At 39.1% G+C, this 144,179-nt stretch overlaps 1 protein-coding gene across 1 annotated transcript; it reads left to right on the top strand.

Moving 5' to 3' along the window:
• The first annotated feature begins 47,272 nt into the window (after positions 1–47,272).
• LOC142173789 (uncharacterized) lies at positions 47,273–47,740 on the top strand. Its single transcript, XM_075239441.1, has one exon. The coding sequence runs from the start codon at positions 47,273–47,275 to the stop codon at positions 47,738–47,740; it is 468 nt and encodes a 155-aa protein (XP_075095542.1).
• Positions 47,741–144,179: the final 96,439 nt, after the last annotated feature.

Below are 144,179 nucleotides of genomic sequence, written 5' to 3'. Positions count from 1 at the left end.
TGACTCGCCGGGATTTTTGGTGTTGGTTTCGGAAAAGTTTGAGAGGGTTATGGGATACATAGTCTCTAAGTTGGATGTTTCAGTCGTAGGAGTTGACCGTAGGTTGACTTGTGTAAAAACGACTCCGGAATGGAGTTCTGGCGGTTCCAATAGATTCGTAGGGTGATTTTGGTCTTAGAAGCATGTCCGGATGTTGATTTGGAGGTCCGTAGGTCGTTTTGGCGTTAATTGGCGAAAGTTGGAAAGTTGGAGGATTTTAGAAAATTTGACCGGGAGTGGACTTTTTGATTTCGGAAGTTGAAATAGGTCCGTAATGTCAATTATGACTTGTGTGTAAAATTTAATGTCAATCGGAGTTGTTTTGGTAGGAATCGACATTAGTTTTGGAAATTCAAAAGTTCATAAGTGCTTAAGCTTGACTCGATGCGCGGTTCATGATTTTAGTATTGTTTGATGTGATTTGACGCTTCGAGCATGTTCGTATGATATTTTAGGACTTGTTGGTATGTTTGGTTGAGGTCCCAGGGTCATCGGGTGTAATTCGGACCTTGTTCGACGCATTTCGGATCATTGTGGAATTATAGAAATTTCGGTTCTCTTCAGTTCTGATTTCCTCTTACGCGATCGCGAATAGGGGGACACGATCACGAAGCCTTGTGACTGGAAGACGTGGTTTTGTTCTATGCGATCGCGAAACTTAAGAGGCCAGTAAATCGCGAACGCGTGGTAGTTGCCGTGTTCGTAGTGAAGGAAGGGGGGACCTGGGCAAGTGGATGCCTTACTCTATGCGGTCGCGAAGGTGTGCACGCGATCGCGTGGCTTTGGAAAAGTTCTCACCGCGATCACGACCAGTGTCCCACGTTCGCGTATAAGGTTTTGTTGGTAGTTTTGTTCTTCGCGATCGGGAAGGAATTTCCATGATCACGTAGTGTAAATAACTTGGCTGCAGACTTAAGTTTTAAAATCGAGGGTTTATTTCATATTACACAATTAGGACTTTGAGAGCTCGGTTTAAGGCGAATATTCGAGGGATTTTCAGTGAGATTGTTGGGGTAAGAGCTCTTAACTCATTTTTAATTAAATTCCACTAATCTATCTTTGATTTCATCATTTAATTAGGGATTTAAGTTGAAACATTGGGGAAAAATAGAGGAAACTTCCGAGGCCAAATTTTGGGGATTTGAGTGGGATTTTAGTATCGGATTTGTGTAATTCTTAAAATTGAATGGGTGTTCGATTTTTGTAATTTTGGTCGGGTTTCGAGACGCGAGTCTGGGTTGACTTTTGTGGGCAATTTTTCAATTCTTTGCTAAGATCATAATTTATTCATTTAAATTAGTTTCCTATAGTTATATTTATAGTATGAAATTATTTTGGCTAGATTCGAGCCGTTCGGAGTTGGAAAATCGAGGGAAAGACCTTCTAATTGATTGATTTAGCGTGGTTTGAGGTAAGTGACTTGTCTAACCTTGTGTGGGATAAATTCCTCTTAGGATTTTGTATTGTGGTGATAATTTGTGATATGTGAAGGTCGTATACGCAAGGTGACGAGTGCGTACATGGGCTAAATATTGACATTCTGGTTCTAGCTACGTAGTTTTCTTTCCATGCCTTAATTGAGTTACTTTAGCACGTCATAGTCACCATGTTTAGCCTAATTTCACATGTCTATCTGTCTTATCTCTTATTTGCAACTTGTACTACATGTTTAGTTGAATTACTTGTTTTCTTAATTCCGTATTCATTATGTAATTGTGGGATTCTCTACTTGAAATTGCTATCCTTGAAATATCTTGCCGTTGAGTTTGGTGTTGAGTTGCAAAGGCCGTGGTTTTTGTTGAGACAAGGTGTAAGTTGTGAAATTTTATTTTATTTAGTTGTTATGCGTTGGTTTTCGTGTTATTGTTGAGGCTATTGTTTGGTTGTGACACGAGATTTCTGTCGTGTTGTTGTTATTGTTTGCACGAGGTTTCTGCCATGCAGTTGTTACTATTTGCACGAGGTTTCTGTCGTGCCATTGTGATTATTGATATGCATGTAGTGGTATAAGGTCTGGGTGTTGATATACGTGGCTAGTAGGAGAACTACTAGAAGCCAAGTGGTGTGATAAAGTGGGCTAAAACGCGGGGTGCTATTTCAGAAAAATAATTTTTAAAACTAAATGTAAAGGCTCCCGCGGTGATATAAGGAAAGACTGTGAGTTATTTTTATAATTTGGGATTACGAGGCGGTACCTCGTAAGTGCCCCTGTTGACCTTCTATAATTGTTATATTATTTGGTTATTGCTTCCTTAAGATGTAAAATTCTTGTTTTCCTTTCGTGTTGTATTAACTTCCTTGATTTTGTGGTGTTACTTTCCGTAAATCCTTTATTGCTTCACTTCCATGTCATTTTCATTATCTCATTGTATCTTCTGTCTTAATTTTTATTAACTCCAGTAGGGCCTTGATCTGACCTCGTCACTACTCTACCGAGGTTAAGCTTGACACTTACTGGGTACCGTTGTGGTGTACTCATACTATGCTTCTGCACATATTTTATACAGATCCAGGTACATTCTATCAGCCTCGGTATTAACGCATTGAGTGGCTTGCTTGGAGACTTCAAGGTACACCTGCCCGCGTTCGCAGGCCTTGATCGAAGTCCCCTTCTATCCTGTTCCTTTCTTATTTCTTTACATCTTTATAGACAGTGATGTATAAGAGTGTTCAGTAATGTATTTAGAGCTTATGACTTATATTTCATCGGATTTTGGGAAATGTACATGTTGAGTGTCATGACCCAAAATCCATTAAAGGCCGTGATTGCGCCTAACACCGATTTCAGGCAAGCCAACCATAATTAATTAACTTAATTACCCATTTTAGTATTTTTAAAATCAAAATTTTTCTTCAATTAAATAATAAGGAATAAAATTTACAGAGTAAATGATAATATTTTCCCAACAACACTACTGAACAAGTCATAAGTGCCCCCCAAACCCGGTGTCACAAGTGCATGAGCATTTACTAGGGAGTAAAATAAAATACAGTATTTGTCCGGAATACAATTTAGATAGAAAAAATATAAATAATTCTTAATGAGACTCTGCTGGCTGCGCATCGTAATATAAAATGCAGCTCACATAAGTTCCCGCATTAACCACACCTCTGCGCCCACAAGGCCGCTAGACATATATGTACCTGCACAAAAATATGCAGCAAATGTAGCATGAGTATGTAAACAACGTGTAACCAGTAAGTATCAAGCCTAATCTCGAAGAAGTAGTGACGAGAGGTCGACTTTGACACTTCACTAAGGGTCAATAATATTAGAATAGAAATATTTAAATCGACATGATTTATAGGAATAACAATAATTTCCTTGACAAGCAGAAATAATTAATTCTTCCAATTTCAATAATTTTTAATTTATCAATTAGTTTCACAAGCTACAATAAAATATCACGGTATCGTGTAATTATTATTATTAGGCACGATGCTTGCTGAGGTCATTCGACCCGATCCAGAGTATTGTGTACACTGCCGAGGGATATGCGGCACGATCCATAGATGCATCTATACTGCCGAGGCGTTCGGCCCGCTCCACAAGAAAGGAGGTCATTTTCTTATTATCCTCCGGAATGAGAAGATATTATAAGATTAACACATAAGGATGTACAATTTCCTTTAACAGTCAAATATTTTGAGCACAAATGCTAATATGTGAAATTTCAGTCTCTTACTATTTTCTCTAACAATTTACAGTATAATTCTAATACTTAAATTAAATAACGGATATAATTATCACAAGAAATTCATGATTTGAGTCCTAAACTACCCGTACATAGTAATATTAGTAGCTACACACAGACTCTCGTCACCTCGTGCGTACGTAGCCCCCACAATTAGTAACAATTATTAATTTAAATCACCTATGGGGTAAATTCCTTCTTACAAGGTTAGACAAGAGATTTACCTTGTCTCAAAGCTCACTTCCAATCACGATGTCGTGTAAAAATCCCAATTCGATGCCGAAAAATCCGAAACTATCCAAATGTTATATAAAATAGTTAATACATGCTCAATAATTCGAAATTAAACTATTAAATTAATTACCCAACCCAAAATGGTAAAATTTCTAAAATTTACCTCGGGCCCACATGCCCGGATTCCAGAAATTTTCTGAGAAAATCGTTACCCATAACCTCAAGAACTCAAATATACCATTTCCATCCAATTCCTTAACCATTTTCGTGGTTAAAATCCAAAAATACCAATTTCTAGGTTTTTCTTCAAAATCCCAAATTTCTACAAATTTTCATATCTAAATCCATATATAATCCAAGTATTTAACTTGCAATAGGTGGGAATCACTTACGTCTTGATGATGATGGAACCCTCTCTCAAAATGCTCTCAAAAATCGCCTAAGTCCAAGTGGAAAGTGAGGGAAATGAGCTAAGTCTCGGAATAAAAAGCCCTTGGATCTAGTTCGCAGATATCGCATTTGCGACAGGGGGTTCATAAATGCGACCTTCGCAAATGCGACCCCTGACAGAGCTGGCCTTCATCGCGAATGCGATACAGAGTTCGCAAATGCGAACTCTTCAGGCTTCGCAAAAGCGATCATATTGTCGCAAATACGAACAATGCCTCGCAAATGCGATGAAAACATCGCAATTGCGATCATACCAGAACCAACAATCCAACTACTTAACAAAACACTCCGAAGCCACTCCGAAACTCACTCGAGCCCCCGGGGCTCCAAACCAAACACCCACACAAGTCTAAAAACATAACATGAACTTGTTCGAGGCCTCAAATCACATCAAACAACATTGAATTCATGAATCGCACCCCATTCCAAGCTTAATGAACTTTAGAACTTCAAACTTCTACATTCGATACCGAAACCTATCAAATCACGTCCTATTTACCTCAAATTTTGCACACAAGTCACATTCGACATTACAGACCTATTCCAACTTTCATTATCGGGATCTGACCCCGATACCAAAAAGTTCACTTCCGATCAAACATCTCAAAAATCTTCAAATTTCTAATTTTCGCCAAATGACAACAAAATGACCTACGGACCTCCAAATCCACTTACGGACGCGCTCCCAATACCAGAATCATGATACGGAACAATTCCCAGACTCAGAATTCCAAATGAACATCGATAACATTAAAATGCACTCCAACCCAAATATATGAAATTCTTCCAAAATACCAACTTTCCATAATAAGCACCGAAATGCTCCCGGGTCACCCAAAATCCGATCCGGACATACGTCCAAGTCCGAAATCATCATATAAACCTATTGGAACTTTCAAATCCCGATTTCGAGGTCGTTTACTCAAAAGTCAAAAATTGGTCAACTCTTCCAACTTAAAACTTCCAAATTTAGAATTTTCTTTCCAAACCAACTCCGAACTTGCCGAAATTAAATTCCGACCACACGTACAAGTCATAATACCTGAAGTGAAGCTACTCAAGGCCTCAAACCGCCGAGCGACGCGCTAGATCTCAAAACGACCGGTCGGCTCGTTACATTCTCTCCCATTAAACATACATTCGTCCTCGAACGCGCTAAGAACTGCTCTGGAGTTGTCCAAAATCACTGTTTAACACCTAGTGCACCTACTCGTGCTACCACAACCCAGTTGAGCATATTGGCTAGAGTAAATCTGAAGATTCTCCCTTTTATTTAGTCAAGTTAGCCTTGGAGCCAAATTCCAATATCTGAAATTCTCTACCATGTCTGTTCCCAACATACGAACACCGTATCAATCACTTCACACTGCACCAAACACGATTGTATACCCTTACTGAATTCTTACCATGCATCGTGTAACTCATTTGCCCAAGGCAATCTTTCCAAAGTGCAACAGCTAAAATTTCCACTGACCCGAAGCCCGTAGTGTACCTCATGACCGATTAAGTCTTGCTTTAACTCTCGCAGTACATCCACGACAGAGAAGATGTGCAGAACTCATAACCACCTGCCCAATCACAATTTATGGAGTCTCTCCTCCTGACAAGAACCATTACCTCATTCTGGACTGAAAAATAATATTTACTCCTTAATATGCCTTATATAAATCTGATCGCACTGATCCCAGGTCCAATAATCTCGTTTCATCCAGTGTAAGTTGCTCAGGCAATAAGCCACTTCAGACACTACCAAAAGTCTCATATGATGCCACCATGTGTCAACAAGCCATAACTCGAATGTGATATATAAGGAAAACGAACTCTGGAAAGAACTACTCAACCTATGCAACAAATTAAACAACCGAAAAGGTGTTATAAACCTCCCTCAAAACATGAGAAACAAGACACGCAAGATTAGATATGGGGAACTGTACTCATCATCACACTATTGCAGCGTCCAACTCGATCCAACCATGATACCCGTGGCGGCGTGCCACCCAATCCACACATAATAATCTAAAGAAAACACATGTCGAGCCGTAACGCTTATACTCACAAAATGCTCGAATATCAACCTTAAGCACGCCAAGTGCATAATACAAATCCCGGGGAGACGGGTAGCGTCATACAAAACTCAAGCACAACTAAGGTACGATATATGATCTGCATCTCGAGAGCCATCATGCTCACATAACACCACCGCTACGCGGAACCTCAACACATTGTACAAATAATCAAGCCGTCTCACAACCCACATGGCGCAATAACGTATTACATGAAATTAGCTGACGACAAAACAACATCCAACGTTCGAATATTTCTCCATAAGGAGTGCTATGCTGAATGAAAACACCCAAGCTGGTGTAGAGTACACATCCACATTTGGACCCGTCAACGAACCTCAAATCGATTCGGATCATACCATGCTTGGCCAAATAACCTCTCAAGGACCCACAACGACATATTCATGACACTTAAGAACAGCCGTCGAATCCGGAACAAAGTTTCACAATTCACATCCAACTGAATAGAGCGCCTTTCAGGCCTAAACTCTCACATTAGCGATAGTACAAAAAATCCCCGTACTTGATTTCAATATTTAATCAATCAAGTGACTACACATCACACTTATACAATCTTCCCTGTGGGATGTGCTCCCACGACCTTCTGCACCGGGTAGCAAGTCTGCACATCCATACCACCAACCACACTAATGCTGTAAAGAAATTCAAGAATCCGCAAATCAGTACACAAAGCCTCTTACACGGGACACCGATCTCGGGTGACGCTAAAGACAATACCAGCTGATTCCAACCATCTGAATTCTTTCCTGCTCGTCCGAGCTCGTAACATTCTTGTCGACACCAAACTGCAACCTTGATCCTCAACTTCAAATTCCCAAACTGCTCACTGCACCCAACATGCCAATACGTGAGAGTATAAGAATTTCATCATAACTCCTGAACCACTAATAGAATAATCACTCCATCATATAGAAACCTTTCACTTAACTCATTTCAGGGGAACCATTACAACACGCTACTGAATTCTCATGACCGCAGACAATACAATCCTCAAGTAGTGGTCTAAACCACCATAACTCTTCCGGGATCCATTTTTCTCATAACATGCCATTATAATTGAATACCTCCAAACAAATCAAATTACGGTGGCCGTCAAGCCTCGTACGTACCACCACAAATCACATGTATAACTCAACACGCTGAAGGAACTGATCATTGCCACCATCAGGCCAATTCAACCATTGCTAACCGATCCGACTTCTTTTAATTTACTCCGGACTTGCCTTCAGAATAATAATAGCTCCATTCAAATTATAACAAACCCAACCCGCACTCATCTTGAGTGATCCTATTTCATGAGACCATGCCTTAAAACCCCGAACTAACTCATACCCTCCTTGTGCGCACATTCACATCTTCAACTGGTACACCCATTCAGATAATTCCTTTACGAATCTGAAGGTATTTTCTCTCATTCCTCCAATGCTATACCGCATACCGAAGATAACATAGAACACTCTAAGCCCCTTTCCTAATCCACTACAAAATCTCGATACTTAACCATACCACAGACTCGAAGTCCTTAGGCACCGCACTTTAATTTTTGAATCTACTAAGACCATTGTTGAGAGTCACCCACTCTGATTTGTTCCTAAATATGATCAAACTCCAAGGATCTGCTAGCACATGAACGCCCTCTCAAAGAAGCACCCGGCTGAATCACCTTCTCTGTACATTAACATCTACACGAAGCATAAATCCTGAGTCTTCCCAAAGCCTGAACATGAATCGATAAGGCCAATTGTAGCACACATTCCTCAAATCCTTGGCTCAAATCACCACTGATGTTCTCTTTCCTTAGTCGTAATAACCCATCAATATGCCGATAACCAGAAACCTCACAAGTACACAACCATGTAATCTAATCGTAGACGGTGGGCCTCTCCCACTTAGCTTGAAGCTACAATTTCATAACCTTGGAACCTACCAAGATTCCTTCTTCTTTATTGACATGACCTCGCACAATCCACCCGCCAAATTCCTCAAAATCTTCCTATTAACCATTTCTTGAACACTCTGAATCACTAGCCACATTTACATGCTCGACCTCTTACCAGATAGCCAGTAAAATTCTTCGTAGAAGCTTCGTCAACCACGCGACCGCTAACCAGCTCACAGGAGATAACCCACCTGTGGAAATTACATGCCGACATTCTTCCAACATCGTTGCACTGGGTGCAATTACTACAAATTAGTAATCCATCTCGAGCCTGTCCTCATTCACCAGCTGTACAAGTCTGTTCACTCCTCACTAACATCAACTAAAGGTGCGACAATACATTCCAATCCAAAGTCATGTTGTATCCTGCTTCATATTAAGTAACTACCTCCTGTTACACCCAATCTTCCTCAATATAGCAGCCAATATTCCAAATTAAGCGCGCAAACCTTGTCACTGTCCACCATGAATCCCAAATCACTCTAATTTCCCCCAAGGCGTGTGGCTATCCTACCACAGAACCTGTATGCCACTCTCCCACTCTCCCACTTTGGTCAAACCCTCTCTTTTAAGCAGTTAATCGACTTTTGTTTCCTTACACTCGGCCTTCTAAAAGTTTAACCATCGCAAGACACCTCCCACATGTTCTTCCTCATCCTTCGCTGCCCAGTTGTTGCCTTAAATCAAAATCTATCTCTGTAGCATTTGAACCAATCGATCACTACTAACTTTAAACCTTTACGAGGATCATCTTTCTCGAGCCATCAATACTAGGAACACCGCTTCGATCCTGAACCACTGCACACCGCAATCTGTAACAGTCGTTTCCCCGGCATCATTTCACAATACCCTTGCCCCAAAGGCCAATTGAAGAAAACCCCAACACCGGCCAGCTTAACACATTCCATCAAGGACGACGTCACCATATCACAGATGAAGATTCCACCATGCTCAAAAATACCAAGTCTCATTACCCCATCGACCCAAAACTGAGCATTTGTAGTTCGATTGCCTGTCCTCCGCCGGAAATAAAATACTGAATCTCTGAATCATGCACTGAGTAAAGCCTCTTTTCAAGTCATTCACTGCCTCGACATATAGACAAGCATCCTACCATTACACGAACACTGTGCGATAGAAATGCACAAATCGTCATAGCAATCAATGCCAAATCTCAAACCTTAGGTAATACTGATACTGAGCTGAAACGATAGAGCGGCCTTCCAAAAGGCGACGACAATAGCCCAATCAAATATGCAGGGAGAAACATCCTGCACCATATTTGTAGTACCATTAAACTTCCTCGATTCCCAATTTATAACAAGCGCTTCACGTCGCATAAGATTGAATAGGAAGGAAACAAAGGCATAAGCCTCAAAGGAATCGAATCTCACGATGAGAAATCAAGAAGGGAAGTGCTCATAACAGCCATGTAGCCTCTCGAAGATAAGTACAGACGTCTTCGTACCGACCCAAAATCCATTAAAGGCCGTGATGACGTCTAACACCGATGTCAGGCAAACCAACCATAATTAATTAACTTAATTACCCATTTTAGTATTTTTGAAATCAAAACTTTTCTTCAATTAAATAATAAGGAATAAAATTTACAGAGTAGATGATAATATTTTCCCAACTACACAACTGAACAAGTCATAAGTGCCCCCAAAACCCGGTGTCACAAGTGCATGAGCATTTACTAGGGAGTAAAATAAAATACAACATCTATCCGGAATATAATTTAGACAGAAAAAATATAAATAACTCTGAATGAGACTCTGCTGGCTGCGGATCGTAATATAGAATGCAACTCACCTAAGTCCTCGCATTAAGCACACCTCTGCGCCCACAAGGCCGCTAGACATATATGTACCTACACAAAAATGTGCAGCAAGTGTAGCATGATTACGTAAATAACGTGTACCCAGTAAGTATCAAGCCTAATCTCGAAGAAGTAGTGATGAGAGGTCGACTTTGACACTTCGCTAAGGGTCAATAATATTAGAATAGAAATATTTAAATCGACATGATTTTTAGGGATAACAATAATTTCCTTGACAAGCAGAAATAATTAATTCTTCCAATTCCAATAATTTCCAATTAGTTTCACAAGCTACAATAAAATACCACGGCATCGTGTAATTATTATTATTAGGCACGATGTCTGCCGAGGTCGTTCGGCCCGATTTAGAGTATCGTGTACACTACTGAGGGACGTGCGGCACGATCCATAGATGGATCTATACTGCCAAGGCGTTCGGCCCACTCCACAAGAAAGGAGGTCATTTTCTTATGATCCTCCGGAATGAGAAGATATTATAAGATTAACACATAAGAATGTACAATTTCCTTTAACAGTCAAATATTTTGCGCAAGAATGCAAATATGTAAAGTTTCAGTCTCTTACTATTTTCTCTAACAATTTACAGTATAATTCTAATACTTTAATTAAATAAAGGATACAATTATCACAAGAAATTCATGATTTGAGTCCTAAACTACCCGAACATAACAATATTAGTAGCTACGCACGGACTCTCATCACCTAGTGCGTACGTAGCCCCTACAATTAGCAATAATTATTAATTTAAATCACCTATGTGGTAAATTCCCTCTTACAAGGTTAGACAAGAGACTTACCTTGTCTCAAAGCTCACTTCCGATCACGATGTCGTGTAAAAATTCCAATTCGGTGCCGAAAAATCCAAAACTATCCAAATGTTATATAAAATAATTAATACATGCTCAATAATTCGAAATTAGACTATTAAATTAATTACCCAACCCAAAATGGTAAAATTCCTAAAATTTACCCACATGCCCGGATTCCGAAAATATTCGGAGGTAATCGTTACCCATAACCTCATGAACTCAAATATACCATTTCCATCCAATTCCATAATCATTTTCGTGGTTAAAATCCAAAAATACTAATTTTTAGGTTTTTCTTCAAAATCCTAAATTTTTACAAATTTTCATGTCTAAATCCATATATAATCCAAGTATTTAACTTGCAATAGGTGGGAATCACTTACCTCTTGATGATGATAGAACCCCCTCTCAAAATGCTCTCAAAAATCGCCTAAGTCAAAGTGGGAAATGAGCTAAATCTCGGAATAAAAAGCCCTTGGCTCTAGTCGCAGATATCGCATTTGCGAAAGGGGGTTCGCAAATGCGACCCCTGACAAAGCTGGCCTTCATCGCAAATGCGATACATAGTTTGCAAATGCGAACTCTTCAGGCTTCGCAAAAGCGATCATATTATCGCAAATGCGATCCATTACCTCAGCAGCCCAGGTTTGCAAATGCGAACAATGCCTCGCAAATGCGATGGTCGCATTTGCGACCAAAACATCGCAATTGCGATCATACCAGAACCAGCAATCCAAATTCTTAGCAAAATACTCTGAAGCCACTCCAAAATATACTCGAGCCCCCGAGACTCCAAACCAAATACCCACACAAGTCGAATTCATGAATCGCACCCCATTCCAAGCTTAATGAACTTTAGAACTTCAAACTTCTACATTCGATGCCGAAACCTATCAAATCACGTCTGATTGACCTAAAATATTGCACACAAGTCACATTCGACATTCCGGACCTATTTCAACTTCTGAAATCGGGATCCAACCCCGATATCAAAAAGTCCACTTCCGGTCAAACATCTCAAAAACCTTCAAATTTCTAGTTTTCGCCAAATGACAACAGAATGACCTACAGACCTCCAAATCTACTTTCAGACGTGCTCCCAATACCATAATCATGATACGGAGATATTCCCAGACTCAGAATCCCAAACGGACATCGATAACATTAAAATGCACTTCAACTCAAATTTATGAAATTCTTCCAAAATACCAACTTTCCATAATAAGCATCGAAATGCTCCCGAGTCACCCAAAATCCGATCCGGACATACATCCAATTGTGAAATCATCATACGAACCTATTGGAACTTTCAAATCCCGATTCCGAGGTCGTTTACTCAAAAGTCAAAGTTTGGTCAACTCTTCCAACTTAAAGCTTCCAAATTTAGAATTTTCTTTCCAAACCAACTCCGAACTTCCAGAAATTAAATTCCGACCACACGTACAAGTCATAACACCTGAAGTGAAGCTACTCAAGACCTCAAACCGCCGAACGATGCGCTAGAGCTTAAAACGATCGGTCGGGTCGTTACGTTGAGTTGCAGATTTTATTTCATATAGTTGTTGATGTTTTTGAGATTTAAATTATTATTCAGTTATTCCGCATATTTGTTAGGCTTACCTATTCTTAGAGACTAGGTGCCGTCACGACATCCTACAGAGAGGATTTGGGACACTGACAGGTTATTTTCATCTTTCGATATTGCACTTTGAGACTTTTCCTTTTAGTTATAGTATAGATATGTAGTGGAATATATAAGTCTAAAGTTCTTTATTTACCCGTAGTTGCTACAAAGAGAATACAGAAGAGCTTAACATGGTAAAGTCTGGAGATCATCATGGTAAGTGTTGAGCTTATACCATGCTAATACTACGCTTAAGTGTTGAGCTTATACCACGCTTTTGTGTCCATGTTGAGCTTATACCATGCTAAGCTTTTGAAGTAAGTGTTGGAACGTAAATTTACTTTTTGGAACAAAATAATGTTAGGAACTGTTAAGAAATGAAATAGCTCATTGGTTTACTGAACACATATGACTCTTTGGTCTTTAGCATGCATAATAGATTCTTTATGACTGCATTCACTGTAGCAATAATTTAGTATTTAGTAATATGATTCCAATTTACTACATTCAGTACTATAGCTTAGTTTTAAAAAATTTCAATAGTGAAGGACAAATTGGTCAACTAATTTTTGATGGGTATTAAAATAATTCAGCTTTTAACTTGGAGCTTCATACTTATAATATAATATATGATATATGATGATTTAGAGCATTTTGTAATTTGATTTTAGACATGATTATACTTACTGAGACTAACTATTCTGAAAGAAATGAAAATGACGTAACTTAAAAATCAGTAAACGAACTTAAACAGAATTGAAATTACCTAATTAAAAGAAAGAGTGGCTATTATTGCGGCTTCACTTCAAGACTCCCGTCAGCCCTCTCAATAACAGTTTGGTTTGTTTCGATATTTTTTAATTTTTATAGTGAATAATTGTTATACACCTATAATAGTATTTGACGTATAAATATTTTTTGGCTATTATAGAGAAGAATTATCCAAAAATCATTTAGTTTTTATTTTTTAATGTTACATATAAAAGAGAAGTAAATTATTCAAATTTAAAATCTCAAAAGATATGCATATTTCACTAATTAAATATTGAAGAAAGCTAAAACATTATTAATAAATTCATAACTAAACGTATAAAGATTTAAACTCTAAGGTAGACATTTTAAAGCTACCTAGAAAAATAAATTCTTTGAAGATTGATGGAAGAACTTTGTAATTGTAGCTTGTTCGTATATTTCATTCTCTTACTAGCAATATAACGCTTGAATTGGCGAAGATTCGTATCCAAAGTTTCAGCAAAAAGGTATCAAATAACTTTCCTTTGAAAGCAATCTGAGATCTTACAGTTAAATTTTCTTTCTAATATTTTTTGAAATTTGTCCAATGAAAAAAATATCATGTGCAAATCTTCAAATCTTATATCTTATGCAAGATAGAAACTTTGTTTAATGGAAAAGATTGTGCGCATATTTTTAGAATTACTATTAATAATCTTAAAGATTCTATATGGCTGTTATAGATGGATAATTTTATAAAGAGTGTTCTGCTATAAATATGGTTGGCTGTTATAGGTAAAAAGTTATTATAAAGAGGTAAAATATAACTTAAAAATTAAAGACGAGTTATTATTATTATTATGCAGGAATTCAAAAAGAGTTATTACGGTCCAGGACGGATCTTAACGAAGCAGTCCCTAGTAAGTCTTTGCGAAAAGTTGAGAAAGCAAATAAAGGTGGTTCACTACAGAAATGATCTTCACACTCACCGTTAGTAAGTGAGTTACAGTTGCTCCCAAACTGCGATAGTGTATGCGCCACTTGGTTTCCTTCACGGTAGACATGCCTAACATCCGGCTGGCCCAGTGCGTCGAGCAGGAACCTGCAATCATGAAGAAAATTAGCATTATCTTTGTTGTGAAGTTTGTCCTGTAATAGGTAGAGTAATACTTGGCAATTTATTTCCACTATAATCGGTGTTCGATTTTTCGTAAAAACAAGTTCCAACCCCTTTTGTAGGGCAACAATTTCTCCTTGGGTTAGTGATGAGACCATTATGTGACTGGATAATCCATCAATCCAGTTTCCTTCAAAATCTTTGATGATTCTACATACTCCTCCGATATTGGAGTTTATTTGGTGTGCACCATCTATATTAAGTTTATAGATGTTTGCGGTGGGAGTGTTCACTTTATTGGGATTCTAGTGTTGAAGTGATTTCTGAAATTATTATTTATTAGGTATAGGTATTCCATTGCGTGTGTAATTATTTTTAGGCTGTTTATTTGGTTTGAGCAATTTTTGAAGTTGTTGTGATTAAGGTTGAGCCATATATGCCAAAGAATAATTGGTGTTATAACACCTATTGGAATTATTGTGTTATTGGGTAGAAGGATGCTTATAGTAGAGTTACAAGTACTTTTTATCCAATCTAGTTGGTTTGAGGTTGGGGTGGTGATGTTTAAGTCTCTCCATATTGTACTATTCACAGGGCAATGAAAGAACACGTGGTTTGTATTTTTCTCTGTCCCACAATATTTGCATGCATTAAATTCAATTATTTTCCTTTATCTCAGGACAACTGCAGTGGGGAGTCGTTGATGGACTAATAGCCATAGGAATGTTTTGAGCTTGTTTTGGCATGGTGCTTTCCATAGCTAGAAATGGTGAAAAGGTTCATGATTTTGGTTTTTCTCTGTGAGCTTGACAAAAAAGTTGTAGGCAGATTTTGTTGTGAAGTTCCCATCTTTCGTTTCTTTCCAGAAGAATAAATCATTTATGTTTTCAGAGAAAGGGATGTATGTTTGTGTCACAAGGTCAGATATCGTATTTGGGAGGTCGTATGAAAGAGCTTCTAGATTCCAAATTTTATTGATAATAAAGTAGTTCAATTTTTTATTGATATCTTCTTTACCTAAAGGGCCCTCTATTAATTCCCTTAAAGTGTGTTTGCCAATAGTTCATCTGCAATCCCATACGCTTATCTGTCCTTCATTTCCAATATTCCAAACTATGCTTTTGGAGAAAAAGGAATAATCTTTTTTAGTGCTTTTTCAGATGTAGGAGTCATTGGTTTTGTAAATCATAGGATTCCTTCGCGAATTGTTAAGATATTTACCCTTTATCTATTTAGCACATAGAGACTCGGGATTGGAGAGGTATCTCCATACTAGGTTTGAGAGGAGAGCAACATTTTTCCCTTTTGCTTTGTACAACCCAATGCCTCCTTCTTACTTAGACAATGTTAACTTATCCTAGTTGATATGATGGATTTTCCTGTGGTCCCTAGAAGAACCGCATAAGAAGATTCTCTGGATGCGGTCAATATTATTTCTTGTTTTTGCTGGAAGAAGATTCATTTGCATGAAATGTATGGGTATGTCTGAAATAGTTGATTGTATACGGGTTAATTTCTCAAATAAGGTTAAAATTTTGGCTTTCCATCCTTTTAGTCTAGTATTCATCCTGTCAAGTATGAATTGAAAGTCCGGGATTTTTGGTTGTAAATTGGTAATTGGGAATCCCAGGTATTTTCTCACATTGTTTTTAATCTTAATGTTTAGGGTGGTAGCGAGGGATGTTTGGTTTGTAGTTGGTACATTTGAGGAAAAAATTATTTTGGATTTGGAGAAATTTATTCTCTGCCCGAATTGATGGGAAATGAAGTTGAATATGTTTATGATAGAAGTTGCCCTTGCATTGTCAGCCTCAGAGAAAAGGATAAGGTCATACGCGAATAAGAGGTGTAATGTGGCGGGGCCATTCTGTCTTATTTTAATAGGTTTCCAGTTCCAAATATCTACTTCAAAATCAATGTAACGTATTAGGGATTGCATACAGATGGTGAATAAGTACGGAGATAAATGGTCTCCTTATTGGATGCCTCTTGATGGTTCAAAGAAGTCTGTAGGTTTGCCATTTGCAATGATTGATATTATTGTGGTAGATATGCAATTCATGATAAGCGTTATTAAGTCTTGTGAAAAATTTAGTGCGTGCAAGGAGCTCATGACAAATGACTATTCAAGTCGGTCAAAGGCCTTTTCAAGATCAATCTTGAGCATCATCTTCCCAGTCCTCCCAGTGCAATTCCTAAAAGAGTGGATTGCGTCTTGGACAATTATTGCACTGTCAATTGCTCTCCTTCCTGAAATATAGCTGCACTGATTAGGACCAATAATTTTATTGAGGAATGGGCGTATACGGTTTACAATAATTTTTGTTATAGTCTTATAGATTGTGTTACATAGGCTGATGGGTCTATATTGAAATATATTTTGTGGGTGCTTGACTTTAGAAATAAGTGTTACGTAAGTCCTGTTTATTTCATCCGGAATTACTAAGGTAGTAAAAGATTTTATACATGTATCAATGATAGCTGAGTTTGTGTCTGACCAGTACTTCTGGAAAAATATTGGGTGGATGTCATCCAGGCCTGGTGCCTTTAATGGTTTAAAGGGTTTTATAGCATTGTTGATTTCAGTGATTAAAAGAGGTCTAACAAGAGCTTCTTTATCATGATCCGCTTCTTTATATTGATATGATAGTATGTTGAGTATGTGTCACGACCCAAAATTCCCACCTTCAGGATCGTGATAGTGCCTAACATTTCACTTGCTAGGTAAGCCAACGTTAAAATAATCTTAACTATTTTAAAGCAAATTTAATTAAATAGAAGTCAATTACTGAAATAAAGTGCGGAAGACCATAAATACCGAATTATCAAAATACATCCCCGAATCTAGTGTCACAAGTGCACGAGCTACTAGAATAATATAAATAAAGGTCTGAATAAAATTCAAACTGTTTGAAAGATAATACACAGCTGAGATAAGATAGAAGGGGACTTCAGAACTGCGAACGCTGTGCAATTATATCTCAAGTCTCCTCTGAGTAGCTGAATCCGAGCAAGTCTATGGTACGCTACTGGAACTAACTCCAAAATTTGCACAAGAAGTGCAGATTGTAGTATGAGTACAACCGATCCCATGTACTCCGTAAGTGTCGAGCCTAACCTCAACGAAGTAGTGACAAGGCTATGACAGGATACGTACGTAAACAACCTGTACAAGTATATACAAATACGAAGCAACAATAAAATAATAAATAACAATTTATAAATTTGGGAGGGAACATGCGAAGGGGTTTGATATAATAATTTCAGCTGGATAATTATCACTTAGCAGCCAAATAATTTCTCAAAAATAAAATGAGTAACTGATGATATGAAAATGGCACATCACTACCCTTCGTGCTTTTACTCTTATTTAGTAAAAGAACTTAGTAACCTGCTTGGCACCACCTTCAGAATCGTGATGGCGCCTAATATTTCACTTGCTAGGCAAGCCAACGTTAAAATAATTTTAACTATTTTAAAGTAAATTTAATTAAATAGAAGTCAATTACTGAAATAAAGTGCGGAAGACCATAAATACCGAATTATCAAAATACATCCCCGAATCTGGTGTCACAAGTGCACGAGCTACTAGAATAATACAAATAAAGGTCTAAATAAAATTCAAGTTGTTTGAAAGATAATACACAGCTGAGATAAGATAGAAGGGGACTTCAGAACTGCAAACGTTGTGCAGTTATACCTCAAGTCTCCTCTGAGTAGTTGAATCCGAGCACGTCTATGGTACGCTACTGGGACCAACTTCAAAATCTATACAAGAAGTGCAGAGTGTAGTATGAGTACAACCGACCCCATGTACTCCGTAAGTGTAGAGCCTAACCTCGACGAAGTAGTGACGAGGCTATGACAAGACACGTACGTAAACAACATCTACAAATATATACAAATACGAAGCAATAATGAAACAATATATAACACTTTATAAATTTGGAAGGGAACATGCGAAGGGCTTTGATGTAATAATTTCAGCAGGAGAATTATCACTTAGCAGCCAAATAATTTCTCAACAATAAAATGAGCAACTGATGATATGAAAATGGCATGGCACCACCCTTCGTACTTTTACTCTTATTTGACATGGCATAAATTCGGAAGAGTATTTAAATGCGGGGATATACACTTATCAATCAATTCAATACCAGAATACCGACTTCACCTTCCAAAATATTCCACAATAATTAAATGAATAATAATTTCACGAATAATGATCAAATAATCAATAATAAACTTAAGCAAGAATATCTTAATTAAATAGGCAATTATTCACAATAAATAAATTTCACCCGCATGTTTTGACTCAACCACAATGCATAAGTACTCATCACCTCACATATGCGTTGTACCCGCACATTAAATCACGTAGCAAATAGACAAATAAGTCCTACTCCCTCAAGTCAAGGTTAATCACGACACTTACCTCGCTTTGCAACCAAATTCAAGAATCCAATAAACCTTTGCCTCGCGAATTCATGTCCGAAATTCTCAAATTTAGTCATAAACATTTCAATATACTTAATACAAATCGTAGGAATTAATTCCATATGAATTTACTAATTTTTGGGATTAAAATCCGAAATTCATCTCAAAAATTAATAGTGGGGCCCACGTCTCGAATCTCGAAAAAACTTACGAAATCCGAACACCCGTTTCGAGACGAGTCCAACCATACAAAATTACCAAATTTGTCAAATGGACCTTCAAATCTTAATTTTTTATTTTTTGAAAGTTTTACAAAAAATCCAATTTCTTCCATCTAAATCCGAAATAAATGATGAATATAGACATGGATTTATGAAATATAATCACTTTATGATAAAGAAAACTTGCCCAGTTCGAAATCGTGAAAAGTTCCTTTGAAATCGCCCCTAAACCGAGTTCTAATTAAGGGTTTATTAAAAATGAAAAAAATTCGGTCTAAGTCATATTTTGTTTAGCTGCAGATGTCGCAATTGCGATATTGTGTTCGCAATTGCGAGGAAGAGGTCGCAATTGAGAACTCCTTCAGAAATCCCAATGATCGCAAATGCGATAAAACAGCCGCAAATGCGAACCCTGCAACCCTCGCAAATGCGGCCCTACCTTCGCAAATGCGAAGATTCTCAAAACAGTGATGAGTCGCAAATGCGACTCTGCCATCGCAAAAGCGGAATAGACAAGTTCGCAAATGCGAACTTTAGCCTCGTAAATGCGAGAACCCCCTACCATTCCCTGGCTCGCAAATGCGATAGTCTCTTCGCAAATGCGAGATCTGCACCAGACACCAGAAACAAAAATGCATCAGCTATGTTTTCTAAGTCCATTTCACTCCGTAGCCTATCCGAAACTCATCCGAACCCTCGGGGCTCTAAACAATCTATGCACACAAGTCTAAAAATATCATACAAACTTGTTCGCGCGATCAAATCGCCAAAATAACACCGAGAACTACGAATTGAACACCAAATCAAATAAAATTTTCAAGAAAACTTTAAAACTTCTATTTTCACAACCGGACGTCCGAATCACGTCAAACCAACTTCGTTTCTCACCAATTTTCACAGTATTAGACCTATACCGGGTTGCAAAACCAAAATACAGATCGGATATCCAAAAGTGAACTATGGGTCAAACATTTCAAATTCATTAAGCCTTTAACTTTGAAACTTTCAATAAAGTCCGATATTTCAGGCTAGGAACTTTCGAATTCGATTTCGGGCATACGCCCAAGTCTCAAATTACAATATGGATCCACCGGGACCATCAAAATATGAATACGGGTCTGTTTGCTCAAAACGTTGGCCAAAGTCAACTCAAATGGTTTTCAAAGCAAAATTTCAATATTCTATTTTTTCTGCTCCTTTGGATAACGAATATATGAAAGAATTTTGTGTTAGCATTCCCGTCATTAATCCACTGGACTCCTAATTTTAATTTTAAAAAATCTTGTCCATTTTGAAGGATTAAGTTGTATTCATGAATCAGATTATTTTCTAGGTTCTTCTGAAATTGGGATTTATTTTGTGGTTGCATGTTTTGTAGTCCCAAAATTGGGGCAAGAAGTGTTTTTTTATAAAACATATTCCCAAATGTAGACCTATTCAATTTTTCCACGTGTTCTGTGAAAGAGGAAATGACAGTTGCGTAATTTCTATTATTATTCCAATGTTATTTAACTTTGTTTGGAAAAAGTGGGTGACTAAGCCACATTGTTTCAAAGCGGAAGACATGTATTTGTTTACTAATAGTTTTTGACAGACTTCACAGAAGCGGGCAGTGGTCTGAATGTGTACATGGCATGTGTGTGATAGTGACATCCAGGAATATTTCCACCCAGTCTGAGTTTCCAAGAAATCGGTCTAATCTCTCCAATATTTGCTATTGCCTTTTTCCTTTTATTTGTCCATGCAAAGCGTGATCCCACAAAATCCAAGTCAATCATATCAATAACATCAAGATATTTCTAAAAAGTAGCACTTCTATTATTGTTTATGGGCCTACCTCCAAACTTTTTGGAGGCGGCTGTGACTTCATTAAAGTCTCCACATAATAGCCACGAGTAGGTGTTATTTTTGGCAACTATTTGCAGATTATTCCATAGTATTTTCTTGTCTACTAATAAAGTACTGGCATAAATTAAAGAAAGTAGCCAAGGTTTTGATGTTTCTACTGACCTGGATGTTTGCATGGATTTCTTGGTCAGTAACTGCTATTGGGTCCATTTCCAATTCCTCATGCTTCCATATTAGTACGACTTCACTTGAGTAGCCATCCAAGCTAATTTCAAACAAGTGAAACTAATAAATTTCATGAGCTCGTAGTGGCTCTGCATGCGTGTTTTAGTGAGGCAGATAATTGACGGTTTGCTCTAGTCATCAATGTCTTTGAAGTTGCGTCGGAATTCTTGGTTGTTACAACCCCTACAGTTCCAAAGGAGGATCTTCATGGTTATGCGTGAGCTCCCACCCGGAGCCAGTTACATGCGCAGATGTGTAACCAGTGGATGATCCTCCCCATTGTTCGCTGGCAATGGCAAGTCTTCCTCCATCAGTGTTGGCTGAATCAGTGCTGCATATTTGTGTATGATCGAGTAGGGGTAGGTGCAGACATTCACTGCTATTCGGAGTATATTTTTTGGAACTATGATGAGGTATCATTTTTCTCTATTTTCGTGGAGTGTGGTTGATAGTGATTCCCTCAGTGTGATGTGTTGCAATATTTGATCTAGGATGCTTGGTGTCTGCACTTCTGGGTTCATAAGGATGATTATATTGTCTTTCGAATTCAAAGGGGACAATGGCTCTGCTGGTAGTGCATCCTCCTATATATCCAGATTTTCCGGCAGAGCTATCTCTTCCATTTCTCGTGATGAGAGAAACCAGTTGTTTTGTGGGGGTGTATGAACTTGTTGTACCTCCGGCACCTGTTGAACCTCATGTACCTGTGCTGGCTGGTAGTATCCATTCACCTGTGGTGGTTGTTGCATGGTTGCGTTCAGATGGTTCACCATCTCCATCGCTACTATTTTCAGGTTGTGCGTTATTTCCATGCATATTTCTTTATTGGCCCCCATCCCTGCTGGAGCTGCTCGATGAGGTCATGTGTGTTCTCCAAGAAGAACTTGGCATGCTGGTGGAGCCCCACTACATCCGGCCATGGAGTTGGTGGTGGCTGCTGCATGAATGGTAGCATTGTGGGCGTTTGTTGTATGGCCATGGGGACTAGTATTGGGACAACTGTGGTTTGAACATAGTAGTTGGTCGTTTGGGTATGACTGTGTTGACCTCGGAAGTGGTGGGTGTTGTCTCTGTTATGTCGGACTTGGTGGTGGCATCGCTGGTTGTGGTGGTTGGTACGGTTGTTGTAGTGGCGATACATTTTCAGAGGTGGGGATGTTGGGGATTTGGTCTCTGTAGGAGATTGTGGTAGGGGTGATTGTTATGGGGTTGACCGGGTAGGTTTTTCTTGGGGTTTTGTTTTGTGGGGGTGAGTTGAGAGATGTTGAGTGATGGGTTTGCAGTGGTAGCGTAGGTAGTAGGGTGGGAGTAGGCTTCATAATGGGTAATAATTTCATGCATGGTAGGCTTCTTAGGAGTAGTGTCCATGGTAGTGTCTCTATTTTCAGTACTGTGTGTTGTGTTATTTTTTTCTGGCTTGATAATCTGCTCATGTCTTTTAGATCCTATATGTGTCTCTTTGTTGTGCCTATTTTGGGGTGCTGTTGTTAGTGGTTTTGTGGGTGTGGTAGTCTCATTTGCTATAAAAGGGTTTTATATTTTTGGTACAGGTGGTGGGCAGTTAGCTTTTGAAGCCGTAAATAGGAACAAATAATTTTTTTGTTCTTGGTGATGTATGGTGGGTGATGTCGTAGATGACGAAATAGGAGTGTCTGATTTGCAATTGTTTTGTTTTGGTAGTTTGTTTTCTAAATCTAGTTGATTTAGGATAGAGAATTGATTGTGTTGGATATAACTAGTTGACCCTTCAGAAATAGTGGAGGTAAATGAACCTTTTTTCCTTGGTCTACAAGGTTGAGGTAGATCTAGGGAACGAGGGTCTAGTAGTTGAGAGAGTAGGGGTCATATTTAGGGTGTTTGTTTTTTCTTTTCCTTTTTCTTTCTTTTAATTTTTTTTGTTTTTCGACAGGATTTACTCTTTGACTTTTTCCTTCATGTTTTTTTTTCTGTTTTATTTTTTTCTTTTTCCGTAGTTTCTTTTCCTATTTTTTGTGAATTAAGAGTTGTAGTGGTGTACCTTTGGTGTGCGTATGATACCATCTTCCACTGTTCGATTGTCGTGCCTGCTGTAGAGTTTTCCTCCATTTTTGCAAATGTTGGATTCTCTTACTGACATTGGTATAGGTGTGTCCCAGGCATCCGCATATTGTACACAGTGAGTTTGTGTCCATGTAGTGGATATCCTGTAGATGTTTCCCGATCATGACATTCCTTGGTAGAGATGTTCCTAGGGGAGTCCTCACCATCTAGCTCGCTTTTGCACTCTTCTAATGGCTTTGCTTCATATGCTCATATGCTGAATTTGAAGATGTACCTGTGTTCCGGTCATAGTTGCCTCTTGTTCATGATAGCCTTAGATTTATAAAAATCTATTTATATTCATTTCGAACAGATGATGTATTTAATTCATACCAGCTTGTAAATTCTAATCTTAGAAGCTCATGATTTGTACTACCAGTCCTTGGGGAGTGTATTAGAGTCAATTAAATATTATTGGAATTGGATAGTTATTAGTTGGCTTACCTAACGGGTTAGGTTAGGTGCCATCACGACTAGTTGGATTTTGGGTCGTGACATGCTCGATCCATAGATGTATTTATCTAGTACTGAGGCGCTCGATCCGCTCCACAAGAAGAGAGGATACTTTATAAGCATTTGACTTAAATGTTATAACAGGGTTAATACACAATGTAATAAAATTTCCATTAACGGTCATGTAATCCGCTAAAAATTCAAGTAAGTAAAATTCAGTTTTTTACAATTCCTCTAAGAAGTTCTAATAAATTTGGGCACTTAAATTAACAAATAGGGTGCAAACATTACAAGTAATCCATGATTTAGGTCCTAAGCTACCCGGACATAAGCATGAATAGTAGCTATGCACGGACTTTCGTCACCTCGTGCGTAAGTAGGCCCCACAATTAGAAGAAAATATTAATTTAAATCACCTATAGGGTAAATTCCCTCTTACAAGGTTAGACAAGAGACTTACCTCGTCTCAAGGCTCAATTTTCGGTCACAATTTCGCTCTAAAGCCCCAATTTGGTGCCGAACAATCCAAAACTAGTCAAATATTATATAAATTAATCAATACATATTCAAAAGTTCATATTCTAACTATTAGATTGATTACCCAACCCCAATTGAAGGATTCCTAAAATTCATCACCAGGCCCACGTGCCCGGATTCCGGAAATTTTCAAAGGAAGTTGTTACCCTTAACTTTACGAACTCAAATATGAAATTTTCACTCAATTCCATAACCATTTTTGTGGTTCAATCTCATTTTTATCAAAACCTAGGTTTTTCTACTAAACCCAAATTTTTCATATTAAAAATCTACCCATAATCTATGTATTAAAAAATTTTCAAAATTTTTCATGGCCAGAAATATTGGCCATCGTGAACGCGGCCAGGGCCTCGCGAATGCGGAGGCTTACCTGACCTGCCCTACGCGAACTCGAGGGCAGCTTCGCGAATGCGAAGAGCAACGGTGCCACCCCCACCCAGCTCGCCTTACCCTTCACGAACGTAGCCCCCATCACACGAACACGAAGCACAAAATTCCCCAGCCCAATTCCTTCATCGCGAACGCGAGGGTCCTTCCGCGTTTGCGAAGAAGGAAACCAGAACTGGAAAATCTAATTTTTTTCCAATTTAGCTCTACGGGGGGATGAAACACACCCGAGCCACTCGGAACCCCATCCCAATGCACCAACAAGTCCATAAACATAATACGGACCTGCTCGAACTCTCAAAACGCGTAAAATAACAACGAAACTAAGAATCACATCCCAAAACCAAATTGAACCATATTATGAACTTCAAGTATCCAATTCGCTCCGAACGCGCCGAATCGTACTTAGACTACTCGGAATGACTCCAAATTTTGCGTGCAAGTCTTAAATCACCATTCGGAACTATTCCTAGGCTCGAAATCCCAAACGGACCTCGATAACACCAAAACCTACTCCAAACCAAATTTAAAGAACTTTTAAACCTTCATTAAGCCAATTTTCAATATTAGGCGCCGAAATGCTTCAGGATCATCCAAAACCCGATCCGAACATACGCCCAAGTCCAAAAATCATCATACAAACCTATTGGAACGGCCAAATCCCAATTCCGAGGTTGTTTACTCAAAATATTGATCAAAGTCAAACTTAGCCTTTAAAAGCCAACTAAGGAACTAAGCGTTCCGATTTCAACCCGAACCCTTTCAAATCTCGAACTAACCATCCCCGCAAGTCATAAAATAGTAAAATCATATACGGGGAGTCTTATTTAGGGGAACCGGGGCCTAGAAAGCAAAACTACCGGTCGGGTTATTATATTTTCCACCTCTTAAATGAATGTTCATCCTCGAACGGGTCTAGAATCATACCTGGAGTGCTGAATAAGTGTGGATATCTACTCCACATGCCTCCTTGGTCTCCCAAGTCGCCTCCTCGACTGGTTGACCACTCTACTGAACTTTTACTGCAGAAATCTTCTTGGACCTCAGCTGGCGAACCTGTCTGTCAACAATGGCAACTGGCTCCTCCTCATAACACATGCTCTCATCTAACTGAACCGTGCTGAAGTCCTATATATGCGACCTATAGGCATGGTACCTCCGGAGCATAGACATGTGGAAAACCGTATGAACTCCCGATAGACTGGGTGGCAATGCAAGCTCATAAGAAACCTCCCCAACTCGTCTCAACACCTCGAACTGACCTATAAATGTTGTGCTCAACTTACTCTTCTTTCTGAACCTCATGACCCCCTTCATCGGCGAGACCTTCAAGCGAACTTTCTCGCCCACCATAAAAGATAAATCACGCGCCTTCTGATCTGCGTAACTCTTCTGTCTGGACTGTGCTGCACGAAGTCGCTCCTGAATCAACTTTACCTTTTTCAAGGCATCCTTCACCAAATCAGTACCATACAACTTAGCCTCGCCGGGCTCAAACCATCTGATAGGAGAACGATATCACCGACCATATAAAGCCTCAAATAGAGCTATCTCGATGCTGGACTGATAACTATTGTTGTAAGCAAACTCAGCCAAAGGCAAGAATCGATCCCACTATCCTCCGAAGTCAATCACACATGCTCTGAGCATATTATTCAAGATCTAAATTGTCCGCTCCGACTGCCCGTCGGTCTGCGGATGAAAGGTTGTGCTGAGCTCTACACGGGTCCCCAACTCACTATGTACTACTCTCCAGAAATATAAAGTAAACTGAGGACCTCTATCTGATATAATGGAAATAGGTACACTATGTAACCGAACAATCTCCTGAATATAAATCTGGGCTAACCTCTCTGAAGAGTACGTGGTCACAACCAGAATGAAGTGTGCCAACTTGGTCAAAGTGTCGATAATGACCCAAACTACATCAAACTTTCACAAGGTTCGCGGCAACCCAACTTTGAAGTCCATAGTAATGCGCTCATATTTCCACTCAGGTATAGTTATCTGCTGAAGTAGGCCACCTGGTCTCTAATGCTCATAGTTGACCTGCTGGCAATTTAGGCACCTCGCTACATACCCATCTATGTCCTTCTTCATCCGCCACCACTAATAATGCTGCCTCGGGTCGCGATACATCTTTGTAGCACCTGGATGAATGGAATACCGAGAGTTGTGTGCCTCCTCTAGAATCTTCTCCCTCAAGACATCAACATTAGGAACACATAGGCGACCCTGGAGTCGCAGAACACCATCCTCACCGAGAGTAACCTCCTTGGAACCATCCTATAGTACCGTCTCTATGAGAACCAACAAGTAAGGATCATCAAACTGGCAAGCCTTGATCTGCTCGAATAATGAAGACTGAGCAACGATGCATGCAAGAACTCGGCTGGGCTCTGAAATATCCAACCTCACAAGTTGTTAGCCAAGGACTGAATGTCCAAAGCTAGTGGCCTCTCCTCTACTGAAATGAATGCCAAACTACCCATACTCTCCGACTTTCTTCTCAAGGCATCCACAACTACAATAGCCTTTCTCGGATGATAAAGGATGGTAATATCATAATCTTTTAGTAACTCAAGCCACCCGTGCTGCGTCAAATTGAGATCCCTCTGCTTGAACAAATGCTGCAAGCTGCGATGATCGGTGTAAACCTCACAGGACACCCCATAAAGATAATGCCTCCTGATCTTAAGTGCATGGACAATTACAGCCAACTCCAAATCGTGTATCGGGTAATTCTTCTCGTGGGCTTCAGCTGACGTGAAGCATATGCAATAACTTGCCCCTCCTACATTAATACACAACCCAAACCAACGCGTGAAGCGTCGCAATACACATTATACATCCCTGAACCAGAAGGTAACACTAACACTGGTGTTGAAGTCATTACGGTCTTGAGCTTATGAAATCTTACCTCACAATCATCGGACCATCGGAACGGAGCACCCTTCTGGGTCAATCTAGTCAAAGGTGCTGCGATAGATGAGAAGCCCTCCATAAACCGACGATAATAACCTACTAACCCCAAGAAGCTCCTGATCTCAGTCGCTATGGTAGGACGAGGCCAACTCTAAACTGCCTCAATCTTCTTGGGATCAACCTTAATACCCTCGCCTGATACAACATGCCCCAAGAATGCTACAGAATCTAGCCAAAAATCACACTTGGAGAACTTAGCATATAACTTTTGTTCCCGCAAGGTCTGAAGTACCACTCTCAAATGCTGCTCGTGCTCCTCCATGCTGTGCGGGTAGATCAAAATATCATCAATGAATACAATTACAAACGAATATATGGCCTGAACACCCTGTTCATCAAATCCATAAACGTCGTTGGGGCATTAGTCAAATCGAAGGACATCACTAGGAACTCATAATGGCCATATCTAGTCCGGAAAGTAGTCTTCGGAACATCGGAATCCTGAATCTTCAATTGATGGTACCCCGATCTCGAGTCGATTTTAGAGAACACCCTGGCACCCTGCAACTGATCAAACAAGCCATCAATACGCGGCAACGGGTACTTGTTCTTGATGGTAACTTTGTTCAACTGGCGGTAATCAATGCACATCCGCATAGTCCCATATTTTTTCTTCACGAATAACACTGGTGCACCCCAAGGCGATACGCTCGGTCTGACGAACCCCTTTGCTAACAACTCCTTAAGTTGTTCCTTCAACTCCTTCAACTCTTTAGGGGCCATGCGGTATGGTGGGATAGAGATAGGCTAGGTACCTGGAGCCAAATCAATACAGAAATCGATATCACGATATGGTGGCATGCCTGGAAGATCATAAGGAAACACATCAGAGAACTCCCGGATTACGGGCACTGAATCAATCGCCGGAGACTCGACAGTAGTATCTCAAACATAAGTTAGATAAGCCAAAAAACCCTTCTTGACCATGTGTCGAGCCTTCAGAAAAGAGATAACTCGGGTAGATGCACTGACAAACGAACCCTTCCACTCCAACCAAGGCAACTCTAGCATCGCCAAGGTAACAGTCTTGGCATGGCAATTAAGGATGGCGTGATATGGAGATAACTAGTCCATGCCTAGAATGACCTCAAAGTCGGTCATATCGAGCAACAAAAGATCAGCTCTAGTCTTATAACCACAGAAAGTAACAATGCAATACTGCTAGATCCGATCCACAACAACAGAATCGCCTATTGGAGTGGATACATAAATAGGAGTACCCAGGAACTCATGAGAAACATCCAGGAAATGAGAAAATAGTGATGAAACATATGAATACATAGATCCTGGATCAAATAGTATTAAAGCATCCCTACCGCAGATAGAAATAATACATGTGATCACGGCATCTGAGGCCACTACATCTTGTCTGCACGAAAAAGCATAGTTACTAGCTGGAGCGCCACCTGCCTGGCCTCCACCTGGCTGGCCACCACCTCTAGGACGGCCCCTACCCACCTGCCCTCCGCCTCTGGGCGGTCGGATGGCAAGTGGGGTAGCTGGTGCTTCAATCATAGGCTGCTGACCATGTTGTACTGCCTAGCCCCGAAGCCTGGGGCAGAACTTCCGCACATGACTAGGATCCCCGCACTCGAAACAACCTCTCGGTACGGTGAGCTGCTGACCTGATGTCTGACCCCGATGGCCTGAATACCCACTGGAGGAACCCTGAATAGTTGGTGGGCGGTAGGAACTCTCTGGCATGGCGCTAAAATAAGGTCACACTGGAGCACCCCGAGGAGGTGGCGGTGCTGGAAATGTGGGACTGCTAGACTGACCCCTCACAAATTGGCCTCTGCCCCTAGCCGGGGCACCTCTGAACTCTCTCGAATACCGAAACCGCTTATCCCTCGTAGCTTGCTCCCGGCTATGCTGACGTACACCCTCAATCCTCCGAGCTATCTCTACAACTAGCTTGTAAGAAGTCCCCATCTCAACCTCTCGGGCCATAGTGGCCTGAATGCCAGTGTGCAAACCTGCAACAAACCTCCGCACTCTCTCTGCATCAGTGGGAATGATCATAAGTGCATGGCGAGACAACTCAGAGAACCTTGCCTCATTGTCGGTCACTGACATATGACCCTGCTGGAGCTGCTCGAACTGAAATCGTAACTCTTCCCTCTAAGAGGGTGGATTATACCTGTCCAGGAAAATACGGGTGAACCAGTCCCAAGTCATGGGAGGAGAATCTGCTGATCTGCCAAGAAGATATGACTGCCACCACCTACAGGCCCTTCCCTCCAGCTGAAAAGTAGTAAAATCCACCCCATGGGATTCAAATATCCTTATGTTGTGATGTATGTCCCTGCACCGATCAATAAAGTCTTGGGGGTCCTCATGTCGCTCACCTCCAAAAACAGGGGGATAAATCCTAGTCCATCTGTCCAATAGCTTCTGCGGATCACCGGTCGCAGCTGGTCTGGGCTCAGGTATGGCTGTTGCAACTGGCTGAGCTCCGCCTACGGGTAGTGCGCCCGGGGTCTGATATACGGTAGCTGCATGCCCTGGAGCCTGAGCGGTAGAGGTCTGTGCTCCTCCTCCCGCCTGAGATGTGGTTGGGTCTGCTGGAAATAAACTAGCCTTGAGTCCTAGAATCCATGAACCGCAGCATACGACCCATAACCTCCTGGAATCCCAGCGCAGACATGAAATCCACCGGGGCTGACTCTGCTGCAGGCATCTCACCCTGCTCCTCGATGATAGGATCCTCTACCGGATCCACTGGTGGCATAGCTGGAGTAAGCCTAGGACGTCCTCATCCTCTACCACGGGCTGGGGCCCTCCCTCGGCCTCTAGCAACATGGGGAGCAACTCCTCCATGGTCTAGAACATCCGCTGCGCGTTCTCACGATCTGTAAGAGAATAAGAGAAAGATACTTAGTACCATATTAACTGCACGATATGAGATGAAGAAAGAATAGTTTTCTAACACCGTATAGCCCCTCGAAGATAAGTACGGACGTCTCTGCACCGATCCGCAAGACTCTATTAGGCCTTCTCATAACTTGTGAGACCAACGTGAACCTAGTGCTCTGATACCATGTTGTCACGATCCAATTCTCCTATAGGCCGTGATGGCGCCCAACGTTACCGCTAGGCAAGCCAACAGTAAATTAAACCATGTTATTTCTTTTTTAAATTTCATTAACTAAAAGGTTAAGAAATAGCAAATTTGTAAATAAATAGACGAAAGCAGCTGAGTAAAATCATAACCATAGAATAATCCAAAACCATATGTCTGCTAGTGTGTGTGCCAAGACCTGGTGTCACAAGTGAATGAGCACTAATAGATTATACAAAACTCTAGCTGCTCTCTGAAATAAAAATAGACAGAAATAAATGCAAAAGAGAGACTCTAGGTGCTGCGGAACGGCTCAGGAAGCAGCTCACCACTAGGCCTCGGGATATCTGGGGTGCACGCCAGTAGTACTGCCAGATGCACCTGCCTCAGATCCTGCACGATTAGTGCAGAAGTATAGCGTGAGTACATAAATAACATGTACCAATTAAGTATCTAGTCTAACCTCGAATAAGTAGTGACGAGGGGTCGACCTCGACACTTACTATGGGCTAACAGTATGAATACAGAAATTCTAAATAAGCATGAGTTATGTAATTAATAATAATAATAATAATAATAATAATAATCCATTAACAAGCAGGAGCAAATAATTCTTTCACAAATTAATAAATTCCCGTCATTGATAAGTGTAACCTCATAAGCCACAAAATAATATCAAGTATGATAGGCTCCGAGTATTATTAAGCACGATTTATGCCGAGGCCGTATGACCCGATCCAGAATAATGTGTACATTGCCGAGGGACGTGCGGCACGATCCATAGATGCATTTATCTAGTGCCGAGGTATTCGGCCCGCTCCACAAGAAGAGAGGATACTTTATAAGCATTTGACTTAAACGTTATAACAGGGCTAATACACAATGTAATAAAATTTCTATTAACAGTCAAGTAATCTGCTAAAAATTCAAGTAAGTAAAATCCAGTCTTTTACAATTCCTCTAAAAAGTTATAATATAATTTGGGCACTTAAATTAACAAATAGGGTGAAAACATTACAAGTAATCCATGATTTGGGTCCTAAGTTACCCGGACATAAGCATGAATAGTATCTACGCACGTACTCTCGTCACCTCGTGCGTACGTAGCCCCATAATTAGAAGCAAATATTAATTTAAATCACCTATGGGGTAAATTCCTTCTTACAAGGTTAGACAAGATATTTATCTCATCTCAAGGCTCACTTTCCGTTCACAAGTTCGCTCTAAAGCCCCAATTCGGTGCCGAACAATCCAAAACTAGTCAAATATTATATAAATTAATCAATACTTGTTCAAAAGTTCATATTCTAACTATTAGAGTGATTATCCAACCCCAATTGAAGGATTAGTAAAATTTATTCCCGGGCCCGCGTGCCCAGATTCCAGAAATATTTGAAGGAAGTTATTACCCATAACCTCACGAACTCAAATATAAAATTTGCACTCAATTCCATAACCATTTTCGTGGTTAAATCTCATTTTTATCAAAACCTAAGTTTTTCTACTAAACCCAAAATTTTCACAATTTTTCATATTAAAAATCTACTCATAATCTATGTATTAAACTTACATTGGGTAGGAATTACTTACCTTCAATAGCTAGGTTAAAATCCCCCTCTTTAAAACTCCAAAATCGCCCAAGTATGTAATAAATGAGCTCAAAAATAGCCTAAGTACCGTTTTAAAATGTTCTACCCAGCTGCCCCCTTCTACGCGAATGCGGAAAGGGCCTCGCGTTCGCGAAAGCAAACGGTCCAGGCCTAGAAATATTGGCCATCACGAATGCGGCCAAGGCCTCGCGAACGCGAAGAGCAACAGTGACATCCCCCCAACTCGCGTTACCCTTCGCGAACGCGGCCCCCATCATGCGAACGCGAAGCACAAAATTCCCCCAGCCCAATTCCTTCATCGCGAACGCGAGGGTCCTTCCGCGTTCACGAAGAAGGAAACGAGAACTAGAAAATCTATTTTTTTCCAATTTAGCTCCGAGGGGTCCGAAATACACCCAAACCACTCGGGACCCCGTCTTAATATACCAAAAAGTCCATAAATATAATACGGACAAGCTCGAACACTCGAAATGCGCAAAACAACAACGAAACTAAGAATCACATCCAAAAATCAAATTGAACCAAATTATGAACTTCAAGTTTCCTATTCGCTCCGAACGCGCCGAATCGTACTTAGGCTACTCAGAATGACTTCAAATTTTGCGTGCAAGTCTTAAATCACTATTTGGAACTATTCCCAGGCTCGGAATCCCAAACGGACCTCGATAACACTAAAACCTACTCCAATCTAAATTTAAAGAACTTTTAAACCTTCATAAGCCAATTTTTAATATTAAGCGCCGAAGCACTCCCGGGTCATCCAAAACCCGATCCGAACATACGTCAAAATCCAAAAATCATCATACGAACCTATTGAAATCGTCAAATCCCAAATCCGAGATGTTGACCAAAGTCAAACTTAGCCTTTAAAACCCAAACCAAGGAGCCAAGTGTTCCGATTTTAACCTGAACCATTCCAAATCTCGAATTAACCATTCCTGCAAATCATAAAACAGTAAAAGCACATACTGAGAGTCTTATTTAAGAGAACGGGGGCCTAAAAAATAAAACGACCGGTCGAATCGTAATACGTACCGCGTGAAACCAGATCTTGTTCTTCATTGGTTAAAGAGCTTTCTTCCATTCGTTGGCTTTTTGGGCGGGGTGAAAATAACTTTAGTGTGTATTTGTAGTGGATTTGGTGCACTGTTTGATTGATTGATGCAACTTCACATGAGTGTGTCTTTTAAGGAAAATTTTTATTTTGCGCCTCACGCAACTAAAGTTAGTTGTGTAAGACCTATTTATTGTTTCACAACTTTGTGGTCCCATAATTTTGTGGTCCAAAATATGTAAGATATGGTACATAAATGTGTGAGATAAAAAGAGGCCTCACACAGCTGATATTAGTTATGTGAGACACACAATTAAATCACTAGTCTTTGAGTATTTAAATTGTAACCCCAAAAATTCTTATGTATTTAAATTCTTCATAATATAACTTATGAGTAAGCTATATCTGTCGCTTTGATTTGCAAATTGTTTGAACAAAACTTCCAAGATCCAAAAGCATTGAAAAGTAATTTTCGAAAAAGTACCTTTATAGAGTAGCGTATTTCGTTAATCATATTGAAAATCATTTTGTCTAATACTAGAGCAGTAATTTGTAATATTCCAAAAAGTGCTTCAACGAACAACTACTCTTTTTAGCTTCTGAAAAAATATTTTTCAAAAGCACTAATTTTTTTCCTAACCTCAATTCTCTAAACTAAGTGATCTTGAAGTTAAAATTCCTGATGCACTTCAAATAGGTGCTATTCTTTCGAAATTGCCTTCCTTTTAGAATGACTATAGAAAGAAAATCCTACATTCTATGGATAAAATGACTGTGGAACAATTTCGTACTCACATTCAAATTGAAAGTGAGACTCGTGCGCATGATGTTATTAGTCAGCTTCGAGTTCTGCAGTCAATTTTGTCAGTCAGAATGGTTCAGGAAGTGGTTAATTTTTCGGCAAATTATATCTTGGTATTCCTCCTTTTTACTTGTATCTTGGACAGGGGGTGTCAAATGGGCGAGTTTGGGCGGATAAAAATAGGCGGGTCAATGACCTGTCCAAAAGTAACTAGGCTGAGATTGGCTAGGTCAAGCTGGCTAAAATTTGGATCATAACTCAATCCATCCAACTCTTAACAAGCTTTAATTAATGTGTATTATTTTCTTATTAATTATTTAATTATCAAATATGACTTTTTTTCTTTTGTTATGGTCATATATAATATATCAAACAAAAAAAAATATTTTAAAGATATTTTAGCAAAGCTACTTATAAATCAATTTGGGTTAAAAATCAACCCAACTTTAAATAGGCTGAAATGGTTTGGTCAAAATGGACTGAGTTCAACTAATGAACGGGTTAATAACCAAACCAACATTGAACAAGTTGGGGGGTCAAATATGTTTGGGCTCAAATTGCCACATTTAATCTTGGTTGACAAGAAATAGAGATAATTTAGGATAGAAATTTGCAGCGTATAAAGGACGAACTAGGGCTTTTCTATTTGCATCAATATACCTCCAGCAACAACTAATGGCTTCTCGAGTTCTGACTCGTAGATTTTCAACCAAACTTCATACAATCTCCTCTCTTTATCCTCCACTTTCATGCCTCAATCATCCAATAGATCCTTTCTTAAATCCAAAAAACTCAGCAAGTTCCTTCTCTTCAATAGTCAATCGAAATTACAATCCAACGACCCCATTTTTTTCTTACAAAAACCCTTCAAAAAGTACATATTTTCTAGCAGGGAAAATAATTAGGCATGAGAACAGCAACCCTTGGAAGTTATGCGAAAACGTTAGATACTATTCATCATCAGAATCAGAAGATGATAAAAAGAAGTTAGTCGACGAAGATGAAATATCCAAATACTTTTCATCAGAGAAAGGTAGAAATTTTCTTGATAAATTATCCGAAGGCGAATACATGTCAAAAAATCATAAAAAGTTTGTTAATCAATTACCAAAGGATCTAAATGATATTACGCCCGAGGATTTCCAGAAAGGATCTAAAATACTGATAACTTCCCTGGCTACTGTGAGCGTAGAGTTATTTGCTTATGGATGTCTTTGTTTATTTATTGCGGTTATCGGCGTAGACATTAAGGAAACAGTAGCAGCTTTCTTGATTGGTTGTATACTTCAATACGCAGCAGCAAAGGAACGTAAGGCGATGTGGAAGGTTATGTTATTACAAAAGGAACAAAAACAACAAGGGGACAACGTGCAAATTCGGACTCTTGTTCTTCAACTTCTCAGGGAATTGGAGAAGTCAGATGATCGCACGCTTTATCGTATCTTGTCCGGTATGGGTGTAGGTCTTGTATTTTTCCTTTATTTAATTGTTAAAAGAATTATTTCTTTTTTCTAGTAATTAGGAATCACATGCTACAGTTCTTGGGGGTCGTTTGGTAAGAGGTATTAGAAAAAATAATGTAAGCATTAGTTTTGTGCATTACTAATCTATTGTTTGGTAATTGATTAGTTATACACCTTATTTGGTATTATTCTATGTATAACTAATAAATAGCAAATCATGGTATTAGCAATACAAGAGTTTTTAATACTTGCATATGCATGGTTAAAGACATAATTGCCCCTCAAATCCCTTAAAATATACAAAGTTAAAGAATGTGGATGATATTTTTGTAAACAACTAAATTTTAAGAAATTATGCAATACTTTAATATATACCAAACCAAACAGTGGATAAGAAATAATGTCAGCATAACTAATCACAGCTAGGGGTGTTCATAAAAACCCGAAAAATCGAACCAAACCCACCAAAAAAATCGATACTTTTTAGGTTTGGTTCGGTTTTGGTTTTGAATTTTAAAAACCGATCAAATTTGGTTTGGTTTTGGTTTAAATAAAAAAAAAATTCGAACCAAACCGACTATAGAAGTAGCTATTTAAATTATTATTTACACACACACACACACACACATATATTTATATAAAGTTTCTAAAATTTTATGGTACAATTAATCGTTTGTATTTTTAGTCTAATTTTTTGCTATTATAATAATCTAATTCTTTGTTTTACATTCTAGTTTGAATGGTAGTTTTCTTTTGCTAAGTATAAAAATTTACTTTTTGTTAAAAATAATTTAGTTTTAATTGAGTAATTAAATTATTCATCACTATTTTATTCAATTATCATCAATACATCTTGGTAGATGATAGATTTCTCAAAGAGCAATTGGTTTGATAATGTTACGTTGAAAATGTAGTAGGCGGAATATGTGTTTGGTAGTGTATGTCTCATATTTAAGAAAAAATCAAAAAACTGACAAAAACCGACAAAAACCGAATCGATAAAAAATCGATTTAATTGGTTTGGTTTGGTTCAAATATTTGAAGAACCGACTTACTTGGTTTGGTTTCTTTTTAGGGAAAAACCGATCTAAACTGAATCATGGACACCCCTAATCATAGCATTACTAATACCCGCATTCCTAATACACCATATTCATCAATATTCTTATACCTCCAATCAAACGACCCCTTGTTAATTAATGGTTGCATAATGCATATTCTACTTTTTAAGAGCTTATCGTAGTGATTTGACCAAAGAACTGTGAGATATGGTTGTTCGAAACCGAACCATAACCGATAATCGAATCTTATAATTGGCTTATTGGTTTATTAGTTTATTGGTATCGGGTTATCGGATAAAAGATTGGTGAACGGAATAAAATTTTATAATCATGTTTTATCGTTTTGGGGAGTTATTTTATTTTCTTATAAGATAAACAGTTAACCCGTTAAGAATTATCATATTTATATTTTTACCCTTATGCATATAATTGTAATTGGGTCTCATGCGATGAGCTCGAAAAAGAGTTGATTCAAGCCAACTAGCCAAGTGCTAATGATCGGTTGAGTTCTGATGAGCCTTACAACCGTTTCATGAGTGCAGTACTTTATAGTTTGAGATTATTCCCTATATCCGCGGTACTTTAGAGTTATAGTCCATGTACTTAAAGTCTCTGAATTTAGAATATGTATTAAGTTTCCCCTTATCTCTATTGAGTTATAGTTCATGTACTCTATTTTTATTGTTTATTTCATTTAATCGATAAATCGCCCGATAATCGTTAACCCGACACCAATCATTCCGATATCTTATTGGTTCTAGCGGATTAGTAAATTTATAAATCGATAATCGATAAGTCGAATTCATGTTAAGCATAAATATCCGCCTGACCCGCTCTGTAAACAACCTTACTATGAGATGCATGTGAAACTATATTTAATTATATCGAGTCAATCACTCAATGCATTATATTTTTGGCAATGGAGCGGTTTAAAAGATATAAAAAAAATATACATTTCTCTTATATTTATGGATGGGTTGAGCCAATATTTATTTATTTATGCATTTCCATTGTTGAGTCCCGACCATTAACCTTATAATATTGTGATCCCTTGTAGAGAATCAGAAGGCTTTACTTGAGATAATGGTTCCGAGCTCTTATTCGCCACTTTTACAAATTTTAACATTATTATGGGTTTGTTTGGTATATGAAAATTAAAAAATATTTTCCTTGAAAATGTTTTCATGAAAATGAGTGATTTATCGCTTATTTTTTCTTGTTTGGTTGGTGAGTGAAATACTTTTTCAGAAAATATATTTTAGTATTTGGTTAGGGAGTAGAAAATATTTTTTAGAATTTTTTTTTATGCTACTCACCCCACCCCCTTCTCCCAAGTCCCCAAATTTCCTGTGCTCTCTCCTCTCCCCAAATACCCAATGTATTCAGGACTCTATTTTCTTCAAAAATTTAATTAATCTTCTAAATATTTCACACAGCCAAATGATATTTTTTTATGCAAACACAACGTTAAAATTTGTGCTCCATAACTAAAAAACTCTTTTTTTTTATTGAAAAAGAAAGTACTCTTTCTACCCAATGAAATAAAGTACTCAATTTGCTGAATCGCAATAAAATAATATTTAGTGACATTAATTGTGGGTTAGGACAGTCGAAAACCTCCTCCCTGTTGTAAGCTCCACAAAATATTACCGAATGGTATGGCTGTCCAAGTTTTCTTTCAATTCGTATACGTGTGTTTTTCCTGGTTGTAAATTACAACCTCTAACTACCTTGTTGTTTCTTGACAATAGATACTTGGAAAAAATAAAAGATAAAATACTCCAAATACTGTAGCATTGCACATTAATTGCAAAATTGATGCTCGACATTTCACAATATTAAACAATGTGGACATTAGCTGCATATTTGTTAAATTCTAGATGGTCTAAAATTTATAAGTTTGCCCTTTCTAGTAAACCAATAAATTACATGTATTGGTAAAAATAAATATTACACGTGGAATAATACGAGGATGACATGACAAGATACGTGGATTACTAAGAATATGACAACTGAAGTGTCACATTAAAAAGAGTCACGATTTACAACAGGTACGAGCAAATCACTCACGAGACGAACAAGGTACGGTTGCTCGGGCCTAAATAATTCAGTGAAGAGACACATGCAGGATGAATCAAGACAGTAAAAAGGGAAGATTTATGAACCTCAAATTAATGTGGAAGAAGAATCGAAACCGTTACAGAATCTTCATGAACAGTTACAGTTGCCAATTATAACGTTTCATTAATATCATTAATGCTCATAATGATTCTGTTATAAAAGGAAAGAAATATTATATTTGTAAATTCCTATATAAGGGAAGGGAATTTCACTTGTAAGGACACGTTATGATGAACATTGGAATATAATTACTTTCTTGAGCTTTCTACTAATTACTTCGCCATGTTTTTCGATTTCTTTTCTTATTTTTGAGAGAATATTGAATTTCTTGATTATCAGTAACCCGAGTACTTCTAAAGATAGGCTTTAACTGAGAATCTGATTCTTTGGTTAAACAAATTGGTTCCGATACCGGAAATCTGATAATCTTCTCTTACTTTCCAAATCACTCTCTCTCAACTGAATCATGTCGAATATCAGTGACAACAACCAACAGGTGGAAGGAACCCCAGTTCCGTCACCTCAAGGAACCCCACACAATTCAAGAGAAGCATCACCAGAAAGATCCACTACTCATAATAATGAACAACATGAAAATGAACAAACTGTCGAACAGGATGCTGTGAAGCAGTTAATTGCTGAGTTCGTGAATGATGCTCTCCAGGCTTTCGTGAGGGGATTACCAACTGTACCACCCACACCTCCACCGAACAATGTTGCAACTGAGGAAATTCCACAATCAGGGTTGGCTAATTGTGGAAGCGGGGGAACTCCCAACGAATCACGTGATGGGAGACCAGGTACGCCTAATAATTCTGATTTACAAACTTTAATACTAACCTTGCAGAAACAGGTGAAGAACAAAACGACCATATTGAGCAAATACCCGGCGTACCACATGTGATCAAAGGAGTTGATTTCGATAAATATTTACAACAACCATGGAAACCAAGCGCAGCTCCATTACCAATTCCCACAAAATGCCTGACATCCCGAAATACGATGGAACGACCGATCCACGTGACCACGTTACTGCATTCACCACGGGAGTAAAAGGTAATGATTTAACCAAGCAGGAAATTGAATCTGTGTTGGTCAAAAACTTTGGGGAAACACTTACTAAAGGAGCGTTAACATGGTACTCTCTTTTACCTGAAAATTCTATTAATTCTTTTGCTGAGCTTGCAGATCTATTTATAAAAGCACACTCGGGTGCACAAAAAGTTGAAAAGAGAATGGAGGATATATTCAAAGTAAATCAAGGAGATACAGAATTGCTTCGAGAATTCGTAGACGGATTCCAACGTGAAAGAATGTTGCTTCCAAGAGTACTTGAAAATTGGGCGGCCATGGCATTTGCAAGCAATTTAAACAAGAAAAGTTCAGAAGCTAGAAGGAGGCTTAAAGAGAGACTACGAGAATTCCCTTCCACGACATAGAATGATGTCTATAATAGGTACATTACCAAATTACGGATCAAAGAAGATATCGTAGCTCAGTCAAGGGTTGAAGAAAAAATAGGTTCGAGGCGGTCAGAATCTGAGAAGAGGTCCTGTAAGTAGGACCTTCGGGGCGAGAATGGGACCTTCGGGGTGAGAAGCTTGTTCCAAATTCAAAAACGTACGGGCTGATCACAGGTTCGCAAATAGAGATTCAGGTTCATCATTAAGATTCAGAAAAAATCAAGATGAACGTAACAAAGATGCTAATGCAAACGCAAGGATTGGGGACTACAATTTTAACGTGAGTACCTCTGAGTTGGTCGCTATTTTAAGAAGCATGGGAGATAAGGTACGATGGCCTAAAAAGATGAGATCAAATCCAAATAGAAGAAATTCAGACTTTTGGTGCGAGTTCCATAATGATCACGGCCATAGAACATCAGACTGCAGATTATTACAAGGTGAGGTGGAACATTTATTAAAGCAGGGCTATCTGATAGAATTGTTCAGCGAGAAAGGCAAACAAGCTTACATGAAAAATAGGCAAGAGCCCCCAAAACCTCCGTCTACAAAGAGAACAGTAAATGTGATAAACAATGGAGAAGAATTCAACGACGTAACTTATACAGCCGCGAGAAAAACAACAAAGTTCAACAATAACTCACGGGAAGCGAACTCGCCAAACTCTGGAAGAAGACAACATAACATTTGATGATGTAGATCCCGATGGATTAATGATTCCTCACAACGATGCACTGGTAATATCTTTACTTATACATGATACTAACGTAAAACGAGTTTTAATTGACCCAGGTAGCTCTGTGAATATTATTCTATTATGAGTGGTGAACAAAATGTTGATGGGCGATCGTGTAGTTCCAAAAGCATGTTCCTTATATGGGTTTTGATAACTCAACTATTATTACATAGGGCGAGACTGAGCTAAGCACATACGCAAAGGGGGTCATCAAAGAAATAAATTTTCAAGTGATAGACACGGATATGGCCTATAATATAATTCTTGGGAGGCCGTGGATTCATGATATGGATGTTGTGCCATCCACATTGCATCAGGTTATCAAATTCCCTTCAAAATGGGGAATTCAACAGATTCGAGGAGATCAACAAACTTCAAGGAGCATCAATTTGGTGATACAGCCAAGTAAAAAAGATACGAGTGCAAATCAAAAAGATATAGGTGCAAGTGAGAAAGATGCAGTAAATCAAATTTCAACAGAAATTGTATAAAAACAAACAGACGTGGATTCCAGACCAGATGTAATTCAAGAGCCAGAGGAGAATGAAAACATTAAAATAACGATTGAGGAGCTTTAAGTTGTTCCACTATTCGAACAATGGCCAGATCAAAGAATTCATATCGTAGCAATGCTAAACCCAGATAGGAAAGGTAAGTTAATTGAATATTTAAAAGCTAACGCGGATTGTTTTGCATAGTCCCATTCAAATATGACAGGTATACCTCCGGAGGTGATGACTCATAAATTAAATGAAGATCCATCATTCATACCTGTCAAACAAAAGAAAAGGAAGCAAGGATCATTCAAAAATCAAGTGATCGATGAAGAGGTACAGAAACTCTTAAAGATTGATTCAATACGCGAGGTAAAATATCCTAATTAGTTAGCTAATACTGTGGTAGTTCCGAAAAAGAACGGTAAATGGAGAGTTTGTGTGGATTACACTAACTTAAATAAAGCATGCACGAATGAATCATTCCCTTTACCGCATATAGATCAATTGATTGATGTTACCGTAGGTCACAAATTATTAAGCTTTCTAGATGCGTATTCTGGTTATAATAAAATAAAAATGGAACCCTTAGACGAAGAAAAAACTTTATTTATTACAAACATGGGGACTTATTGTTACAAAGTCATGCCTTTTGGCTTAAAAAATGCTGGTGTTGGTCAAATCTACACAAGCGGAAGATCACTTTCAACATCTTTCAACTACCTTCGAGATCCTCCGCAGATATGGTATGAAACTGAACCCAGAAAAGTGCGCTTTTGGCGTAGCTTCAGGTAAGTTTCTAGGCTTTCTCATGTCTAATAGAGGAATTAAAGTAAGTCCTGCACAGATTAAGGCTATTGAAGAAATACCTGATATACTCACAAGCAAAAAAGAAGTACAAAGATTGACAGGTAGGGTTGCAGTTCTGGGAAGATTCATTTCAAGATCTTCAGAAAAAAACTTTAAATTCTTTTCAGTTTTGAAGAAGCAAAATCAGTTTGAATGGACTGAAGAATGCCGGCAAGCCCTCAAGGATTTGAAGGCATACTTAACAAATCCTCCCCTACTGTCTAAACCAAGGGATGTAGAAAGACTATTTGTATATCTTGCAGTTGCAGAAATAGCTGTAAGTGCAGTTTTAATAAGGGAGGACAAAGGTAAACAATCTCCTATTTATTATGTTAGTAAAACTTTATTGAATGTTGAAACTAGATATCCTCATCTAGAGAAACTAGCTTTAGCATTAATCATGGCAGCTAGGAAATTGAGACCATATTTTCAATGCCATTCTATCTCCGTAGTAACTGCATATCCGTTAAAGAATATTTTACATAAACAAGAATTGTCAGGCATACTAGCCAAGTAGGCAATAGAACTAAGTGAATATGACATTATTTATCAACCTCGAACAACAATAAAGTCTCAAATTTTAGCAGATTTCGTCACAGATTTTAATACAAAAATAATTCCTGAAGTAGAAAAGGAATTACAAATTTTTACTGGAGCTAATCCAGGTACATGGAATTTATTTACTGATGGCTCTTCAAATATCAAAGGAGTCGGTTTAGGTATTGTCTTAATCCCACCCTCAGGTGAAAGTATAAGACAAGCAATTAAGTGTTACCCAATTACAAACAGTGAAGCAAAGTATGAAGCTGTAATTGCAGGTTTGGAGCTAGCACGAGAACTCTCCATAGAGCAAATCATGATTAAAAGTGACTCTCAACTGATAGTCAATCAGATGCAGGGGACTTACACTGCTAGAGAGGCACGAATGCAACAATACTTGGAAAATGCACGAGAACTGGTCAGGCAATTCCAATCATGGAAGGTCGTGCAAATACCCAGGGAAGAAAACACAGAAGCAGACACGTTGGCTAACCTTGCTTCATACTAGGCAAGCCGTTAATGTCACTAAACCACAATTTCTTTTATGACTAAAAATATAATATTTAAATACAATACAAAATCTCCCAAATACAAATACGAACACTCCCAAAAACCTGGTGTCACTCAGTACATAAGCATCTAATATGAATACAAATCTGGAAAAGTACGGTCTACAATAGTCTAAGACCAAAAGTACAGTAATACAGAGATAGGGAAAGAGAGACAAGGTCTACGAAATACTGCAGCTACCTCTGAATCTCCGAAAAATCAACTGTACGGAAGAATCAACACCCGCTATCAAATATGGCAGTTTAATGTCAAATCAATTTTTATACAGTTCCTGTTCATGTAATCCGTATATTAATAATTTTTCAGAAATTTCACAACAATGACAGATAGCAACTAAATGCAACAACAAATAGAATTCAAGTACAACCTCTCAGAACAACAATCACTCCCTGGGCTCCCAGCCCTCATCACTCCCTGGGCTCTCAACCCTCATTACTCACTCAATGGGTACCCACGCTCACTGGGGGTGTACAGACTCCGGAGGGGCTCCTACAATCCAATCGCTATAATCTGCACGGATAACTCACGTGCTGCAAGGACAACTCACGTGCCATAATATAAATATCTGGATCTGCACGGCCAACTCACGTGCCATAGTATAATATAAGGATCCGCACGGCCAACTCACGTGCTATAGTATAATATAAGGATCCGCACGACACGGCCAACTCCCGTGCTGCACGGACAACTCATGTGCTATAGTGTCAATATCTCACAATCAGGCCCTCGGCCTCACTCAGTCATAAATCTCTCCAGTCTCTCGGGCTCTCAATAATCATGAAATCAACCCAAACAACAATGATATGATGTATCAATAATAATAATAACAAAGACTGAGATAAAATGTGCAAGTAAAAACTGAGACTGAGTACATATAGTATTTAGCAAGCAATTCAACAAGTACGCGACCTCTGTGGGTCCCAACAGTACTATCAAATAGCCTAAGCATGATTTCTAACATGGTTTACAGAGAGCATATAGCTAACAATAAATTATTCAACTTTACAGTTTTCCGGGATAGACCGAGTCACAATCCCCTCGGTGCACACCCATACGCCAGTCACCTAGCATGTGCGTCACCTCCAAAATAATCGCATGATACCAACGTCCGGGGTTTCATACCCTCACGACCAGATTTAAAACTGTTACTTACTTCAAGCCGTGAAATTCTTATTCTGCAATGTCCTTTCCTCGTGAATTGGTCTCCAAACGCCTCGAATCTAGCCATAAATAATTCATTTAAGTCAATCAAATTCATTGGAATTAATTCCATAAGAAAATAATAATTTTTTATAAAAATACGAAAATTAGCTCAAAAATCGCCCGTGGGGACCACGTCTAGGAACTCGACAAAAGTTACAAAATCCGGAAGCCCATTCAACCACGAGTCTAACCATACCAAATTTACCAAAATCCGACCCCAACTCGACCCTCAAATCTTCAGTTTAAACCAAGAGGGTTTTTAATTTTTTCCAACTCAATTCACTCATTAAATGATAAAAACAATCATGAATTCGGGTAATTTAACCAATATTGAGTTAAGAATACTTACCCCGTTGTTTCCTCTAAAAATCACCAAAAATCGCCTCAAATCCGAGCTCCAAATCGTGAAAAATTGAAAATGGGACGAAGTCCCATTTTCAGAACTTAAACTCACTGCCCAGGCTTTTCTTATTCGCGAACGCGGTCAGTGCCTCGCGTTCGCTAAGCACAAAATAGCTCTAGTCCAAATTCTTCCTTTGCGAACGCGACATCACCCTTGCGTTTGCGAAGCACAAAAATGCCTCTGCCTCAATGTCTTCTACGCAAACGCGTTCAACCCCTCGCGAACGCGATGATTCATTCCCCCTCACTACGCGAACGCGACACCCCCTACGTGAACGCGTAGACCAATTGCCTGGGGTCCTCAGCTGCTTCCTCTCTTCTTCGCGAATGCGTAACACCTCTCACCTTCGCGATGCACACCCAGTCCACCTTTCGTGAATGCGTGCTTCTCTTTGCGAACGCGAAGAGAAAATATTGCCAGCCTCTCAGTTCCTCTTCGCGAACGCGATGAAGGAAACCAGATGGTGCATTAGAAAAATTCCAGCAGAGTTCCAAGTCAAAAATTCAACCCGTTAACCATTCGAAACTCACCCGAGCCCCTCGGGACCTCGACCAATTATACCAACAAGTCCTAAAACATCATACAGACTTAGTCGAATATTCAAATCACCTCAAACAACGCTAAAACCATGAATTACACCCCAATTCAAGCCTAATGAACTTTGAAATTTCTAATTTCTATAAACGACTCCGGAACCTATCAAATCACGTCCGATTGGTCCCAAATTTTGCACACAAGTCATAAATGACATAACAGAGGTATTTTAATTTTTAGAATCGGATTCCGATTCCGATATCAAAAAGTCAACCCCCGGTCAAACTTCTCAAAAATTAAACTTTCGACATTTCAAGCCTAATTCCTCTACGAACCTCCAAATAATATTCCGGACACGCTCCTAATCCCAAAATCACCATGCAGAGCTATTTGAATCATCGAAATTCATATCCGAGGCCGTTTACACATAAGTCCATATCCGGTCCACTTTTCTTACTTAAATTTTTAATTATGAGACTAAGTGTCTCATATCACTCCGAGTTCCTTCCGGACCCGAACCAACTAACCCGATAAGTCATAAATCAATTTTCAGACATAAATTGAGCAGTAAATGGGAGAACGTGATTACAATATTCAACACGACCGGCCGGGTCGTTACAAAAACGCAGAGGCAAACGCGTTGGCTAACCTTGCTTCAGTTGCAGAAGTAAGGAGTGAGGAAAATGCTATTGTAATCCATTTATTTCGTTCAACACTTGACCAGGATAAACACGAGGTAAGCTTTAATAATTTAATCTGGGATTGGAGAAACAAGATTGTTAATTTTTTGCAGTACGGGATCGTACCTGAAGGCAAAAAAGAATCTCAAATGCTTCGACGGAAAGCTACTCATTACTGCCTGATTCGAGACAATTTATATCGAAAAATGTTTGGCGGTTCTTTAGCAAGGTGACTTGGACCCAATCAAACGGAGTACGTCATAAGGGAAATACATAAAGGACATTGCGAAAATCACGCAGGTGGAAGATCTTTAGTTAAAAAACTAATCAGGGCAGGGTACTACTGGCCTAAAATGGAAGAAGATGCGGAATATTTTGTAGCCAAGTGTGATAAGTGCCAACGATATGCCAACAATATGCATCTACCTGCAGAGTTATTACATACAGTTATTTCCCCGTGGCCATTTATGAAATGGAAAATGGATATAGTAGGGCCTTTACCACAAGCTAAAGGTAAGGTACAGTTCCTATTAGTGTTAACAGATTACTTTTCAAAATGGGTAGAGGCATGAGCTTTCAAACAGGTACGGGAAAAGGAGGTGAAAGACTTCATTTGGCGGAACATCATATGCCGGTTTGGAGTTCCAAAAGAAATCGTATGTGATAATGGACCACAATTTATAGGCTCGAAAATCATGGAGTTCTTTCAAAATTGGCAAATCAAACGAATAACCTCTTTACCTTACCATCCCGTGGAAAATGGACAAACTAAGTCAACAAATAAGATTATCATCAATAATGTGAAGAAGAGACTAGAAAAATCAAGAGGGAATTGACCTGAAGAATTACGAGGAGTATTATGGGCTTATAAAACCACAACAAAAACAGTTATGGGAGAAATTCCATTTTCGCTTGTGTACGGTTCAGAAGCTTTAATCCCAGTTGAAATAGGAGAACCAAACACGAGATTCACATTGGCAACGAAAGAATCGAACGATGAGGAGTTAAGAACAAACTTGGACTTACTAGAACAAAGAAGAGAAGCAACTCTAATACAAATGGCAGCACAAAAGCAAATCATAAAACGACACTACAACAGAAAGGCTCACCTTAGGTACTTCAAAATTGGGGACTTCGTTCTTAAAAAGGTTTTTCAATCAACAAAAACAACCGGAGCAGGAAAGTTAAATCCAAATTGGGAAGGACCCTATAAAGTTCGAGGTATTACTGGAAAAGGTGCCTACGAGTTAGAAACCATGGATGGCAAGGTTTTACCTTCGAGTTGGAATGCTGTTAATTTAAAGAAATACTATTTCTGGGCAAAATTTATCACACAGTCAGGTATCGTTCAATTATGATTTTTATTTTGCATAGTTAAAATTATACTAACAATTTTAGATGATAGGCAAAAAGTTAGCCCATACCAAATGATGATATTAGACCTGAAGGACACACGGAAGCAACATTATTCCCGGTCTTGGGTTGCAACCTTTCTGATGGAAATATAAAGTGTTAAGCAGTCATCATCTAAATTATATATATCCTCCGAGTCCTGTATGTTTTTCCTTTTCAGGAAATGGACCACATGGAAGGAATAATCAAGTGCTCGAGATTTTATACTTCAAAACTCAAACACTTGGGGGACTATATATATATATATAAGGAAGGCAAAGAAGACTAGAAAAGTTAGAATTCAGGAAGGCAAAGAAGACTGGAAAAGTCAGAATTCAAGTCAAGCCTATGATCTACCCAACAAATCGAAAGTTAAGAGCAAAATCAAGAGCCAAAAATGCAAGCCTGATTCAAAAACCTATGAAGAATACACTCGTGGATATAAATTTCAAAATCTTATGAATGTTTAGGTTAAAGGCAATATTTAGTCATGGGTTGCAAGATATACCCTTGAATTTTACAAAATCTGTTGTAAAGAAAACAATTACGAAAGAGTTATAGATGATACTTGAATACATGTAAAGTATTATACAATTTGAAAGTTCGAATGACACAAAACTTCCTCAAAGTTATTCAAAGAAACATGTGTGTTCCTATTTCTTCTTTCGTATGTTACACCATTATAAAGTTGAGACGTCTTCTTAATTACGTGTCGTTTATAAAAGGGCCCTCTTTTATAATTCGTGCCTGTTCAAAAAGCCACGGAGTATTGAAGCATTTTTAAATGCAAAGTAGAACAGAAACTCAAAATGAAATATTATATAAACCCAGTTAAAACTGAGTGTAAACTTAATTCAAACCAAAGTATTTGATATTAAGCTTACCAACTATTCCACAAATAATAAAATAAAAAACAAACACAATAAACTTTCCAGACACAAGTTCACTATGGTGCATATTCTAAAGTAGTACTATCAGTAGCGGGAGAAGTCAGGATGGCATCATCTGCAGCAGCAGAAGGTTCGACTTGAGCATGAGAGATTTGAACACTAACTTCGCCAGGAGTAAGTTCATCACCCTCGGGAAGGCCGACCTCAGGTGAAGAAAAGTTTTGAATCTGTTGAGTTTTTTCTATGGTTTCTTTAGTTTTTGCAATCTCAGCAGTCAAGTCAAAACCATCCTGGTTAGCCTCCATCAAAGTCTCGAGACGCGTGTTTAAGAAAGCCCAGCTTACATCAAGAGTTGATTTATCCTTAAGGGCCGCATAATCCCTCTTCCATTGCTCAACTTCGGCCTCCAACTCTGCTTTTTCAATCAAATCAGCATCATAAGAAGTTTGTAAAGGGGCGAGTGATCTCTCTAAGAACTGGATCTTGTTAGAAGATGCACAGAGGTATTTTTGAGCCTGAGTGAGCGTTTGAACAAGCTCCACGGCATAGACTTCCTTCTAATTAAGCAGTTCTTTCAGACCCCTAATTTCCTCAGTAGCTTTAGAAAGCTGCTCGGCAAATGAAGACTCAATGAGTCCTTTATCCTTGCCCACTTGACTGGAAGAGGCTTTTTCAATCGCCAATTCTGCTGCCATCATTTTCACTTGCTGTTCCAAAGCACACTTTTCCTCATCTAAAACTTCTTTTTCTAATTGAAGGCCTTCAAATTGTTCTTTACAGTTGTCCGCTTCCGTATGATAGTCGTTGACTAATTGCTCGGTATGGACAATTCTCTTCATCAGCTCTGTGCCTATCAGGTTGATCTACAAAAGAAAGGGAAGAAGCGATTATCAAACAAAGATAAAGAAATCACATTCAAAATAAAAAGCTAAGGCTTATACCTTTAAAGATGAACGGACAATGTCATTCATCCATGTCAAAGAGCCGTGGTTCTCCAATTAAGGCTTCTCAACTGGGTCAATCAGCGGTTTTAGCCATACATCAGCTTGGCCAGACTGTTTCAAAAGATTACCATCCTCGGGGACTTCAGCGATAACCTTTTTCATCTTCCTACTGCTACTGAAAGAACCAACTTCAACATGAGAAGTGGTAGCAATAGAGATAGGTAAGGAATTAAAAATAGCCACGGGAGGAGCAGTGGCAGCAACAACAGGCACGGGAAACTAAGAACTAATAGGAACAGACACTGGAAAAGAGGCAAGGGGTGCTTCATCAGAAACTAGGCCAAAATCTTCGTTATCAAACCCATGGGAAAACAACTGCTCTGTAGAGTTACGAGGTGCAACAATAATCTCTTCATCAGAGCTCACCAAAGTGGCACTTTTGGGCTCATTCACGGCAACTGAACTTGAAGGAGGAGTGGCTTCATCATCCGAAACAACACATCTCCTAGCCCGAGGCTTACGCACTAAGGAGCCCTCCTCTCATTCCTCTTCACCCTCAGAAATGTGAGCTCTCTCTACTTTTCTCTTTGATGAAGAACTCAAAATCATCTCTTGATCCATAGATAAAGAAAGTCTTGATGAAGTAATAGACGCGACACTAACACCTCGTATGGGAAATCCTAACAAAAGAAAAAGTTAGAAAATCTCCAAATAAATATGAAAGAAAGGAAGAAAGTTAGAGGGGAGCATGCCATGAGTTTTAACTTTCCAACCAAACCTATGAGAAAGGTATTTCCAAGAACTTCCTTCCATACGAGCAACCGACAACAGTCTTTCTACCCAAGCACGGAAGTCTGGTATTTCTTCAACAACTTCCATGGTTGCTAAAAAAAAATAGCTACGGGATCATATGTTTCTTCTTCCTTCATAAAAGAGAAGAAAGATATTTTAAAAAAAACTTACGTGCAAAGTTCCATTTTTCTGGAAAAGGCATGTTCTCTTCACCCACTAAATCACTTGTGGGAGCAGCAACAAAATGGGCAAACCAGCCATGATCTTTATCATCTTTAGGGCTAACCAAAACCCTTTTACTCCTAGCCACGAGTGTAAACACCCCTGAACGAAACAACTTAGGGGAATAAAGATGAAGCAAGTGTTGAAAGGTGAAGGGTAAAGAGGCCGAATTAGCCAGGTATCTTAAACATGCAATAACTCTCCATACAATAAGATCAATCTGTCTTAAGCAAACATTAGAGAAACGGCAAAATTCTATGATGGCTAGGTCAATAGGTGGTTTAAAAGCTAACGTAAAAGGATATGTGTAAATGAAAGAGTAACCAGCTTGAAACAAAGTAATTCTTTGGTTTGGACCAAGAATTAAAATTGAAAAGTCAAATTTCCAATGGCATTCTCTTCGCACAAGAGAAATCAAGCCCTCAGTAATCTGGGAAGGGTAAACATCGGCACAATCATGGGAGGTCATAGAAATAACTTGATTTCTAATTGATTCACGATCAGTAGAGAAAGAAAATTCTGCAGGGATAATTTCATCAACAATTGGTTCTCGAATAGGTTCACTTGAATCCCTATTTCTGGCAGAAGATCTATGAGTTGAAGAAGCCCTAGTTCTAGGAGAAGAAGAGGTAACAACGTTAGTTTGAGAAGTAGAACCACGATTGGATATAGATCCTAAACTGCGTAATCTACCGCCTCTTCTACTCCTAACAGGAGCAGTTGAAAGGGGAAGTTCATCTATAATTATTACTCTGCGAGGATCGGGGTTTGATGAAGACATGGTTATACGAGAAAATAATATGTGCAGAAGAACAAGAACGATTAAATAAGAAGAACGCTATAGATTGAAGGTTTTGTGAAACTAAAAGTGAATGATGCAGCCGCAAGAAAGCCTTAAAAATCGTTGAAGAATCGTAGACCCAATCAACGAAGGCCACGTAGCACATACATTAAATGGAAGTGACATGCGAAGCGATGGTTCTGAAGAAGATGCAATGATGTATGGGAAATGACGACAAAAAATTCCCACCATAAATACGTGCCACTTCCCAAATATACCATTACAGAATATTCGGCAAGTGGGGGGACTATCTGTATTGGTAAAAAATAAATATTACACGTGGAATAATATGAGGATGACAGGGCAAGATACGTGGATTACTAAGAAGATGACAACTGGAGTGTCACATTAAAAAGAGTCACGATTTACAACAGGTACGAGCAAATCACTCACGAGACGAACAAGGTACGGTTATCCGAGCCTAAATTATTCAGTGAAGAGACACATGCAGGATGAATCAAGACAGTAAAGAGGAAAGATTCATGAACCTCAAATTAATGTGGAAGAAGAATCGAAACCGTTACAGAATCTTCATGAACAGTTACGGTTGCCAATTATAACGTTTCATTAATGTCATTAATGCTCATAATGATTCTGTCATAAAAGGGAAGACACGTTATATTTGTAAATTTCTATATAAGGGAGGGAATTTTACTTGTAAGGACACGTTCTGATGAACATTGGAATATAATTACTTTCTTGAGCTTTCTACTGATTACTTCGCCATTTGTTCCGATTTCTTTTCTTATTTTTGAGAGAATATTGAATTTCTTGATTATCAGTAACCCGAGTACTTCTAAAGATAGGCTTTAACTGAGAATCTGATTCTTTGGTTAAACATTACCCAGTAGCGCTTATTCTCTTTGTTACTATAATTAACTTTTTCCTGAGAAAGAAGATATCAAACTGTTAATTCACCTTTCCGCAGCGTATGGTCAAGCTAAGGTCTCTAAAAATTTTAAACAACTGGCCTTATTGAATACTTAAAGCTTGTGTGTTACAGCTCAAAATCTCCCTTCAGAGTTCAAAGTGACCAGTGTCATATACCAGAATCATCACTTGGAGTATATTTTTTGCGTTTCTTACATGGAATAACATATATTTTTTGCAGCGTCACTCTTGGCTATACTTAGTGGGCCTTTACACTTTCTTCAGCACATTTCTATGACCTCCTCTTTTGCAAAAAATGATGGGACAGTCTCATACTTCCAACAACATCATTCAGAGCTTGACTTGCCTCCTCATATATTATCTATGCGAAATAAGATTAATAACATTATCAACGAAATATTTCGGCAGTAGTAGTAAATAATAAGCAATTAACCATCTGAGAGTAGTATCAGTGAGCTATCTTACTATTGATTTAACTGATGATTGAGAACAATCTTTCAAGTTCAAGACTTAATTATTCATATGATATAACTTTATCAGCAACTCAATTGAATTTGATTTAAACATATCCATTTCTATATGATTATAACAAGTATGATAAGTGCCAATTTTCAACTCACTTAAAAAGCAATAAGTAAACTTGCGTGCAGATGCAGTATTTTGAACCATTTGATTAATTGCATCTCCTACTAAAGCACGCACTGCTGCTGCATTAGCAGAAATCCCAACAACAATCATTACAGTGAAGGGCTAAGATTCAATAAACCGTTCCATCTCCTCAAAGCACAAATATTTACTCCCCCCGTTTCAAATTATATGACCTACTTTACTTTTTAGAATGTTTTAAAATAAATGACACATTTTTTAATTTGGAAATAATTCAACTTTAAACTTTTTATTTTGCTCATTTTACCTTTAATGAGAAACTTTTATAACCACACAAATATCATGACCCCACAAAACTTTTACCCCTTAAGTTTTTAAAATCACAAGTTTCAAAAAAAATTTCTTTTTTTCTTAAACTCCGTGCCGAGTACTTTAACTAAATAAAGGATGCAATTATTAATAGAAATTCATGATTTGAATCCTAAACTACCCGGACATAACATAATTAGTAGCTACGCACGGACTCTCGTCACCTTGTGCGTACGTAGCCCCCACAATTAGCAACAATTATTAATTTAAATCATATATGGGGTAAATTCTCTCTTACAAGGTTAGACAAGAGACTTATCTTGTCTCAAAGTCCACTTCCCGATCACAACGTCACGTTAAAGTCTCAATTCGATGCCGAAAAATCAGAAACTATCCAAATGTTATATAAAATAATTAATACAGGCTCAATAATTCGAAATTAGACTCTTAAATTAATTACCCAACCCAAAATAGTAAAATTTCTAAAATTAACCCCAGGCCCACATGCCCGGATTCCGAAAATTTTTGGAGGAAATCGTTACCCATAATCTCAAGAAATCAAATATATAATTTTCATCCCATTTTATAATTATTTTCGTGGTTAAAATCTCATTTTTATCAAAGCCTAAGTTTTTCATCTAAACCCTTAATTTTCGTGATTTACATGTTATAATCTACCCATAATCTATGTATTTAACTCAAAGTGTGTAGAATTAACTTACCTTCAAGTTGCTAGTTGAAATTCCCTCTCAAAAAGCTGCAAATAAATCGCCCAAGAATGGAAGAAATGGGCTAAAATGGCTGAGCCTCGTTCTTTTTAAAACATTCTGCCCAGCAGCATTTTCGCATCTGCGGAAATGCCCTCGCAGATGCGGCTTTCCCCTTAGCCGGCTCATCCGCTTCTCCGATCAGCGGCTCGCTTCTGCGGTCCATACGTCGCACCTGCGACCTCGTCCGCTTCTGCGCTGCCTTCCTCGCACCTGCGCCTTCGCAGGTGCGGTCCAATTCCCGTTTATGCGGTCCCTGGCAGCCCCCTCTTGGCCGCTTCTGCGAGCTCGCACCTGTGGCTGCCCATGCGCAGGTGTGGTTACACCAGAAGCTGGAAGCTTCAAGTGTTCTTCCCAAGTCCAAACTTGGTCCGAGCCTTGTCCGGTTAACACCCGAGGCCCCGGCCGAACATACCAACAAGTTTGAAATCATAAAACGGACTCGCTCGAACCCTCAGAACGTGTAAAACAATATCAAAACTAAGAATCATACCTCAAACCAAATTGATTCAACTTAGAATTTTCAAATTCTTCAAACTTACTCTGAACGCGCCGAAACATACTTAAACTACTCGGAATGACACCAAAATTTACGTGTAAGTCTTAAATCACCATACGGAGCTATTCTCAGGCTCGTAATTCCAAACGGACCTCGATTACTCTAAAACCTACTCCAACCCAAATTTAAAGAACCTTAAACCTTTAAATAGTTGATTTTTCACTATTCAGCGCCGAAACGCTCCCTGGTTGTCCAATTCCCTATTCGATCATACACCCAAGTCCAAAATCATCATACGAACCTATTAGAACCATTAAATCCCGATTCTGGGGTCGTTTTCTAAAAATGTTGACCAAAGTCAAACTTGGTCTTTTAAAGCCAAACTAAGGAACCAAGTGTTCCGATTTCAACCCGAACTCTTCCAAATCCCGAACCAGCTATCCCCGCAAGTCATAAAATAGTAAAAGCACGTACGGGGAGTCTTATTTAGGGGAACGGGGTTCTAGAAGGCAAAACGACCGATTGAGTCGTTACAACACATCTCTGGTACCATCATATTTTGTTCATTTATTCCATTATGCCGCTATGAGATCTTTCCTCTGGGGGCAATATTGCACCATTGTTCCTCTGCAATAATTGCACCATTTCTGTTGATAAAATGCAAAACCTAGCACAATATATATATATATATATATATATATATATATATATATATATATATATATATATATATATATATATATATAAAATTCGGCTCAGATGAGCTTGAACTTTAGTTGCTTATGCTCTTGAAAATTGCGTAGGAAGAGAGTACGATAGATAAACTTTATGTAAATAATTATGTTTGCTTCAAGTCCTGGACATATCTGCATTGTTAGTTTTAACAAAAATTGTTGAGTTAATTCATTGAAAGAAAAATGATTCATACTAGATTGAACTTGTCCTGTTGTCTCTTCATGAATATAGAAGATAATAACAACAAACTAAATAAAACACAATAAAACAAAGAAGTATCAATAATAAACAATTGCAACCAAAAAGTTTGAACGATAAAAATTACACCGATTTAAGTGCTAGAGACGGTCATGCATGCCCTATCAGGTAGTTCATAGTTAAGTCTACCATGCCGGAGAAAATCAAAGTATCTATATTATAAGTGGGAAGCTCTAAGTCCAAAGTTGAATTATAGTATCTCTGAAAAATTGAGTGACCTTTTTACCCTTTAATCAATTATGATTCTTAGTTATTTTTTGTATAAAAATGTAAATGAACAATAAAGTAGTAGTTTATTAGATTTGAATACTGTTCATTGAAGCAGCCACTATAAATGTAATGACCCGCCTTGTCGCTTTAAGAATTAGCGTCTCGTTCGGTGGCTTAAGGTCTCGAGTAGTTTCGTAATATGTGATATGACTTGCGTACAAGGTCGAGTTTGGTTTTTAAATGATTCTTGATCAATTTGGAAGAAACAATTCTTATTTTGAAGTTTAAGTGAAAATAGTTTGACCAGAGAGTTGGGTTGACATTTCTTGAAAATAATTTCATTATGGATTCCTTATCTGCAAATAATTAATTAAATAAGTTTAAAATGAGGTATTAATATATATTTATCAAAAATTTGGATTAAAGAAGGCGTTATCCTATGCTGAGTTACTTTTCCATCTCCGTTGTAGTTTTTGAGGTTTTATATACGTTGTATGGAGACTTGGGCTATTTGCTGTGAAATTTATTGATTTTGTTGTATCTTTGGAATTGGTTGTGGCCATTGGGCAATTTGTGATATGAACTGATTGTGTTGTGTTGTTGTGATAATATTCCGTGTAAATTATTGGGTGATTTGGGTTATTGTTATGAGGACATAAGGGTGGTATTTAACTGTTGATAATATGCGGACATAATGGTAGCATATCATTATTGTTATGTGTGTTGAGGTATTGTATGAGAGGATAGATAAGGGTGAATATAGGAGTGATAAGGGTGGATATTGATATTGTCAGGGCGGAGGGATAAGGGCGGCTATTATTATGGAGTGATACGGGTGGCTATAGGGGAGATAAGGGTGACTATTGTCAGAGATGATGCGTGATGATGTGAGATTATTGTGTTGGTGATTTTTATGTGATGTTGTGATTTTTCTTGTATTTATTTTTATCCCTTGTGCAACTTGTCTTGTTGTTTCGGTAAACTTGATAATAATCTGATTCATGTTGAAATTGTGAGCCTGTGGCTATTGCCGGACGGTTTATATTATTGGAACGTGAATTGTCCGTACAGATGTGGTATGCAATGTGGGCACGAGGTGCCGGAAAAATATGATGATTTTATTATTGGCACGTGAGTTGTCCGTGCGGTTATGAAAGAAATATGGACACGAGGTGTCAGAAAAATATGATGATTTTATTATTGGCACGTGAGTTGTCCATGCGGTTGTGATAGAAATATGGGCACGACGTGCCGTAGAAATGTGAAAGTGGGCTGAGACCCGTAATATTTATGATTATGAATTGAAGTGTCACATAGTGACTTTTACTTGAAAGGAATTATATTCGAAAGATTTTACTTGAAATGAATTATATTCAAAATATTTTATTTGAAATAATTATATTCAAAAGAAATTTATTTGAAAGAATCATATTCGAAAGATATTTATTTGAAAGAATTATATTCGTAAGATATTTATTTGAAGGAACTATATTCGAGATATTTAATTGAAATGATTACATTCTAAAGATTTTTATTTGAAAAACTTATAAATAAAAGATGTATATTTTGAAGGACGTGATTAATTGGTTGTGCTTGTGTTCATTATTCGTTTGAGCAATATTTATGGTGTTCTTGCTGCCATGTTATTTATATCACTAGTTGATTGTTGTTTCTATCACTGCTATTTATTTTTTTGTTATTGTTGTATGCTATATTGTGCATGTTACTAGACTAGTGAGTGTCTTGATTGTACCTCGTCACTACTCCACTGAGGTTAGTCTTGATACTTACTGAGTACGGACTGTGGTGTACTCATACTACACTTCTGTATATTTTTGTGCAGAGCTATGTACTGGAGATATTGGACTCGAGCAGAGTTAGTAGGCGTTTGGACATAAGAATTGTATAATTCGAAAAAATGGTGAAAATATTTTTCAAGTAAAAATGATATTTGAAATTTAGAGTTGTGTTTGGACATAAATTTCAGTTTGGGTTATTTTTGAGGTTTTGTGAGTGATTTGAGTGAAAATTTTGAAAAACAGCTTATTGCAGTTTTTCAAATTTTCAAAAATTTCCAAAATGCATCTTCAACTGAAAATTGGAAATTTTATGAACAAACGGTGATTTCGAAAAAAAGTAATTTTTTTTTTGAAAAATCTTCCATCAAATTTTATGTCCAAACGGGCTCTTAGTGTGTTGATCGCAAGGATTCAAGGTAGAGCTGCTTGGTCATCGCAGTCCCTTGGATTCTTCCCATTTTATTGTACTGTTAATTATTATTTGAACAATATTGTATATTTTGAGATCATTTCATGTATTCAGTTAGAGTTCGTGACTCAGTATAACCAGTCTTGGGAGGTTGTTATAATTATTTCCGTTGTTGATTTTGAATATCTATTTAAAAAATGGCTTGAATTATTATTAAAATCGTCTTACCTAGTCTTAGAGACTAAGTGCCATCACGATGCCTTTGGTGGAATTTCGGGTCGTGACAATAATTGTGATGACCCAAAATGTCATCTTTAAATTTAATAATTAATTCTGTATTCTAAGACCTCGAAAAATACTATTTATCATACCTCGACTTGCGTGCACAGTATGTAAAATTTTCCGAAAAGTTTTTATGTGAAAAATAGATTAAAATGTGAATTAGAGCTTTAAAACTCAACTGAGTTGACTTTGGTCAATATTTTGAGCAAATAGACTCGGATCAATGTTTTGACAGTTCCGATAGGTCCGTACCGTGATTTGGGACTTGGGCGTCCGGAATCGAATTCCGAGGTCCCTAATCCGAGATATGGAATTTTGATGAAAAATTAAAAGTTTGAAAGCTTATGAGTTTTAAGAAATTAATGATGTTGGATTTATGGATGCCGGGTCCGTATTTTAGTTTCGGAGCCCGATATAGGTCCACTATAATATTTATGACATGTCTGCCGAATTTGGTGAGAAACAGAGTTGATTTGATATGATTCGGACGCCCGGTTGTAAAATTATAAGTTTTAAAGTTTTCTTGACGTGATTTGACGCCCTATAGTTTTAGGTGTTATTTGGGCAATTTGATCGTGCGAAAAGGTCTGTAGCGTATTTTATGTTTGAAATTCATATATGGTTTGTGTCCGGGAGGTTCCGGATGAGTTTTAGGGCGAGTTTTGAGTGAATCCGGACATTTCGGCACTCTAATATTGTTGTGGCATTTTTGGGGGTGCGGACCGCACATTTTTGGGCACTAAAGCGAAGGAGGGGCGCGGACCGCACATAAGAGTGCGGACCGCAGCAGAATTTCTTGGCCGCGCTCAAAATTTCGCGGACCGCGCAATTCTGTCCGCGGCCGCGCTCTAGGAAGTTCTGCAGATCTGCTGGTCTGCCTTCGGAAGCCTATATCTTTTGATCTATAAGGAATTCTGATATGATTCAAAAACTAAAGTTGCAGCCCTTCGTGTCTAATTTCCAGAAAGGTATAATAGTTATCATTTGGACATATTTAGAGAAAGTTATTGCCAAATTACTAAAGTCTAGCAGTGCAGCCCCAAGAATTGCGCGACCGCACCATGTTTTCGCGATCGCTGGACCTGGGGCGTGGCCGCGCTTGGAATTTTGCTGACCGCGGAATTTAAGTTCATAGGATATACTATATATCCGGGGCTTAGGTTATTATTTCTTTTTTGGACTTTGACAGCTCGGTTAGAGACGATGTTTTGTGGGTTTTTCAAGAAATTCATCGGGGTAAGTGACTCTAACTCGGATTTGGTTAATATACATGAATATATCAATGATTTCATCATCTGATTAGTACTTTGAGGTGAAAATTTGGGAAAGATTGTAGAAACTTTATAAAATGAATTTTCGAGATTTGAACACCGATTCAGAGTCGGATTTGAGTGAAATTAGTATGGTTGAACTCGTAATTGAATAGGTTGTCGAATTTTATAACTTTTATCCGGTTCCGAGACGTGGGTCCCACATGCCATTTTTGAGTTAATTTCGGATTTTATTGAAAAATATAGTATTTTCTTATGGAATTGATTTTATAATTTTTATTGACTGTATCGAATTAATTATGACTAGATTCGAGTCGATCGGAGTCAAAAAATCGAGGAAAAGGCATACTACGTAATTAAATCGGAGCAAGTCGAAGTAAATGACTTGTCTAACCTTGTGTGGGAGAAATTTTCCCTAGGATTGGTATTAATTGTAATGTGATGAATGCTGTGTACACGAGGTGACGAGTGTGTACACAGGTTAAATGTGAAGGATTATGTTTTTAAATTGTGTAGATTATTGTTGCATGTTAATTAAATTATTAAATCTTGTTATATACTCCATCATTGATTTGATTCATATACTTTAAATTTGCTTGACGTTTTCCTGCTAATTGTTTTACCTGTTTAGTTGGAACTTGTTTTCTTTTATTCTATGCATTATTTATAGGTTGATTTTTTTTATATTAAATATTATTAATATGAAGTATTGGACATTTTTAAATTTGGTATTGAAGCAACGTATTAAAGATTTGAAATATTATTTTGCAGAATTATTTATTTCTGAATATTTTTGTAAGATTTTTGTACTTATTGTAATGGAGCCGTGAGCTCTTTATTGTGAAAAAATATTGTTGTTGAATTATTTTGGCAAGTTAAATTATTTGAGCAATTGAGGTGCAAATTGTGATATATTGTGATATTGATACGCATACGGTGGTATAAGGTCTGGGTACTGAAACATATGCAGTGAGATAAGAGTGGTTTGATACGCGTGGCTAGTTAGAGAAACTACTAGAAGTCATGCGGTGTGACAAGGATGGCTAAAACGCGGGATGCTATTTCGGGAAAAAAATAATTTCTTTAAAATGAATTGTGAAGGCTCCCGCGGTGAGATAAGGAAAATGAGATATTGTGAATTTATTTATGATTTGGGACTACGAGGCGGTACCTCGGGAGTGCCCTTGTTGATATTGATTTATGGCCGTAGTTGCCTTTGATTATTTGTTGTGATTTTCTTAAGTTGAAAGGAAATTTTGTTGGTTTGTACGAGATATTATTTGCCATTATTTTGTATAATTAAATGGTGACCTGCTACTTGATTCATTTCCATTATCATTTATTTTATTATATTGTTAAACATTTATTATTATTTTTCAGTAGGGCCTGACCTGACCTCGTCACTACTCTACCGAGGTTAGGCTTGACACTTATTAGGTACCGCTGTGGTGTACTTATACTACGCTTCTGCACATCTTTTTGTGCAGATCCAGGTACATCTTATTAGACTAGGCATCCGTAAACTAGCTGTACGAGAAGACTTCGAGGTATATCTGTCAGCGTCTGCAGACTCCGGAGTCCCCTTCTATCTTACTATGTTGCTTCCTTATTTGTTTTAGACTATGATGTATAGGGACATAGGGAATAAATTCTTAGAAGTTTGTGACTTATTTCTACCGGGTTTTGAGAGTTGTAATTATTTGAATTGTAATTTATTTATTTCAGATATTTATTATTATTCCGCATTGATAGGCTTACCTAATCTTAAAAACTATGTGCCATCGCAATCTCTTATGAAAAAAATTTGGGGTCGTGACAATAATGTCTCTTGAATATATCAAATTTAATATTTAATGTAAGTATATTTTGGAGATGTTGGTATTCTTTTCTTTTTAAGCATTAATCACCTACATGAAATACATTGAGTAATACAGTGCCGATTCTGCACATGATAATGTAACTGTAAGCATTTATACTAAACGTACTTTAATTTATTCAATATATTATTTGTGGAGCGATAAATAACCCAGTACACTAAGATCCCAAATCACTGGTTTTTGAAAGACCCAACATTTTTGGACACAAATATAACAATTTTAATGGAAATACCAAAGGTTATATTTGATATATGTAGAGTTTTATAATCGCCAAAAGCAGTAAATTCTTGGACAGCAATATTTTACCATGAATCCTTGGGCTACTCTAGAAACTCGAAAATGTGATGAGGAATCACAAGAAGTTGTCGATGAATCCAACAAAGAAAAAGGATACATGTGGTTGTGATTTTTAAAACTCCAACAAAAGTTGATTTTGCCACAGAGAGAAACTGAGACAAGCAAATTATCATAAAAGAACCAAAAGTTTTGAGCTCTTTATCTCCACCTAGCAAGACTTGAACTCAAACTCTATTTTTGTCACGTAATTTTTTATGTGCAAATTTGGGTTCAGAACGTAGGTTCGCCTCAATGGCCACATGCGAATTGATAACTATCGGTGTTCCGATTCGGACTCCAACGGCGTTGACAAGTGGTCTTTCGGTGTTGGGTGTCAAGTTATTGTTCGTATCTTGAAGACCGACTTCGTTGTCAATCGGTGTGGCCATTTGATTGGTAGTTAGTCGTTGCTAATCCGAAATCCAAGATATTTTCGGAAACAAGTGCAAAACACAACGGTGTGTTTTTGCAGGTTCGTATCAAATAACCACTGTTATCCTTAGCCCCACGGTGGGCGCCAAACTGTTTACACGAAAAACGGACAGAGTTGAATTTGTACGCAGTTCTAAGGATACGTGGTGCAACTTAATACAAATCGCAAGGATAAATGAAAATATCAAGTATGGATTGCGAAAAATGCAAAAATAGACAAGGTTGTAAAAAGAAGATGAATTTTAGGACTAAACAAGTGGAATCAAATTAAGAAGCTTGAAAGAACAACTCTTCACTATAGGAGAATATGATGCTTGAATTACAACGTTATCAAAAACTTGCCTCTACAGAAATAATAACTATCCCCTTTATAGTAGAGAGATCTTACTTTAGATATAAAAAAATATGTAGTAGAAAACCCATGATAAATCATCTTTCCCACAATTCCTAACAAGATTCTCTCCTCTAGTGGGATTGCAACAGCTTTTGTCTATGAGCTCGATATTGACTCGAGTTTTTCGGTCTTGACTCGAGCTCTCGATCATGGCTTGAGCTCGATTCTGACTCGGACCCTTGAATTGATTCAGGGTCAATATTGGTCGGTCTCTGGATCATAAGCTCGACAACTTTACTTTACATCATAGTTCGATTTGGATTCGAGCTTGATAATAATATCGAGCTCGACATTGATCGGCCCCGCGGACTCAAAACTTGTTTGTACCATCTTCGGAACCCATCTCGAAGTATTACTTCGATCGATTATGTTTCGAACTGGATCAAACATACGAAAGCCAAAATCTATTTTGACCGTATACAGATAGTCCTCTCGTTTCTCAGGAAGAATGTGGTGAGAAACGATATGATTTTTCAACGGCTCGATCGGATAATAAGCTGACATTTACATTGGGCTCGACCATGACGCACGTGACAGCTGTTCTGTCGATTTAGTTTTTCAAGGTATTTAATGCATATCAGACGGTGGTCGGCCACCGCTGATACTGAACCGCCATTGTTTAAACCTATAAATAACCCTTCCGTTAGTCATTTATCACTTTTACATCTTCAACCTTCCAAATTTCCCAATTTCTTTTTTGTATTCTCTGAGTTTATACGCAAATCTGTGATTCCTCTTTGCAAATTTCTTCTTCCAAATTACCAAATCTTTGTTACCTTCTTTAAATCCAAAATGGTGAAGACATCCAAAACCGTCCCCCCCCTCCAAAAAAGCTTCTTCTTCCCAATCCGCCGCCGATAAAACACCGGTGGATCCTCGTCCTGAGGAGCGTTCTGGCGGCGTGTGTTCTTACCTCCGATTTCAAACTTGATAAAGGTTTGCCGGTTCCTTGCCGATGTGAGCCTGTATCAAGATAGTTTTATTCGATAACCCGGGAGCACATCGAGCGGATAAAAAAAGATTGTAACTGGGAGAACAAAGAGGTGGTAGTGCCGTCTCCTGAAGAGGATATTACTACTCACGTGAGAGGTTTTTTAAGCGTGTATACTTATCCTTTCACGTTAGGCCCCCTCGACCCTGTTATCATAGATTTTTGTCATAAATACTTAATATCCCTAGGTCAGATACATCTTTCCTTTTGGCGGATCTTTATTTTGATCCGATATTTTGTGAGTAAAATCGAGGGGATGCCTTTCACCCTCGATCATCTTGTCTGATTATACCGTCCTCGCCTTTTTCAAGGAGGATTAATAAAACTCCAACGTCGAGCTACCAAGGCTTTATTCTCGAGTATAGACGAGGATAATGATCGAGGATAGATGGGCCGATTCGTTCGAGTGAGGACTTCGGACCTGATCCCGACCGAAAAGATGCCTTTTTCCAAGGAGTGGAACATGAAGCGTAAGTGTAATTTTGTTGTTATCTCATATTATTTTGTTCTTTCATTTCTTTTCTCACCAATATTCCTCTTTTGTGATGCAGCGGTTCCTTGGATGCCCGACGCAGTGCCCGATCTCAAGAACTGGGTATGTGATTCATGCCTTATGAATATTTTCACAAGGATTTAAACAAATTAATCAAATTTGGACTTCGTAGCCTCCATAACCGAGCGAGCGCTTACTCAAACTTGAAGCGATGTAGCCCTTAGGCTTATTAGTTGAGTTAGTGATTCGATCTAGAAGAAATATAGCCCGTAAGCGTAATGGTCAAGTGAGTGCATGCTCGAACTCGAAATAAAAATAACCCGTAGCTTAGTAGTCGAGTGATTGATTTGAACTCGAAATAATGTAGCCCGTAGGCATAATGGTCGAGTGAGTGGTTGCTCGACCTCGAAATCAAAATAGCCCGTAGGCTTAGTAGTCGAGTGAATGATTTGAACTCGAAATAATGTAGCTCGTAAGTGTAATGGTCGAGTGAGTGCTTGTTCGAACTCAAAATAAAAGTAGCCCGTAAGCTTAGTAGTCGAGTGAATGATTCGAACTCAAAATAATGTAGTCCGTAGGCGTAATGGTTGAGTGAGTGCTTTCTCGAACTCGAAATAAAAGTAGCTCGTAGGCTTAGTAGTCGAGTGAATGATTCAAACTCAAAATAATGTAGCCCGTAGGCGTAATAGTCGAGTGAGTGCTTGCTCGAAATCGAAATAAAAGTAGCTCGTAGGCTTAGTAGTCGAGTGAATGATTCGAACTCGAAATAATGTATCCCGTAGGTGTAATGGTCGAGTGAGTTCTTGCTCGAACTCGAAATAAAAGTAGCCCGTAGGCTTAGTAGTTGAGTGAATGATTCGAACTCGAAGTAATATAGCCCGTAGGCTAAATTGTAGAGTGAGTGATTTCTGGAACTCAAGACAATAGTAGCCCGTAGGCTTAGTAGTCGAGTGAGTGCTTGCTCGAACTTGAGTCGGTGTAGCCCTTGGGCTTCATTGATTTTCGGTTGGCAGTCCCCGATTTAAGGGGTAGTGGTCGGCCCTTAAGCCTGTTTGCATAATAAATCTCGAAATAGAGGAAATGTTTCTTGGATATAAGATATGGGTAAAGAAGAAAGTTTTCTTTGTAAGTCATTATACACGTGTTCATGTTTTGTGCCAGGGCTCGGGCCAACTATATGAGCATGGTTCGTTTTGACCATTTGGCTCTTATAATTTTTCCTATCGAAACCCTGTTGTTTATGAAGTAACTTTCTTGTATCGAGCTTGATATGCTTGAGGGGTAATGCCCCCCAGTATTAGAGGTCGATTGTAAAGAGGCCTCAGATACTGTTAAATTGTTCTAAGTTAGCACGATCAATGGTTTCCTCATTAAAAACCTTGCTGAAAAATGCATTTGGGATAAAACCGGTCTAAGGAAAAAAGAGTGCAACGCGTACTTTCAGACCTAAGGCTTCGTATTGAAGGATCCATCTTAGTTCCTGATCGGACTTCTGCAGGGGTTAGTTTTGAAATGTAAACGAATATGGGAGGGTCGTACCTTAGCAGTAGTATCGTTTTAGATGCGACACATTCCAATTGCTTGATAGTTGTTTGCCGTTTATAATGCCGAGCTTGTATGATCCCTTTCTGACGTTTTCGAGAATCTGATATGGTCCTTCCCAGTTCGGTCCTAGTTTTCCTTCATTTGGATTTCAGGTATTGAGGGTGACTTTGCTTAGCACTAAGTCCCCGGGCTTAAAATGGCGGAGCTTGGTTCTTCGATTATAGTATCTTTCGATTCGTTGTTTTTGGGCCGCCAATTGGACGAGAGCAGCTTCTCGTTTTTCGTCCGATAATTCGAGGCTAGTGTTTATAGCCTCGTTATTTGATTCTTGTGTTGCATATCAAAATCCGGCACTGGGTTCGCCGACTTCGACTGGTATCAAGGCTTCGGAGCCATATACTAAGGAGAACGGGGTTGCCCCCGTACTAGATTTTGATGTTGTTCGATATGCCCAAAGGACTTCGGGTAGGATTTCTCTCCATTTTCCTTTAGCATCGTTCAACCTCTTCTTTAGGTTTTGAATGATAGTTTTGTTCGTTGATTCAGCCTGTCCGTTCCCATTAGGGTGACACGGTGTTGATAATATCCTTCTTATTTTGTGGTCTTCGAAGAATTTCGTCACTTTGCTGCCGACAAATTGTTTCCCATTGTCACACACTATTTAGGCGGGTACCCCGAATTGATATACGATATGATCCCAGATAAAGTCTATAACCTCTTTCTCTCTTACTTTCTCGAACGCCTGTGCTTCAACCCATTTAGAGAAAGAGTCAGTCATAAATAAAATGAATTTGGCTTTAACTGGGGTCGATGGTAGAGGGCCGACGATATCATTCCCCATTTCATGAATGGCCATGGGGATAGGACTGAGTGAAGTTGCTCTTCGAGTCGATGGATCATTGGTGCAAACCTTTGACATTTATCATATTTTCGAACAAACTCCTTTGAATCTTTGCCCATATCGATCCAATAATAACCTGCCCTGATTATTTTTCGGACTACTGAATCGGCACCGGAGTGATTCCCACAAGTGCCCTCGTGCACCTCACGTAGGATGTAATCGGTATCACCTGGACCTAAGCATACTGTTAATGGTCCATCGAATGTCCTTCGGTATAGCGTTTCATCCGAAGCTAACGTGAATCGAGCAGCTTTGGTTCGTAAGGCCCTTGAATCTTTAGGGTCCGATGGGAGCTTTCCGTTATTTAAGTATTCAATATACTTATTCCTCCAATCCCAGGTTAAGCTTGTAGAATTTATCTCGGCATGACCTTCTTCGATCACGGATCTCGAGAGTTGAACGACAGTCCCCGAGCTTATCTCGCCTTCCTCGACCGATGACCCCGAATTTTCTAGTGCATCGGCCTCATTGTTTTGCTCTCGTGGAACATGCTGGAAAGTCCTTACTTTGAAATGGTGCAAAGTGACCTGCAGTTTGTCCAAATACCTTTGCATTCTATCTTCTCGAACTTCAAAGGTTTTGTTTACTTGATTTACCACCAGCAAAGAGTCACACTTGGCTTCAATGACTTCTGCCCCCAAGTTTTTAGCTAGCTCGAGACCTGCAATCATGGCCTCATACTCGGCCTCATTGTTAGTCAACCTGGTAGTTTTGATAGATTGCCTAATAGTGTCACCCGTGGGTGGTTTTAAAACTATGCCTAGCCCGGACCCCTTCACGTTTGAAGCCCCGTCCGTAAAAAGGGTCCATAACCCTGATGACGTACCTGATTTCTACAAGAGTTCTTTCTCGACGTTGGGTACGAGGGTTGGCATGAAATCGGCCACGAAGTCTGCTAAAATTTGAGATTTGATGGTCGTACTGGGTTGATATTCGATATCGTACCCACTGAGTTCGACGACCCATTTGGCCAATCGGCCTGATAGTTTGGGCTTGTGCAAAATATTACGGAGCGGTTAAGTGGTTAATACGCATATGGGGTGACATTGAAAGTACGGTCTTAACTTTCTAGAGGCGCTTATCAATGCAAGTGCCAATTTTTCTAGGTGCGGATATTTAGTTTCTGATTCTCCTAAGGTCCGACTTATATAATAAACGGGAAATTACGTACCTTGATCTTCTCGAATTAAGACACCGCTTACTGCGATAATGCCAAGTACAAGCAGAGTTTTTCATCTGTTTTTGGAGTATGAAGTAGTGGTGGGATCGATAGATATCGTTTTAGTTCCTCTAGTGCCTATTGGCATTCCAGGGTCCAAGCGAAATCGTTCTTTGTTTTTAGTAGAGAGAAGAATTTGTGACTTCGATCTGATGATCTCGAAATGAACCGGCCTAAGGCTGCAATCCATCCCGTTAGCCTCTATACAACCTTCACACTGTCCACAATGGTGATGTCTTCGATGGCCTTAATTTTATCAGGGTTAATCTCGATTCCCCGATTTGACATCATGAAGCCGAGGAACTTACCCGAACCGACCCCGGAAGCACATTTCTCAGGGTTGAGCTTCATGTTGTATTTCCTCAAAATCTTGAACGTTTCCAGCAAATGGGTCAAATGGTCTTATGCGCGCAGGGATTTAACTAGCATGTCATCAATATAAACTTCCATTGATTTACCTATTTGTTCTTCGAATATTTTATTTACTAGGTGCTGATAGGTAGCTCCTACATTTTTTAGCCCGAAAGGCATCACATTATAACAATATGTTCCATATTTGGTGACAAATGAAATCTTTTCCTGGTCTTCCGGGTTCATCTGGATTTGATTATACCCGGAATAGGCATCGAGAAAAGTAAGTATCTCGTGGCCGACCGTGGCATCGATCATGCGATCGATGTTAGGAAGCGGAAAGGAATCTTTGAGGCATACTTTGTTCAAATGTTTATAATCCACACACATTCTAAATTTGTTCCATTTTTTAGGCACTACAACTATATTGGCTAACCATTCGGGATATTTTACCTCCCGAATGGACCCTATCTTGAGAAGTTTGGTTACCTCGTCCTTTATGAATGCGTGCTTTACCTCGGACTGGGGTCTTCTCTTTTGCTTCACCGGTCTGACCCTAGGGTCCAAGCTTAGCCGATGCGTCGTTATGTCCGGTGGGATCCCTGTTATGTCTAAATGGGACCAGGAAAAACAATCAATGTTATCGATAAGAAATTTAACAAGTTTCTTCCGGAGTTCGGGGCTCAACCCCGTTCCCAGGTATACCTTCCTTTCGGGCCAGTGCTCGATTAGTGTGACTTGCTCTAATTCCTCAATCGTTGATTTGGTAGCGTCGGAATCATCGGGAATCACAAAGGATCGAGGGATCCACTGATCATCATCTTCTTCGATCTTCTGGTTATCTAGTAGGGTCAAAGTCGATGTCTGTGATTGCTATTTGGTATCTCGTTCCTCTTCTGAGCCCAATCCCTTTACTGGCAAAGACGAGGATATTGGTTTCGCTTCCTCGACGACGAACATTTCTCTTGAAGCTGGTTGTTCTCCGTACACTATTTTGACTCCTCCCGATGTTGGGAATTTAAGGATCTGGGGTAGGGTCGAAGGTACAACTCTCATGTTGTGGATCCATGGCCTTCCGAAAAGGGCGTTGTATCTCATGTCGCCTTCGATCACGTGGAACTTCGTTTCCAGGATGGTTCCGGCCACGTTTATCGGTAGAACTATCTCGCCTTTGGTGGTTTCACATGCCATATTGAATCCATTTAGAACCAGGGTTGCGGGTACGATCTGGTCCTGCAGGTCGAGCTATTCTATGACCTTCAATCTGATGATGTTGGTCGAGCTACCTGGATCAATCAACACACGCTTAACTTTAGTTTTATTCATGAGTACGGATATTACCAGTGCATCGTTATGAGGTTGTATGACTGCTTCTGCATTTTCATCATCGAAGGACAAAGTTCCTATGGGTGTGTAATCTTGAGTTCGAGATCGCTTTTCCCTCATAATCGATGTCTTAGTGCGTTTAAGCACCGGCCCCTGAGGGGTATCGGCACCGCTGATGATCATGTAAATGACGTGTTGTGGTTCTTCTTGTTCGTTTTGCTTGCCGAAATCCCTGTTTTTAAAATGGTTCTTCGCCCTATCGCTTAAAAATTCTCGAAGGCGCCCTTTGTTGAATAACCGGGCTACTTCCTCTCTTAGTTGCCTGCAATCTTCCGTTTTGTGGCCATGGGTGCCATGATATTCGCAGATTTGATTGGGATTCCTCTGGGCAGGATCGATCTGCATGGGTCGAGTCCATTTAATGTCTTTGATGCGTCTGATAGCCGACACGATGGCGGATGCATCAATGCTGAAGTTATATTCCGATAACCGAGGCGCTTCCTTAGATCCGGCATGCCTATCGAACCTACTTCTGTTCATCAGCCCCCGTGACCCTTGACCTCGATCACTTCTTTCGTTATTTTACCCGGGGTTATGTCTCGATTCACTAACTCTGCGGTTTCCGTTGTACGGTCGGTATCAATCCCCGATCGGACCTTGTTCTTGATTAATATCCCTTCTAACAACGGGTTCAGACTCCAATTGATCATCTTTGACCCTAATTTTTGATTGGCACCGATTGTGCATGTCGTCCCACGTGATGGCTGGGTATTCGATCAGGTTATGCTTCAGCCGCCGTGAAGCCGTTGAACTTCGTTCGTTCAAACCTTGAGTGAAAGCCTGAACAGCCCAATCGTCCGTGACTGGTGGCAGATCCATTCATTCCATTTGAAAACGAGATACGAACTCCCTTAGCATCTCGTTATCCTTTTGTCTTACCTTGAAGAGGTCCGATTTCCTTGTTGTATCTTTTATGGCGCTGACATGTTCTTTCACAAAAGAATATGCTAACATGGCGAATGCGTCGATGGAATTTGGTGGTAGGTTGTGATACGAAATCATTACTCTTTTCGAGAGGGTCTCTTCGAATTTTTTTAACAACACAGATTCGATTTTATCCTCTTCTAAATCATTTCCCTTGATTGCACATGTGTAAGAAGTGACGTGCTAGTTGGGATCGGTCGTTCCATTATATTTGGGAATTTCGGGCATACAGAATGTTTTGGGGCTGCGATCAAGGCATGAATTTTTTTGAATCCAACCCTTTTATCATTGGTGGAGCTCCCAGGATCTGATCGACCCTGGAGTTATATGTTTCTACTTTTTTATCATTGGCTTCGACTCGCTTTGTGATTTCCTCGAGCAATTTAGCAATTTCGGGAGTAGTTCCCGATTCTTGCTCATTTGACTTCACTATGACTGGTTCCGTTCTGTGGGTAATTTCTCGAGGTGGATTGGACTACGGCCTGCTTTGTAGCTGGGTTTGGCTCTGCAACTGAGCTATTGCTGCCTGTTGAGCTTGCAATATTTCGAAAATCATACGCAAGCTGACGCCGTTTTCCTCGACGTTGTGGGTATCTCGAGCTACAGACCGAGTGCCACCATGAATGTTATTTTCGGGTTCAGAATGTAGGTTCGCCTCAATGGCCACATGCGAAATGATAACTATCGGTGTTCCGATTCGGGCTCCATCGGCGTTGACAAGTGGTCTTTCGGTGCTCGGTGTCAAGTTATTATTCGCATCTTAAAGACCGGCTTCGTTGTCAATCGGTGTGGCCATTTGACTGGTATTTGTCGTTGCTAATCCGAAATCCAAGATATTTTCGGAAACAAGTGTAAAACACAACGGTGTGTTTTTGCAGATTCGTATCAAATAACCACTGTTATCCTTAGCCACACGGTGGGCACCAAACTGTTTACCCGAAAAATGGATAGAGTTGAATTTGTACGCAGTTCTAAGGATACGTGGTGCAACTTAATACAAATCGCAAGGATAAATGAAAATATCAAGTATGGATTGCGAAAAATGCAAAAATAGACAAGGTTGTAAAAAGAAGATGAATTTTAGGACTAAACAAGTAGAATCAAATTAAGAAGCTTGAAAGAACAACTCTTCACTATAGGAGAATATGGTGCTTGAATTACAACGTTAGCAAAAACTTGCCTCTACCGAAATGATAACCATCCCCTTTATAGTAGAGGAAAATCCATGATAAATCATCTTTCCTACAATTCCTAACAAGATTCTCTCCTCTAGTGGGATTGCAACGGCTTTTGTCTATGAGCTCGATATTGACTCGAGTTTTTCGGTCTTGACTCGAGCTCTCGATCATGGCTTGAGCTCGATTCTGACTCGGACCCTTGAATTGATTCGGGGTCAATGTTGGTCGGTTTCTGGATCATAAGCTCGACAACTTTACTTTGCATCATAGTTCGATTTGGATTCGAGCTTGATAATAATATCGAGCTCTACATTGATCGACCCCGCGGACTCGAAGTTTGTTTGTACCATCTTCGGAACCCATCTCGAAGTCTTACTTCGATCGATTATGTTTCGAACTTGATCAATCATACGAATGCCGAAATCTATTTCGACTGTATACAAATATTGAATATCAGGTTCAAGGTAATGGCTTTCTTGTAGTACGTCGCTGCACTTTTGGAAGATTTTGGTAATATTGGTGCATGATCTTGAACACTTTGAGGATCAAATGTAGATTATTTAAGAATAGAATAGCAACATATAGAATACTATTTATGTGATGTATTTGTCTTTTAACTTGAAATAACCCAAAAATTTATAAAATCTTACTCATATCACGACGCTACATGCTATATCTATTTGTGCATTACTACTGCTTTAATATAATATAGAACCATGTAAAGATTAATTATTACATTGATTTGTTGTTGAAATATACATGAAGGTAGAAACAAGAAGACTTGAATAATTTATGAAAGAGAAGTGATGTTTCAGAAGGGAAATATAAAACGACATAGTAATATATAGCGTTACAAGAGAACAACGAGGAGATATAGTAGGTGAAGAATTAACTATTTTGACATATACATCAGTGGTTTTGAGAATATGCGACGAAACTTATCTTGTTTTTTCTTTTTATTTTTATTTTATAACAAAAACAGATACTTTTAAAATATGCTGAAAACTTTCCTTTATATTTTAGTTTATACCTTACACATAGTTTTAATGATAACTTTGTGATCCTAAAAGATGTTGTACTAATTGATATGGCTAGACCTGTAACGCACATGATCAGAAACTAATATATTTATAAAACTAATATATTTATAAAGGAGGACCTTAAGGAGTGATGTGACATTTCTTATTGATCAGAAAATTGCATTTATCTATTATCTCAAATTTTTAAGAATTTAAATACAGTAATTTCAATTATTAAATCTAAAAGAAACTCAGTTGCAACTAGAATTAGAAAAGGCGTGTCTCTCAAAATTCTGGAGAAACGTCTCGAACAAAACTTTCACGACTTAAACCCAACATTATATTCTTTCTCAACATTTATCGTGCAGCATCACTATGAAATTTAACATTACATACCTTATAATTTTTCCTAATTTTCCTCCATAGCCTCAATTACACTGAGGAAGATCTGAAGGTGTGAATCATCATGTTTGGTTGATCTTTGACTTTATGTGTATCTGTATTAAATTCCTTTTTTTCTTTGTTCATTCGTGGTCTTTAAAAAATTGGATTTTTATTCTGTTTCCAAATCAGAATGGACGTCCGATTCAAAAATTACTTAAGTGCAACCAGATCTAACTCAAAATGGTGCATTTTCTCTCTATGCATTTAGCCTTCTAACGCTGTAATTGCTGTGTTGTTTGGGTTTTCTCTGTGTGCTTGTATGGTGTCACTCCAGTATTTTCGTGTTTCTCTTTAGTCCTTTTTATTCTTTGTATTTACAGGGAAAATGATAGGTGTATTAGAGTTAAAGAAGGATCTAAATAAAAAAAGGGAAGTATGTTTTGGTGATTTTGTCAGAGAGATAACGATAATTTTGGAGAATAAATTAGAGGAGGCAGAATATGATTTGACTGGTGAGAAGAGGATGGTAAGATAAAATAGAGTAGCTTATTGTATCCTTTCTGTGAGTACTGCTCGGTCTCTCTATGGGCTGATGTCGTATACTTGCACTAACTTGAATCATATTATTGTAAAATCGTTTTACGAAAAGATATTTGTCACCGCCCAAAATCCAAATTGTCGTGATGATACCTAACCTAACCCGCTAGGTAAGCCAATTAACAAAATAACATAATATAATACTGCTGATGTGAATCAAAGATGAGATAACTGAATTTTATACAACTTCCCAAGGATTGGTAGTACAAATCATGAGCTTCTAAGATTTAGAATTTACAAAACTGGTATGAATTTAAATCATCTGTTTGAACTGTACATGAACAGATTAAAATTCTAAAGCTACCAAGATCAAGAGGCAGCTATGACCGGAACACATGTGCATCTTCATATCCAAATTCCGTCGTGCACAGCAACATCAACACCCAACATCTGCACGCAAGGTGCATAAGTATAGTATGAGTACAACCGACCCCATGTACTCAATAAGTAACAAATCTAACCTTAGGTTGAAAGTAGTGACGAGTTGGGGCAAGGGTCAGAGTCCAACTCCAATAACCAGCAACAATCATAGCAATAATAATAAAATGGTACATGAAAATAACTCAGAGGTAAGACGCTCATCTCGTTCACCGTTACGGAAAGATAGGCATGCTTTTCAAGTATAATAGTAAATCCCAAATCTTCCACCGAAAGCTCCAAAAGCATATGAATAAGTTTGAAAACTGTGATTTTTTCCCGAAAAACCTTTCAACAATAAATAAGATGTTTCATTTTCAGATAGCATGAGAAAAATACATCTCTATGCCTTCATGTCAATACACAGGTGAAATCATAAATGTCACCAAAATCGGGTAGCAAAAGGGAATGCATCTCTATGCATGTATCTCAAGCACGTACGTCAAATGCAATGCATCTTAATGATGAACTCATGTACTCACCCTCTCAGAGTACTCCATCTCACTGTCTCGTATTCTCACTCATCATGCTCAATACTCAGCACACTCAGTCACTCAGTACTGTACAGGGCAGATCCACCCCACATGCAAATAAACCAAGGCAGATCCAGCCAAAAGATGCAAATAAACCAGGGCAGATCCAGCCCAATTCAAATGAATCAGAATGCAAATAAACCAGGGCAGATCCAGACCAATGCAAATAAACTAGGGCAGATCCAGCCCAATGCAAATGATTGCTAGCAATTGCGCCCACAAATGGTGTGCAGACTCCGGAGGGGCCGATCCAGCCCAAGCGCTATAATTTTGGCATGAATCAATAAAGCTTGCTGCGGCGTGCAACCCGATCCCATAAATATCAATCACAACAGGCCCTCGGCCTTACTTAATCATCAATCTCTCCGGTCTCTCGGGCTCACAACACTCACGCTAAGCAGCCCAAATCAATGATATGAGATGTGACAATATACAATAACAGAGACTGTGATATAATATGTAATGATGAATACAACTGAGTACATAACTGCAATTAAGGAAATAACTTATCAGCAAAGAACGACCATTGTGAGTCCCAATAGTACCGGCATATAGCCTAAACATGATTTCTAGCATGAATTACAGCTCAAGTGCTCTAACACATAGAGTACAGTAAAAGATTATTCAGATAAAATAGCTACACAGTTCCATGGAATCGACTAAATCACAATTTACACGGTGCACGCCCACACGCCTGTCACCTAGCATACATGTCACCTCAACATCAATCACATAATACTTAATTCGGGGTTTCATATCCTCAGCACCAAGTTTAAAAGTGTTACTTACCTCGAACAAGCCAAATCCAATACTGAGCAAGCCAAGCGATGCTCCAAAAATACCATCTCGCGCGCACCGACAACTGAACGACTCGAAACTAGCCAAAAGAAATTCAAATACATCAATTAACGCCAAAGGAAACAAACTCAATCGACAAAGATCGAATCTTTAATCAAAAGTCTAAAATCAACCCAAAAGTCCAACCCGAGCCCGCACCTTGAAACTCGACGAAACTTATAAAATCCAACAACCCATTAAATTACGAGTCCAACCATATTAGTTTCATTCAAATCCGATTCCAAATCGATGTTCAAAACTCAAAAACTCATTCTATGAAACTTTAGGCTATACCCCCAGTTTTCTCTTTACAATTTATAATCCAAATGCCAAAAAGAAGATAGAATCACGAAATATAATAAAAACCGAGTATAAAACACTTACCCCAATCCTTGTGATCAAAATCGCCTCAAAAATCGCTTCAATCCGAGCCCCAAATCTCAAAATATGATAAAAGAACCAAAAACCTCGATTTTATAGCTTCTGCCCAGAAATTTCGCATATACACTGTCGCATCTGCGGTAAAATGCTTAGCTTCTACGAAAATAGCTAGACCCAGCTCACCTCGCACCTGCGGTAGAAACATTCCGCTTCTGCGAAAGCCTTCGCACTTGCGCTCCAAATCGTCGCTTCTGCGCACACGCAATTGCGCATCTTCCTCCGCATCTGCGATGATCTCCAACTAAGCCTGTTTGTGCTTCTGCGGCCAATTGTCTGCATCTGCGTCCATTCTTCCGCAGATGCGGAAGCACCAGAACCAGCATACCTTCATCAATGCAACATATAACGAAAATGGTCCAATCCTCGTCTGAAACTCACCCGGGCCACTCGGGACCCAGTCCAAATATACCAACAAGACCTATAAGATAACACGGACCTACTCGAGGTCTTAAATCACACATAACAATATCGTAACGACGAATCGAACCTCAAATCAAACTTAAATGAACTTTCAACTTTCAGCTTCCAAAACTCGCGCCGAAACATATCAAATCAACTCGGAATGAACTCAAATTTTGCACACAAGTCCCAAATGACATAACAAAGCTATTCCAATTCCCGGAACCGCAATCCGAACCCGATTTCATCGAAGTCAACTTCCTGTCAAACTTATGAACTTTCCAAACCTTCAAATTTCTAACTTTCACCAATTAGCACCGAATCCTTCTAGAAATATCCAAATGCAAATCCGGGCATACGCCCAAGTCCAGAATCACCATTTGGACCTAACGGCCCACTTAAAACTTCGAACCGGGGTCAAATTCACAAAACTCAAACTTGGTCAACTCTTCCTACTTAAAGCTTCAACGATGAAATTCATTCTTTCAAATCAAACTCCGGATCACCTGAAAATTAAAACAGACGATACACGCCAGTCATAATACATCATACGGAGTTACTCATGCCCCCAAACTACTGAGCGAAGTGCAAATGCTCAAAATGACCGATCGGGTCGTTACAATATTATATTAAATTAGGCTCACACTCACTGAAGAGGTGCAATTTTCTTCATATTTCTAGCGTGTCGATTAATTTGATTCAGCTAAAATAACGAAGAAAAGGATGGTCGCTGAAAATGAGCGTAATATGCATCTGTGTGTGCGTATTTACTTTTATAACTTCATCTTATCATGTTACATGACAAGTTGAAGTTGGTTGCTATCATATTAATGTCATATGGCATTTATTTTGATTTTTTAATTGAAAGCCAACTCCATAGGAATAATTGTTGATCTAAGAACGAAGCGGAAAATAGTGCCTTTCATCATGCACTTGATTAATGAAAGATGAAAGTCGTTGTTCAAGGTCTGTTTTTACATGTCTGTTATTATTCTACAAGTTAATCAGTACATCCTGTCGAGTGGAGTCACATAATTTCTTCATTGTTTGCTCAAGTAGTTCTTGAATTTTAACTGAAATGTTAGTGATAACTCTTTGTGAAGTAATTGAGATGTTAGTGTCGATATGCATCCGCGTGTGTGTATTTATTGTTATAACTTCATCTTATCATGTAACGTGACAATTTGAAGTTTGTTGCCATCATAATAATGTCCTATCACATTCACTTTGGTCTTAGCCTACTCCACGGGAACAACTGTCGATCTAACCACGAAGAGGAAAATAGGGCCTTCCATCGTGCACTTGATCAATGTAAGATGAAAGTGGTTGTTCAAAGTCTGTTTGGACATATTTGTTATTATTCTACAAGTTAATCAGTACATCCTGTGGAGTAAAATTACATTCTCTTCATTGTCTTCTCCAATAGTTCTTGAATTCTAATGGAGATGTTAGTGATGATTCCTTTTGAAGTAAAGTATTTTTTGCTACTTGATGCAGTTTCGATTCTTCATAATGGGACATAGGATAAATGTTGAGTACTTTAAGCATAATGACTGGATCTCTTTTTTGGAGTACAAACTGGTTCTGCTATTTTTGACATTTGGTTTTTGCTGATATGTCATAGGATAATTTTGATATTTCCTATTTGAATGAGAGAAAATATAAATCAAAGGTATCATGTCATCTCAAAAATAGAGGCAGCTCGAGAAAATTGTTTTAGAAAGAAGAAATCAATCTATTAAAGTAGTAATCAGCAGATATTGATGGATTATTATAAGCAGCGGAAGCAATCCCAATATCAAAATCACATGTAATCTAAACAATTAGTATAAACGGGATTTCACGGGTTACCTCTTGAAGCGTGAACAAAGCTCCTCTATCACGTGAGCCTCCAATTCCACAACAACTCAATGAAATCTCTACCACCCGCACGATCACGATCTTTGAACGTTCCACAGTCTTTTACCGTGTTACCCAAAAAAATCCGGAAAATAGTAATTTCCTGTGGGCGAAATTTTCTAGGAAAAAAAGGCTAAAATTCGGCCACCTTGTTCTACACTCTCTAGGTAGAAAACCTTATGTATTTATAGCACAAGTTTTAAGGGTTAAAACCCTTTTCCAAAACATGTTAGGTTTTTCTTTCCACCAGAAAAAGAATTCCTTTATTCCCTATTATTTAGGCACAGCAGGGACCACAGAATTTAATTAACAAAGCTTCCAATTATGGAATTAATTTCTAATTTTCGAAATTAATATCCACCATTATAAATTACGAATTATTCCACTAAAAATTCGTAATTGCACTCCTTATTCAATTTCGAAATTCATCCATTAAATCTTATTTAACTCCCCATATTAAGATTCAGACACTAATCAATTAAATTAAATTACTTAGGATTTAATTTATTGATTATTTCCTTTAGACTTTCGCTTAACTTATTTCATGTGTAGGATACAAAATCCACCGGTCAGGTTTACACATGAAAACTTATAAGCTTTTATAAAGGCATATCATCAATCTCTAAATTGAGACATGGATTCCATCAACTAACTATTACTTCGTCAATGTACATTATTATTATCCAATTTACCAGGCATATTAACCCACGAAAGAATCTCGCCTTTTAATAAATCAAAATAATAATAATAATAATAATAATATACACAGCTAATAATAATTATATCAATATTAAGAGTATAAGTACATTTAATGGCTAGAGAGTTTATTTTATTAAGTCAGTATAAAATACTTATCTCTACTTGGTCCGTTCAATACATACAAAATGTACCAGCACAAGAAGTTAGAATTAAACCATTCCCATAATCAAGATAAATTATATTTAATTTTGTGCTACAATCATCCATCATGGTTTGTCCAATTCCATCATTAGATTGTGAACTCAAACTTTATACTTATAAGAACCGATGATTTAATCTTCCGTGTATAAGTTAAACTCCATACACTAAATCATCTACTATATAAGCAAAGGACACAAACTAATATATGATCCATTTAAAACTTTATTAAAACTAAATAAACAATTATTTCATTATAAAAACTATATCTAAACCAAACCCATGGTTAATAGTATATATCCCAACAATCTCCCACTTAGACTTTTAACCATGATAATTACTAGAATATACCATATCCAAATGCATGATTAGTAGTATATGCCCCAACAATCTCCCACTTAGACTCATAACTGTCACGACCCGAAATTCTCACCTTCGGACCGTGATGACGCCTAATATTTCGCTTGCTAGGCAAGCCAACGTTATAATAATATTAACCTATTTTTAAACAATCTTTACATTATTAATAATCAAGGAACCAAAAGCGGAAGCAAAGTTTGAAATATAGTGAAATAATTCATAAAAATAACGGTGTCTAAATACCATCCCAGAATTGGTGTCACAAGTGCACGAACTTCTAGAATAAAATAAAGATGTCTGAAAATAAATACACAGCTAAAGTAAAATAGACGGGGACTTCAGAACTGCGGACTCCATGCAGTTATACCTCAAGTCTCCTATGGTAGCTAGAATCCGAGCAAGTCTATGGTACGCCGCTGAGACCAACTCCAAAATCTGCACAAGAAGTGCAGAGTGTAGTATCAATATAACCGACCCTATGTACTGGTAAGTGCTGAGCCTAACCTCGAGGAAGTAGTGACGAGGCTAAGGCGGTTCACTTACATTAACCTGTACGCAATATTAATAACAACAACAAATAATAGAAATAAATCGGGTAACTTATTTATAATAATTGAAGCCAACTCAGCAGTCATAATCCATTATTATTTCAACCAATTCTGTTGCAGCATGCAACCCGCTCTCACAATATATTCACATTCAATTCTGTTGCAGCGTGCAACCCGCTCTCCCAATATATTCCTTTTAATCAAGTCTGTCATATATTTATTTCAATTAAGTATATATATAGACTTTTAAGTAAGTCTATTGCGGCGCGCAATCCGATCCCTCAATATGGACTTTTAAATAAGTCTATTGCGGCGTGCAATCCGATCCCCCAATATTGACTTTTAAATAAGTCTATTGCGGCGTATAATCCGATCATCCAATATTGACTTTTTAATAAGTCTGTTGCGGCGTGCAACTCGATCCTCCGATATGGACTTTTTAATAAGTTTGTTGCGGCGTGCAACCCGATCCTCCAATATATCCATTTTAATCAAATCTTATAGAAGAAATTTCCGCAATAAATGTAACAATTAATATAAAATTATAAGACAATAAGCATTCAATAATTATGATTTAATTATGAAACAAACAATGACAAATAGCAAATTATTAAGGAAATCAGGGAGAAAATAGGCAGTTTAATATTTAAATTGCTAAATATCAAATAACAATTAAAACACATAATTCAAATAGCATGTAACAATTAATACAGGAATTCAAGAATTAATATATGACAAAGAATATGAGAGAAACAATTATTATAATAATTAATTTATGATTTAAAATAATTTATGATTTTTCAAGTAAGCAAGCAAACAATTAATTTCACGACGTATAGACACTCGTCACCTCGTATATACGTCGTTCACATGCTTTTCACATAATAAATAATTTAAGGGTTCTATTCCCTCAAGTCAAGATTAACCACGACACTTACCTCGCTTTGCAAATTCCAATCAATTACTCAACAACAACTTTTCCTTTTAAATTGGTCTCTGAAAGCTTCAAATCTATTCACAAACAATTCGATATATTCAATACTAATCAAAGGAATTAATTTCATATGAATTTACAAATTTTTCGAATAAAAATCCAAAATTCATTTAAATATTCGACAGTGGGACCCACGTCTCAAATCCCGGAAAAACCCGCTAAATCCGAACACCCGTTCTGATACGAGTTCAACCATATAAAAATTGTCCAATTCCGATATCAAATGGACCTTCAAATCTAAATTTTTCGATTTTGGAAGATTTTAGAAAAATCTGATTTTTCTTCCATAAATTCACGGATTCATGATATAAACGAGTATGAAATCATGAAATATAATAAATATAGGATAAAGAACACTTACTCCAATATTTCCCGTGAAAATCGCCCAAATATTCGCCTTAACCGAGCTCAAAATGACCAAAATAAGTAAAAATAATGGACTCTTTGATATATACACTGCCCAGGCATTTCCGCACTTGAGGTGCCTGGGCTCGCACATGCGAGAAAAATCTCGCATCTATGAAATGGGGCTGCCAGGCGAGGCCTCGCACCTGCAGAGGAAAAATGCGCACCTGCGCTGCCTTCGCTTCTGCGATCATTTGGTCCGCTTCTGCGGACGTGCGGGTGCGTGCAGGTTTCCGCACCTACGGACTTTTTCCCAAACACACCCGAGCGCATCTGCGATTGAAGGCTCGCTTCTGCGGGCTTGCACATGCGAGAATAATCCGCAGGTGCGATTACAGAAGAAGGAAACATACAGATTTTGCTTAAGTCCAATTCTTGATCCGATTTCAATCCGTATCACTTTCGGGGTACTCGGGACCCCATACGAATATACCAACAAGTCCAATAACATAATACGGACTTACTCGGGGTCTCGTATCACGCCAAACAATGCTGAAATTATAATTCACACCCCGATTCAAACTTTGAGTTTTAAACTTTTAATTTGCAAATCTCGTGTCAAAATATATTAAATGAAACCGGAATGACTTCAAATTTGACACCCAAGTCATAAATGACATAACTAATCTATTCAAATTTCCAGAATCAGATTCCGGCTCCGATATCAAAAAGTAAACCCCGTGGTTAAACTTGAAAATCTTTAGCCTTTAAATTGCTAGTTCCGTTAAATGGTCATAACTTGAGCTAGGGACCTCCTAATTAAATTTCGGGCATACGCCCAAGTCCCAATCACGATACGGAGCTACCAGAACTGTCAAAACAGTGATCCGGGTCCGTTTACTAAAAATGTTGACCAAAGTCAACTCAATTGAGTTTTAAAGCTTTATTTCATATTTTAATCCATTTTTCACATAAAACCTTTTCAAAAAATTGTACGGACTGCGCACGCAAGTCGAGGAATGATAAATGGTGCTTTTCGAGGTCTTAGAACACAAAATTACTTATTAAATTTAAAGATGACATTTTGGGTCATCATATTCTCCACCTTTAAAACAAACGTCCGTCCTTGAACGGAGTTTGAAAGAAAAAGTACCTGAGCTGGTGAATAAGTGTGGATATTTACTCCGCATGTCCGACTCGGACTCCCAGGTAGATGCCTCTATCGGCTGACCTCTCCATTGCACCCGAACCGAAGGATAACTCTTTGACCTCAACTGTCGGACCTGCCGGGCTAGAATAGCCACCGGCTCCTCCTCGTAAGTCAAATCTTTGTGCAATTGGACTGAGCTGAAATCTAACACATGGGACGAATTACCATGATATTTCTGGAGCATAGACACATGGAACACCAGATGAACCGCTGATAAACTAGGTGGTAATGCACGCCTGTAGGCTACTTCACCTACCCTTTCAAGAATTTCAAAGGGTCCGATATACCTAGGGCTCAACTTGCGCCCTTCTTTCCGAACCTCATTACACCTTTCATAGGTGAAACCCGGAGCAATATTCTTTCTCCAACCATGAATGCAATATCACGAACGTTACGGTCGGCATAACTCTTTTGCCTAGACTGAGCTGTTCGAAGTCGATCCTGAATAATCTTGACCTTATCCAAGGCATCCTGTACCAAATCGGTACCCAACAATCGAGACTCTCCTGGTTCAAACCAACCAACTGGCGATCGGCATCGCCTTCCATATAATGCCTCATATGGAGCCATCTGAATGCTCGACTGGTCGCTATTATTATAAGAAAACTCCGCAAGTGGCAAGAAATGATCCCAAGAACCTCCAAAGTCTATAACACAAGCGCGAAGCATATCTTCGAGTATCTGAATAGTGCGCTCTGACTGTCCGTCTGTCTGTGGATGAAATGATGTACTCAACTCCACCCGCGTGCCTAACTCACGCTGTACAGCCCTCCAGAAACATGAGGTAAACTGCATACCTCGATCTGAAATAATAGACACGGGCACACCGTGAAAGAGGACAATCTCACGAATGTAAATTTCAGCTAACCTCTCTGAAGAATAGGTAACTGCCACTGGAATGAAATGTGCTGACTTGGTCAACCTGTCCACAATGACCTAAACTGCGTCAAATTTTCTCAGAGTCCGTGGGAGCCCAACAACAAAATCCATAGTGATACGCTCCCACTTCCACTCAGGAATTTTTAACTTCTGAAGCAAACCACCAGGTCTCTGATGCTCGTACTTAACTTGCTGGCAATTCAGACACCGAGCTACATATGCAACTATATCCTTTTTCATTCTCCTCCACCAATAATGTTGCCGCAAATCTTGATACATTTTGGCGGTACCTGGATGAATAGAATACCTGAAACTGTGTGCTTCTTCAAGAATTAATTCACGAAGCCCATCCACATTAGGCACACAAATACGACCCTACATTCACAGAACCCCATCTTCTCCCACAACAACCTGTTTGGCATCACCGTGCCACACCGTGTCCTTAAGGACAAGTAAGTGAGGATCATCATATTGCCTCTCTCTAATGTGCTCATATAAAGAAGACTGAGTGACTGTGCAAGCTAGAACCCGACTAGGTTCTAAAACATCTAACCTCACGAACTGATTAGCCAAAGTCTGAACATCTACAGCTAATGGCCTCTCACCAACCGGAATATACGCAAGACTGCCCATACTCACAGCCTTTCTACTCAAAGCATCGGCCACCACATTGGCCTTTCTGGGGTGATACAAAATGGTGATATCATAGTCTTTCAACAACTCCAACCATCTTCTCTGCCTCAAATTAAGATCTTTTTGTTTGAACAGATACTGAAGGCTGTGATGATTAGTAAATACCTCACACGAGACACCGTAGAGGTAATGCCTCCAAATATTCAGCACATGAACAATGGCTGCCAATTCTAAGTCATGAACAGGATAATTCTTCTCGTGAACTTTCAACTGCCGCGACGCATATGCAATTACCTTGCCATCTTGCATTAATACTGCACCAAGCCCAATGTGAGATGTGTCACAATATACCGTATACGATCCTGAACCTATGGGTAATACCAACATTGGCGCCGTAGTCAAAGCGGTCTTGAGCTTCTGAAAGCTCAACTCACACTCGTCTGACCATCTGAATGGGACACCATTATGGGTTAGTCTGGTCAGTGTGATTGCTATAGATGAAAACCCTTCCACGAACCGACGATAATAACCTGCTAAACCCAGGAAACTCTGGATCTCTTTAACTGAAGTAGGTCTAGGCCAATTATGAACAACCTCAATCTTCTTAGGATCCACCTTTATGCCTTCTGCCGATACCACATGCCCCAAAAAGGCAACTGAGTCTAACCAAAACTCATATTTTGAAAACTTGGCATATAACTGATTATTTTTCAAAGTGTGAAGCACACTTCGAAGATGCTGCTCATGCTCCTCTCAACTGCTGGAGTAAATTAAGATATCATCAATGAATACAACCACAAAAGAGTCCAAATAAGGCATGAACACCCGATTCATCAAATCTATAAATGCCGCTGGGGCAGTTGTCAACCCAAATGACATCACTAGGAATTCGTAATGCCCATACCGAGTTCGAAAAGCTGTTTTAGGGACATCAGAGGCCCTAATCTTCAACTGATGGTAACCAGACCTCAAATCGATCTTCGAAAATAACTTGGCACCCTGAAACTGATCAAATAGGTCATCAATTCTTGGCAGCGGATATTTGTTTTCGATAGTGGCCTTGTTCAACTGCCGATAGTCTGTACACATCTACATAGAGCCATCTTTCTTTTTTACAAATAATACTGGTGCACCCCAGGGCGAAACACTGGGCCTAATGAATCCCTGGTCAAGCTAGTCTTGTAACTGCTCTTTCAATTCTTTCAATTCTGGCGGGGCCATACGGTATGGTAGAATAGAAATGGGCTGAGTTCCCGGAGACAAATCAGTACAGAAGTCAATATCTCTGTCGGGTGACATCCCCGGTAGATCTGCATGAAATACTTCTAAAAATTCACGAACAACTGGTACTGAGTCCATAGAAGGGACATCCGCACTGGGATCGCGAATATAAGCCAAATAGGCTAGACACCCTTTCTATACCATACACCGAGCTTTTATATAAGAAATAACCCTGCTGGCAGAATGGCCAGGAGTTCCTTTCCACTCTAACCAAGGTAACCCCGGCATAGCTAGAGTCACTGTCTTGGATGACAATCCAATATAGCATGATAAGGAGATAGCCAATCCATACCCCAAGATGACATCAAAATCTACCATATCAAGAAGTAGAAGATCCACACTAGTCTCAAGATTACCAATAGTAACTACACATGAACGATAGACATGATCTACTATAACAGAGTCTCCCACTGGTGTAGATACACACAGAAGCACTCAGAGAATCACAAGGCACAACCAAATATGAAGTAAAATAGGAGGACACATAGGAATAAGTAGATTATGGATCAAACAGAACTGAAGCATCTCTATGGAAAACTGGAATAATACCTATGATCACAGCATCAGATGACTCGGCCTCAGGCCTAGCTGGAAAAGCATAAAATTGGGGCTGGGCCCCACCATTCTGAACTGCGTCTCTGGGATGACCTCTAACTGGCTGGCCTCCACCTCTAACAGTCTGACCTCCACCTCTAATGGCCTGACCTCCATCTCTAGCTGCCCGACCCCTACCTCTAGCTGGCTGAGCAGGCGGTGAAGCAACCAGTACCGGCATGATGGCACGAGAATCTTGCCGAGATCTGTTACTCACCAATCTAGGTCAATACCTCCTGATGTGACCAATGTTTCCACACTCATAACACCCATCCTGATGCCGTGGCTGCTGAAGCTGAAACTGACCCAAATGGGTCGGATAACCACTGTAGTAACTCTGGAGTGGTGGTGCACTGAGAGGAGCTAAATGTGCACTGAATGCTGGCTACCCAGAGTAAGGCATAATAGGACCGTGACTCCCTGAAGCACCAGGAGATGCATGAAGTGCTGAATGAAATAGTCTGGGAGGATGACCCCTACCAAAATTACCTCTGCCTCCAGACGAGGCACCACTGTAACCACCGAACTGACGAGGCCTCTTATCAGACCTCTGCCCTCTTTCCTGTACAAGAACCATCTCGATCCTCCTTGCGACATTAGCAGCCGCCTGAAAAAGAATCTCACTTCCGGTCTCCTTGGCCATCTGAAGTCTGATAGGGTAAGTGAGTCCCTCAATGAACCTACTCACTGTCTCTCCCTCCGTAGGTAATAAAAGGAGAGCATGACGGGCCAAATCCACAAAACGGGACTCATACTGAGTAACAGTCATACTGTCTTGCTGTATATGCTCAAATTGCTTGCAGAATTCCTCTCTCAGTGTGATAGGGAGGAAATTTTCCAGAAATAGCTGGGAGAACTGCTCACATGTAAGTGCAGGCGATCCGACTGGTCGGGTCAATGTATAATCTCTCCACCACCTCTTGGCGGAATCCGTTAACTGAAATACAACAAAATCGACCCCATTGGTCTCAACTATACCCATGTTCCGCAGTACCTCATGGCAGCGTTCAAGATAATCATATGGGTCCTCAGAAGGTGTACCACTGAAGTGAACTGGAAAGAGCTTGGTAAACTTATCCAGTCTCAATAAGGCCTCAAAAGACATGGCGGTCCTATCACCGATCTGTACCGCAACAACTGGCTGAACTACCCCAACTAGCGGGGCTGCTGGAGGCTGATTCTGGGGAGCCATCTGCTCCGGAGCGGGAGTAGTGTGAGTTTGTGCTCCTCCCCCAGCCTGTGAGACGGCTGGTGCCACTGGAAATGTACCATTACGGGCCACGCCCTCCATAAGACTTACTAGACGGACTAGAGCGTCTTGAAGTACTGGAGTGGCTATGAATTCTTCTGGGACCTGAACTGGTCCAACTGGTACATTCTGAACTGGAACCTCCTCCTGAAGGTCCACCTGAGGTTCTTCAACAGGTGCAGCTTCTCAAGCTCTGGACTGGGCTCTACCTCAGCCTCGACCTCTACCCCTGGCCATAGTTGCCACCGAGGGTTTTGGTGCCTATCCATCGGTAGAGGTGTTACGTGTTCTCACCATCTGCGAGAGAATAAGAGTAGAATGGTTCAATCATCGATGATAGAATAAAATCGCACGACAGAATAAGAAAGAAGTGATATTGTTCCTAAACTTCATAGCCTATGAGAGAAAAGTACAGACGTCTCCGTACCGATCCTTCAGACTCTACTAAGCTTGCTCGTGACTCGTGAGACCTATGTAACCTTGTGCTCTGATACCAACTGTCACGACCCGAAATTTCCACCTTCGGACCGTGATGGCGCCTAACATTTCACTTGCTAGGCAAGCCAACGTTAGAATAATATTAACCAATTTTTAAACAATCTTTACATTAATAATAATCAAGGAACCAAAAGCGGAAGCAAAGTTTGAAATATTATGAAATAATCCATAAAAATAACGGTATCTAAATACCATCCCAGAATTGGTATCACAAGTGCACGAGCTTCTAGAATAAATACAAATAAAGGTCTGAATAAAATAAAGCTGTCTAGAAATAAACACACAGCTAAAGTAAAATAGACAGGGACTTCAGAACTGCGGACGCCATGCAGTTATACCTCAAGTCTCCTTTGGTAGCTGGAATCCGAGCAAGTCTATGGTACGCCGCTGGGACCAACTCCAAAATCTGCACAAGAAGTGCAGAGTGTAGTATCAATACAACCGACCCTATGTACTGATAAGTGCTGAACCTAATCTCGACAAAATAGTGACGAGGCTAAGGCGGTTCGCTTACATTAACCTATACGCAATATTAATAACAACAACAAATAATAAAAATAAATCAGGTAACTCATTTATAATAATTGAAGCCAACTCAACAGTCATAATCCATTATTATTTCATCCAATTCTGTTGCAGCGTGCAACCCACTCTCACAATATATTCACATTCAATTCTGTTGCAGCGTGCAACCCGTTCTCCCAATATATTCCTTTTAATCAAGTCTGTCATATATTTATTTCAATCAAGTATATATATAGAATTTTAAGTAAGTCTATTGCGGCATGCAATCTGATCCCTCAATAAGGACTTTTAAATAAGTCTATTGCGGCGTGCAATCCGATCCCCCAATATTGACTTTTAAATAAGTCTATCACGGCGTGCAATCTGATCTCCCAATATTGACTTTTTAATAAGTTTGTTGCGGCGTGCAACCCGATCCTCCAATATGAATTTTTTAAAACGTCTGTTGTGGCGTGCAACCCGATCCTCCAATATATCCATTTCAATCAATTCTTATAGAAGATATTTTTTCAATAAATGCAACAATTAATATAAAATTATAAGACAATAAGCATTCAATAATTATGATTTAATTATGAAACAAAAACTGACAAATAGCAAATTATTATGAAAATCAGGGAGAAAATAGGCAGTTTAATATTTAAATTGCTAAATGTCAAATAACAATTAAAACACATAATTCAAATAGCATGTAACAATTAATGCAGGAATTCAAGAATTAATATATGACAAAGAATAGGAGAGAAAGAATTATTATAATAATTAATTTATAATTTAAAATAATTTATGATTTTTCAAGTAAGCAGACAAACAATTAATTTCACGATGTATAGACACTCGTCACCTCGCCTATACGTCGTTCACATGCTTTTCACATAACAAATAATTTATGGGTTCTATTCTCTCAAGTCAAGGTTAACCACGACACTTACCTCGCTTTGAAAATTCCAATCAATTACTCAACCACAACTTTTTCTTTCAAATTTGTCTCCAAAAGCTTCAAATCTATTCACAAACAATTCGATATATTCAATACTAATCATAGGAATTATTTCCATATGAATTTACAAATTTTCCGGATAAAAATCTGAAATTTATTTAAATATTCGACAGTGGGACCCACATCTCAAATCCCAAAAAAACTCACGAAATCCGAACACCCGTTCCGATACGAGTTCAACCATACAAAAATTATCCAATTCTGATATCAAATGGACCTTCAAATCTAAATTTTTCGTTTTTGGAAGATTTTAGAAAAATCTGATTTTTCTTCCATAAATTTACGGATTCATGATATAAACGAGTATGGAATCATGAAATATAATCAATATAGGATAAGGAACACTTACTCCAATATTTTCCGTGAAAATCGCCCAAACTTTCGCCTTAACGGAGCTCAAAATGACCAAAATGAGTAAAAATGTCGGACTCTTCGATATATACACTGCCTAGGCATTTCTGCACCTGCGGTGCCTGGGCTCGCACATGCGAGCTCGCATCTGCGAGAAAAATCTTGCATCTGCGAAATGGGGCTGCCAGGCGAGGCCTCGCACCTGCGGAGGAAAAATGCGCACATGCGCTGCCTTCGCTTCTGCGATCATTTGGTCGCTTCTGCGGACGTGCGGGTGCGTGCAGGTTTCCGCACCTGCGGACTTTTGCCCAGCCACACCTGGGCGCATACACCTGGGCGCATCTTCGATCGAAGGCTCGCTTCTGCGAGCTCGCACCTGCGAGAAATATCCGCAGGTGCGATTACAGAAGAAGGAAAAATACAGATTTTGCTTAAGTCCAGTTCTTGATCCGATTTCAATCGGTATCACTCTCGGGGTACTCGGCAGCCCGTACGAATATACCAACAAGTCCAATAACATAATACGGACTTACTCGGGGTCTCGTATCATGCCAAACAATGCTGAAATTATAATTCACACCCCGATTCAAACTTTGAGTTTTAAACTTTCAATTTGCAAATCTCGTGTCAAAACATATTAAATGAATACGGAATGACTTTAAATTTGGCACCCAAGTCATAAATGACATAACGTAGCTATTCAAATTTCCAGAATCGGATTCCGGCTCCGATATCAAAAAGTAAACCCCGTGGTCAAACTTGAAAATCTTTAGCCTTTAAATTGCTAGTTCCGTTAAATGGTCATAACTTGAGCTAGGGACCTCCAAATTAAATTTTGGGCATACGCCCAAGTCCCAAATCACGATACGGAGCTACCGGAACTATCAAAATACTGATCCGGGTCCGTTTACTAAAAATATTGACCAAAGTCAACTCAATTGAGTTTTAAAGTTTTATTTCACATTTTAATCCATTTTTCACATAAAAACTTTTCGGAAAATTGTACGGACTGTACACGCAAGTCGAGGAATGATAAATGGTCCTTTTCGAGGTCTTAGAACACAGAATTACTTATTAAATTTAAAGATGACATTTTGGGTCATCACAATAACCATGCATCTACAACTTTCTCAGGCATTCTTTTACATGACTATTAAAAGTTTTCACCAAATCAGGTTTTGTTAAAGAATCTTGCCAAGTATTTTTGATGCAATATTTGTCCAGTAGTGTTTTGTTGTAACTATCTAGTTTGGTATTAAACTCTTCAGGGATCCTGTTACCAAATCTATCCCCAGAGTGTACACCGAACTATGATTTTCCTTAGTATTCTCCAACTACGATGAAGTACTACTAATATTACCTTCATCACCTTATGGTATTGAAATATTAGTGACTTCTTACTATAGTGTTCACTGTTCAAACATCACTCCCACTCGATAAAGGCATATTATGTCTATTAACGTTCTCCCACTACTTAAATGCAATGGAACGTCAATTCCGACGTTAATATTTTGAGTAATCATATATGAACGTCACAAAATACTCAAAACTATCTCTTACGAGAATATTCATTCAACCATACAAATCAGAAGGGATTCATTCTAGCTTATCACTAGCTTTATTTCCTTTTGAAGGGAAACATCCTTTAGTCAAATTTCCTTCCAAACAGGATCCACAAGTTGGTAGTGCTTCTACTTTCAATGAACATTAAGATCCATCCTTGACCAACTTGAAATCCTATCCAGATTAATATGACATAGACAAAAGTGCACAGATAAGTTTTACTCAATTTTGAAGAACATATTCTATTATGAGGTAGACTAATATTGTTCTGTCCAGGAGAGACATTAATATACAATAATAAGGTCATGCATTCATGTACTACAAGAGATAAAATATTTATCGAGCTCAATAACTCAAGATTTATTCGAAAAATAAAGTAAATATCCATCTCTTATTTTGCCCAGAAACCAGAATTAAATTCCTTCTAACAAAAGGTACATATATTGCATCCTTTAAAGTAATGACTTATTACTAAAAGAAAGTTTTAACAAGTAATACGATAAATTACATATAGTCATTGTGGAGTTGAGATAAAAATATTAAATAGATCATAATAAGTCAAAACACTGAATAAAAAAATTCAGACTGCATTCAATATTTATATACATACATGCATCTCGAATAATAAATTTTGATGGGAAAAGAATCATTCATGCAAAGTACATTATATAATGCGAGAATTATACAATCCAAAAATAAATACAACCAACTCAGATGGAGAGTATACTATTTTTTTCAGTTAATTATATATAACTATTCAATACAAAAATTTTAAATACACTACACATATATGTATTCATGCATCTTGAATATCAATTTCGATGGGTAAAGAACTACTCATGCAACATACATATGTAATGCCAGATTATTCACTCCAATTATTAAAACAGACCTAACTCAGATGAAGATTATACTGTTAATTTAAGTCAAGTGAACATCATAATTAATAGCTCATGTTCCATTGATCCAACATATATACTCAGATGGAGAGTAAGTACACGATATCAATTACTAGTATTTTAACTAGTGATCTTACAATAAATTTATCCGATATGGAGGAAGACCTAAAGTCAACGCGTAAACTTATTACTCACTTGAAATTAATAGTGTAAGACCATATAAATATATTTCTATCACCACTTAACCATGATTGTATTTTAATTACAAAATTGATTCAACCCTTAAACTCAGATAGAGAGTCAATACAGGTTATTAATAACTAGTAACTATAACCAGTGAGTTCATAATAAATTTATCCGATATGGAGGAAGACCTAAAGTCAATGCGTAAATTATTATATCACTATAAATAAAAAGTGGAGACCATAGGGGTTAATTCCTATCTGTAACGACTCGACTTGTCGTTTTAAGAATTTACGTTCCGTTCAGTGACTTAAGGTCCCGAGCAAATTCGTAATATGTATTATGACCCCCGTGTGCGGTTAAGTTTGGTTTTCGGAAGATTCAGAATTTAATTGAAAGAATAATTCTCATTTATAAAGCTTAATTTTCTAAAGTTTGACCGGAGATTTGACTTTTGAGCAAACGACTCCGGAATAGAATTTTGATGATTCCAATAGCTTCGTATGATAATTTCGGACTTCGGTGCATGTCCGAATTTGGATTTGGAAGTCTGCAGGACAATTCGGCGCATTTTGGCGAAAGTTGGAAAATAGAAGATTTTTGAAAAGTTTGACCGGGAGTTGACTTTATTGATATCAGGGTTGAAATGTAGTTCTAGAAAGTTTGATATGTCTGTTATGTCATTTAAGACTCGTGTGCAAAATTTGGGGTCATTCCGGATTGATTTGATAGGTTTCAGCATCGAATGTAGAATTGGAAATTCGTTAGTTTTTCTTAAGCTTGAATTGGGGTGCGATTCGTGTTTTAGTATTGTTTAATATAATTTGAGGCATCGACTAAGTTCGTGTCATGATATGGGACTTGTTAGTATACTTGGTTAGGGTCCCATGGGGCTCGAATGAGTTTTGGAAGGGTTTTTGGAAGAGTTTGGTGTTTTGAGCATAAACATGTAATGATCCAAAGGTCCATTTTTAGTTCTAGAGATCGAAATTTGATTTCGAGACTTTCGGGAGTTTGATAGTGAATTATAGGAATGATCTGGAATGTTTGGTCTAATTTCATCAAGTCGCGATTGGGTTTTTAGCGTGAAACATGAGTTAATTGTTTAACGAGCGAAATTGGTATCGCATTGAGAAAATGAGCTCCGAATTGAGTTTTGATTGAACGACTTGGTTCATATTATTATTTGTGACTCATAGGAACAAGAATCATCAAATTCTGAGTTCATATTATGGAGTTAGAGCCTTTTGAGTGAAACATTAAATTGCTAGTGCAAGCAGGTTCTGTTGTGGACCTTTAGTGACAAGAAATTGACTTTTAGTGACGGGAAATGAGTTTTTATTGAGTAGTTTTGTTTTTTTTAGCTCATTTCAACCTTTTTGGAGCTAGGGAACTCGGATTTGGGCAAATGTTTAGAGGATTTTCACAAAATGGATTGGGGTAAGTGTTTCTTACTCGGTTTTCATTATATTTTATGATTCCTTGATTATTTTCATCTTTTATTAGTGAATCAATTGGAAGAAAATGGGATTTTTGCAAAATCTTTTAAAAATACAAATTTAAGATTTGGAGGTCGATTCGTTATCGGAATTTGGTAAATTTGGTATAGTTGAACTCGTATCGGAATGGGTATTCGGATTTTGTGAAAATTATGTCGGGTTACGAGAGGCGGGCCTTGCATTGACTTTTGGTTGACTTTTTTTAATATGAATTTTTAATTCGACGTTATATTATCTGGAATTATTTTCGATGAATTTTAATAAAGTTATACAATTAATCTGGATGGATTTGAGCTGCCCGGAGGTCAATTCAAGCAAGAAGGCTATTTTGGAATATCGGCCTGACTTTAAAAAGATAAGTATGTTGCCTAACCTTGAGTGAGAGGAATTACCCCTTAGGACTTAAGTCGTTTGTGCTATTTGTGTCATGTGAAATCCGTGTACGCGAGGTGACGAGTACGTACTCGGGCCTATATGTGGAAATTGACCAGTCTAAAATTCGTAAACGCCCTTAAGTATTAAATTGGAAATTGTTGATACTTTATTGTCTAGTTCGTAAACATCCTTTATTGTCATGCCTCATTCCTTATTTCTCTAGTTTGTAATTTATATGATAATTTGGTGTGATTGCCACTTGGATTTTTATGTGAGTTCCGTGTCTTTGTTGATTTGATATTTCTTGGAAGTAATCACATTATGAATTTTCCATCTGCAAATAATTAAGTAAATAAGTTTAAATTGAGGCGTTAATATATTTATCAAAATTTGGATTTAAGAAGAGGTTGTTCTTGCTGAGTTATTCTTCCGTCCTTGCTCTTGCATATTTACTTTGGGACTGCGAGGTGCTTACTCGGGAGACCCCTTGTACTGCATATTTACTTTGATGCTACGAGGCGGTACCTCGGGAGATCCCCTTGTACTGTATATTTACTTTGGGACTACGAGGCGGTACCTCAGGAAATCCTCCTGTACTGCATATTTACTTTGGTACTACGAGGCGGTACCTCGGGAGATCCCCCTATCTTGCATATTTACTTTGGGACTACGAGGCATTTACTCGGGAGATCCCCCTGTACTACATATTTACTTTGGGACTACGAGGTGGTACCTCGGGAGATCCCCCTGTCTTGCATATTTATTTTGGGACTATGAGGCGGTACCTCAGGAGATCCCCCTGTTGAGCATTTACATTTGGGTTTATGAGGCGATACCTCGAGAGCGCCCCTGTTATTTACCTCTATTTGTTGTGTTGTTGTCTTTCTGTAAATTCTCATTTATTCACTTATCAGTCATTTCATTATATTATTTTGTCTTCTGCTTTGTGAATTGTCCGTGCGGTTGTGAAAAAGATATGGGTACGAGGTGCCGTGAGATATGAAAGTGGGCTGAAACCCGAGATTTTTAGGATTTTGAGGTGAGGTGTCAAATGGTGATTTTATTTGAAAGAATTATATTCGGTAGTTTTTATTTGAAAGAATTATATTCGAAAGGTTTTTATTTGAAAGAATTATATTCGAAAGGTTTTATTTAAAAGAATTATATTCGAAAGGTTTTATTTTAAAAGAATTATATTCGAAAGATATTTATTTGAAAGAAATATATTGGGAGGTATTTATTTGAAAGATTTACATTCGTAAGATATTTGTTTGGAGGAAGTATATTCGGGATATATTAAATTGAAAGGATTACATTCTAAAGATTTTATTCGAAAAACTTATAGATAAAAGATATATATTTTGAAGGACTTGATTAATTGGTTGCACTTGTCTTTATTATTCGTGTGAGCAATATTTATGGTGTTCTTGCTGCCTTGTTGTTTATATCATTAGTTGGTTATTGTTGCTATCAGTGTTATTCATTTTTTATTATTTTTGTATGCTATGTTGCACAGGTTATTTGACTAGTCAGTGTCTTGACTGTACCTCATCACTACTCTACCGAGGTTATTCTTGATACTTACTGGGTATCGACCGTGGTGTACTCATACTACACTTCTGCATATTTTTGTGCAGAGCCAGGTATTGGAGATATCGTACTCGGGCAAAGTTAGTGTGTTGATCGCAAGGATTCAAGGTAGAGCTACTTGGCTGTCGCAGTCCCTTAAAGTCTTTCCATTTTTATTGTACTGTCACTCTTATTCGAACAGTATTGTAAACTCGATCCTTGAGATCATTGCATGTATTCAGTTAGAGTTCGTGACTCAATATTACCAGTCTTGGGAGGTTGTTATATCTATTTCTGCTTTTGGTTTTGACACTTGTATTAAATTACATGTTTCAAAACAAAATGGCTCGAAATGTAATTGTAATCGGCTTACCTAGTCTTAGAGACTAGGTGCCATCACGACGCCTGTGGTAGGATTTTGGGTCGTGACAAGTTGGTATCATAGCTCTAGGTTCATAGATTCTACGAGTCACGAACGAGTCTAGTAGAGTCTTGCGGATCGGTATGGATACGTCTATACTTATCTTCGAGAGGCTACAGAACTGTTAGGAAATTTCCACTTCTTTTATTCCTGTCGTGCGAAAATTGTTGATTTTGGAGTTTGACATTCTTCTAGGGCCGTAAGAGGCCAGGGCCGAGGTAGAGGCCGAGAAAGGGCACGTGCCGCAGCTAGAGTACCTGTTGGGGGATAGGTACTGGAAGCACCTGTTGTTACCCCCGGACTTCAGGAGACTTTAGCAGAGTTCCTGAACATGTTTGGTACATTAACTCAGGCAAGATTGATCTACGTTGCGCCAAATATTTCACAGATTGGGGGAGGAGCTCAAACTCTTATCGCCCGTACTCCAGGGCAACATGTTCATGTTGGTCAGGTTCCAAGTGTAGTACCGGTACAACTTGTTATTCTGGCTCAGCATGAGGTTAGGCCAGAGGCTTCAAAAAAAGAACAAAAGAGACTTGAGAGATTTAAGAGATATAGTCCACGTACCTTTAATGGCACAACTATCGAGGATGCCCAAGGATTTCTAGAAAAGTATCACCGTATTCTCCGTACCATGGGCATTGTGGAAGTGAGCGGAGTATCCTTTACTACATTTCAGTTGTCAGGAGCAACATATCAATAGTGGAAAGTTTATGAAGAGGGTAGACCAACCGATGCAACACTACCAACTTGGGCTCAGGTTTCGGAAATGTTTTTGAAAGAACTTATTCCCCAGATTCTTCGGGATGCGTGGCGCATAGAGTTTGAACTGTTGCGTCAGGTCACCATGACAGTGTCAGAATATGCTATCAGGTTCAGTGAGTTAGTCCGTCATGCACCTATCTTGGTTCCTACAGTTAGAGAGCGAGTCCATAGATTCATTGAAGGTCTCGATTATGATTTTAAAAAATGTATAGCTCGAGAGTTGCAGACTGACATTCCATTTCAACAAATAGTAGAGATTGCCAGAATGTTAGAACGTGTTCAAAGTGAGGAAAAAGAGTCTAAGGAGACCAAAATGTCTCGAAATTCTGGAGGATTTAGTGGATTCTACTCTACATCTAGCACTCATCATGGCAGAGGCTCGGCAGTTGGTCAGCCCAGTCTGCAATTCAGAGTACTCGTAGTGCTCCGGTTAATACGTTTAGTGTACCACCGACACGGGGTTCTTACAGTAGTTATTCTGGTTATCCGGCACAGACTCAGTATGAGCAGACTTGCCCGCAGATGGGTTGTTATGAGTGTGGTGATACTAGGCACATCATGAGAAATTGTTCCAGACTTGGGAGAGGTGGATTTCATCAGAACACTTAGGCTACAGGCTCTATTCTAGTTACTACCCCACATGCACAACCAGTTAGGGGTGGAGGACAGGTGGGTAGAGGGCGCCTTAGATGAGGAGGCCCAGCCCGTTGATATAATTGCTATGGTATGGCTGAGGCCGCTATACCATATGGTGTCGTTACAGGTATGATTTAATTAATAATAGAGGAGCACTATTCTTATTTTGATTCAATTCCGATTATCGAGGTGAGATCTCCTATCATTTTTGTTGTGTACACTATTGAAGTCTATGAGTCCAAAAGTGACTTTCTATTACTCACTACAGTGGGTTTTGATATAAATTCGAGATAGTTTAGTTAAAAATTGTGAATTTAATGCCCTACAGTTATGGGGACTCATTGTGTATTGTGAAATTGTTTGTCGAAATTTATTAAAAGAAGAAAAAGAAATGGAAGGATTTCGATTGGCACAATGTGCATATTACTTGTGACTTAGAGTTGAGGACGGGATCCTCGTATTTTAATATGATGTGAAATGTTTAAACCGGGCTACAAGCCACGGTGGAAGTTATATAAGGGCAAGATCCTTGTGATGAAAATTTATGTATTTAAATTATCCCTTGTGAAATTAAATTTGTACTATAGTACTAATAGTGAGTCATGCCTGTTAGACTTATTTGATAATTCTTGTATGTGATTTTCTGTGCATATTTAGCCATTTCGTGCTATAATTATTGCATTTTGGCCCACGAGGTGAGTTCCCAGTTGGAGTTAAGTGTGACTCGTTAATTCGGAAAAATAATTATGAGGTCTTCATGCCCCGTGTCTCGTTATTAGTAAGGTTGTAACGACCCGGCCGATTGTTTTTTTTAGAACCTCATTCCCCTAAATAAGACTCCTCGTATATGCATTTACTGTTTTATGACTTGCGGGGATGGTTAGTTCGAGATTTGGAAGGGTTCAGGTTGAAATCAGAACACTTGGTTCCTTAAGTTGGCCTTAAAAGGCTAAGTATGACTTCGGTCAATATTTTGAGTAATCGACCTCAGAATCGGGATTGAACGGTTCCAATAGGTTCGTATAGTGAATTCGGACTTGGGCGTATACTCGAACCGGGTTGTGGATGACCCGGGAGCGTTTCGAAGCCTAATATAAAAAGTTGGTTCCTTTAAAGTTCTTGAAGTTCTTTAAATTTGGTTTAGAGTAGATTTTGGTGATATCGAGGTCCGAATGGAATTCCGAGACCTGGGTTAGTTCCATAATATCATTTAAGACTTGCACGCAAAATTTGGTGTCAATCCGAGTAGTGTAAGTACATTTCGGCGCTTTGGGAGTAAATTGAAGAACTTAAAGTTCATATTTTTGATCCAATTGGTTTGGGGTGTGATCCTTAATTTTAGTGTCGTTTGGGCATTCTGAGAGTTTGAGCGGGTCCGTTTTATGATTTCAAACTTGTCGTTATGTTCGGGCGGGGCCTTGGGGTCCCCAGGTATCGATCGGACGAGGCCTGGACCAAGTTGAAACTTGGGAGCAACAACTGAAGTTCCCAGCTGCTGGTGTAATCGCACATGCGCTTGGTCAGCCGCAGGTGCGAGCTCGCAGATACGTGCCAGGAGCTGCAGAAGCGAGCAAGCCAAGGCTGCCCAGGATCCGTAGGAGCGAGGAGTTTGGCGCACATGCGAAAGCACATGTGCGATGACTGTTACCGCAGAAGCGGTTGTGTTCGCAGACGCAAAAGAGTCGGCCGTAGGAGTGGTTGTGCAGGAGCGATGGGCGAGCGGCCAAGCCGGTTCCGCAGAAGTGGACTTTTTCAGAAGAGGAAGTCCCTCCGTAGGTGCGGAAACCACTGAAGGTAGAATCCTTCATTTAATGCGGGACTTAGTCATTTTGGCTCATTTATTCCATTGTTGAGCGATTCTTGGAGCTCTTGGAGAGGGGATTTTCATCTAACACTTTGCGGTAAGTAATTCCTACCAAATATGATTCAAATACATAACTTGTGGGTAGATTTTAACATGTAAATTAGTGGAAATTATGGGTTTAAGAGAAATAACTAGGTTTTTGATATAAAAGAGATTAATCATGAAATTCGTTATGGAATCTAGTAAAAATCATATATTTGAGTTCATGAGGTTGTGGGTAACAACTTTCGTAAACAATTTCCGGAATCTGGGTACGTGGGCCCGGGGGAAGGGGGGAGGGGGTGAATTTTAAGAATCTTACATTTAGGGTTGGGCAACCTCTTTAATAGTTGGAATACGAAATTTTGAGCATGTATTGATTAGTTTATATACTATTTGATTAGTTTCGGGTTGATTCGGCACCGAATTGAGGGTGTGAGCACATTCTTTGACCGGGAAATAGGCCTTAAAATTATGTAAGTCTCTTTTCTAACCTTATAAGAGGGAATTAACCCCATAGGTGAACTTAATCATTATGTACTTCTATTTGTGGGGGGTTACATACGTACGAAGTGACGAGAGTCCGTGCGTAGATGCTATTCATACTTATGTCCGGGTAGATTTAGGCTTACACCATGTTTTGTTGATACCGCTGCTTGTTTATGCTTATTAATTGTTTCGATTAAAGCGAAGGTTAGGATTTCGATATTTTTAAAGGTTCCTAGCTGAATTTCCTACTTTGAAAAAGAATTGAGAAATATTATGATAACTTGAGAAAATCTATATTCAACCGCTTCGCAAGTATATTCTGTGAGCGGGGTAAATTTCCACTACTCTCATGGGAGCGGGCCATTCGCCTCGACAGGTTAATTGATGTATCTATGGTTCGGGCCGTTCGACCCTCGGTAATGCACAATATATTTATATGTATATATTTGGATCGCGCCGTACGTCTTCCGGCATAATTCGTGCGTAAGGATATCGGAACCCTTTTATATTTAATATTGTTCCATGGACTTGAAAGGTGAAAGGATTAGACGAGAGAAATGACTTGGTTCTCACTTGAAATGAAAATACTATTTACTTACTTTCCTGCTCTGAGTTCTATTATCATTTTATATATCACGTTTAATTAGAACTTTATACTATTATATTTTTGGCCCATAGTAAGTGTCGAAATCGACCCCTCGTCACTACTTCTTCGAGGTTAGACTAAATACTTACTGGGTACATGTTTTTTGTGTACTCACGCTACACTTCTGCACTTGATGTGCAGGATATGAGGCAGGTGCATCTGGTTATCAATCTGGCGCACACGCTTGACTTCTGGTCCGAGACCACACGGTGAGATTCCCTTCCGAGCCGTTCAGCAGCAGTCAGAGTCTCTCTTTTGATTTATTTCCTGTCTATTCTATTTTAGATAGTAGAGTAGAGATCGTTTGTATATTCTACTAGTAACCCAGACACTTGTGACACCAGATCTTGGCACACACTAGTAGAATTGTGATTTTGGTTTTATTCCTATGGCCATAAATACATTCAGCTGCTTTCATTTTATTAATTTAAATATGTTTCTTACTAAACCTATTAAATTAAGGAAAGTTATTTACTTGGGAAAAACTTATTAAAATGGGAAAATCACTAGATTGTTCACTGTTGGCTTGCCTAGCAATGGTGATGGGCGCCATCACGGCCAAAAATGGAATTGGGTCGCGACAACATGGTATCAGAGAACTAGGTTTATATAGGTCTCATAAGTTATGGGCAGGCCTAATAGAGTCTTGCGGATCGGTGCGGAGACGTCCGTACTTATCTACGAGAGGATATAGGGCGTTAGGAAACTACTCTTTATTCATCTCCTATCGTGCAGTTGATGGCGTACTAAGTTTCTTCTCTAACTCTCTCACAGATGGTGAGAACGCGCGCGACGGATGTTTCGGATCCAGGAGGAGCTGCTCTCGCTGTTGCTAGAGGCCGAGGCAGAGGCCGGGGGAGGGCGCCTGCCGGAGGTAGGGGACGAGGACGTCCCAGAGTTACCCAAGTTGCACCACCAACTGATCTAGTAGAGGATCTCATTGATGAGTAGCAGGGTGAGGTGCCCGCAGCAGAGCCAGCCCCGGTTGATTTCATGTCAACACCGGGCTTTCAGGAGGTCATGGGCCGTATGATGCGGTTCATGCATTCTATGACCCAGGATGGTTTATTTCCAGCAGACCCAGCCAGATCTCAGGCGGGAGGGGAGAGCACAGACCCCTACTACTCAGGCTCCCGGGCATGCAGCTGTAGTATATCAGACCCCTGACACACTACTCGTGGGTAGAGCCCAGCTCATTACAGCAACTGTACTTGAGCCCAGACCAGCTGCGACCGGTGAGCCACAGAAGTTACTGAATAGATGGACCAGGCTTCACCCTCCGGTCTTTGGGGTGAGCAACATGAGGATCCCCAGGACTTCATTGATAGGTGCAGGGACAGACTGCATAACACGAGCATACTGGAGTCTCACGGGGTAGATTTCACTACCTTTAAGTTAGAGAGCAGAGCACGTAGGTGGTGGAAGTCTTATCTCCTTGGCAGACCACCAGGTTCTCCTCCCATGACTTGGGACCAGTTCATACGCCTATTCTTGGACAGGTATATTCCGCCCTCCCAGAGGGAAGAGTTGCAGAGTCAGTTTGAGTAGCTCGAGCAGGGTCAGATGTCAGTGACCGAGATTCTCTAAGTTGTCCCGCCATGCACTTATGATACTTCTTAACGACGCAGAGAGGGTGCGGAGGTGTGTTGTGGGGTTGCACTCTAGTATTCAGGCTAGTATGGCTCGAGAGGTTGAGATGGGGACTTCTTATCAATTGGTAGTGGAGATTGCTCGGAGGATTGAGGGTTACCGTCAGAGGGGTAGAGAGCAGATGTAGCGGGACAAGAGGTCCCGTTTTTCTGGAGAGTTCAGAGGTGCCCCAGCTAGGGGCATAGGTCATTTTGGGAGGGGTCAGCCCAGTATGCCCCCATATTCAGCACCACCACCTCCTCGGGGTATTCCAGCATGACCCTACTTCAGTGCTATGTCGGAGAGTTCTTACCGCCCGCCAGCTATTCAGGGTTTTTCCAGTGGGTACTCCGGTCATCAGGGTTCTTCCAGTGCCTATTTCAGTGCCATGCTAGAGAGTTTATACCGCCCACCCACTCTTCATGGTTCTCCCGGTGGGTATTCGAGCCACAAGGGTTAGACTTTGGGGCAGTAGTCCACCGCTCCGAGAGGTTGTTATGAGTGCGAGGATCCTAGTCACAAGAAAATACATTGCCCCAGACTTCGGGGCAAGGCAGTGCAGCAGGGTCAATAACCCATGAGTACAGCACCAGTAGTCGCACTAGCCATCCGGCCGCCCAAAGGCGGAGGGCAGGTGGGTAGGGGCCGTCCCAGAGGTGGAGGTCAGGCAGGCGGGGCCAGCCAGGTGGCGCTCCAGCCAGATTCTATGCTTTTCCGACCAGGCCAGATGCAGTGGGCGATTCTATTATTGTTGTTAGGATCTATCGATCCTAGCTTACATTCTGTTTCTACGAGACTATAGAGGATCTTCTGTTGCTTGATATGAATGACTTTGAGGTCATCCTGGGCATGGATTGGCTATCCCCATATCACGTCATCCTTGATTGTCATTCCAAGACTGTTACCTTGGCGATGCCAGAGTTTCCTAGATTGGAGTTGAAGAGTTCGTCTATCAGTTCATCTAGTCAGGTTATCTCTTTTATGAAGGCTCGACACATGGACGAGAAGGGTTGTTTGGCTTATCTAGCCTATGTTCGGGATACTACTGTAGAGTCTCCAGTGATTGATTCAGTACCAGTAGTCTGGGAGTTCTACGATGTGTTTCCTTCTGACCTTCCAGGCATGCCACCAGATCGTGATATCGACCTCTATATTGACTTGGCTCCAGGTACCCAGCCTATATCTATCCCACTGTATCGTACGACTCCAAAAGATTTGAAGGAGTAGCTTGAGGAGTTGCTAGCGAAGGGGTTCGTCAGGCCAAGTGTATCACCTTGGGGTGCCCCAGTGCTATTTGTGAAGAAGAAGAAAGATGGGACTATAAGGATGTGCATTGATTACTGCCAGTTGAACAAAGTTACCATCTAGAACAAGTACCCGCTGCCGCGTATTGATGATTTGTTTGACCAGTTGCAGGGTGCTAGGGTGTTCTCTAAGATCGACTTGAGGTCGGGGTACCATCAGTTGAAGATTCGGGACTCGGATGTTCTAAAGACTGCTTTCCGTACTAGATATGGCCATTATGAGTTTCTGGTTATGTCCTTCCACTTGACTAATGCCCCAGCGGTGTTTATGGACTTGATAAACAGGGTGTTCAGGCCTTATATTGATTCGTTTGTCATTGTCTTCATTGATGATATTTTGATGTACTCACATAGAATGGAGGAGCACGAGCACCACTAGAGAGTGGTACTTCAGACCTTGTGGGAACAGAAGCTATATGCTAAGTTCTCCAAGTGTGAGTTTTGGTTATATTCGGTGGCATTCTTGGGGCATGTTGTTTCAGGCGAGGGTATTAAGGTGGATGGCAAGAAGATTGAGGTAGTTCAGAATTGGCCTCGTCCTACTTCGGCGAGTGAGATCAGGAGATTCTTGGGGTTAGCAGGTTATTATCGCCGATTCGTGGAGGGCTTCTCATCTATTGCAGCACCTTTGACTAGATTGACCCAGAAGGGTGCTTAGTTTCGTTGGTCCAATGATTGTGAGAAGAGCTTCCAAAAGCTCAAGGTAGCTTTGACTACAGTACCAATCCTAGTGTTGCCTTCCGGTTCGGGGATGTATACTGTGTATTGCGATGCTTCACACGTTGTCTTGGGTTGTGTATTGATGCAGGAGGGGCGAGTTATTGCATATGCTTCACGCCAGCTGAAGCCCCGTTTGAAGAATTATCTTGTGCACGATTTGGAGTTGGCCGTGATTGTTCATGCTCGTAAGATCCGGAGGCATTATCTTTATGGGGTGTCCTATGAGGTTTACACTGATCATCGTAGCTTGCAGCATTTCTTCAAGCAAAGGGACCTCAATTTGAGGCAGCGTAGGTGGTTTGAGTTACTGAAGGACTATGACATCACCATTCTTTATCATCCGGGCAAGGCGAATGTGGTCGTGGATGCCTTGAGCAGGAAGGTAGAGAGTATGGGTAGCTTGGCATTCATTTCAGCGGAGGAGAGGCCACTAGCCTTAGACATTCAGTCTTTGGCTAACAGACTTGTGAGGTTGGATATTTCAGAGCCCAGCCGAGTTTTTGCATGCATCGTTGCCCAGTCTTCACTATTGGAGCAGATCAAGGCTCGACAGTTTGATGATCCGTACTTGACGGTTCTCATAGAGACAGTACTGCAGGGTAGTGCCAAGGAGGTTTCTATCGGCGAGGATGGTGTTCTGCGACTCCAGGGTCGTCTATGTGTTCTAAATGTTGATGGCTTGAGGGAGAGGATTCTAGAGGAGGCGCACAGTTCTTGATATTCCATTCATCCAGGTGCTATGAAGATATTCCGCGACCTGAGGCAGCATTATTAGTGTCGGCGTATGAATAAAGACATAGTTGAGTATGTAGCCAGTTGCTTAAATTGCCAGCAGGTTAAGTATGAGAACCAGAGGCCAGGAGGCCTAATCTAGCAGATGACTATACCTGAGTAGAAGTGGGAGCGCATTACTATGGACTTCGTAATTGGGTTGCCGCGGACCTTGCGGAAGTTTGATGCAATTTGGGTCATTGTAGACCGATTGACCAAGTCGGCATATTTCATTCCTATGATGACTAAGTATACTTCAGAGAGATTGGCCTAGATTTATATCCAGGAGATAGTTCGGCTGCATGGTGTGCCTGTTTCCATCATATCAGACAGAGGTCCTCAGTTTACTACGCATTTCTGGAGAGAAGTAAAGAGTGAGTTGGGGACCCGTGTAGATCTTAGCACCGCATTTCATCCATAGACCGATGGGCAGTCAGAGCGGACAATTTAGATCTTGGAGGACATGCTCAGAGCATGTGTTATTGTCTTTGGGGGATAGTGGGATCGGTTCTTGCCTTTGGCCGAGTTTGCTTACAACAACAGCTACCAGTTCAGCATCGAGATGGCTCCATTTGAGGCTTTATATGGTCGGCGATGTCGTTCCTCCATCGGGTGGTTTGAGCCCGGTGAGGCTAAGTTATATGGTACTGATTTGGTTAAGCCAGTTGATAGGCAGGATCGCCAGTTGATAGGCAGGATCGCCAGTTGAGGTCCAAGAGGATTTCCACGATAAAGGTTCAGTGGAGGGGATAACTAATCGAGAAGGCAACCTGAGAGTCCGAGAAGGACATGCGGAGTAGATACCCGCACTTATTCAGCACTCCAGGTATGATTCTAGACCTGTTCGAGGACGAATATTTGTTTAATAGGTGGAGAATATAACGACCCGATCAGTCATTTTGCTTTTTAGAACCCCGTTCTCCTAAATAAAACTCCTCATATATGCTTTTACTATTTTATGACTTGCGGGGATGGTTAGTTCGAGATTTGGAAGGGTTCGGGTTGAAATCGGATCACTTGGTTCCTTAAGTTGACCTTAAAAGGCTAAGTTTGACTTCGGTCAACATTTTGAGTAAATAACCTCGGAATCGGGATTTGACGGTTCCAATAGGTTCGTATGGTAATTTCGGACTTAGGCGTATGCTTGGACCGGGTTGTGGATGACCCGGGAGCATTTCAGCGCCTAATATTGAAAGTTGGTTCCTTGAATGTTCTTGAAGTTCTTTAAATTTGGTTTAGAGTAGGTTTTGGTAATATCGAGGTCCGAATGAAATTCCGAGACCAGGGTTAGTTTCGTAATATCATTTAAGACTTGCATGCAAAATCTGGTATCAATCTGAGTAGTGTAAGTACGTTACGGAGCTTTGGGAGTAAATTGAAGAACTTAAAGTTCATATTTTTGATCCAATTGGTTTGAGGGTGTGATCCTTAGTTTTAATGTTGTTTTGGGCATTCTGAGAGTTCGAGCGGGTCCGTTTTATAATTTCAAACTTGTCGGTATGTTCGGACTGGGCCTCGGGGGCCCCAGGTATCGATCAGACGAGGCTCGGACCAAGTTGAAACTTGGGAGCAACAACTAAGGTTTCCAGCTGCTGGTGTAATTGCACCTGCGCTTGGCGAGCTCGCAGGTGTGAGCCAGGAGCCGCAGAAGCGAGCAAGACAAGGCTGCCTAGCATCTGCATGAGCGAGGAGTTTGGCGCACCTGCGAACGCACAGATGCGACGACTGTTACCGCAGAAGCGGCTATGTTCACAGGCGCAAAAGAGTCGGCCGCAGGAGCTGTTGCGCAGTAGCGGCACTGGCTCCACAGGTGCGATGGGAAAGTGGCCAGGATGGTTCCGCATAAGCGGACTTTTGACCGCAGAAGCGGAAGTCCCTCCGCAGGTGGGGAAACCACTGAAGGCAGAATCCCTCATTTAATGCGGGATTTAGTGATTTTGGCTCATTTATTCCATTGTTGGGCGATTCTTGGAGCTCTTAGAGAGGGGATTTTCATCTAACACCTTGAGATAAGTAATTCCTACGAAATATGAGTCAAATACATAACTTATGTGTAGATTATAACATGTAAATTAATGAAAATTATGGTTTTAGGAGAAAAACCTAGGTTTTTGATAAAAATGAGATTTAATCATGAAATTCGTTATGGAATCTAGTAAAAATTATATATTTGAGTTTATGAGGTTGTGGGTAAAAACTTTCTTCAAATATTTTCGGAATCCGGGCACGTGGGGCTGGAGGTGAATTTTAAGAATCTTACATTTAGGGTTGGGTAACCTCTTTAATAACTGGAATATGAACTTTTGTGCATGTATTGATTAGTTTATATACTATTTGATTAGTTTTGGGTTGATTCGGTACCAAATTGAGGGTGTGAGCACATTCTTGGATCGGGAAGTAGGCCTTGAAATGATGTAATTCTCTTTTCTAACCTTGTAAGAGGGAATTAACCCCATAGGTGAACTTAATCATTATGTACTTCTATTTGTGGTGGGCTACGTACGTACGAAGTGACGAGAGTTCGTGCGTAGATACTATTCATGCTTATGTCCGGGTAGATTTAGGCTTACACCATGTTTTGTTGATACTGTTGCTTGTTTATGCTTACTAATTGTTTGGATTAAAGCGGAGGTTGAGGATTTCGATATTTTAAAGGTTCCTAGCTGAATTTCCTACTTTGAAAAAGAATTGAGAAATATATTGATAACTTGAGAAAATCTATATTCAGCCGCTTCGCAAGTATATTCCGATAGCGAGGTAAATTTCCACTACTCTCATGGGAGCGGGCCGTTCACCTCGGCAGGTTAATTGATATATCTATGGTTCGGTCCATTCGACCCTCGGCAGTGTACATTATATTTATATGTATATATTTGGATCGAGTCGTACCTCCTCGGCATAATTCGTGCGTAAGGATATTGGAACCCCTTTATATTTAATATTGTTCCATGGACTTGAAAGGTGAAAGGATTAGACGAGAGAAATTAGTTGGTTCTCACTTGAAATGAAAGGATTGTTTACTTATTTTCCTGCTCTGAGTTCTATTATCATTGTATATATCATGTTTAATTAGAACTTTATACTATTATACTTTTGGCCCATAGTAAGTGTCGAAGTTGACCCCTCATCACTACTTCTTCGACGTTAGACTAGATACTTACTGGGGTACATGTTGTTTATATACTCATGCTACACATCTGCACTTGATGTGCAGGATCTGAGGCAGGTGCATCTGGTTATCAGTTCGGCACACACGCTTGACTTCTGGTACGAGACCACACGGTGAGCTACCCTTCCGAGCCATTCAGCAGCAGCCGTAGTCTCTCTTTTGATTTATTTCCTGTCTATTCTATTTCAGACAGTAGAGTAGAGATCTTTTGTATATTCTACTAGTAGCTTACACACTTGTGACACCAGATCTTGGCACACACTAGTAGACTTGTGATTTTGGTTTTATTCCTATGGCCATAAATACATTCAGCTGCTTTCGTTTTATTAATTTAAATTTGTTTCTTACTAAACCTATTAAATTAAGGAAAGTTATTTACTTGGGAAAAACTTATCAAAATGGGAAAATCACTAGATTGTTCACTGTTGGTTTGCCTAGCAATGGTGTTGGGCGCCATCACAGCCAAAAAAGAAATTGGGTCGTGACAAAGGTGAAGGTTTGAAACGGGATTTTAGTCAACATGAGGCTAATTGACAACGTTGTAATAGATTATGAACAACTATTATGACTAAAAATGTGGTTTTGGGAATACGTATGAAGTGTGCGTAGGCACGAGTTGCTACAACCGGTTGAGACTAATACTGTGTATTGATGTGAAAAAATCAAGCCTTTTGGAAATGTTTGGAGTGTAAGAAATTGGTTTTAAAGTTTATAAATGTGGATAAAAGAAATAATCTCAACTGAGATGGTGTTGTCGGACCATGTTAAAATTTCGATGACGTGGACTCACCACAAATAGGTGTGTAACAGTACACTCAGTAATTTAATGTCCTCAGAATAATTCTTGGCATGCTCGAGGACGAACGTATGTTTTAAGAGGGGGAGAATGTAACGACCCGACTAGTCGTTTTGAGAATTTACGTTTCGCTCAGTGACTTAAGGTCCTTGTCACGACCCAAAATCCAACTAGTCGTGATGGCACCTAACCCAACCCGCTAGGTAAGCCAATTATCATCTATCCAATTCCAATAACACTCATTAAAACTATTTAAGTAAAGACAAATCTTAATCTTATACATTCCATAAGAAATGATAGTACAAATCATGAGCTTTTAAGAATAGAATTTACAAAACTGGTATGAAATAATACATCATCTGTTCGAAATGTACATGAACAGATTGTTATAAATCTAAGGTTATCATGAACAAGAGGCAACTACAACCGGAACATAGGTACATCTTCAGATCCAGCTCCCAACGAACACAGCAACATCAGCAGCCAACATCTGCATGCAAGGTGCAGAAGTGTAGTATGAGTACAACCGACCCCATGTACTCAATAAGTAACAAACCTAACCTTAGGTTAAAATTAGTGACGAGCTTTTACCAAGGTCGGGTCCAAAACCAATAGTCCACAACAGTCCATAACAACGTAAAGCAAATAATACAAGAAGTAACTCAGAGATAAAATGCTCAACTAAATCATGATTTCTAAAAAAAATAGTTCTTCCTTTCAAGTACATCAGTGAAAACCCAAATCGTTTACCGAAGTTGCCAAAAATATGAATAAGTATGAAAACAATAATTTTCCCAAAATTCTTTCAATAATAAATGAGATGTTTCATTTTCTTTCCAGATAACCCGTGTAAAGCAAATGCATCACTATGCCCATCTGTCAATATGTGTGAGAAATTATGAATGATGTGATACCGTACAACATGAGGAAAATACATCTATATGCATGTATGTCATATGTGCATGTCAATGCAATGTATCTCAGAGATGAACTCATGTACTCACATTCTCAGAGTACTCAATCTCACTTTCTCATACATTCCACTCATCATGCCCAATCACTCGGTACTGTATATGGCCAATCCGGCCCAAGGAAGATCTATCCCAGAATATACACATCAACTGATCATCAGTCACCCAGTACCCAGTAGGGCCAATCCAGCCTGTGGAGAAGATCCATCTCCAGGTATATAATACTTCAGACAAGATCCATGTCCAGGGAAGATCCATCCCTCAAAAATATCAACCGCGCTCACTAGGGGTGTGCAGACTCCAGAGGGGCTCCTTCAGCCCAAGCGCTATAAACCGCACGGACAACTCACATGCTGCACGGACAACTCACGTGCTATATAAAGCCTATAAGGCCTGCTGCAGCATATAAGGCCTGCTGCAGGCGGGCAGCCCCGATCCACACACACACACACATATATATAAAGCCAACATAGCATGTTGCGGCATGCAGTCCGATCCCAAAAATATCCTCACAGTCAGGCCCTCGGCCTCCCTCAGTCATCAATCTCTCCAGTCTCTCTCTCATGGGCTCACAATGGCATGAAAATAGCCTGAAAATGATGATATGATGTATCAATAAATAACAACAGAGACTGAGATATGATATGCAATAAAATGAATATGACTGAGTATGAAATTTCATTTTAAACAAATAATTCACAACAATATGAGCTATGTGGGTCTCAATAATCTATAATATATAAGCTATATATAAATATATCGAATATAGCTTATATATTATACACTTAGTAACAATAAAGTAAACAATAGTAGCAATTATAGAAGAAAATTAGAGAGAGATTGTGATAGATTGATGATTTTGTAAGAAAAAATGAAAGAATGATGGGGTATTTGTAATTGCTATATATACGAAATTTCATACAACTTATATATAGCTTATATATGAAATTTTATACTCAGTCATATTCATTTTATTGCATATCATATCTCAGTCTCTGTTGTTATTTATTGATACATCATATCTTCATTTTCGGGCTATTTTCAAGCCATTGTGAGCCCATGAGAGAGAGACTGGAGAGATTGATGACTGAGGGAGGCCGAGGGCCTGACTGTGAGGATATTTTTGGGATCGGACTGCACGCCGCAGCAGGCCATGTTGGCTTTATATACATTATTATTATTATTATTATGTGGATCGGGGCTGCCAGCCTGTGATATTATAGTACGTGAGTTGTCCGTGCAACACGTGAGTTGTCCGTGCAACACGTGAGTTGTCCGTGCAGCACGTGAGTTGTCCGTGCGGTTTATAGCGCTTGGGCTGAAGGAGCCCCTCCGGAGTCTGCACACCCCTACTGAGCGCGGTTGATATTATTGAGGGATGGATCTTCCCTGGACATGGATCTTGTCTGAAGAATTATATACCTGGAGATGGATCTTCTCCACATGCTGGATTGGCCCTACTCGGTACTGGGTGACTGATGATCAGTTGATGTGTATATTCTGGGATAGACCTTCCTTGGGCCGGATTGGCCATATACAGTACCGAGTGATTGGGCATGATGAGTGGAATGTGTGAGAAAGTGAGATTGAGTACTCTAAGAGTGTGAGTATATGAGTTCATCTCTGAGATACATTGCATTGACATGCACACATGACATACAGGCATAGAGATGTATTTTCCTCATGTTGTACGGTATCACATCATTCATGATTTCTCAAAATATAGCCGTTGGGAATGTTTGGCCCGCTAAGGGACCGATCCGGTCCCGGGCCGGTCCCGATCCCTGGCGAGCTAAATGGTCTCGGGTCTGGCGGGCCCAAATCATAGGACCGGCCCACGAGACCGGTCCAGGCCCACTAAAATCGGGCCAAACGGTCCTGGCCTGTTTAGCCCGTTTGGCCCGCGGTCCCGGGCCTGGACCGGCCCACTTGTCACCCTTAGTATCAACTCCTGAACGGCTCGAATCTAGCTACAATAAACTTGATTCAATCCACACAATTTATAGGAATTAATTCCATATCAAAATACCAATAGTTTTTCATAAAATCCGAAATTATATTCCACAAACCGCCAGTGAGGCCCACGTCTCGGAATCCGACGAAACTCATAAAATCCGACAACCCATCTAATTACAAGTTCAACCATACTAATTTCACTCCAATCCGACTTTGAATCGGTGTTCAAATCTCAAAAATCCATATTACGAACTTTAGGCCAACACCCCGAATTTCCTCATTAACTTCATCAATCAATTGCTAAAAATGAAGATATATTTATGGAATATAATCACAAGGGAGTCAAGAACACTTACCCCAAGTTGTGTGGAAAACATCCTCTCCAAAATAGCCCAAACCGAGCTCCAAAATTCGAAAATGGTGAAAAATAGTGAAACCCCAAACTTAAAGGGTTCTGCCCAGTCAATCCGCACCTGCGGACAAGAGGTCGCACCTGCGACCCCCGCTTCTGCGGCAAAAATGGGCGCATTAGCGAGCCAGGCCGCTTCTGCGGATAAATTTGTGCACCTGCGAGCACTGCCCAGTTTCCCTCCTGGACATTTCTACGACCGATTGCGCACACATGCGGCTTCGCACCTGCGATCAAACCTCCGCAGGTGCGAAAATACAAGAAGCAAAAATTCCAGCAGTGGTTTTAAGTCCGAATTTGATCCGTTAACTATCCGTAACTCACCCGAGGCCCCTGGGACCTCAACCAAACATTCCAACAAGTCCTAAAATAGCATACGAACTTATTCGAACCCTCAAATCACCTCAAACATCGCTAAAACCACGAATCATACCCCAATTCAAGCCTAATGAACTTTGAAATTTCAAAATTCCACAAACGACGCCAAACCTATCAAATCAAGTCCGATTAACCTCAAATTTTGTACACAAGTCATAAATGACATAACAGACCTATTAAAATTTTCAGAATCAGATTTCAATCCCGATATCAAAAAGTCAACCCACGGTCAAATTTTCCAAAAATTCGACTTTCGCTATTTCAAGCCTAATTCCACTACGGACCTCCAAATAATTTTCCAGACACGCTCCTAAGTCCAAAATCACCATACGGAGCTATTGGAATTATAAAATTAAAATTCGAACTCGTTTACACATAAATCGTCATCCGGTCGACTTTTCTAACTTAAGCTTTCCATTATGAGACTAAGTGTCTCAATTCATTCTGAAATCTCTCCGGCCCCGAACCAACTAACCCGATAAGTCATAAAATAGTTGTAGAGCTTAAATTGAATAGTAAATAAGGGAATGGGGCTGTAATACTCAAAAGGACAGGCTGGGTCATTACATGCTCCCCTACTTACACATATGTTCGTCCTCGAACGTGCCAAGAGTAGTTTCCAAGCCATCAAATCACTATTCCAACCTACCATGCATGCACCCGAGGGTGAACCCACTTCACCCTATTCCATATAAGCCCGACATCATAACACAACAAAAACCATTAACTTGATCTTGGCCCAAAAACCTTGGAATTCAATTCCTAACATTTAGAATTTCTTTTCAAGACACGAATCTCACATCTACACACTGAATGAGTCTGAACAAGCTACATCGAGCCATAATGTTAACCACAGATATAATCACCTAACATATTACACAACTCGCATGCTCGTAGCAACATTCCTGATCACAGTAACTACTCCAAAACCAACCAAGTACTAGTATTAAACCCCATATCAAGCCAAACTTCATTCCAAAACCTCCGTACACTGTTGATAATAAAAGAAACACGTAAAAATCTCATGACCCCTTATCACATCAACAAGTCATGGAGCTCTCTCGCCCCAACCAGAACTATAATCACTTTCTAAGCCGACTTTCAATATTATCCTCCCGAATATACCGTAATCAAACCTGATAGTACCCATTCTAGGTCCAATGACCTTATATTATTAAACACACCTATCCCACAGACATGCCACACCAATATAACTCAGAGCCACAAACTGTGCCATCAGTGCGACAATACGCAATATTTCAAATGTACTCAGTCATGAAAAATGACTCAAATGAGGGAACTGCCCCGCAAGACTAACAAGTACCGCCGTAACGAAATGCTGAAAATCCATCACAGCGTAGAACCATCACACGATTCTAACACAAGGTTCATACCTTAACATAATTCTGCTGCAATGCGTGACCCCATCCAAACGCTGGTCCATATTATCTACCTCGAGCCACCCTGCTCGAAATCAATAACCACGGAGAGGCAAATGATACAATGCCATACAAAACCTGAAAGAACCTAACCAATACACAATCGATGATGCAATACCTAAATACTCATCTCGCTTAAATTTCGCCATAAGGCCCCCAATAGAACTGCACCATGTGTGCATATAACCGATGAATCACAACTCCTCGTAGCATAGAAGAATAACTCACAGATCACTTTAGAACATGAATAATTTCAACATCAACCGAATGGCACATCCCTCAATAATAGTAGTATGGACCCACACACGGGTAAATAAACCCTCTGAAAGCCCACAATGACTGAATCATAACACATACTATCGTCTAGCTAGCTTCGGCCATGACTTCACAGTCCACAACCATGAAAACAACTTGCTCTTGAGAACTCCCAGTCTCCAAATCCATAGAACACACGAATCACCATATCTAATCCCAACTCCACCGCCAGAATGTCTAACACATCTCTCATACACGATCATCCCACGAGGAATACTTCTAAAATTCTTCCGTGCCATATAGCAAAATTTGAATATCAGCAGTCGATCAACCAGGAGAGTGCCGCAATACTTATGAAATATCCATAATTCAAAAACATAGTTCGCCTTCTGAAATGTACACTCTACTCAGGCAATACCAAATAGTTATACCATTTATCTAAACATCGAAAATTGTCCATGCCCTCTAAGAATTTATGACCTCCCTTTCAAAACTAAACCGTGACCTCGCACACGCAAACCTTAATCCCACAAAACACACCGTATCTATCATACCATCATATGAAAAATACGAGAACCGCATAATCATTCTGAGTCACAAGTAGAATACATATCCGATTAGCAAGTAGCCTTCCATTTGATCCCATCCGGTAGAAAATCACAATGCTCAACATGTTCCTCAGGCCAGTAGGAAACATCCATCTCAAACCGTGGTAAAAATCCTCGAGAATGCTTTGGAATCCATTTGCACATAATCAAGCAATCAGAACTGAATCTCTCTAACTCAGCCAAGCCACGCAGGTCGCCAAACCCAAGATTATTGCCACAAGTACCTGCAGAAAACCCCCACATCATAAGCACCCAAAGAACCGATCATATCCATTACCATACTAATCCAACCTACCACCAAGTTGTCCTATTTATCCGAGTCCCTTCCGAATTTGTCTTCAAAATGATACTTCTCTTTGCTAAAACACCACGATCTTTAACCACAATTCACTCAACGAACCCTAGCATAGAACCACAATGCCCTAAGGCCCATAAGCCGCTGAATTCCCTCTTAAGTACCCCAAAATCACCACAACCGAGGCATCCACTCTGAAAGACCTTATGTAAATTTAAAATTGTCCCCCTTTCCTTTCTTATACTGAAATGTATAATCCATAGTCATACAGAATTACCGCAAGTCCAAGCACCATCAAATGCAAATATTTGATTTTTTTTCCATACACAAGTCCGGAAGAATTCTCAATTGCTAAATGTAAACCTCAGACCTATTGAAACTTTCTCGAGAGTCACCCACTTTGCTGAAATCTAAAAATATTGCACCGCCCAAACGGGCTGAAAGACACGTGCCTCAATAGCACAACACCACTCAAAGAAGTAACCCTGCCTTAATAACACCAATCCAATTCATACTCTGTGCGCACTACATCCTTCATAAATAATAACTCACTCATTCCATGATTTTCATATATTCATAAGTGCAATATAACCCGTATCCAGAAATTTTCTTACTCAATTATTCTCGAACTCCACCTCTGCAAGTCATCACTGATTCCCAAGTATACCTCAGACCAAAACAAAATTTTGACATATAACCATAAATTGAATTGTCAATAGCAGACTCCCCCACTTGGCTCAAAACCATAAATTCAAACACTCGATAACTCACAATATCCATACTCTATTACTGTCATAATACCGTAGTCAGTTCAACGAAAATTCTTCTCAAGCTCATACCACGCCAACCATAAATATCTCAATCGTCCGCTAAGCTCACATTCATTCTCTTAACACTCAAGTCAACTTTCTCAACTAGATTCAAATTCAAATCTCAACACATATGCCTCGCTGGCAGAAAAGAAACTCTCAACTCGCATTATAAGGAACAAACCTACGTAGATTACCCCGTAGGGGATGACCCACCTACTTAGCCTCAAATTGGTATCTTGTTATACCCTTTCGCAGTCACAATTACTATGAAATCACTTAGTCTATACGAGTCCAAACTCATTAACCAGACATGAGAATTTAGTTTGCCCCAAAATTTAACAACGTGAAAGATCCTTCAAAACATTCATACTCGAGAGTGTACGTCAAATTAAGCACCCAATGACCCTTTTTTTTACATTTCAAGGAAAACACTTCTCGTCACATTCAAATCGTCTTAACACATCCCGTAGTTACATCATACTCATCACAAAGCCATTTCTCTGCTCATCGAGTCATAAGTTCCCCTCTTAGGGACAATACCGAACATATGAGTCCAAATGTACAAGTTACAACTAAAGCTACCGATCATAAGCTGCGGTATAAACCTGGCCTCAAGTCCTCCAGACTGGCCTATCACCGAAACACATAATACACATCTCGAACCTCTTTCATAGAATCACAAGCCGGCGATGCACAGCTGATACCGAGCACTCATGTGCGCATACGAATGTGTGGAAGGAATTCAAAGAGTTATGTCTCAAGCTGAATCAATTCCGCATGATAAGGAAGGAAAGATGGGAAGTATATATCCTAAATGCCATGTATCCTCTCGAAGATAGGTATGGACGTCATCATACCGATTCGCAAGACTCTACTAGACACTTGCTCATGACTTGTAGAACCTATGAACCTAGAGCTTTGATACCACCTTGCACAACCCAAAATCCAACTAGTCGTGATGGCACCTAACCCAACCTGCTAGGTAAGCCAATTATCAACTATCCAATTCCAATAACACTCATTAAAGCTATTTAAGTAAAGAAAAATCTTAATCTTATACATTCCCCAAGAACTGGTAGTACAAATCATGAGCTTCTACGAATAGAATTTACAAAACTAGTATAACATAATACATCATCTGTTCGAAATATACCTGGACATATTGTTATAAATCTAAGGCTACCATGAACAAGAGGCAGCTACAACCGGAACACAGGTACATCTTCAGATCCATCTCCCAACGAACACAGCAACATCAGCACCCAACATCTGCACGAAAGGTTCAAAAGTGTAGTATGAGTACAATCGACCATATGTACTCAATAAGTAACAAACCTAACCTTAGGTTGAAAGTAGTGACGAGCTTTTACCAAGGTCGGGTCCAAAACCAATAGTCCATAACAACGTAAAGCAAATAATACAAGAAGTAACTCAGAGATAAAATGCTCAACTAAATCATGATTTCTAAAAAAATAGTTCTTCCTTTCAAGTACATCAGTGAAAACCCAAATCAATTACCGAAGTTGCCAAAAATATGAATAAGTTTGAAAATAATAATTTTACCAAAATCATTCAATAATAAATGAGATGTTTCATTTTCTTTCCAGATAACTCGTGTAAAACAAATGCATCAATATGCCCATCTGTCAACATGTGTGAGAAATTATGAATGATGTGATATCGTACAACATGAGGAAAATACATCGCTATGCATGTATGTCATGTGTGCATGTCAATGCAATGTATCTCAGAGATGAACTCATGTACTTACACTCTCAGAGTACTAAATCTCACTTTCTCACACATTCCACTCATCATGCCCAATCACTCGGTACTGTATATTGCCAATCCATCCCAGAATATACACATCAACTGATCATCAGTCACCCAGTACCGAGTAGGGCCAATCCAGCCCGTGGAGAAGATCCATCTCCAGGTATATAATACTTCGGACAAGATCCATGTCCAGGGAAGATCCATCCCTCAATAATATCAACCACGCTCACTAGGGGTGTACAGACTCCGGAGGGGCTCCTTCAGCCCAAACGCTATAAATTGTACAGACAACTCACGTGCTACACGGACAACTTACGTGCTATCATATACCTGCGCTCGCTGGGGGTGGTAGACTCCTGGAGGGGCTCCTTCAGCCCAAGCGCTATAATTTGCAGGCGGGTATCCCCGATCCACATAATAGTATAAATATATATAAAGCCAACATGGCCTGCTGCGGCGTGCAGCCCGATCCTAAAAATATCCTCACAATCAGGCCCTCGGCCTCCCTCAGTCATCAACCTCTCCAGTCTCTCTCTCATGGGCTCACAATGTCACGAGAATAGCCCGAAAATGATAATATGATGTATCAATAAATAATAACATAGACTGAGATATGATATGCAATGAAATGAATATGACTGAGTATGAAATTTCAATTTAAACAAATAATTCAAAGCAATATGACCTCTGTCGGTCTCCATAATACTTGCACATAGCCTCAACATGATTTTAATATGATTCTCAGCTCAATTTCTTTAACACATAAAACTACATAGAAAATGCCAAGATTATGACTACAAAATTCCACGGAACCAATTACGTCACAATTTCTATGGTGCACGCCCACACGCCCGTCACCTAGCATGTGCGTCACCTCCCAACAATTTACATAATACATATATTCAGGGTTCATACCCTCAACTCCAAGATTAGAAGAGTTACTTACCTCGAAAAAGACGAATCCAATGTCGAGCAAGCTAAATAATGCTCCAGAACTTCCATTCTATGCGTATCAACTCCTGAACGGCTCGAATCTAGCCACAATAAATTTGATTCAGTCCACACAATTTATAGAAATTAATTCCATATCAAAATATCAATATTTTTCCACAAAATCCGAAATTACATTTCAAAAATCGCTTGTGGGGACCACGTCTCGAAATCCCACAAAACTCACAAAATCCGATAACCTATCCATTTACAAGTTCAACCATACTAATTTCACTCTAATCCGACTCTGAATCGATGTTCAAATCTCAAAAATTCATATTATGAACTTTAGGCCAACACCCCAATTTCCTCTTTAAATTCATCAATCAATTGCTAAAAATGAACATAGATTTATGGAATATAATCACAAGGGAGTCAAGAACACTTACCCCAAGTTGTGTGGAAAACTTCCTCTCCAAAATTGCCCAAACCGAGCTCCAAAATCCGAAAAGGGTGAAAAATAGCGCAACCCTGAACTTAAAGGGTTCTGCCCAGTCAATCCGCACCTGCGGACAAGAGGTCGCACCTGCAACCCCCGCTTTTGCGGAAAAAATGGGCGCATTTGCGAGCCAAGCCGCTTCTGCGGATAAATTGCGCACCTGCGAGCACTGCCCAGTTCCCCTCCTGGCCGCATCTGCGACTGATTGCGTGCACATGCGGCTTCACACCTGCGATCAAACATCCGTAGGTGCGAAAATACCAAAAGCAAAAATTCCAGCAGTGGTTTTAAGTCCGAATTTGATCTGTTAACTATTCGAAACTCACCCGAGGCCCCCGGGACCTCAACCAAACATACACACAAGTCCTAAAATATCATACAAACTTATTCGGACCCTCAAATCACCTCAAACATCGCTAAAACCACGAATCATACCCCAATTCAAGCCTAATGAACTTTGAAATTTCAAGTTTCCACAAACGACGCCGGAACCTATCAAAGCAAGTCTGATTAACCTCAAATTTTACACATAAGTCATAAATGACATAATGGATCTATTAAAACTTTCAGAATAGGATTTCAACCCCGATATCAAAAAGTCAACCCCTCCGGTCAAACTTCCCAAAAATTCGACTTTCGCCATTTCAAGCCTAATTCAACTACGGACCTCCAAATAACATTCCGGACACGCTCCTAAGTCCAAAATAACCATACGGAGCTATTGGAATTATAAAAATTCAAATCCGAGGTCCTTTACTTATAAATCGACATCCGGTCGACTTTTCTAACTTAAGCTTTCCATTTTGAGACTAAGTGTCTCAATTCATTCTGAAATATCTCCGGACCCGAACCAATTAACCCGATAAGTCATAAAACAGTTGTATAGCTTAAATTGAGCAGTAAATGGGGGAACGGGGCTGTAATACTCAAAAAGACCGGCTGAGTCGTTACATTCTCCCCCACTTAAACATATGTTCGTCCTCGAACGTGCCAAGAGTATTTTCCAAGCCATCAAATCACTATTCCGTCATACCACGCGCGTACCCGAGGGTGAACCCACATCACCCTATTCCATATAGGCCTGACATCATAACACAACAAAAATCATTAACTTAATCTTGTCCCAAAAACCTTGGAATTCAATTCCTAACATTTAGAATATTTTTTCTAGACACGAATCTCACATATACACACTGAATGAGTCTGAACAAGCTGCATCGAGCCATAACCATAACCACGGATATAATCACCTAACATATTACACAACTCGCATACTCGTAGCAACATTCCTGATCACAGTAACTACTCCAAAACCAACCAAGTACTAGTATTAAACCCCATATCATGCCAAACTTCATTCCAAAACCTCTGTACACTATTGATAATAAAAGAAACACGTAGAAATCTCATGACCCCTTATCACATCAACAAGTCATGGAGCTCTCTCGCCCCAACCAGAACCATAATCACTTTCTAAGCTGACTTTCAATATTATCCTCCCGAATATACCGTAATCAAACCTGATAGTACCCATTCTAGGTCCAATGATCTTATATTATTAAACACACCTATCCTACAGACATGCCACACCAATATAACTCAGAGCCACCAACCGTGCCATCAGTGCGACAATACGCAATAATTTAAATGTACTCAGTCATGGAAAATGACTCAAATGAGGGAACTACCCCGCAAGACTAACAAGTACCGCCATAACAAAATGCTGAAAATCCATCACACCGTAGAACCATCACACGATTCTAACACAAGGTTCATACCTTAACATAATTCCGCTGCAATGCATGACCCCATCCAAACGCTAGTCCATATTATCTACCTCGAGCCACCCTGCTCGAAATCAATAACCACGGAGAGGCAAATGACACAATGCCACACAAAATCAGAAAGAACCTAACCAATACGTAATCGATGATGCAATACCTAAATACTCATCTCGCTCAAATTCCGCCATAAGGCCCCTAATAGAACTGCACCATATGTGCATATAACCGATGAATCACAACTCCTCGTAGCATAGAAGAGTAACTCACAGATCACTTCAGAACACGAATAATTTCAACATCAACCGAATGGCACATCCCTCAACAATAATAGTATGGAGCCAACTAATCCGACTCGGTGTAGAATACACATCCTAATTAGGCCTACCAATGGACCCCCAAATCAACTCCGGACACCCACATATGGATAAATAACCCTCTGAAATCCCACAACGACTAAATCATAAAACATACTATCATCTAGCTAGCTTTGGCCATGACTTTTCAGTCCACAACCATGAAAACAACTTGCTCTTGAGAACTCCCAGTTTCGAAATCCATAGAATACACGAATCACCATATCGGATCCCAACTCCACCGCCTGAATGTCTAACACATCTCTCATACACGATCATCCCATGAGGAATACTTCTAAAATTCTTCCGTGCCACATAGCAAAATTTGAATATCAGCAGTCGATCAACCAAAAGAGAGCCGCAATACCTATGAAATATCCATAATTCAAAACATAGTGCGCCTTCTGAAACGTACACTCTACTCATGCAATACCAAATAGTTATAGCATTCATCTAAACATCGAAAACCTAATGAACTTTGAAATTTCAAGTTTTCACAAACGACGCCGGAACCTATCAAATCAAGTCTGATTAAGCTCAAATTTTGCACACAAGTCATAAATTATATAACGGACCTATTAAAACTTTCAGAATCAGATTTCGACCCCGATATCAAAAAGTCAACCCCCCAGTCAAACATCCCAAAAATTTTACTTTCGCCATTTCAAGCTTAATTCCAATACGGACCTCCAAATAATTTTTCGGACATGCTCCAAAGTCCAAAATCACCATACGGAGCTATTGGAATCTTAAAAATTTTAATCTAAGGTCGTTTACACATAAATCGACATCCGATCGACTTTTCTAACTTAAGCTTTGCATTATGAGACTAAGTGTCTCAATTCATTCTTAAATCTCTCCGGACCCAAACCAACTAACCCGATAAGTCATAAAATAGCTGTAAAGCTTAAATTGAGCAGTAAATGGAGGAACGAGGCTGTAATACTCAATACGACCGGCCGAATCATTACAGTCCCAAACAACTTCATAATATGTATTATGACCCGCGTGTGGGGCCGAGTTTGATTTTCGGAAGATTCAGAATTTAATTGAAAGAACAATTCTCATTTATAAAGCTTAATTTTTTAAAGTTTGACCGGAGATTTGACTTTTAAGCAAACGACTCCGGAATGGAATTTTGATGATTCCAATAACTTCGTATGGTGATTTCGGATTTTGGTGCATGTTCGAATTTGGATTTGGAAGTCCGTAGGACAATTCGGCGCATTTTGGCAAAAGTTGGAAAATAGATGATTTTTGGAAAGTTTGACCGAGAGTTGACTTTATTGATATCGGGGTCGAAATCCAGCTCTGGAAATTTTGATAGGTCTGTTATGTCTTTTAGGACTCGTGTGCAAAATTTGGGGTTATTCCATATTGATTTGATAGGTTTCGGTATCGAATGTACAATTGGGAATTCATTAGTTTTCGTTAAGCTTGAATTGGGGTGTGCTTCGTACTTTAGTGTTGTTTAATGTAATTTGAGGCAACGACTAAGTTCGTGTCATGTTATGGGACTTGTTAGTATACTTAATGTAATTTGAGGCATCGACTAAGCATGTAATGATCTAAAGGTCCATTTTTAGTTCTAGAGATCGAAATTCGATTTCGAGACTTTCGAAAGTTTTATAATGAATTATAGGAAGGATCTGGAATGTTTTGTCTAATTTCATCAAGTCGCGGTTGGGTTTTTAGCGCGAAACATGAGTTAATTATTTAACGAGCGAAATTGGTATCACATTGAGCAAATGAGCTCCGAATTGAGTTTTGATTGAACGACTTGGTTCATATTATTATTTGTGACTCGTAGGAATAAGAATCGTCGAATTCCGAGTTCGTATGATGGAGTTAGAGCCTTTTGAGTGAAATATTAAATTGTTGGTGCAAGAAGGTTCTGGTGTGGACCTTTAGTGACGGGAAATGGACTTTTAGCTAGCGTTTGGCCATAGATTCCCAAATTTATTTTGAAAAATCTGATTTGGGTGAAGTTTGGTTTGAAGATGAAAATGTGTTTGGACATGATTTTTCAAAACATATTTCACTTTTTATTTGAAAAAAATATGAAACATGACTTATACCCACAAGTTCTAAAAACTATCACAAATACCCAATAGTACAAACAAACAAACAATCTTGCCATCTTGTATATACAGAACCTTCATCAATACCATTCATTATCATTATCACAAACCATAGTCCTGAACATAAATAAGTTTAATGAGAGGCAAGTGAGCAGATATGGTTTAGTTGGTCGTAATAAATGTGGGCTCTTTTACAAACTATAAAAGTTTGGGGTAATATTTAAAAATTTTAAAAAATGACTGTGTCATGTTTTGGCCCAAAATCAGCAATTGAGGTGATTTTGGGATTTGGAATTTTGCCAAAATGTGGGCAAATTCTATGGCCAAACATGTGTTTGCCAAATAAATTCCAAATTTATTTTGGCAAAACTCATGGCCAAGCGGGTCCTTAGTGACGGGAAATGAGTTTTTATTGAGTAGTTTTGTTTTTTTAGCTCATTTCAACATTTTTGGAGCTAGGGAACTCGGATTTGGGCGAATGTTTAGAGGATTTTCACCAAATGGATTGGGGTAAGTGTTTCCTACTCGATTTTCATTATATTTTATGATTCCATGATTATTTTCATCTTTTATTAGTGAATCAATTGGAAGAAAATGAGATTTTGCAAAATCTTTCAAAAAATTAAAATTTAAGATTTAGAGGTCGATTCGTTATCGGAATTTGGTAAATTTGGTATGGTTGAACTCGTATCGGAATGAGTGTTCGGATTTCGTGAAAATTCTATCGGGTTCCGAGAGGCGGGCCTCATGTTGACTTTTGGTTGACTTTTTTATGTGAATTTTTAAGTCGGCGTTATATTATCCGAAATTATTTTTCATAAATTTTAATGAAGTTATACAATTAATTTGGATAGATTTGAGTTGTCCGGAGGTCAATTCAAGCAAGAAGGTTATTTTGGAATATCAGCCTAACTTCAAAAAGGTAAGTATCTTGCCTAACCTTGAGTGGGGGATTTACCCCTTAGGCATTGAGTTGTATTTACCATTTGTGTAATGTGAAATCCATGTACGCGAGGTGATGAGTACATACTTGGTTTATATGTGCAAATTATGTCAGTTAAAATTCGTAAACACCCTTAACTATTAAATTGGAAATTGTTGATACTTATTAAATCCTTTATTGTCATGCCTCATTCCTTATTTGTCTAGTTTGTAATTTATATGATAATCTGGTGTGATTGCCACTTGGATTTTTATGTGAATTTTGTGTGTTTGTTGATTTGATATTTCTTGAAAATAATCACATTATGGATTTTTCATCTGCAAATAATTAAGTAAATAAGTTTAAATTGAGGCGTTAATATATTTATCAAAATTTGGATTTAAGAAGAGGTTGTTCTTGCTGAGTTATTCTTCTGTCCTTGCTCTTGCATATTTATTTTGGGACTACGAGGCATTTACTCAGGAGACCCCCATGTACTGCATATTTACTTTGGGACTACGAGGCGTTTACTCGGGAGATCCCCCTGTCTTGCATATTTACTTTGTGACTACGAGACGGTACCTCGGGAGATCCCCCTGTCTTGCATATTTATTTTGGGACTACGAGGCGGTACCTCGGGAGATCCCCCTGTTGAGAATTTACATTTGGGTTTATGAGGCGATACCTTAGGAGCGCCCCTGTTGTTTACCTCTATTTGCTGTGTTGTTGTCTTTCTGTAAATTCTCATTTATTCACTTATCAGTCATTTCATTATATTATTTTGTCTTCTGCTTTGTGAATTATCCGTGCGGTTGTGAAAAAGATATGGGTACGAGGTGCCGTGAGATATGAAAGTGGGCTGAGACCCGAGGTTTTTAGGATTTTGAGGTGAGGTGTCAACTGGTGATTTTATTTGAAAGAATTATTTTCGGTAGTTTTTATTTGAAAGAATTATATTCGAAAGGTTTTTATTTGAAAGAATTATATTCGAAAGGTTTTATTTAAAAGAATTATATTCGAAAGATTTTATTTAAAAGAATTATATTCGAAAGATATTTATTTGAAAGAAATATATTGGGAGGTATTTACTTGAAAGATATACATTCGTAAGATATTTATTTGGAGGAAGTATATTCGGGATATATTAAATTGAAAGGATTACATTCTAAAGATTTTTATTTGAAAAACTTATAAATAAAACATATATATTTTGAAGGACTAGATTAATTGGTTACACTTGTTTTTATTATTCGTGTGAGCAATATTTATGGTGTTTTTGCTTCCTTGTTGTTTATATCATTAGTTGGTTATTGTTGCTATCAGTGTTATTTATTTTCTATTATTTTTGTATGCTATGTTGCACAGGTTATTTGACTAGTCAGTATCTTGACTGTACCTTGTCACTACTCCACCGAGGTTAGTCTTGATACTTAATGGGTACCGACCATGGTGTACTCATACTACACTTTTGCATATTTTTGTTCAGAGTCAAGTATTGGAGATATCGTAATCGGGCAGAGTTAGTGTGTTGATCGCAAGGATTCAAGGTAGAGCTGCTTGGTCGTCGCAGTCCCTTGGAATCTTTCCATTTTTATTGTACTGTCACTCTTATTCGAACAGTATTGTATACTCGATCCTTGAGATCATTACATGTATTCAGTTAGTGTTCGTGACTCAATATTACCAGTCTTGGGAGGTTGTTATATTTGTTTCCGCTTTTGATTTTGACACTTGTATTAAATTACATGTTTAAAAAAAATGGCTCGAAATATAATTGTAATCGGCTTACCTAGTCTTAGAGACTAGATGCCATCATGACGCATGTGGTGGGATTTTGGGTCGTGACACTATCACCACTTGATTACAACCACGAACTTTTCTCTCAGGATTAAGTTCCATAATAAAATAAATGCTCAAAAACCCATTTAAACAGTCTTAAAACACTAAAATTAATGTTTTTCACTGCATAGCACTGAGTATTGATCACTGAGTTATTTCTGATAAACCTACCAAAATTCAGATCAATCAGAGACCATTAAAATCACAATCTCCAAAACTGCGACCAAATTTGGAAAATTACCATTTTAAGCATTTTTTAAGAATTTAAAATATGACCTACATTCTTATCATATACCAATTCATGTCAAATCAACATGTGTTATCATGTTCCAGATTAGACATAAATAAAATAACAGATAGAATGACTTTTCGTATGTAAATCACATTTTAATCCGCCAAACCACCAAAATAACTCATCTAAACGATCCCAAGTCATCAAAATACGATGTGATTCACTGCATAGCAGTGAGTTCTTCTTAACTGACCGTTTCCGATGAATCTACCAAATTTTAGGTCATTCGGAGATCGTGAAATTCATGACCACCAAAAGTAGATAAAATTCAAATAAATTATTTTTGGCATATTTAGGATTAAATCAATGTGATTTGCATTCTTGCTATATATCATATCAAGTTAAATCATCATGTGTCATCTTGTTTCAGATTTAACACAAATATAGCTGATATATAAAGAATAATTTTTCATATTTATAACAAATTCAATTTAATAAAGTGCTTAAAAACCCATCTACCAAGTTTTCGATGAACCTACCAAGTTTCAGGTCAATCGGAGTTCGTCAAATTCATGACCATCAGCCTGTAACCATACTCGGAGAATAACCGCTTTTAAGCAGTTTCATGAATTAAAATAAATATGATATTGATTTCCACTCTTCTTATAATTATACTATGAGCTCAAGGAATATATTATATTCCACCTATTTCTAGGATACATAATATCTCCTTTTGCATTAAATTATCCTTTTATTAAACACACAAGAGCCTAAGATATCATATTTTCTCCTGTTCGGCGAAAACCCCAATATCTCTTCTCATCGATAGAGTTGGTCTCACTAGTACCCAAAGATAAAACTCTTTTCTAATTAAAAAACTTCCACCACTAATGTAGATTTATCAAGGATAATTTTCACATGTTATATTAAGCATATTTTAATGACTCTAATAAATAGACTATTTTGTGGATCCTACTTATTAATCCTAATGCTCAATCCATGAATAGACATAATTTCACATGTACAATTTATTAAGAATTTTTCATGAGTTCAAATAAACAAACCACTTTAGTGGTAACTATTTATTACTCATAAAATTCACAATTTATAAGTGAATATACATGTAGCTCATAAAATTATTTTATGTCAGAATATGGACCATAACTTAAAAGCCATACCAATAATATAAAACTCATACAAAATACCGTCATATTTCACTTAATTACAACCTCCAACCAGAGAACAAAATTCTTCATCGAAAATCCAAGACTAGTAATCACGTAGGGCATGAAGACATAAACTAAAATTTAAGAAATGTTTTATGCACAAATATGCCAAACGCACCAATCATTAGTCATCCAGGATATCAAACAGAGGATTTCACTTTCTCACAAAATCATTATATCATCACACAATATCAAGTATACCTTGTAAGACCTAGTCAATAAAATCCTACACCTCTATTATTGAATTTAATACAACAACACGTCTATTTACTAATAGCCAATGTGTAAACCCATTATATCACTAGTATTTAATCATGGAGACCATGGGGAGTCACCCCCCACCACCATTGAATTAAAAACGAATTAAAATTATTAAGAAATAATTTCCAGTAAATAGAAAATCGTCCAAAACACAGTCCAAACGACCTCAAAATGCCAAACAACACCATGATTCACTGCAATAGCAGTGAGTCTTTTTCCCCATGTCGTTTTCGATGGACCCACCAAATCTCAGCTCAATCGGAGTCCGTCATGTTCGTTGACCTCCAAAAACACCGGTAATTCGGTCAAAATCGGGTTTTGCATTTTTCTAGGGTTTACCCAAAAAATTTAGATTATCCCAATCAAATATCAATAAAAAATAGATATCTCATGATTACAAGAATAACCCAAATTTATTTTTGCACAGTTAATTCACAAACAGAGTGCAGTTTTTCAGAAAATAACATATTCATGTAATTCAAAAACGTACATAAACACGATATTCTTATTTCATGAAAAATCTAGTCATCTAATTAGATGTGAGTGGGCTCTGATACCAATTGATGGATTATTATAAGTAGCAGAAGCAATCCTAGTATCAAAATTACATATAATCTAGACAACTAGTATAAACGGGATTTCACGGGTTATCTCTTGAAGCGTGAACAAAGCTCCTCTATCACGTGAGCCTCCAATTCCACAGCAACTCAATGAAATCTCTACCACCCGCACGATCACGATCTCGGAACGTTCCACGGTCTTCTACTATGTTAGCCAAAAAATATCCGAAAAATAGTAATTTCGTGTGGGCGAAATTTTCTAGGAAAAAAAGGCTGAAATTCGGCCACCTTATTCTACACCCTCTAGGTGGAAAACCTTATGTATTTATAGTACAAGTTTTAAGGGTTAAAACTAAGGATGGCCCCGCGACCGCGGGCCAAGTGGGTCGGGACCTGTAGGACCGCTAAAGGTGGGCTTGGGCCGATCTCGTGGGCCGATTCTTGCTTTTGAACTGTTAGGACCGGGACCGTTTGGCCCGCCAAGGGACCGAGACCGGACCGGTCCCTTGGCGGGCTCAACGGTAATTTTTTTTTATAAAAAAAGTAGTCATTTGGCTATTTAAAAAAATAACTGTTGGGCTTTAAAAAATAGTCGTTAGCTATTTAGAAAATAGCCATTTAACCCCTCAACTTTGTTTTAATCCCAAACTTTTTATAATTATACTTTTTCCTATTTTCAACTATAAATACCCCCTCTTTCTTTTATTTTTCTGACAAAATCAATATCAATCTACAATCTCTCTCTAATTTTCTTCTATACTTGCTACTATTGCTTACTTTATTCCAAAAAATAGTAAAACAATATTGAGGTTGTTATAATTTGTGAAAATATTGCTACTGTTTAATTTTTTTTAAATCAATTTTTAGTTGTTGGGCCCACTTAGCATGCGGGCCTGGCCCGTTTAGCCCGGGGCCATGAGTTTGTGGGCCCAGTCCCGGGCCGGTTCATACAAAGAGGTCGTTTAGCCCGGGACCGCTAAGCCCGTTTATTTAAGGACCGACCCAAAAACGGGATCGCGGCCCACGAGATCGGCTCACTTGGCCAGTTTAGGGCCCGGACCAGCCCACATGCCACCCCTAGTTAAAGCCCTTTTCCAAAACTTGTTAGGTTTTCCTTTCTATCAGAAAAAGGATTCCTTTATTTTCTATTATTTAGGCACAATAGGCACTGCATAATTTAATTAACAAGGCTTCCAATTATGGAATTAATTTTAAATTTTCGAAATTAATATCCATCATAATTAATTACGAATTATTCCACTAAAAATTCGTAATTGCACTCCGTATTCAATTTGAAAATTCATCCATTAAATCTTATTTAACTCCCCATGTTAAGATTCGGATACTAATCAATTAAATTAAATTACTGACGATTTAATTTAGTGATTATTTTCTTTAGACTTTTGCTTAACTTATTTCATGTGTCAGATACAAAATCCACCGGCCGGGTTTACACATGAAAACTTATAAGCTTTCGTAAAGGTGTATCATCAATCTCTAAATCGAGACATAGATTCCATCAACTAACTATTACTTCGTCAATGTACATTATTATTATCCAATTTACCAGGCATATTGACCCACGAAAGAATCTCGCCTTTTAATAAATCAAAACAATAATAATATACACAACTAATAATAATTATATCAAGATTAAGAGTATAAGTACATTTAATGGCTAGAGAGTTTATTTTATTAAGTCAGTATAAAATCCTTATCTCTACTTGGTCCGTTCAATACATACAAAATGTACTAGCTCAGGAAGTTGGAATTAAACCATTCCCATAATCAAGATAAATTATATTTAATCTTGTGCTACAATCATCCATGATGGTTTGTCCAATTTCATCATTAGATTATGAACTCAAACTTTATACTTATAAGAACCGATGATTTAATCTTCTGTGTATAAGCTAAACTCCATATACTATATCATCTATTATATAAGCAAAGGATACAGACTAATATATGATCTATTCAAAACTTTATTAAAACTGAATAAATAATTATTTCATAAATAAAAACTATATTTAAACGAAACCCATAGTTAATAATATATATCCGACTTAGACTTTTAACCATGACAATTATTAGAATATACCATGACAATCTCCCACTGTTGATGGTGCTAATGAGCCTCCTAGAAAGCAACAACTAATTTCAGAGAACATAGATTCAGAGTAACACAACTTCCTCTCAAAAGTACTAAAGATGGTCTGCCACCCCAACCCAATGAGCCAATTACACGCAAGGTCAAGGCAAGGATGGTGCTATGCATAGCTAAATTTAAACAGGATTGGATGGGATTCATGAACTCTATAGACTATAGCATTTAAATTTTTTTTTATTTGGATAAACATGGGAAGATGGATTCATGAACTCTATAGGCTGTTTCTTGTATCTATATAATTGTTGTCAACTCTAATTGAAGGTTGTTGCTGCTTGTATCTATGTAATTCTGGTCTCAACTCTAAAGAAAGCGATGTGGCGTATCTCTTAGACCGGATAAAACATTTATATATCTTTCTTTTCCCTCATTTTTTGTCATTTGCCTCTGATTTTTATGTTTTCTTTCTTCCAAGGGGTGACGGTGATTCTGGCAATCAAAGTTGCTCCTGAATAATGAAAGGTTGCAACAATAAAATTATTTTGGCAATTAAACGTTCACTTTTTTCCTTCTTTTATCTTATTTGTACTTTCACATGAGAAAATGGTAGCAAATATAGGAAAAGAATACATAAGGGAAACAACAGCGATATGGAACGAACTGAAACCAAATGTGATTACTTGAAACAAGAGGAGCAGAAGTGTCACGACCCCAATTTTCCCATGTAGAATATCGTGATGTCACGTAGTCTTTAAAACTAAAAAAATCTAATAAATTGCGAAAATAACTGAATATAAAATTGAACACAAATCTCAACACATGAAATATAAATAGAAACTGTGATTCAAATAATTACAATTCTCAAATCCCGGTAGAAATAAGTTACATGCTTCTAAGAGAAAATACTAAATATCTCTATACATCAGAGTCTAAAGAGAATAAGGAAAATAACATAATAAGGATAGAGAGGGACTCCGAGGTCTACGGACGCTAGCAGATATACCTTGAAGTCTCCACGTACGGTCCAGCTCACTGGTATCTGGTCTGGTAGGAAGAACCCGAATCTGCACAAAACGATAGGCAGAGGTGTAGTATGAGTATACCACAACGGTACCCAATAAGTGTCAAACCTAACCTCGGTCGAGTAGTGGCGAGGTCAAGTCAGGGGCCTACTGGAATAAAAGGGAATGAGGTAGAAAATATAATAATACAATGAAATGACTGAGAAATGAACAACAAGAAATTATAGAAAGGTAACAGCACATCAACTAAAGGTAAACAACAGGGCACTCCCGAGATACCGCCTCGTAGTCCCAAATGTAAATACACAATCGGGGATCTCCCGAGGTACCGTCTCGTAGTCCCAAAAGTAAATATGCAACAGGAGGATCTCCCGAGGTACCGCCTCATAGTCTCAAAAGTAAATATGCAACAGGGAGATCTCCCAAGGTACCGCCTAGTAGCCCTAAAAGTAAATATGCAACAGGGGAATCTCCCGAGGTAACGCCTCGTAGTCTCAAAAGTAAATATGCAACTCATAAATTATGGAGCAACGAATTTGCAGCAAGGAATCATACAGTTAAAGACTGAATACAAGATCACGGAAACAAGTAACTCGACTAAGCATGTTGCACAAATGTCAAGTAACAGTTAAGACACGTAGACATGTGATACTAGGCTAAACATGACCGGTACACATGCTAAGGCAACTCAGTTAAGGAATTTAAAAGAAGACTACTCAGCAAGAACTGGAAATTTCTATATTTAGCATGTGTACGCATTCGTCACCTCGCGTACACGGCACTCACATATCATAACTTGTTACAACAATACCAAATCCTAAGGGAATTTCCCCCACGCAAGGTTAGAAAAGTCACTTACCTCAAATCTCGCTCAATCAATCGATAAGAATGCCGTTCCCTCGATTTTTTGACTCTGAATGGCCCAAATCTAGCCAAAAGCAATTACATACTATAAATACAACTACAAGAAACGAATTTAAATAATGAAACTACGCCTTTAACTTTAGCAAAGAATAAAAAAATTGCCCCAAAAAGTAGACCCGGGCCCACATCTCGAAATCGGATAAAAGTTCAAAAATACGAACACCCATTCGATATCGAGTTCACCCATACCAAAATTACACAAATCTGATACCTAAACCTCTATTAAAATCTTAAAATTCGGCCTAAGGATCTTCCACCCCCCCCCCCAATGCCCAGTCAAACCGCATCTGCGGCCTAAGAATCGCTTTTGCGATGCCGTACCTGCAAAAAATCATCGCAGGTGTGGAAAACACTTAAGTCCTGGACCGCTTTTGCGGACAAGGGCCCGCATTTGCGGAACCGCTTCTGCGGTACAAGGATCGCACCTGCGACCCAAAGCGCTTCTGCGAAAAATTTTCCGCTTCTGCGACCATTGCTGGGCAAGGCCAGCTCCACATCTGCGACTCCAAGCTCGCTTATGCGAGTCCGCACCTACGTCCAATCCCACCGCAGGTGCGATGACACCAGAAACAGCCAAGCATCAGCTATTCCTCTAAGTCTAAAAATGATCCGATAATGATCTGAATCATACCCGAGGCACCCGGGACCTCAGCCAAAGATATCAACAAGTCCTAAAATATCATACGAATTTAGTCGAGCCTTCAAATTACATCAAACAATGCTAGAAACACGATTTGTGCATCGATTTAAGCCTAATGAACTTTAAAACTTCAACCTTCTATGTCCGACGCCGAAACCTATCAAATCAAGTCTGATTGACCTTAAATTTTGCACACAAGTCATAATTGACATTACGGACCTATTCCAACTTCCGAAATTGGAATCCGACCCCGATATCAAGAAATCCATTCTCGGTCAAACTTTCAAAAAATCATCCCATTTTTCATCTTTCGCCAATTGACGCTAAAATGACCTACGGACCTCCAATTCAACATCTGAACACGCTACTAAATCCAAAATCACTATACAGAATTATTGAAACCGTCAAAACTCTATTACGGAGCTGTCTTCACACAATTCAAACTACGGTCAATTCCTAAAACTTAAACTCTCAATTTAGGAACTATATATCCCATTTCACTCTGAAATCAAAAAGAAATCCTCCCGGCAAGTTACGTAACCACAAAATAAAATAGATGGAGAAATAAATAGGGGTTCAGGGATAATACTTTTACACCCCATATTTTCGTACGTAAAAGTATGCCATAAGTAAATTGATATAAGCTCGGAAATGAGATGTTACATCCCGTATTTTCGTACGTTAAAGTTTCCTCGTAAGTTAATCGACGTAAACTCGGGAATGAGATTATTTTGAGGCTATAAGTATTATGCTATTTCAAATAAGAGATAAGTAAATTCGTGAAGGTGAGAGGGTAAGCGAATCGAAGAAATGAGTTTCGTCGAAGTTTGACATTTTGAGATAAAATACGGTCCAAGCTATAATACCCCGTAATTATGGACTAGTGCCATACAAGGTACCACATGACCATGATAGTAAGAGGTATAAAGTGTATTAAAAGTGAGTAGTATTTTAAGTAATTTGAGATAATTCTTAATTATACGGGTAATTGGTTAATTATTCATTAATGGGTGATTAATTAGGATCTTGGATAAGCCTAAAAGGCCTTAACGTGGATAAAGTTAAAGAACATCACATGGAAGCTTTTTCCTTAGGAAATTAGTGACTCTTTTGGCTAAAGGATAGGTGACATAATTAGGCCCTAAAGTAGGGCCCACTCCCAAAGGTTAAGAGAACTCTTTAATTTACAAAATGGAATTCTTATAACTGCAAATGTACAGATGAAGCTTCAACAAAGGTCATACAAGATTATGATCAAATTCACAAAGAGAGATATCATATAGAGTTGAATGGAAACGTGATTTGCTTAGCAAAATTCATACAAGATTATGTAATAGCAGCGTGCGATGCAATTCTAAGAGAGCACGGTACAACCTTTCTCAAGAATAGCGTACGAATTTTTCCCTACTTCGATCCGTCGTTACATGTTTTGTCGCGTTTAACGGGTGTTAGAGGGATTGTCAAGAGAATCGGCTCAGGTATGTGAAGGTTATCCATTCTTTCTTTTTGGAATGATCCATACGATACAAACAAAATGAGCAAATGCACAATTTTCATAAATGATTCTATTCATAGAAATACTAGAGGTGCCTATGTTCGGGATTCCTCATGAGTCCCATTATTCTATCATTTGTTCATGGGTCTCAAAAAATAAGTAAGTTGATTGAAGTTTATTTCATGATATTAATCAAAAGCATAATGGTCTTATGGCGTTCTGAGAGATTTTATTGACGTACTTCTTATGCATTTCATTCATTCATACATGCACATTAACCCATGACCAGATAGCGTTATATACGCGCATATATATATATATGGGAAAGGTTACAACGTTATATACGCACCACCACATGATCAGCCGGTATACGTTGGTGATTTTGCCTACAATGGCCGAGATGATATAATATGATGGCCTTTTAGGCATGATGATGTTATGAATGCATATGTCTATGCATGGTATGACATTTATACGCATATGCATGACATTATAAATATGAAATGATTCACAGAGCTATTCAGACTTACATGTTGAGTCTTTTACTCCACATTTCTATGTCTTTTATTTACTGATTTTCATTCCTTACATACTCGGTACATTATTTGTACTGACATCCCTTTTGCTTGGGGATGCTGTGTTTTATGCCCGCAGGTCCCGATAGTCAAGTTGAGAGTCCTCCAAGTAGGCTATCTGCTCAGCGGAAGGTGTTGGTGCACTCCATTTGCTCCAGAGTTGCTTATTTTGTCAGTATGATTTGGACGTGTACTAATTAGTATTGCGGTTCCCTATCCCGACCTTTATGGTATTTATCTACTCTTAGAGGCTTGTAGACATATGTTATGTACGTGAAAGATTGTATGGCCTTGTCGGCCTATGTTCAGTATACGAGTGATCATTTTGGTCTTATAGGCCCGTACATCATATGTATAAGTTGGTATATCATGTTGAGTATTCCCTCATGCTTTATTCTAGTTATCTCATGAAAGCCTTTTTGGTTCATTTACCTATGATAGTATGATACGAAAAGATATGTTACGTTGGTACTCGGTTGAGTAAGGTACCAGGTGCCCGTCGCGGCCCATCGGTTTGGGTCATGACAAAAGTGGTATTAGAGCAGTTCTGTCCTAGGGAGTCTACAAGCCGTGTCTAGTAGAGTCTTCTTTATGGATATGTTGTGCACCACACTTATAAGCAAGTGGCTACAGGGCATTTAGGACTATCACTCTTTTTTCTTACTCCAAGTGGCTACAGGGCATTTAGGACTATCACTCTTTTTTCTTACTCCAGATCTTGTGGTAGAGCTCAGTTGTAGGAATTCAAATTCCTAAATTCTATTTTATTCGTAATCAGACGGTACCTATATCCAAAAGACTGTTGGTAAGAGATTGCATGTGGATGTGGAAGAGTTAAGTTAGAGGGACTCGATTTTGCATCATGTTTATGATGAGTAAATGTGAGGTCTTCAGCAGACCATGTGTGTACTAAGACGTGTAAGCGTCTTGATAAAGAACTTTAAGGCAAGAATATCTATCCACCCATATGGTAAAAATCAACGAGAGAATCAGAAGGTACATGATTCAACAAGTAAAAGAAGCAAGATGAAGAAGGGTACGAGGTACCCTGTTAGTGAAGATGATCATTTTCTACAATTCAGGAAGAGAGATATAAGCATTTTGAGTTACCTTTAACAGTAACAGAGGTATGTACAATTGGACACACCCATATCAGTTATGCCCTATGGGAGCTAAAAGCAAGAGAATGTCTTGTTGAAGTTTTTAGAATAAAGTGATAGACAGAGATGTTGGCAGGGAAATAAGAAGAGAGTTAATGAAGCATTATGAGTAAGATGTGATACATGAATGACAACGGTAGATAAAAAAATGAATTGTATTACAGAGTCTATAGACAAGGGGAGGAAAATATGAGAAGTGACAGGCCTTGAGGCAACAAAAGAGTATAGGTCATAAAGTCATATCCTCATTTCGAGAAATAAGTTCGTGACTCTAACGTGATTACCAGGAGGAAAAGTTAAACCCCAAGAGTAATGGAAATCAGTATGGGCTGGGGAACAAGATAAACTAAATATGAATTAGGGACTGAGTGATTTGATAATAATCTGCATCATGAGAATTTTAGATATTGTGTTCCGGCAATAATAGAATGGACGACAGAAGAATAACCTTTAAAGGTCATTCAGGAGGACGCTTCCCTAAAGCAAGCAATGTGAGCAAAGTTAAGCTTAAGGGACTGTATGTGCCGGTTACACTAAGTGCCACCATCGTGAGTAAGGAAATTTCGTTATCCTTGGTACAGAAAGATTACCGCAAGGCAAGTAAGGGTCATCGATGATGTGAAAAGATGCCAAAAATGAAGAGGTAAAATATCTATACGTAGATCACCGTAGCACTAAATATTAGTACTCCCCTAAAGGGGAGAATATGGAGTGATGTGACATTAAGTCAGAATTAAATGGTTCTAGTAACTATGGAATGGTAAAGGAAGAATGCGATAAAAATAAGAAATGGATGAGACTACACTTATTCAAATCCTACAGATATGCTACGATTCCAGAACATTATGCAAACACGACGTCAAGGAGAGGAAGTAAGGGTTCATGTTCGAGATGTTATTGATAGATAAGGAGCCAGTGCGGGACGTAAGTTAAGACGGAGGAAATAACCCAAGAAAGACTATGCGGAATATTGATATGAGAATGAGCCAACGAATAGTTAGTAGTTGATTCAGGAAGGTCCCAGTTATGGCTAGACAAGAGGATACAGACAAATCAACATATCGTGCAAGATAAACATAGTAAAACCCAATATAGTGAATTCAGCCTCGCAGTTATGACATCGTGATCCTTGAGAAATATTCGGATAGGAGTTACGGTAACTAAAGGTACCGTATGAGTATTACGAAAATAAAAGAGAATGCCACTGGGAAGACAGTCAAAATATCAAGTTCAGAAGCAACCCTACAAGCACAAAGGCGTGGAGGTAAGTAACTACGGATAATTATAGGCAAGGAAGGACATCAAAAATTCCGTAGAGTATACGATGTAATAAGCTCGCAGCTTTACAAGAGTCAGAGGGTCCTCCCTAAGTACTACAATGAAAGACTAGTTGAGGAAATAAGGAAGAAGGCTTAAACCTAAGCACAGTGACCTAAATAGGAAATGGTCTTATAACAACAGTATCACAACAACATTGTATGCACTCCATAAGAAAGTGGCACCTACCGTGGCTAATGAATGGGAAGTAAAATCAAAAGTAATGTTCGAGATCATATGAGTAGCACGACAACTCTGACATGCGTGGGAACTAAGATAAGCTAAGTAGGCACGCAACAAGGGGGAAGAAAGACCAGGAAAGGTAATAGCTTACGTTTAAAGAAAGCTGAGAAGGAATGAAAGGAATTATTCGATCAATGACCCAGAGTTAGTTACGTTATGAACACACTTAAGGTTTCGAAGTATTATCCATGCAGCATATATGATGACAATCATACAGCCGTAGAAGACTCCGGTATAAGTTAAAAGAAAGAATTGAGTCCAGGTCATAGACAAAGGATTGAATTGTTAGAAGATTATATCACAGATATTCCATAGCGTCTATGAAAGGCTAAAGTAATAACTAATACTATGAGCCACAGATCGGAAGATAGCTTAAGCCTACATAAAGGTTGATGAGAGGGAAGAGGAAACTAAAGAGTTACATCAACTAAGTAAATTAGAAGTCTGATTATGGGACCCAGAAAATTATATACCTCATGATTGAGAACATTGTAGGATCATTCTTAATATCAGAGGTACAAGAGAGATAGTACAGTAGCCATATTCTATAACGGCTTTACGATAAAGCCAGTTAGAAGAGTACCAGCCTTATAAGAAGTCAGTATGAATCTCCCACCGGATTGTGTATGCACCAGAGGTGCAAGTGTTATAATAGAGCTTCAAGTTGTGGATGTAAATTATACCTATGTGGAAGGGAGGTCATGAAAGAGATATAAGATGTGATGCGAGAGTTTAAGGTAAGTAAGGTAAAGGTGAACAACGTACAAGATACTCAGGTGCAGAAGATTATGAATAATCCATACTTCAGATAGAGGGCTAGAAGCGTTGGGATTCAGTATCCAGGAAGGATAGCGGTGTCATTAGTGGCATATCTTCCAGCCTATGGTTTCTAGGTATCGAGAGGTCTAGTTAAAAGAGTAAAGAAGAGTTTGAGATGATGTGATGTCTCGCTTGATGTTCCAGAATAACATAAGAAAATCTATGGTGCAAGAAAGATGAAGGAAGGTTGTGAGTAGTATAAATGAATATGTGTAGGTCGCAAGCTAAAGTATGGTAGAGCAACAAGGTTTTAGAAAGACATGAGTAAGGATAAGGAAGGGCAAGTGAGAAGGTGACGGGAATGGATAAGTCCTCGGGATTAAGCCCATGAAACCAAGAGAGCTAATGGTTTCTCTAAGTTATAGAATGTTCAGTATAGCATGAATGAACTCAAAGGAGTCTAAGACTAATAGCATTTAGAAGAGATGAAATGCTGCCCTGGTAGTAGAATAAGGGTGTAATTGTGATAGATAAAGGATGACGTTTGGGCCTTCGATTGAGTAAGGATTTGAAAAAAAAAAGAGAAAGGGGATTTCATGAATTGTACGGGATTAAAATACCCACGTAAGGTGAATCACATTGTGATGCTATGAAATACGGTTATGGAAGTATAGTATCACCCCCAGGTGGATCAGGAAAATCAGTTCAAATGTTCCACGATGTAACGTGAGCCCTAGTGATTACATAAAAGGTCAAGTTGTCAATGGTAGATTATAGATCAATATTGAGGTGAATCAACAATGGATGGATAAAAGTTACAAAGTATGAGATGAGATTAGGCCGCCATTCTTAAGATGAACAGTAATTAGGAAGCATTAAAGGACTTACACTTATACATATAGGATAAGCAACAAGAGTAAGCTAGAGTTTGGTAGTAGACCTCAGTAACGACAAATCGAAGTAAGAGTTATGGTATAGCATGACCTACCTAGATGCAGTAAAGTCATACGGATGGATAATTGGGTCTATGAAATAAAATATAGCAATATTCGTAAGTTCGACAAAGTACCGAGAGAAGAACTTCAGTACACCTATAGGTTCCCAGAGGGGCAACTTGTTATAGTTATGCATATATTCACAAAGTGAGGCCTAGAGATTGGCTAAAAGTTGGAGGAAAGAGGAGAGAAGAGTTGCATAGGCGCAGATACAAGGTCAGAGTCGTACAGGTTGCATGATAGAAGGTAGCAACAGTTACAAGACTAGAAGGATTCCGATCACAAGTTGTGGTGTGAGAAAGAGACCTAAAGGGAGGGAAAGCACTGGCCTTTGGATTTATTCAAGGAACGGTTTCCTAAATGGCGAAGAGAGTATTAAAGTATTCGCAAGCGCTATGGGTTTTGAGAATGATAAGTGCATCAGTCAACATTCGAGGACGAATGTTCTAAAGGGCATCAGAAATGAGATGTTACATCCCGCATTTTCGTACGTTAAAGTTTTGTCGTAAGTTAATCCACGTAAACTCGGGAATGAGATTATTTTGAGGTTATAAGTATTATGATATTTCAAACAAGAGATAAGTAAATTCGTGAAGGTGAGAGGGTAAGCGAATCGAAGAAATGAGTTTCATCGAAGTTTGACATTTTGAGATAAAATACGGTCCAAGCTATAATACCCCATAATTATGGACTAGTGCCATACAAGGTACCACATTACCATGATAGTAAGAGGTATAAAATGTGTTAAAAGTGAATAGTATTTTAAGTATTTTGAGATAATTCTTAATTATGTGGGTAATTAGTTAATTATTGGTTAGTGAGATATTAACAAGTTAATCAAGAGATTAGTGGATAATTAATGATAATCTTTGGATAAAGTTAAAGAACATCACGTGGCAGCTTTTGCCTTAGGAAAATAGTGACTATTTTGGCTAAAGGATAGGTGGCATAATTAGGCTCTAAAGTGGGGCCCACTCCCAAAGGTTAAGAGAACTCTTTAATTCACAAAATGGAATACTCATAACTACAAATGTACGGATGAAGCTTCAACAAAGGTCATGCAAGATTATGATCAAATTCACAAAGAGAGATATCATATGGAGTTGAATGGCAACGTGATTTGCTTAGAAAAATTCATACAAGATTATGTAATAGCAGTGTGATATGCAATTCTAAGAGAGCACGGTACAACCTTTCTCAATAATAGCGTACAGATTTTTCCCTACTTCGATCCGTCGTTACATGTTTTATCGCGTTTAACGGGTGTTAGAGGGATTGTCAAGAGAATCGGCTCAGGTATGTGAAGGCTATCCCTTCTTTCGTTTTGGCATGATCCATATGATACAAATAAAATAAGCAAATGCACAACTTTCATAAATGACTCTATTCATAGAAATACTATAGGTGCCTTTGTTCTTGATTCCTCATGTGTCCCATTATTTTATCATTTGTTCATGGGTCTCAGAAAATACGTAAGTTGATTGAAGTTTGTTTCATGATATTAATCAAAGGCATAATGGTCTTATGACGTTTCGAGAGATTTTATTGACGTACTTCTTACGAATTTCATTCATTCATACATGCACATTGACCCATGACCAAATGGCGTTATATATATATATATATGCATCACCACATGATTAGCTGGTATATGTCGGTGATTTTGCCTACAGTGGCTGAGATGATATAATGGGATGCCCTCAGAGGCATGATGATGTTATGAACGCATGTACCTATGCATGGTATGACATTTATAAGCATATGCATGACATTATAAATATGAAATGATTCAAAGAGCTATTCAGACTTACATGTTGAGCCTTTTACTCCATGTTTCTCTATGTCTTTTATTTACTGATTTTCATTCCTTACATACTCGGTACATTATTTGTACTGACGTCCCTTTATCCTGGGGATGCTGCATTTCATGCCCGCAGGTCCCGATAGACAGGTTGAGAGTCCTCCAAGTAGGCTATCAGCTCAGCGGAAGGTATTGATGCACTCCATTTGCTCCGGAGTTGCTTATTTGGGCAGTATGATTGGGACGTGTATTGATTAGTATTGCGGGGCCCTGTCCCGACCTTTATGGTATTTATCTACTCTTAGAGGCTTGTAGACATATGTTATGTACGTGAAAGATTGTTCCGCCTTGTCGGCCTATGTTCAGTACATCATATGTATAAGTCGGTATATCATGTTGAGTATTCCCTCACGCTTTATTCTAGTAATCTCATGACAACCTTTCTGGTTCATTTACCTATGATAGTATGATACGAAAAGATACGTTACGTTGGTACTCGGTTGAGTAAGGTACCGGGTGTCCATCACAGCCCATCGGTTTGGGTCGTGACAATTACTCTCAAAATGATTGTCCGGGTCGTTACATCCTCCCCCTCTTAAAACAAACGTTCATACTCGAACGTGTATAGAAACATACCTGAAGTGGTAAAAAGATGAGGATAACGGTTGCGCATAGCATGCTCGGCCTCCCAAGTTGCCTCCTCGACCGGATGACCACTCCACTGCAGCTTCGCTGACGCGATGTTCTTTGACCTCAACTTTCGGACCTGCCTATCCAAAATGGCCACCGGCTCCTCAACATAAGATAGATCCTTGTCCAATTGGACTGAGCTAAAGTCTAACACATGAGACGGATCGTCGTGATACTTTCGAAGCATGGAAACATGGAACACTGGATGAACTGTAGAGAGACTAGGTGGTAGTACAAGTCTGTAAGCCACCTCTCCAACCTTATCAAGGATCTCAAAGGCCAGATATACCTAGGGCTCAACTTGCCCTTCTTTCCGAACCTCATAACACCCTTTATGGGCGAAATTTGGAGCAAGACCCGATCCCCTACCATGAATGCAATGTCACGAACCTTCCGATCCGCATAACTCTTCTGCCTTGACTGGGCTGTACGAAGTCGATACTGAATGAATTTAACCTTTTTTCAAAGCATCCTGAACCAAGTCTGTACCCAATAGCCTAGCCTCGAGTTGCTCGAACCAACCCCACTAGAGACCGGCACCGTCTACTTTACAAAGCCTTACACGGTGCCATCAGAATGCTCGACTGATAACGATTGTTGTAGGCAAACTCCGCAAGTGGTAAGAACTGATCCCAAGCGCTCCCAAAATCCATATCACACGCACGAAGCATATCCTCCAATATATAAATAATGCGCTCAGACTATCCGTCCATCTGAGGGTGAAATGTTGTACTCAACTCCACCGGAGTACCCAACTCACGTTGTACGGCTCTCCAGAACCGCAATGTAAACTGCGTATCCTGGTCAGAGATGATAGATACCGGTACGCCAAGAAGTCTGGAAATCTCGCGAATGTAAACCTGAGCCAGCTGCTTCGAAGAGTAAGTAGTAACCACAGCAATGAAATGAGGTGACTTTGTTAACCTATCCACAATCACTCAAACTGCATTGAACTTCCTTTGAGTCTGCGGGAGCCCAACAACGAAATCCATAGTGATCCGCTCCCATTTCCACTATGGAATCTCTAACTTTTGAAGAAATCCACCCGGTCGTTGATGCTCATACTTCACCTGCTGACAATTTAGTCAGTGAGCTACATATTCCACTATGTCCTTCTTCATCCTCCTCCACGAATAATGCTTCCTTAGGCCCTGATACATCTTCGCGGCACCTGGGTGAATGGAATACCGCGAACTGTGTGCCTCCTGGAGAATAAAATCACGCAAACCATCTACATCGGACACACATAGCCTGCCCTGCATCTGTAATACACTGTCATCTCCAATGGTGACTTCCTTGGCATCACCGTGCTGAACCATGTCCTTAAGGACAAGCAGATGGGGGTCATCATACTGACGCTCTCCAATACAATCATAAAGAGAAGACTGAGAAACCACACAAGCCAAAACTCTACTCGGCTCGAAAATATCCAATCTGACAAACTAGTTGGCCAACGCTTGAATATCCAAGGCTAAAGGCCTCTCGGACACTGGTAGATATGCTAAACTGCCCAAACTCTCCGCCTTGTGACTCAAGGCATCGGCCACCATATTGGCCTTCCCGAGATGATAGAGAATGGTGATGTCGTAATCCTTAAGTAGCTCCAACCATCTCCACTGCCACAAGTTAAGATCTTTCTGTTTAAACAGATACTGTAGACTACGGTGATCGGTGAAAACCTCACAAGGAACACCATACAAATAGTGCCGCCATATCTTCAAGGAATGAACAATAGCTGCTAGCTCGAGGTCGTGGACAGGATAATTGTTCTCATGTACCTTTAGCTGTCTAGATGCGTAGGCAATCACCCTACTGTCTTGCATCAACACCGCTCCGAGACCAATGCGCGACGCATCACAATATACCGTATAGGACCCCGAACCAGTAGGCAACACCAACACTGGGGCTGTAGTCAAAGTAGTCTTGAAATTTTGAAAGCTCTCCTCACACTCCTCGGTCCACCTGAATGGAGCACCCTTGTGGGTCAGTCTGGTCATAGGTGCTGCAACAGACGAGAAACCCTCTACAAATCGACGGTAATACCCCGCCAAGCCAAGAAAACTCCGGATATCCGTAGCTGAGGATGGTCGGGGCCAACTCTGCACTGCTTCAATCTTATTTGGATCTACCTCGATCCCCTCACTCGATACCACATGACCCAAAAAATGCCAC

The sequence above is a fragment of the Nicotiana tabacum genome, chromosome 19 (genome assembly GCF_000715075.1).
Source record: "Nicotiana tabacum cultivar K326 chromosome 19, ASM71507v2, whole genome shotgun sequence".
Lineage (NCBI taxonomy): Eukaryota > Viridiplantae > Streptophyta > Magnoliopsida > Solanales > Solanaceae > Nicotiana > Nicotiana tabacum.
The sequence above is the reverse complement of the archived record's forward strand: the minus strand, read 5'-3'. Positions and strand labels throughout refer to the sequence as shown.

What these genes read in the sequence shown, in the direction of transcription:
- LOC142173789 (XM_075239441.1), top strand. Translation starts at nt 47,273, where the DNA reads ATGGGAGAAATTCCATTTTCGCTTGTGTACGGTTCAGAAGCTTTAATC.